The sequence below is a fragment of the Pogona vitticeps genome, chromosome 3, assembly GCF_051106095.1.
Source record: "Pogona vitticeps strain Pit_001003342236 chromosome 3, PviZW2.1, whole genome shotgun sequence".
NCBI classification, from domain to species: Eukaryota; Metazoa; Chordata; class Lepidosauria; order Squamata; family Agamidae; genus Pogona; species Pogona vitticeps.
This window is the reverse complement of record NC_135785.1, coordinates 261,344,073-261,488,251: the sequence shown is the minus strand read 5'-3', so window position 1 is coordinate 261,488,251 and position 144,179 is coordinate 261,344,073. Positions and strand designations below refer to the sequence as shown.

At 45.8% G+C, this 144,179-nt stretch overlaps 1 protein-coding gene across 1 annotated transcript; it reads right to left on the bottom strand.

Moving 5' to 3' along the window:
• Positions 1-57,437: 57,437 nt before the first annotated feature.
• Positions 57,438-123,105, bottom strand: WNT11 (Wnt family member 11). The gene is made up of 6 exons (XM_020809688.3): positions 122,511-123,105; positions 108,083-108,229; positions 92,174-92,409; positions 89,490-89,767; positions 86,281-86,573; positions 57,438-59,605 (listed from the first exon to the last, which is right to left on the bottom strand). Exons 2-6 carry the CDS (start codon positions 108,157-108,159, stop codon positions 59,431-59,433), a joined length of 1,059 nt encoding a protein of 352 aa, XP_020665347.3. The 5' UTR covers positions 108,160-108,229; positions 122,511-123,105; the 3' UTR covers positions 57,438-59,430.
• Between the last annotated feature and the right edge of the window lie 21,074 nt (positions 123,106-144,179).

The following is a 144,179-nucleotide window of genomic DNA, read 5'->3' as shown; positions in this document are numbered from 1 at the left end:
AGAGCTCCGCCTCTCTGTTCCACCCTTTCTTTCTCTAGAGTCTGTGGAGGCCTGTTCCTCAAAGCAGCCGTGTTTGGTCTTTGGTCTTTTTAATATAATTGTAAGCAATGAAACCTTTTACTCTTTCTACTAATAATGTCTCTAGAGATTGTAAATGCCAGTTGATGAGAAAAAGGGGGTGGACCACTCTGGAGAACTTGAAGCTAATTCTGCTCTGTGAATCCCAACCCTTCTGCTACACAGCTTAGAGGGATTTAACCAAAATTCAAAACTCTGCAACAGGAATTTGAGATTTGGTGGTCCAGAAAGGGACAATCGGAGGACCTCCAGCCACCTACCTGTGCAGCCAAGCCTCATGAAAACTACCCCAGGGGTTGATTTGGAGTTCACCAGGGGTCCCCTCTGAGCAGCAGTGAGCAGCCTGGATCGCCTCCAAGAGAGACAGCCAGGGAAGCCCGGGAGCAGCCGGCCCGCCGGGTCATGGCACGAAAGCCCTCTGGTACCGTGGCCGCTGCACCTGACCATCTGAACTTGCAGTGCTTCAGTGGGTTGGAGCCCCGGATTGCAGAATCAGGGGCCAGGCATGTGAATCCCCAGTGTGCCTGTCGGAAAAGGAGCCAAGCGAAATCAGCCAGAGGGGGCAAGCGGCATGGTCTACTCTCAGAGGGTCACTACAAGGAAGAACTGGGAAGCCATGTCTCAAAACTCTGGGAAACTTGGAATTGATAGCTCATCATCATCATCATCATCATCATCATCATCATCATCATCATCATCATCATCATCATCATCATCATCATCATCATCATCATCACAGATTCCCAAAAGAGGAACACTTCTAATTCTGATGCTTTAGTCTTCCTGGGAATAAACCCAAAGTAGCCACATGATCCATGAGTAAGAGCAACATTTCTGGATTTAGTAATATCTGTACTGAATCAAAAAAACTTAGCCATGAGGCAAACTCTTCAGCCATAGTTGTGGGTTTTTCGGGCTCTTTGTTCTGAAGGTTGTTCTTCTTAACATTTCGCCAGTCTCTGTGGCCGGCATCTTCAGAGGACAGGAGTCAGAACTCTGTCTGTGTTCTGGTGTGGTGTGTGGGATAATTGAAAAATGCAGCCTGCAAAAAGTCAACAAACTCTATCCAGCTACAAGGACTGGTGATCACTGCACACAAAAGACCAGCTAACAACACCCATCAATCACAGTGACAGATCATCTCTCCCTCTTATCACAACAATACACCCACAACAAAAAAACACGCTGATCACCACAATCACCCATCTCCTGAAAAGGACAAAAGCTGATCCCACAGCTATAAATAATCAGCTATCCAAACAAACTGCACCAGAGTACAGACAGAGTTCTGACTCCTGTCCTTTGAAGATGCTGGCCATAGAGACTGGTGAAACGTTAGGAAGAAAAACTTTTAGAACACGGCCAAACAGCCCAAAAAAACCCACAACAACCATCAGATCCTGGCTGTGAAAGCCTTTGAGAATACATCTTCAGCCATAGATGGCCCAAAAAAAAAAAAAAAAAAGGAGGGGGAAAAGGGAAGATGCAGAAACTCTGGCAAAATCAGATGAGCTGCCATTGCTCCCATTGAAGGCAAGCTGGGAGCGAGACTGATCTAGCAGAAAGCAAGTGGTCTCTTTTGTCTATCTTTGCTGGCGAAAGCCTGCACGGGGACCCTCTTAGGGTCGAGGCCTCGTGGAGCAACGCTGCAGACAGGACAGGAAAATGGGGAAGCCGCCTAGCCGTCTTTGTTTCCACTGGAGTAAAAATGCCAGTTAACGCCACACCGGAAGTCATCCATAGTGGTCGGAAGAGATGCAAGCCTTGTTACAGCGCAGTCTTGTGGAACAACGTAGGCTTTGGTTATCACAGTGACAGCTGAAACTGTTCGAGAATTATTTTGCAACCTTTCATGTTGTCAGTAGTTTGTGTGACCGAGGGGGGAGCAACACTTTTTCTGGGCTTAGGGGGGCTGTTCACTTATCCAGCACTAAACAATTGTTCCTTCCAGCCTTTGAATTCAAAGGGAACTCCACCTCTCTGATGAGTGGTCTTTCCTGGGTCGGTGGCAGTTGTTTGTTTGCTGTTGATCTGCTCAGTTGGATTGCCAAGTACAGCATATGTGCAGTAAAGAAAGCAGCGTGCACAAATCTGCAATTTCAAATAACTGTAAGTACAGATTCACGACGGCACTGCGTGCTAAGAAGGCAAACTGCCTTAGGGAAGGCCTTTGGAAGACGCCTCTTAAGGTACATGCATAGATTCATCACTGCATATATTTTAGAGTCTGGACATCTTACTTTTCTCAAGACTATAGCTCCCACAATCCCCGGGCAGCATGGGCTATGTTAGGTGGAGGAGTGCGAGCATTTTAATTTTTAAATTTTTTTTCAAGTTTTGTTACATTTTTGAAACATTCCTATTGCAACTCGCCCGAATATTTTGCACATAATGCCTCTCCATCAGACAGTTCCTTTAGAAAATCCAAACAAAGAGTAGCATTCAAGGTGGCTTAGCCATGTGCTGTGCATATGCCCCGTCATGTGTTGTTCTTTGCAATAAAAAGTCCTTCGCGGGCCTCCCTGGAGCCTCTTTCAAACTCACCTTTTTCAAAAAAACAAACTCTCATTTTGCAAACTATCTTCAGGGCGCCTCCTCCTGGCCCCCACATCACCTCGCTCAACGAAAATGAAGTTTCGCACTCATTCCGGTCTCGCCCAAGTCCCAGACTCCCATGGCCTGTGTACACCCTAACGGTCCCCAGATTTCTTGTTTAATAAACTGATGTGATGAGTGATGTTCCTGAGGAATGCTTTGCCTTTCCAGATTAGTTCCACATGGAGATGCTGGCGATAGGATGATGACGTCAGCTATGGGCAAACAGTCATGCGTAGAAGGAGCGAGTCCCCCTTCCTTGCCAAAATGGAGAAATAACTTGTTAAGAATATGGTGTGTTAATTCACACAGATTTTTTTTTTAAAAAAAATGAGCAATTCTTCCTACAGATTCTGATGGACTTGTAACATTCTCTGGTTGTATGGAGCTGTATATACTCTCTCTCTCTCTCTCTCTCTCTCTCACACACACACACACACACACACACACACACACACACACACACACACACACACACACACAGAGAGAGAGAGAGAGAGATACATATAATGAGCATTGCAAACACACAGACACAGACACAGACACAGACACAGACACAGACACACACACAGACACACACACACACACACACACACACACACACACACAAACACACAAATACTGAGCATTGCAAACACAATTCTTTGCACCAGCAAGGAGGAATTCACATGTCCCAGATATATGTATCGGCCAAGATAAATCCGCAGCATAAAGGAATCAGCTCCAAGGGTCTGTAAAGTCCTACAATAAAATTTAAATGCAAATATATAAGATTGCTACATGGATTCACTCTTCCAGGGCCTGCAGGAAAGCTGCACATCTGATGACACCAGAGGGGGTCACTTTAATGGGAGCAAAATCCCTTAAAGTGCATTTTCTGTATGTTGGGGAATCATTTGAACCAGTACCCAATCATAATAGCCCTAATCCTAGACCAAAATGGACCAGCTTGGACACAGATTGGCTTCAAGCTGGAGCGATATTCTCCACATCTCATGTGATTTCTGGGAAACAGATTGTGCGGGGTAGCTTCACAAGTGGTCCAAAATGCAGACAATTTCCCCCCATAGCCCCAGTGATTCCCAAACTGGGCACCATGGCACTATCAGACTGGCCATGCGTCCCCCCCCCTTCTTCCCCGCCATCCAAAATATCATAGTGGCGAAGCCATAGCCAGTGGCCAGCAAGTCAAGAGAGCCGTAAGTTGAGAAAGTTTGGGAAACGCGCCCCCGTGCCATCCCGCCCAAAGCCTCAATATTTCCAACATTTGGAAAACAGGCTGCTATTGTCTCTATTTTCATTATTCTGGCCATACAGGGAATCTAAGAACACAAAAACAACACATTAATGCCACTTCAAAGAACATATCTCAACAGCGTGAGATCCAAGACTGAATCTGTTGCAGAGTTTTATATTTCTGGTCAGATTCTTTTTTGCTTTGCAGTAGAGGTACACAGAGACACAGAAGAGAATAATCACGAGGTGGCCCATTCTTTTCTCCTTAACTGGCACTTATGGTCTCGATAACGCATGCCGAGTTTGTATGAAAAGGAATTTAAAAATCCTAGAATCATCGTAGGGTTGGAAGGGACCTTGGAGTTCATCTAGTCCAACCCCCTGCCCAGGGCAGGAGGCCTCATACCATCCCGAACCTCATACCACCCAGGACAGGTGGCTGTCCAATCTTTTTTTGAAAACCTCCAGCGATGGGGCACCCATCCCCTCGGAAGGCAAGCTGTTCCACTGCTTGATGCTTCTCACCGTCAGGAAATTCCTCCTTATTTCCAGGTTGGATCTCGCTCTGACGAGTTTCCATCTGTCGGTTGTTGTCTTACCCTCAAGCGCCATGGAGAATCAATCGATGCCCTCTTCCCTGGGACAACCCTTCAGATCTTGGAAGACGGCTGTCATGTCTCCCCTCCGTCTTCTCTTCGTTAAGCTCTTTGAATTGTTCTTCATAGGATTTAGCCTCCAGTCCCCTTATCATCTTGGTCGCTCTTCTCTGCACCCCCTTCTAAGGCCTCAGTGTCTTTTTTTGTGTTGTGGTGACCTGAATTGGACACAGTGGCCTCACTAGCACCAGAAATGTTTAGTTCCTTACCGTTGCGAAAGGATCAACAGCAAACAGACAGACTGACTGGAACAGATGAAACAGAGGGTAAGAGCAAAGAGCAGAAAGGAGGGGGATCTCTTTGAAGTCAGAGGAGGGAAGGGACGATTGGTTAGTGCTGGACTGATTGACAGTCACCTTAGCCCAGTAAGGTCCCTCCCAGCCACACCTACTAAAGGCAGCATGCGAGGTTGTAAAAATCTCAGCAGAATCAAGAGCATGAGAGATTGCATTTCTGTTACTCGAAGATGAGCAACTCCTTGCCTCCCTGGCGGTTTCAACCAAAAAGAAAGAGCACAGCTCTTTCTTTTAGGATTCCCCACTCACTGGGCTAAAATAATCAGCACAGGGGGGTCCAGGAGCCCCCATCCAGGCATGTCTGCCCCCAACTATGGGTTCTGTAACTCTTCTATGAGTCTTTCCTCCTGCCCCATCCCTCAATGCCCTCCAAGCAACAGCAAAAAAACTCCTTTCGTTTTGATAACCAGTTAGCAGAATGTTTACTCTTTTCAATAGTTATAAGTTCGGCACCAAACTGTTGCCCTCTGTCTTGATTAATGGCAAAAATATCCCATTTAGCCAAAGGTTGGTCCTCTAAGGTTTGTGTGTTCCTCTTCCTGATCTAATGTGGTCTCGCTGGAAGATGTCTTACAATGTGTTGTGCTAAGATCAGACTTTCTTGCCAAGTGGTGTTTGTAAAGTGTCCGCCCTCTTGTCTTGAGAGTTTTATCAAACTTTTTCCTGCTGCTTCTTCTTCGGGATGTTAAACCCCCATCTCTCTCTCCCCCTCCCGCCTCCCCCCCCCCCCCGGCAGCCAGCACCTACTCAGGGAAAACGCCAGGCGATGACCTGAAAACTCCCTGGAATGGTGCCATTTAGCCCGGAATGGAAAACACATGTCAAATATTTGTACCAAAGACGGCACACCTTCCGATGTAACAAGAGAGAGGATGGATCCGAGACGGGTCTCCTCAAAAAATAAAAGCTCATCCCTTCTACAGTGTATTCGGGCAAGGAAGTATTTGATGGGAGAGAACATTGGAAAATGATCTGAGCCACAAACGGCCATTACTAAGAAGTTTTTTCCTCTGCTTTAATTAAGTGTTTGAATATTTTCAGCAGGATTAAAGGGGCCTCAGCTATTGTAAAGGGCCTCACCACCTTATCTATCTAATGAGAAACCTATATGTGGGACAGGAAGCAACAGTTAGAACTGGATATGGAACAACTGAGTGGTTCAAAATTGGGAAAGGAGTACGACAAGGCTGTATATTGTCCCCCTGCTTATTCAACTTATATGCAGAATACATCATGCGGAAGGCTGGACTGGATGAATCCCAAATCGGAATCAAGATTGCTGGAAGAAATATCAACAACCTCTGATATGCAGATGATACCACTCTGATGGCAGAAAGTGAGGAGGAATTAAGGAACATTGTAAGGAGGGGGAAAGGGGAGAGTGCAAAAAACGGTCTGAAGCTCAACCTCAAAAAAACTAAGATCACGGCCATTGGTCCCCTCACCTCCTGGGAAATAGAAGGGGAAGATATGGAGGCAGTGACAGATTTTACTTTCTTGGGCTCCATGATCACTGCAGATGGAGACAGCAGCCACGAAATTAAAAGAAATCAACTTGCCGACAAAGGTCCGCATAGTCAAAGCTACGGGTTTTCCTGTAGTGATGTATGGAAATGAGAGCTAGACCATAAAGAAGGTTGACCGCCAAAGAATTGATGCCTTTGAATTGTGGTGCTGGAGGAGGCTCTTGAGAGTCCCCTGGACTGCAAGGAGAACAAACCTTTCCATTCTAAAGTAAATGAACCCTGAGTGCTCACTAGAAGGACAGATCCTGAAGCATAGGCTCCAGTACTTTGGTCATCTCATGAGAAGAGAAGACTCCTTGGAAAAGACCTTGATGTTGGGAAAGTGTGAAGGCAAGAGGAGAAGGGGACGACAGAGGACGAGACGGTTGGACAATGTCATCAAAGCTACCAGAATGAATTTGACAGAACTCTGGGAGGCAGTGGAAGACAGGAGGGTCTGGTGTGCTCTGGTCCATGGGATCACGAAGAGTTGGACACGACTTAATGACTAAACAACAACAGATAGCCTGGTCGCCATGTTCTGGACCATCCGAAGCTTCTGCATCAGTCTCAAAGGAAGCCCCACATAGAGAGCATTACAGTAGTCTATTCTTGAGACTACGAGTGCATGGACCAGCATGGGGGTGCCCCGGCGTCTAGATAGGGACGCAGCTGGGCGATCCGCCGAAGATGTAAGTGGGTGGACTGAACCACGGACGCTACCTGGGTCTCCATGGTATGCCCTGGTCAAGATGGACCCCCAGACTGCGAACCGAATTCTTTGTGGTGAGAGATAGGTTTGTTCTCCTTGCAGTCCAGGGGACTCTCAAGAGTCTCCTCCAGCACCACCATTCAAATTGAATGGTTTTACACCACTTTCCAGCACCCTTAAAGGGATGTGCACACCCCCAGGAAATTCAAGAGCATGCCAAGACTGGGTAGCCAAACAAATTCAGCTGGTACCACTAAAAATGAAGCAAGACTACTCAAGTGAGGAAAGCAACCTTTCCCGTAGCATTCCTAGTTGGTAAGTCTAGCCAACCAGGGATCCTTCTCAAAAGCGAGCAGATGTTTCTCCTTGGGGAAAAAAAACTAAATTAAACCAAGCCTGTTCATTTAGGTTCAGCATCCGAACAGTTGAGCCTGGACTTGAAAGTAAAGAAACCGCCGAAGCCAAACGTACAGTAAGTCTTGCTTTGTTTAAAATGTTCGTGGCAAGACGGTCAGTGTCGTTAAGGAAACGGGAACTCTTCAAAACATTAGGCAAAACAGAATAGATACGACCCTGTATTCCGGCTACAGCCGTTGAGTTGTGCTTTGGCTACTTGTAACACCACTAATAAGTAGTCCCATAAATTTTAAGAAAATGATTTGTTTTCATGTTGGGAAATATATTATGGTCTTTTATCATAATGAACCACTCAGCTCAGGTGTCCCGCCTTCTGTTGCATAAAAGACTCCTGAGAGTACACTTATCACTTTTTTTGCCCGGACCCTGGAGGGCCTTCTAGACTTAATTGACTGCAGTTAATTTCTTACCAGGTACAGCCGTTACAGTTTCAGCTCTTTCTTGCTTCCTTTCCAAAATAAAAAATAAAAAAAACGATGACAGTGTGTGAATTTGAACTAAATGGCCTTGCACGGAACACATGTAATTTATTATTATTATTATTAGGGGAAGATCTGTTTAATATTACAGCAATTGTAAACTACACCGCAGTGCTTGACAAGAGTACTTTTTCTTACAAGACGAAGCGTTAACGTTCCCTTTAAAAAAACAACAACACCAAAAAGCCAAAGGCAAGTATTTTGGAGATAATGTAAACTCAAACTAGAGGGGAGAAATGGAGAGACAGACAGAGAGAGAAACAGAGAGAGAAGAACTTCAGAATTTGAAAAAAGGGGGGGAAACGGTGGAGGGGAGAGATGTATGTTAAAAATTATAGGAACTCCCACACGCCTTTCCCATTTCCCAGATGTGATTCTTATTCGTATGGGAAGGTACTCCATATGGAGAATGACCCGGGAGTCTCTCTGTTACACCAGCTCAACCGCTGGCATCGACAACAGCTATATTGTCGAGGTTCATGCATTGCAGTTAGGTTGCAGACGCCTCTTCACCCTAACCTGGAAAAAAAAAATTACTTCTTTTGGACAAAACCCTTTAAGAAGGATGTCAACTAACTGGAGCAAGTTCAGAGCAAGGCAACAAGGAGGATCCGGGCTGGAACCCAAGCCTAGGAGGAAAGACTGAAAGAACTGGGCATGTTTAGCCTTGAGAAAAGAAGACAGAAGGGATATCGTTCGTTCGTTTGTTTAGTCCTTAAGTCGTGTCTGACTCTTTGTGACCCCATGGACCAGAGCATGCCAGGCCCTCCTGTCTTCCACCGCCTCCCGGAGTTGGGTCAGATTCATGTTGGTTGCTTCGGTGACCCTGTCCACCCATCTCATCCTCTGTCGTCCCCTTCTCCTCTTGCCTTCACACTTTCCCAACATCAGAGTCTTTCCCAGGGAGTCCTCTCTTCTCATGAGATGGCCAAAGTATTGGAGCCTCAGCTTTAGGATCTGTCCTTCCAGAAGGAATATAGGATCACACTTTTCAAATACTGTCCTACAGAGGAGGAGCAGGATCTGTTCCTGACCATCCCAGAATGCAGGACACGTAATCATGGGCTCAACCATAGAAAGCCGCATTTAGACTCAATATCAGGAAAAACCTCTTAACTGTTAAAGCAGTATGACAATGGCACCCGAGACTTCAGGAGGTAGTGAGCATTCTAATGCTGGAGGCATTCAAGAGAAAATTGGGCAGTCCTCTGTAAGGTCTGTTTTGATTTGGATTCCTGCCTTGAGCAGGGGGGGTTGGACTCTGTGGCCCCTTCCAACTCCATTATTCTATGGAATACAAGTCTCAGAATCCCCCAGATGGCATAGCCAATATTGGAGACGTTGTTGGGTGTTGTACAGCTGTGTCTGGAGAACTTCAGATCCTCCATCCCTGCCTTAGAGACAGAGGGAGGAAGAAAAAAGAACAGTCCGGTTATTCCAGGCACACCATAACACACAGATATTGCCTGGATGTGAGGTACAAGATCTGAGTGGTGGAACTGGCTTCCCCATTTGCAACAGGCGGTCCATCAGTCTATCAAATCACAAAGTGCCCATTCACGCCAATGGAGCAAGCAAAACGGGGAAGAGCGTGCAAACACATGCAAGGTGAAAACCTTCCTGTTCCAGAAGGCTTTTAATTGAAATAACATCAACTGTGGGTCCTGATGGCAATTTTAATTGTATTTTAATTGTATTTTAATCATTTTATTTCTTATTGTATTGAATTTTAATTGTTGTAAGCCGCCCAGAGACCTCTGGGTAGAGTGGGTGGCATATAAATTAAATAAATAAATGATAAATAAAATAAGAGCACCAACTTTCAGGCTTGTTCTGTTGTCCCTGTTCAGTGCAGTAGAACAGGGAATGATGGGGACATCATATGCGAGAGCACCATTGAGTGTGGTGATAACGAGGGTTTCAAGTTTTTGGTAGAGACAGCCTTCCAGAGAGGAAGTGAAAGAGGAGGAAAACAATCTAATACAGGCAGGATACTTCCGTTTTACAGGCTTCCTCCCTCACATGGGAACATGGATACTCCTTGGCAAGATGGCTTTTATTGCAAAGTCGAATTGAATCGTTGCATTCTGATGAAAAGGCAAAAATCCCAGAGTGTTTTATGCATTGAACCTTTGCATTCAAAAGAAACCACGATTGAATCCAATGGGCATTACTGCTAGGTAACTATGCCTAAGGCTGTTGGGGTTTTTACAACCTCGCATGCTGCTTATAATGTTGGTTTGGCTCAGACGGACCTTTCTGGGCTGTCAATCTAGCTGGAACTAACCAATTGTTCCTTCCTTGCTTTTGAATTGAAAGAGAGCCCCGCCTCTCGGCTGAGCTCTTTTTCCTTATCTTGATTCTGCTGAGGTCTGTTGCTGAAAACAGTCCTGTTTGTCAGTTTGCTGTTTGATCTGTTCAACTGTAAGGAAGGAAAAACCTTTTTTTTTCTATTCCTACTGAACATCTCAGGGTGCGTTATAGAGACTGTAATTTCTAGTTCATGAGAAAAGGAATTCTGCCCATAACATATTTACTGATGTGAAATAACAGCTGCAAGCTGTAGCAAGGGATCACTAAGGATGTGATCAGACAGGGAACGTGAGCCATGCTGGATGGCACCGGAAAGGTTTGCTTTGCTGAGTGCGACCTCCTTTAAACCAACTCTTCTGTGGCTCCATCCCAGCTACAGAAAACGAGCAGTCCAGCCACAAAACCGGAAAGGTCCAAATTGAGTAAAGAGCATGGTGGAGCTGGTTTGCCATTTCCCGTATGTGGTCTGCTCAACAGGACAAAAAGTTTGAACCACCGGAGCGTGCCAAAAAAAACCACAACCCTCTATAACGTGGCCTTTATTTCTATCTGATCACACCTGGACTGAAATAAATGTTCAAAGTGGTTATGGGGGGGGGGGGGAATCATGAAGCAACAGAGATGGAAAACGTTTCTCATTTGGGGGTGACCTCCTCTAATTGTCCCCAAGCCAGCAGGATCTGTAGGCAAAAGGAAAAGGTACATTGTGTCCCAGGGTGTTGATACACTATGCACTGAACATATTTACTGTCTTGATACTCCCTTAAAAAAAAACAACTTTCACTTCCTCAGGTCCTCCACGGAGCGGAGGAAGTGACTGATCTGCCCACTTCATGACGGGCCTCTTTTCTTACGCTGCTTCACTATGTCGGCAAATTGCCAGCAGAATGATGTCGGCCAAATCGCGTTGCTCGTGTGTGTGTGTGTGTGTGTGTGTGTGTGTGTGTGTGTGTGTGTGTGTGTGTCTGTGCCATTTGGATGCAAGGATGGCTACAAATGGCACGCCAGACACCCCCCCCAGCAACCCTAGCTAGTCCGCTCCAGCCCGCTCCTAATGTCATGAGCCGATAAGTCCTAAAGGTGTGATCACATGCCCTGATTGTGGAGTGATCGAAGGTGATCTTCTCCACCGTTATCAGAAATTGCATGGACGGGGAAGTGAGTTGTGGGACTCGCTGTTATGGCGACTCGACTCAGGTTTATTTTCCAATGACTCGGATTCGAGTTGCGACTCCTAGTTTTGGGGGGGGGCAGATTGGAACACTTTCCGAGCAGAAAGAAGGGTCACGGTAAGGGAGATCACTCCGATGAACGCAGCCCTTTCTGGTGCGATCAGGTGTGCACCTTTGCAGCCCTTCTGATCACACCTTCAGTTGAATTTTCTTCAGGATTAGTTGTGCAAAACTAAGGGCAACAAATTATTTCAGCTCTTTGCATTTTAGTGTGTGGGTGCATGCAATCATGGGTGTATATCTTGCAGCTGTTTCGTTTGGCTGATCGGCTCTGATCTCTGTACAGTTTCCACCCCGATGTTTTTCTTGCCAAGAATTTTCACACACACACACACACACACACACACACACACACACACACACACACACACACACAGAGAGAGAGAGAGAGAGAGAGAGAGAGAGAGAGAGAGCAACCTCAACTTAATATGTTTTTAATGCTGTTCTTTTAATACTGCGAGCCATTTTGGGTCCCCTGATCAAGAGAAAGGTGACCTGTACAACAAACGAACATACAAATAAATAAATAAGGATGCTTAGCCTTGAGAAAAGAAGACTGAGGGGAGATCGGAGAGTTGCTTTCAGGGACTTGAAAGGTGGTCATATGTACTGGAGGGGGCAGGATCAGCTCTCGATCATCCCAGAATGCAGGATATGCAAAATGGGCTCAACCACAGGAAGCCAGAGTTAGGCTGAAAGATAGGGAAAAACTTCTTAACGGTTAGAGCAGTACGACAGTGGAACCCATGACTTCAGGAGGTGGTGAGCGCTGCAACGTTGGAGGCTTTCAAGAGAAAACAGGACCACCCTCTTTCAGATCTGCTTGGATTGGGATCCCTGCCTTGATCAGAGGGGTGGGACTTGATGACCTTTGAGGCCCCTTCCAACTGCATGATTCTGCAATTCCTTTTGGAAACAGTAACTATCAGCTACATTTAAGGGTGGATGTTACCTATTTGCTTTCTAGAATATGCATATCTTTTTCCAGACACAAGTGGGAGACATCTCATTTTCACATCAGCTTGCAAGCAGAAGGTTTAACCCAAATGTGTGACCCTTTCTATGTGCTATAAAGCCTCCTCTGATGTAGAACGATCCTATGAGCGAGTGCTCTCCTAAAGGTAACCTCTTGTCCTCAACAGCCCGGCTCAGCTCCTGCAAACTTAACCCTGTGGCTTCCTTTGGTAAGTCAGCCCCTTTCCTCTTTTCCTGCGGCCTCCAACTTTTCCTCGCATAATTCTCTTTTCCAGCGAAACGTGCCTTCTCATGAGGTGCCGAAAGTAGGACAGCCTCAATTCCAGCATCTTTTCGACGACAACAACCTCAACCTCGCAGCCGTGACGGACACTTGATCCCTCTTCCTTGTCCCCATTTTGGCCCACCCCTTGCCACGTTGGGCCCACCTCCAGCTCCGTGAGAAGAAAACAAAATTAAGGAAATCGGAGTACTCTGCTCTTTTCCAGAAAGCAAGGATTTGCAAAACTCTGCAAAATGTCCCACTCAACAGTTTGGTTGAGACCTAGATATTGACGAACACATTACTCCTTTATTATTATTATTATTTTAAAAAAACAGTCATAGCATTCCACCCACAGAAAACTGTTTCTGCAGAAGCCTTCTTGATTTTCCAAAAGAGCAGGAAAGTCACAACTCCATTTCTGATTTCTGCTCTTGGTAGAAAAAGAAACTATCTAGGTTACACAAGAAAACCTTTTCCAGCTCTTTGTCACCCCGTAAGTAGCCATAAAGATGGTGTCTCTCCCCCCCCCCCGTTTCCCTGTTTTTCTTACAAGCGTGAACCCGCAAGGCTCTGTGGATCCATTAAAGGGTAATATATTTATTTTATTTTATTTATTAGATTTATATACCGCCCATCTAGACCAGGTCTACTCTGGGCAGTTTACACAGAATATAAAAAACTAAACTAAGATAAAATCCAGATGAATCCAAGATGGGAAAGGAAAAAAGAAAGGGGGGGGGAAGAAGAGGAAGAAGGAGGAGAGAAAAGAAAAAGAAAAGAAAAGGGGAGACAGGCAAGGTGACGGCTGTAGGGAAAGTCTTCTGTACAGCCATGTCTTCAGGTTGGCCTTGAAGGCTTTCAGCAAGGGAGCCAGGAGGATCTGGGCCACTGCCGAGAAGGTTTTTTCCCCACCTGGCATCTCTTGGCATTGGACCCCTCAACCACCCAGCCTGACTGGACCGGGTGATACGGGTAGAACTGGGCAGAAGAAGGCGCTCTGCTAGGTATCGAGGTCCTAAACTGTTAAGGGCTTTGTATGTAATGGTTAGCACCTTGAAACAGATGCAGAAGCGGATAGGTAGCCCGTGTAAGGCAGCCAGAGTGGGGGAAATAGGGTGAAATCTTTTCACCCCTGTTAATAGAAAGACAGATCCTGAAGCTGAGGCTCCAATATTTTGGCCATCTCATGAGAAGAGAAGACTCCCTGGAAAAGACCCCGATGTTGGGAAAGTGTGAAGAGGAGAAGGGGATGACAGAGGACGAAATGGCTGGAGAGAGTCACCGACTTTGACTCAACATGACTTTGACCCAACTCCGGGAGGCAGTGGAAGACAGGAGGGCCTGGCATGCTCTGGATCATTGGGGTCACGAAGAGTCGGACATGACTAAACGACTAAACAACAACAAAGTCAGTTCCGACTTGATGGCATAGAACGCATAAACTTCAATAAATCAGTTCATAAGCAGCATAGCAGAGATCTTGAACCTCGGATTCTGGCAACCGGACACTTTATTCTCTCGTCCCCCATAGCATCTTGCCACTTGAGTCAGCTGCGAGCTTCCTTTTTGTTTAGACATCACCAGGAGAGTCAGCCAAAAGGCGATATGGAATTGGTTGAGTTTGCAGGTGTCACCAACACAAGGAAGCCACCAGGACCCCACCCGGTTCTATTATGTATTAGACTCTGGTCTACCTCCTCATGCTGAATATCTTGACTACAGATCAGAGATTGGAAATGTTACATTTTTGGACTTGTGTCCCCAGAATCCTCCACCTGACATGGGTGTAAACAACGTAGGCCAGCAGCTTTTGATGAGAAATGTCGAAAAGCAGCCGGCCTTGCAGTGTTCGGCAGTCAGTGGCTAACGTGGGAATTATCGACGTTGGGCTCCCAGGATAAATGAACTTTCCCAAACCCCGTTGTGCCAGCCCATTTCTCGCTTTGCTCCAAACCAGCCCTAACACTTAACAATGTGAGCATTCTGTATCTTCACAAAACATACTCAGTCTTGCGCTATGTCAGGCTTCTCCTGTGAAGCCACTAATGTAGATTTATGCAGTACTTCTATTATTCTTATTTTTTAATTGTGCCCTGCCAAGTCTGTTCTCAAAATATTTTAAACTGATTGCACCACATCATCCTCGTTCTTCAAAAATAAAGCAACATGTAGTCAGATCCAAACCATCTGTGTTCTTGTGATATTTTATCTTTTAGCCAAACCATCTGTATCCTTATGACCATGTAACCCTCGCATGTTAAACTGTTTTCATTCCTATAGGCAGAGATAGATAGAGATTTTATTTCTCATAGAAAATGCATATACAAAGCACATTTATATACGGTATGCTTTCATAATAATGACAAGCATAAGCTGTTTATGTATATGAATGGCTACAAAACCTATATCGCGGTATGACTGTAAGTGAGAGAAAGACATGTGAGAAACATAAAAGGTATTGAACTGAAGAAATCCATTAATATGAACCTTTATTGAGAGGAAGCTGGTGAATCTGTGTCATGTGATGCTGTTTCCATGACCATGCTAGACAATGATGTTCGCACATCATTAGAAGCAGAGTGCCATCTCTAACCTCTGCATCTTGCCTGTCAGCAGGCTTTGTTTTGTGATTGGTCATTGGAAGGTAAACACAGGCTCCATTTGCAAGTCTGATTACCCAAGGATTGGGTCTCTAGAGAAATTGCCTTGTGTGTGTGTGTGGGGGGGGGGAATGGATTAATCCCAGGTCATGCACATTACCTTTAATCCATTGTTTGACCCTGTGAGGTTACAAGTTCAAATCCTGACATTGCTAATTGAGGGTATATTCCACCAACATGAGGTCAAAAGAACTGTAAGTTGCCAGTTTGTTTCCAGTCTTGAGCATGGTAGAGTTGCTTTGTTAGATTGCCACTTCCAGCATCCACAATCCAGCACAGGGGATTCTGGGTCTTCTAGTCAAAGATATCCTTTCTCAGCTCTATTGTAATCTAGTCCAGAATGTTGGGGACACAGTTCAACCCCCCACCCCACCCCACCCCACAAATTGGCTTCTCCCTATATAGACCTGTCCAATCCATAAAACTGGTCGGGGTGTGTCCCACTTTTGTTGTCTTGTTGCTGAGAGCGCTGCACGATGTAGAGATGAGAAAAAGGAATTTCCTGGTTGTGGGATAGCCTCCTGTTGGGTGGAGCTCGGGGACCCTAGCATGCTTTTCTCTCTCTATTAGATGGCAGTTTCAATTTCGATTTTGTTGAGCTGATCTAAACTGCGCGACGCTTGCATTCTTGAGCCTTGGGGCTGTGCCGGATCCAGCCTGCTGAGACCGATTTGTGTGAGATCCAGATGGACCTGTCACGGGCAGATACCACTGCAGAACGGAGCAGAGGGAAGCAAATGTGCAAATCAATCAGTACGGAGAGCATAAATTGAATCTGGCAGGGCACAAATCAAGTCAACTTTTTTCTTTCTTTCTCTCTATTCTGGCTTGGCTCACAGCCTCTTTTATGGCTGTATTCAGTTGAGACCATCACACGAAGACCCTTAATCTGATGTGATTTGATATGCACCCAGAGCCTACAGCCTCTTTTGCTTTGATACGGTCCCAAGTTCCACTCCAAGGATGCTGAAAAACACAGACGTATCAAAAAAGTGATACATTTCATGGTTCCTCCCTCTAGTGGACAGTTTTGGTAAATATACCCTGGAAATATATTTCTGGGCTTTTTAATTCAGTATTTTCACACAGCAGATAAGTGAATCAGCTGATACTGATCCCATGGAGGGGGGCCAGTAGGATCTCTGTATCCATGGGATCAGGTATCCGCTGATTCATGGTCTGAAAATACTAAAATGATTAAAAGAAAAATTCTAGAAATATATATTTCTAAAGCTGAAGTTACCGGAACTGGCTAGTAGAAGGAGACAAAGATCATGTTAATGCTGGGAAATGTAGAAAATAGCATTCGCTATAATCTACATTTCTCAGCATTCATGAGGGTGCTTGGCACTAGTCTCCCACACATCTACTGTATGTCCTGGCTGTGCAGAGGTGATCTAGTGCTAAACTAACATACTGTAATAACGCAGTTATCAGGGTGATCTGATTGCCGGAAGAAATATCAACAACCTTCGATGTGCAGATGATACCACTCTGATGGCAGAAAGTGAGGAGGAATTAAAGAACCTCTTAATGAGGGTGAAAAAGGAGAGTGCAAAAGACTGTCTGAAGCTCAACATCAAAAAAACTAAGATCATGGCCACTGGCCCCATCACCGCCTGGCAAATAGAAGAGGAAGATATGGAGGCAGTGACAGATTTTACTTTCTTGAACTCCATGATCACTGCAGACGGTGACAGCAACCACAAAATTAAAAAATACCTGCTTCTTGGGAGGAAAGCGATGACAAACCTCGACAGCATCTTAAAAAGCAGAGACCTCACCTTGCCGACAAAGGTCCGCATAGTCAAAGCTATGGTTTTTCCAGTAGTGATGTATGGAAATGAGAGCTAGACCATAAAGAAGGCTGACCGCAAAAGAATTGATGCTTTTGAATTGTGGTGCTGGAGGAGGCTCTTGAGAGTCCCCTGGACTGCAAGGAGAACAAACCTATCCATTCTGAAGGAAATCACTGGAAGGACAGATCCTGAAGCTGAGGCTCCAATACTCTGGCCATCTCATGAGAAGAGGAGACTCCCTGGAAAAGACCCTGATGTTGGGAAAGTGTGAAGGTAAGAGGAGAAGGGGACAACAGAGGACGAGATGGTTGGACAGGGTCATCGAAGCGACCAACATGAATTTGACACAACTCCAGGAGGCAGTGGAAGACAGGAGGGCCTGGCGTGCTCTGGTCCATGGGGTCACGAAGAGTCAGACATGACTAAACGACTAAACAACAGCAGGGTGATTTGGCGCCAAACTTGGTAGTTTCTTTTAAAAATTCTTCCAGGTGACTTGAGAGAAAGATTGTACATGGTGGGTGTTCCCACTGTCTTGCCGTCATGCCCCCCACTTAATACATCACCATAACACCACCCAGAGTCAAGCCCCCATCCTTTTGTAGAATGAAACGCACAATTGCCCAGGGAACACAACGTTCCAATCATTCTGGCTTTAAAAAAGCAGAAGCCCCCAGCGGCAGGAGGGGAAAAAAAACTCTGCATGGGAAGCAAAATGGCCAGGGGTTTTCGCATTGGCCATCACGTCATGTGATCATTGAAAAATACTTTGAATTTACTTGCACAGACTGTGGAGCAAATCTCGAAATACCTGTCAATGTAGTTGTAGCCTCAGTGGGAGGTTTACAAACCAGCTTGGACTTTGGGCACGAGTCAGATTTGATGGGGCACAAATTAAATGTATATTCCCAGGATTGAAATAGGCTTCCTAGACAGACAATCCCATACAGAAGTTCTATTGATCTTCTTGCCCGATAGATAGATAGATAGATAGATAGATAGATAGATAGATAGATAGATAGATAGATAGATAGAGAGAGAGAGAGAGAGAGAGAGAGAGAGAGAGAGAGAGAGAGAGAGATGGATGGATGGATGGATGGATGGATGGATGGATGGATGGATGGATGGATGGATGGATGGATGGATGGATGGATGGATGGATGGATGGATGGATGGATGGATGGATGGATGGATGGAACAGCACACACAGTCAGAGTAGATAGTATTGTTGCTGGTGATCTTACTCAATATGGGAACTTCATATCTAGCATAATAATGAGGTGTGATAAAACATTTTGCTTACTGATTTACAGCGGAATGCCTGTCCTGTATAATAACATTAAAATGTTCTAGTTTTTCACTTTAATGAGAAATTTCTGAGAAAAATCTTCTGCTGCTGCTGTGATCCCCTTGTTGTATTGACTTCTTGGCTCTCGCCCCCCCCCCCCCCGCCCACAACCACCCGTCCCAAACCATGAGGTAATATCAGCCTTGGTGAAATATCTCCGGTTTCAGGGGACGTATTTGGAGAATTGGCCTGTTTTCTAAAACACAGGAATGAGAGTAGAAGCCCTAATACATTTCTTGACCTCTCGCCTCTCTTCCACGCTGGATAGATTTGTCCTCATCGTGGAAAAGTTCATTACCTCCCAAAACTCTTAAGCAGCCAAAAAAGAGGTCAGTCTCTTCCATGACTCCACACGCGTAAGTTTTCAACTGGACCTAGCAGAGGAGAGATTGATACGATTTCTGCCCCACTCAGCAGAACAGATCGGTTACTTGAAGATTCCACCTACGGTATCCTTTTGAACACAGATTACAGCCCAGGGAAGAAAGGACGGAGAGATGATGCCATAACCATCTTCAGATATTGGAAAGGCTCTCTGATAATCTGGCACAAGCTGCTCCACAGAGCAGGATCCAAACTAGAGTCGGGCACAAAACGAACTTACGAACCGAAACGAGCCACGAACTAGGCCGATTTTGTGGTTCGATTCGTGGATCCCGTTTTGCCGAAACAAAATGAAGTGCCAAACATGTATTCCACTTGGCACTTTGTTTTGCATCAGTAAGATGGATGCCCCCCCCTTCCTGGTGCCCCCGTCTCCTTCCCCTACCTAGTCCCGCCATCTTGTCCTCTTCCATCTCCTCCACCGCTTTCTTCAGAGACAGACAGCCCAGCTCCCGGGAGGCGGGTGAATGGCAGAAAGGGGGGAGGCATCCGGTTCTTCTCCTCCCCCCCCCGGCACAAACCGGGGAAAAAGAGCCGCGTAGAGCTTCATTTTTTCCAAGGTTCATGAGGTGTTTCGTGGGTAGCCACAAACCATCTGATTTGTCGTTTTTCTGGTTCACGACCATCTCTAATCCAAACCAATGGGCTCAAATTAGGAGGAGATTTTGACTAAATATTACAAAGAATTGTAAGCACCTACTGATAGATGTCCAGCTGTCAGCTGTACTCGAGCAGTGGATTTCCTGCATTAGCAGCAGGTTGGACTAGATGATCTTTGAGACCCCTTTCCAATCTTGTTATTCTAGTAATCAAATCTTGACTAACTGGTTCATTCCCCCCCCCAAAAAAAAACAGCCTTTCTTTCCTCTGATAAACCTTTCACTCAATCAACTTGAGTTGCTTCGGGTGCATCTTGAAAATCCACAACTTCAATTCCATTAAAGGGGGTAACAATTAGTAGTAAAGAAAATGTTCAAGTTTATCTGCTTTTATTACTCAATTGTATTTTAATTAGTGTATCATTTAAATGGTTTTTTTTAAGTTAATGTTTTTGTTAATTTCGTTGTATGTGTATATACTTACAATGACAATAAATTATTATTATTATTATTATTAATGCTATTCTTTTACTATTGTGAGCCACCTTGGGTCCTCTTATAGGGAAAAAGATGGCCTATAAAATAAAACAAGCAAATAAATTAAAGAAATTAAGGATCTTTCCAAGAAGGACTTAGTTGCAGCTGTCACTCAGAGGGCATCACAGTGGGCTGAGTGAACTAATGGTGTTGTTTAGTCGTTTAGTTGTGCCCGACTCTTCGTGACCCCATGGGCCAGAGCACGCCAGGCCCTCCTGTCTTCCACTGCCTCCCGGAGGTGGGTCAAAGTCATGTTGGTACTAACGGTGGCCTCCCTCCAAACAGCTCTATATATTCATAGACATTAATTAGCCACGTGTGCTGCTTTGGAACAAGTGTATAAGTACAACTAAATAATAGAGGGGTGTATGTGTATTTGCAGAGTGACCACAGGGCAGAGCAAAGAGCTACTGGCTACCCATGGAGTGGAGCAACACCCGTACAGATCCTTCATGTTAAATCTGACATTCATGGGTTGTGATTAGAAGCGAGGAAAGAGAAAGAAAGACAGAAGAAGACAGAGGAAAGCATTCTGTCTGCCTTAGAAGTGAAGCTCTGTTGCCTTGCCAGCTGCAAAGCAATGGATTAAATCATTAAACCTTGGGGCTGTGTAGGCATCCTTCAGTCTCGAGAGACTATGGTAATGTGCTCTGAATAGATGGAACAGTGTCTGGTGCGGCTGAGGAGGCCGATTCGAGAGTGACAATCCCTTCCAGACTGAAGACAGATACAATCTGTCCCCTGTCCAGCTCCCTGATTTTGCCGCTTTTGTAACTGCCTCTTTGCCTCAGCCTGCTGGACAAGTGTCTCTTCAAATTGGGAGAGGCCGTGATGCACCACCTGCCTCCAGGCTGAACGCTTAGAGGTCAAGGTTTCCCATCTGTTGAGGTCCATTCCCAAGGTCTTCAGATCCTGCTTGCAGATCTCTCTCATAATCTGAAGGTCCTGAGTTAGCCGCCCAGAGTAGACTATGTCTAGATGGGCGGCATATAAATGCAATAAATAAATAAATAAAATAAAATAAGCTGTGTTCTCCTTCTGGGGCGATTTCCCCCGCACTAATTCTCCATCCAGGAGACCTTTTGGAATCCGACCATCAGCCATTCTCACGACATCCCCGAACCAATGTAGATGTAGCTACAACACTTTATCAGATGAAGGAAACAAGAATTGGGAGGGGGGGGGACAGAGTAAAAGATGGGAAATGTAGAAGTACCAACTCTTTGCATTGCCCTTTTAAGAGGGAACCAAAGATGGGTGTGCCCATTGCAAAGGACTTTTAAAGTCCTTTCTTCACTCCCTTCCAGTGTCCAAATAGTACTGGTGTCCTTCTGTCTGAGCTGCAACATTCACATCTTCCCATTTGTGGGAATAGGGTGATAACAGAAAACTGGAACCACACGAATACCATCAAGGACCCAGGCAGAATGAGGCCAGTGTCACCAAGTGGACAAAGGGAAGCAGACTGTGATCTGTGTGTTGTCCATTATTAATGTTGTTCCTTAACATTAGGGAACATGCAGGCTTCTTGTGAATGATTTCAGAATACCAGCAATAGTGATGATTCCATTCATTCAGGAATCTGAAGCTTGGAAAAGTTACTTTTTAAAAAAATGCAACTCAAAGGTTCTTCCAACCAGAACAGCCATGCTGCTGGGTTGTGTGTGTGTGTGTGTGTGTGTGTGTGTGTGTGTGGATTTTCATAATTTTAGTCCAAAAGGCAGGCTTTAAAGTATATTGGCACTGTTATTTCATTACATAATTAAAAAAAATGTTTTCAACTCATTAATATTACAATATGTTCACGTGTACAGTATTTCTAAATTATAATTTTTATCATTGTGCTCTATGCCTGTTTTAGCCATGGTGAGTCCTTTTTAAAAAGAAGAAATGTGGGGTCAAAAAATAATAATCATAGTAATAGTAGTACAGCGGTGCCTCGCTTAATGGGTGCCCTGTTTAACAACGAATCCACATAGCGATTAAGTTTTTGCGACCGCAAAAGCGATCGCATTGCGATGATTTAGATAGGAAAAATTGCTTTGCGATGATCGGTAAGCTGTTTCGCTTACTGATTATCGCATAGCGATGTTATCCTAACAGCTGATCAGCGGTTCCAAAATGGCCGCCGGGTAAATAAAATGGCCACCCGCTGTGTTTTCGCGCCCATTCCTCACTTACCGGACAGCGAAACTGATGGCTGTATGGAGGATTTTCGCTTAACGGTGTTTTTTGCCCATAGGAATGCATTAAATGTGTTTTAATGCATTCCTATGGGCTTTTTTGTTCCGCATAGCGACGAATCCGTATAGTGACGATTTTTCCAGATTATTGTCGCTATGCGGGGCACCACTGTATAACATAAAAGGTAACTTTTCCAAGCTCATCCCATCCGTCCTTAGTGCCAGAAATTGCAGACATTTTGCACTGTTTTCTGTTTTTTTTTTATAAATCAGCTTTTCCTTTAAAAATAAAAATGGTTTAGGTCTCTTGCTGCGGAGCCAGAGAGTTGGGAGTTCGAATCCCTCACTGGGCCTCCTTGACGGGGGCTGGACTGGATGATCCCACAGGATCACTTCCAGCTCCTCAGTTCTAAGATGATGATGAACACGAAACAGCACAGCCTGAATCGAAATAGCCATCCCAAGGAGAGTAGAATGAAATAATTTTGAAGGAATGGGATTTGTATAAACATTGCTCATGATTCAAGTAACCACTGCCCTGGGTCTACTCTGTTTGGGGCCAAACATTGGAGAGATGCCCATGCGTTTTCTACGGCCACAGCAGTCCACGTCCCCCCCCCCACTTCCTTCTACGCCTGGATAGTTTCGGAGTTTTGTGCCAAACCAAGACAAAATGCCTGAAGAAACCTGGTTAAAGACATGATTGAAAATCAAGATGTTGGAGCATCAAGATGGAAGGCGGGCCCTCGTCATCAGTGTCGTCCCAGGAAATAAAGATAAATTCTCCCCACTTCATATTTTAACAGAGCTTATCATAATCACCAGTAATGGCAACCAAATGTGGCTTTGCTTTCCCACCCCTCTTTTTTACATTTTTTTGGGGAGGGTTGGAAGACAAGATTTGGGGGGGGGGGGTGGCGGCGTGTGTGCTCAGATTGCTGCCTTTCTCTTTTGGAGACTCATCCAGGCTCATTCGAAGCAGGTGTCAAGGGTCACTTCCTCTCCGTATGGCTGAATTTTGACGGATGGTTTCGCTGTCAGGAGTTTTATACACTCCAAAGAGCAGCCTGGAGGTGTTTTGGAAAAAACCGGGTTGGGGGGGGAGGAGATGCATTCATGGCACCGAGTCCGTCATGCTCAATCCTTAGGTGATGGGAAGGTGGATCATCGGGTGGAAATTGTTATCAGTTGACTCACTCCGGAGAGAAGCTGAGCTATTTAGAGAAGGTTGGGGGTGAAATCTGCCGGGAAAGAGCCATCCTAAGTTCACATGAAGCAGGAAAGTTTGAAATACAACCGCAGTGGCTTTAAGAGGGCCAAACTTGACCCTGGGGGCTTAATCCAGATCTTTTGGGATTCCCCCAAAACCTGCTGTAGCTCTCTCGATGGCCGAGCCCTCTCCCCCCAAAATCTCATTTGATGGTTTCTCAGGCTTTCTGCAATTTTTCTTCCCTGTTTGGAAAGATTGCAGTTCTTTCAATTATTCCATCAGTTTAGTTTCATTTCTCTACCAACTTTCTCCCGGTTAAGGCAACTCACAATCTGACTAAAACCACAGTAAATGTTGTGAGTATATAAAATGCAACGAGATTAAAATGATTTCTTACGAGTGTTTAAAACACTCTTAAGAATACAGTCTTAAGAGTGTTTTAAGCCTTCGAGGATACAGTGTTTAAAACACCTTAAAACACATGGAATGCATGATGATGATGAGAATGATTCTCTAGCTTTCATGACATGAGTTTGGAAGGCTTGTTCTTGTGCAGTAACCATCAAGCCTTCCATTTCTTTCTTGATGGCCGCCCGTTTTAGCCATGCCCAAGTTAAATTATTAGCATGTTTTCCATCATTTCACAGCAAATTCCATTATTTAACAGCAAATCTCGACACTGCCAAGAAAAAAGAGGAACCTGGGTTACACCTCATCTGTGACTGTTCAAAGACTCCCCAGACAGGCTACAAAGCTAGGGAGTTGCAAAATTTATACACCATTATGTAAAAAAAAAAAAATCTTAAATACAAAAGTACAACGAAAAACATTTTAAGAACTACAAACATAACAATATCATTGCTATTGCATGTATACACAAGCATCCTTATTTCTAACATTCAAGGAGCACTGGATGAATGTTAGAAATTAGGATGATGGTGTATTTCCATCATCACCGAGGGACCACACTTAAAAAAAAGCATGCAAACATGTACAAATGCTTTGATTCTCTTTTTCACTGTGGTCCGAACAGGGTCTGCAATTTAAAATTACCTGCAGGTGGAGAAAAGTACATTTCATCCAGACACTGATATATGGACCAGTTTCTGCTTCCATGGAAAGTAACACAACATTTACTCTCGGCTTGATGGAAGTAAGCAAAGATTTACATTATCAGCTTGCTCTTTCCCTTGTCTTGTGAGCTGTTTTGTCTTGATAGTGGCTTGGCAGAAATATCCCATGTGGGATGAGAGATGTTGCAACCAGACAAGAAGGAAATAGAATTTCTTCTTCCCTGCAGGCCAAAGTGGGGGGTGGGCAGCTGAAAGGTAAACTCATCCACTCGTGATGAATCCTGCAGCTTTTCTACTGTACAGGTTCCCACCCAGGGAAGACAGGAAATAATGGGATGCTTAACACTTACCATATTTTCCGTGTATGAGACGCCCCCATGTATAAAACACCCCCTTTTTCTAATCCAAAATTAAGAAATCTAAGTGAGGATTAGCAAGTGTAGGGGGAAAGGGATCAAAGCACTGTAGGATCGCTTTGATCCCTGCTTTCCCCTCCACTTGTTTTTGTTCTCTCCTCAGCTTACTTCCGTGTATAAGACGACCCTCAATTTTTAGTCTAACGATTTTAGACAAAAGCATAGTCTTATACATGGAAAAATATGGTACATTTTCAGGAGAATGTGGACCTCCTAAACCACTGTTCCTGGAAAAGGCCAGCACCACTCCTGCATGGCAGGAGGAGGATATTCTAAAAACACAGCGAAGTGTGCCGCTTATATATACTGCCCCATAGTGCTTAAAGCTCCATCTAGGAGGTTTACCATTTTATTATGCAGGCTACACATTATGTCCCCCACTATGAACTAGGCACTTGGTTTACTGACCTCAGAAGGATGGAAGGCTGAGTCAACCACAAGCCAGCTACCTAAACCCATTGGGATCAATCTCAGCTCATGAGCAGAGTTTTTGCTGCAGTACTGCAGTTTAACCCCTGTGTCACCATCGTCGTTGTTTAGTCGTTTAGTCGTGTCCGACTCTTCGTGACCCCCATGGACCAGAGCACACCAGGCCCTCCTGTCTTCTACAACATCCCGGAGTTGTGTCAAATTCATGTTGGTTGCTTCGCAGACACTGTCCATCCATCTCGTCCTTTGTCGTCCCTTTCTCCTCCTGCCTTCACACTTTCCCAGCATCAGGGTCTTTTCCAGGGAGTCTTCTCTTGTCATGAGATGGCCAAAGTACTGGAGCCTCAGCTTCAGGATCTGTCCTTCCAGTGAGCACTCAGGGTTGGTTTCCTTTAGAATTGATAGGTTTGTTCCCCTTGCAGTCCAGGGGATTCTCAAGAGTCTCCTCCAGCACCACAATTCAAAGGCATCAATTCTTCGGCGGTCTGCTTTCTTTATGGTCCAGCTCTCACTTCCATACATCACGACAGGAAAAACCATAGCTTTGACTATTCGGACTTTTGTTGGCAAGGTAATGTCTCTGCTTTTTAAGATGCTGTCAAGATTTGTCATCGCTTTCCTCCCAAGAAGCAGGCGTCTTTTAATTTCGTGGCTGCTGTCTCCATCTGCAGTGATCATGGAGCCCAGGAAAATAAAATCTGTCACTGCCTCCATATCTTCCCCTTCTATTTCCCAGGAGGTGATGGGACCGGTGGCCATGATCTTAGTTTTTTTGATGTTGAGTTTCAGACCGTTTTTTGCACTCTCCTCTTTCACCCTTATTACAAGGTTCTTTAATTCCTCCTCACTTTCTGCCATCAGAGTGGTGTCATCTGCATATCGGAGGTTGTTGATATTTCTTCCGGCAATCTTAATTCCGGCTTGGGATTCCTCCAGTCCAGCCTTCCGCATGATGTATTCTGCATATAAGTTGAATAAGCTGGGGGACAATATACAGCCTTGTCGTACTCCTTTCCCAATTTTGAACCAATCATTTGTTCCATATCCAGTTCTAACTGTTGCTTCCTGTCCCACATATAGGTTTCTCAGTAGATAGATAAGGTGGTCAGGCACTCCCATTTCTTTAAGAACTTGCCATAGTTTGTTGTGGTCCACACAGTCAAAGGCTTTTGCATAGTCAATGAAGCAGAAGTAGATATTTTTCTGGAACTCTCTGGCTTTCTCCATAATCCAGCGCAAGTTAGCAATTTGGTCTCGAGTGCCTCTACCTCTTTGGAATCCAGCTTGTACTTCTGGGAGTTCTCGGTCCACATACTGCTGAAGCCTACCTTGGAGGATTTTGAGCATAACCTTGCTAGCGTGTGAAATAAGTGCAATTGTGCGGTAGTTGGAGCATTCTTTGGCACTGCCTTTCTTTGGGATTGGGATGTAGACTGATCTTTTCCAATCCTCTGGCCACCGTTGGGTTTTCCAAACTTGCTGGCATATTGAATGTAGCACCTTAACAGCATCATCTTTCAAGATTTTAAATAGTTCAACTGGAATGCCATCACCATGCTCCTGATGATATCGCCTGCTTCTGTTAGCGAGCCATTCCACAGGGGACGTGTTGTGTCGCTTGTCACAGCAACCGACGGCTAAGGCACTGCAAGGCGGAGTTGTTGACGGCACCAGGGAGTCATGTTGCTCCACCACTGGAATTTGCTCCCACCCTAGAAATGTGAAAGGAAGGATTCCCACCACCGTCACCTCCTCTTTTGTGGCCTGTAAGAGTCCCCTGAAATTCAACCCAAAGCTCTCTTCTGAGATTTTTTTTTTCAAATTCAAGGTTGTGGCTTCTTTGATGGAGTCGTAGAATCCTAGAACAATGGAGTAGGAAGGGGCCTCTAAGGCCATCGAGTCCTTGTGTGCTCAGGGCAGGAATACCAAAGCCAAGCAGATCCAACAGAGGGTGCTCCTATTTTTCCCTGAGTGCCCCCCGTGTTGGAGCGTTCATCCCCTTCAGAAGTAATATGGTTCCATTGTCATACCGCTAGGAAGTTTGTAGGAACAGAGTCAATCCATTTCCTATATGGTTTTCCTCTTTCACTGCTGCCTTGATGTCTAAATACCCTTCCATGTTATTATCTTTTCCAGAGACTCTTGTCTTCCCCTGATGAATGAAGGATTAGCAACAAAGAAAAAAGCAATCCCGAATGGTTCTTGTGAACCCCATGTGACTCACATGCGCACTCCCATAATTCTGTCACTTCTTTTCTTTCTCCCCCCCCCCCCCCCATGGAACAAATCTCACCATGTGGATCTCCCCATGGATCCTCTTCCTCCACTGATCTTCCAGTCCTGGCAAGAGCTCAGGCTTCTCAGCCCCGCCCCCTTGGCTGATCTCCCAATCAGATGAAAGGGCGGGGCAGAGAAGCTGGTGCTCCTGCCAGGGACTGGGAGATCAGCCCAGGAGCTGCAGAACAGAAGCCTGCTCAGCCTGGTGGGTGGGTGGATCGGCTGAGAAGGTGAGCAGGGGGGAGCACAGGAGACGAATGGGTCCCCCTTTGCACCCCTAACAAATTTTGCACCCAGGGCAACTGCCTGTGCAACACCCTCCCCATGCTATGCCACTGCCTTAAAAAGATGATGAGGGTCCCCTAATAAGTCAGAAGTGAGCGAAAATATACCCTAAATAAATACTTCTAACGTAAAGCAATTAAGAACATTGAACATAGCATATTTCCCCTGTATAAAATGATACTTTTTCCTAAAATAATTAGAGGAAAAATTGAGGGTCGTTTTATACATGGAAGTAAGGAGGGGGGAGGGATCAAAGCGCTTTGATCCCTGCTTTTTCCCTCCACTTTTTGCAAAGAAGGTGGAGGGGGGGGAAGCATTTTCCTCGTAAGAAAGGGGAGGGTGAAAGCAGGAATTAAAGCAGTTTGATCCCTGTCTCCCCCCCACTCCACTTTCTTGAAAAGAAAGAAATTTTGGGTTAGAAAAGTGGAGGGCGTCTTATACATGGGGGCGTCTTATACAAAGAAAAATATGGTAAGGTTTTAACAGGGATGTCACATCTTTCCTTTCCTTTCAAAAAGTGCAACAGTGTGTGTGTGTGTGTGTGTGTGTGTGTGTGTGTGTGTGTGTGTGTGAGAGAGAGAGAGAGAGAGAGAGAGAGAGAGAGAGCATTAATAGCTCCTTCCTCTGAAGCCTATTCAAATGCTTGCCTGCTGGCAAGAGGACAAGACAAGGCCTACCTCGCCTTCTTGTGGAGGGGAGTTCCACAGCCTGGGAAAAGCCACCGAACAGGCCCTCCCTTTTGTTTCTTCATCAAAAGTGCTTTTGAGAGGGGCAAGGCTGAGAAAACGGCCTCTTCTATAGATCTTAAGAACTTACAAAGGTCATAAGCAAGCTTGCATCAGTACATTTTTTGGGGAAAAATTCCTGTGAACTTTAATAAAACACAGATGTCTTTTTAAACAATGCTAAAACCATAAGCCCCTGAAGCAATGGGAATCTCACAAGACATTTCTTTCTTCAAAATATTTTCATTTTGTAGGATACGGATAAATATTCATATACTTTTTCCCCCTGCTAGTTATGTTGAATTGTTTTCGTGTCCAGCATGCACTGGTTATTTTAAATTGATGTTGCAGTGGTGTGGTGGTTAAACTGCAGTACTGTAGTCAAGACTATGCTCACAACCTGAGTTCGATCTCTATGGGCTCAGGTAGACGCCTGGAGGGCAATGTGTATTATGCACAATTAAATTGTAAACCACCCAAAAAGAGCTTCCGGCGCTATGAGGCGGTATATAAGCAGCACACTTTGCTTTATTGCAATAGTCTGGATTTATCCAATTTTTGTCATCACTCTCGAATTGGCCTCCTCAGCCACGCTAGACGCTGTTCCAAGTCTTCCATACAGAGCACGTTACCATCGTCTCTCGAGACTGAAGGATGCCTAATCTAAGCTAATCTAATTATTACTAATAAACAGATGTTGCATGTTTTGTTAGTAGGTGGCTTTTACAAGCAAAAAAAACAAAGCTACCTGTTTTGCTCATCAGAGTCACAAACCATACCAGCTATGGCAGTACGAAAACCACAACTACAGTGTGGAAAAGTTACTTTTTTGGCCAGCCACTCCTAAGATCCTCCAGCCAACGCAGACTTTCCCTGGCTAAGCCCAGGGAAAGGTTTCTTGTGTCTGAATTTGTTTCCCCAAATGTGATGAGAAGCCAAGGTGAGAACAAGGCACAAAGTACAGTGGTGCCTCGCTTGACGAGGATAATCTGTTCCAGTGAAGTCGCTGTAGAGCGAAATTCTCGTCAAGCGAAATAAAAAAGCCCATTGAAATGCATTGAAAACCGGTTCAATGCGTTCCAATGGGCGAAATACCTCAGCATCCAGCGAAGATCCTCCATAGGGCGGCCATTTTCCGATGCCTGTGCAGCGAAAAATCCATCCTGAACACAGCGAGGAGCCATTTCGAACAGCCGGTGGCCATTTTTAAAACCCGACGATCAGCTGTTTTGATTGTCGTAATGTGAAGAATCAGTTCCCGAAGCAGGGAACCGATCATCGGGAAGCAAAAAAAAGCCCTTTGAAACATCGTTTTGCGATCGCAATAGCAATCGCAAAAACATCGTCATGAAGCAGATTTGTCGTCAAGTGGGGTAATCGTTAAGTAGGGCACCACTGTATAGAAAGGAGAATTCCACCCTCATCAACTCAAGAGACCAACAGAAGTGGTATCTTGATGGCCTGATTTAGATAGAGGGGGACACCTCTGGTTTACAGCAAGAGTGGCACTGGCCGATGGACCTTGGATCTGGCCACATGAGCTGATGACTCGGGATTGACCTCCACACCCCATTCGGACATCACCCAGTGCATATTCCTGGAGCGGGACATGCTGAGCCAAAATGCAGATTTATTAGCTAATCAATTTCCTGGAAGGAGCAGTGCAGGAGAGGCATGATGGGGGGGGGGGAGGCAGAGAGCAAGCGAGCGAGGAACTGACAAGGGGTTATTTGGACATATTTCACGGAGACAAGCTGGCCCAGAAGCGTCTGGCAGAGAGCTCCGTTTTTGCACTGTTCTGACAGCTACGGTCCCAGGTGGTGGTATACCCGGCTGCGGAACGGATAACAACTAAACCAACCGTCAGACTTTGCTCGCGAAAAGCTAAAGATGGAAGCTCTCCAAAGACCTGATGCGGCAGAGATGGGTCCGGGCGATCCAAACGGCCAAGCTTTCTGGCTTAGCCTGGATTGCTGTAATGCACTCAACCTGGGAATGATTTGGAAAAGGATCCGGGAACCTCAGAGGGTCCAAAGCGTGGTGCAGCTCCTTCCCCGGCTAGCTTCTGGTCTGCTTCTGGTCATCATCCACATGGCTGGCTATCCTCTCTTGGACATCTGAATGACCGCCTCTACCCATAATGAGCTTGACCAGCTTTCTGGATCTTGAAGGGAGATATTCTTCCTCTCAGGATTTCCCAGACAGATGGTTTGTTCTCAGTAACATACAGTGGTGCCTCGCTTAACAAATGCCTCACTCAACGATGAATTCGCATAACGGAAATTTTGCCGCCTCACTTAACGATGTTTCCTATGGGGGATTTTCGCATAACGATGTTTGGGACCTTGCTTCACTTAACGATGACAGTTTTAGGTCCCCTGTTTCGCTTAATGTTTTTTTTGACAGCCCTGTTTTCGCTATTTTAAAAATATTCTAAAATGTTTAAAAAATGTTTAAAATGCTTGGAATCGTTAGTGCACCTAATAAAACCTTCGTTAAAGTAATTTGGCTTTGTTCTGAGTCTTTTTGAATTTTTGGTGATTTTTTTTCACCATTGAAATTTATTGAATAGGCTCCTATTGGAACGGATTAACCGGTTTTCAATGCATTCCTATGGGAAATGGTGTTTCGCTTAATGATGTTTTCACATAACAATGTTTTTAATGGAACCAATTAACATCGTTATGCGAGGCCTGCTTCATCGCTGATGTTATAAACCTCGAGAGATGGTTTATTTTGTTTGTTCCCAAACTGGTTGCACATGGATAGAGTTTGGCATGATAGCAATTCCGAGAAGTGTTATTTCCTTTATTTCCTGCTGATAGCTTCCCTGTTGGAATTGCTCCACCACCTTTCAGATTTCACCCACCACATGGTGGCTGGGGGAAGTGAATTTCTTACAGATTATTAAAGGGTTTCATAAATTTCTGGGGGGGGGGAAATGCCAGGTTTGGAGAAGTGGCTTCTTAAAATGAGTTGTACATGAAGATTTAGGCTAAGCCTCCTGTGCCTTCAGAATGAAGACAAGTAAACTGAGTAAAAGGGAGCAGACTTCTTCCCCTCATCTGGAAGAGGCCCGAGGCAAGACATAAATGGGTTTTCTTGGTGGCTGCTGCCAGAAACATGCCTTCTAGTGGAGGTTAGGCTGGCCTTTCCATTCTGAAGGAAATCAACCCTGAGTGCTCACTGGAAGGACAGATCCTGAAGCTGAGGCCCTCCTGTCTTCAACTGCCTCCCGGAGTCGGGTCAAATTCATGTTGGTCACTTCGGTGACCCTGTCCAGCCATCTCGTCCTTTGTCGTCCCCTTCTCCTCTTGCCTTCACACTTTCCCAACATCAAAGTCTTTTCCAAGGAGTCTCCTCTTCTCATGAGATGGCCAAAGGATTGGAGCCTCAGCTTCAGGATCTGTCCTTCCAGTGATCATCCTTCCAGTGAAAAATCCTACTAGGGGTTATTTTCAGGTTAGGTCTGATTTTCAGGGAAACAGGGTTCTAATGTCTCCAAGTGAGTTCTTGAGAGAGTAAGTGCCAGTAGATGAGAAGATGAAAGCGGTGTGGACTGTACAGGGGAACTTGAACTATTCTGCTCTGTGAATCCCTGCACTTCTGCTGTGCAGCTAGAAGAATTTAACCAGGAATTCAAAACTTGACATTTATGGCATTGGTGGTGGGATCCATTCTTCCTGGTTATCCATCCCTCCGGCTGTTTATCCCAGTATTCACGGTCTTCCCCGTTATCTCTTGCTATTGTGTGTTCAGAAAGACCTGCCTTGCTGCTTCTTTCCTTTCCTCCTTACTATTGCTCTTTTTTCGTTGTTGTTTTTTTAAAAACTTAAAAAAAAAAAAACCAACAACCCATAAACCCCGGCCTCATCTCGAACATCTTAAAACCATTTGGCAATGCTCTGCTCCTCCTGCAACCCATTATCTGAAATTCCAATGTGGTCTCCATCGCTGGAGATGGCCAGATTGATAATGCTGAATTAGGCAGGGCCCCCAGATGCGATGGGAGATTAGAAATAGGATTACAACACTCTTGATGTGCAGCCATCCACAGCCTTAATTGCATTTGGGATCGGACGGTGGTGGGGGTGGGGGTGGAAATGTTTGCAAGGAGAGGAGAGAATGAAGAAAAAGAAAGTTCACAGTTGGGCCCGGGACACTGACGGAACTGTCTGTATGGTCGTGGTGGTGGTTATTATTATCAATCCTTCTTTACCAAAGACACCTCGAATTCGGCATTCAAGACACATCAAGCAGATCGAGGGGTCGAGATCTTATAATGCTTCCACTCCCCCACTATTTGGCCTCATTTAGAGAACTGTGCCTAATTCTGGACACCACACTTCAAAGAGGATGCTGACCAATTGGAACAAGTTCAAAGGAGGGCGATAAGGATGATGATCAGGGGGCTGGAATCCAAGCGCTATAAGGAAAAACTGAAAGAACTGGGCATGTTTAGCCTTGAGATAAGAAGACAGAGGTGAGATAGGATAGTATTTTTCAAAAATTTGAAAGGCTGTCATACAGAGGAAGGGCAAGATCTGTTCTCAACCATCCCAGAGTGCAGGACATGTAATAATGGGCTGAAGCTACAGGAAGTTAGATTTAGGCAGAATATCAGGAAAAAAACTTCTTAACTGTTAGAGTAGTACAACAATGGAGCCGATTCCCTCGGGAGGTGGTGAGCGCTCCAGCACTGGAGCCATTCAAGAGAAAATTGGGCAATCCTCTGTCAGATAGGCTTTGTATTTATTTTTATTTATTTATTTATTTATTTTATATCCTGCCTATCTGGTCAGTTAAGACCACTCTTTGATTCGAATTCCTGTCTTGAGCAGGGGAGGTTGGACCTCATGGCCTTATAAGCCCCTTCCAACTGTACGATTCTATGATTTATATTAGATTTCTATCCCACAAACATAGTGACACCACATTGAACTTTACCACAGAAGTCTGGACACACCTGATCACATCCGATTTTGAAAGCTAAGTGGGGGTGGGCCTCTTTGGCTGTAGGGTGGGAGACCACCCGGTAGGGCTTGGAAAGGATGATGGTGGCGTTACGAATCCAAAGTCGGCAATCCTGAGCGAAGTGGTCCCAGGGTCTGACTCGGTCGATGATAGCTGCCTGTTTCATTCTCCCCAGTGTGCTGGGGAGTTTTCATGTCCATTTTGGTGAGGTTTTTTGTTTTTTTTTTAACAACAGCAAAGATGATAACCACAATGATGACGAGAACAGAATGGGAGAGCATTTTAAAAGGGCATCTCCCATCCCTGCCGGATGAAATGGGAGGGGACCATCCAGTCAGAGCTGAGAAAAATCACTTTTTTTGCTCAGTTGTTGTTGTTGTTGTTACGTGCCACCATGTCACCTCTGATTTATGGTGACTGTACCAATGACTAACCCACAAGAGGACCCGATCCTGCTGAGCTCTTCCAAATTCAAGGCCATAGTTTCGTTTATGGAGTCAATCCATCTCATTCTTGGCTTATCCTCCTTTCCCGCTATCTTCAACTTATCCTGTCATGATCATCTTTCCCAGGGAGTCTTGCCTTCTTGTGATTGGCCCAAGGTATGACAGTCTCCGCCAGGTCAGTTTTACTTCCAGAGAAAACTCAGGCTTGACTTGATCTTGGACCCACTTCTTTGTCTTTCCGGCGGTCCAGGGAACCTGCCAAGATCTCCTCCAGCACCCTATTTCAAACCCATTGTTTTTCCCCCCTCTGTCAGCTTTCTTCACTGGACTACAGCTGCCATAATCCCCAGCCAGAATGGCCTCTGGCTGGCAGTTCAAAGCCCTCAAAATGGGGCTTGTCGCCCGAGAGGTAACTTTTAGGATCTTATAACGCTTCCACTTGAATTCCTTATTCCATTCGCTGTGCAAAATGACCCAGATCCCTTATCTCTGCTACGAGATAGTTCTCAACTGCCATGATAATGTCGCCAACAAGCAGCAAGCTCAGACGAGCAGAGAGGTTAGACGCTGAAAGAAACTTAAATCCTGTCCCAAGCCTTCTGCCTTGTAAACACCCACTGAGGCTGGTCGGTGGGGAGAACATGTGGCATCATCTGCTTATGGTTCCTGCTCACTGTCTGAGCTGCGTTGACTGGGAAATGGATGCCCCCCCCAACTTCAGAAGACCTTCCTCTACTGTTAGGCCCCATCTGGCTTACAGTGGCCCTATGCATTAGTGACTTCCAAAAGGGTCTCTCTGTTACAGTCCTACTCAAGTTTTGAAGTCTCAAGGCTGTGGCTTCCTTTAGTGAGTTGATCTGTCTCATGTCCATGTTGCAGAGTTTTGAAGTCCCAGTTAAATTTTCTTTTCTTTTCTTTTTGCTATGCAGCAGAAGCTCAGAGACTCCCAGAAGAGAACAGCTACAAGTTCCACAGATAGTCCACCCCTTATTGGGGACTTGAGGTATCAATACAGTCGTGCTCTGCTTAACGATTATCCCGTATAACGATGAATCCGCTTCACGACGATGTTTTTGCAATTGCAATTGTGATTGCAAAACAATGTTTTAATTGGGTTTTTTTTTTTTGCTTTGCGACGATTGGTTCCCTGCTTCGGGAACCGATTCTTTGCATTACCACGATCAAAACAGCTGATCGTCGGGTTTGCAAAATGGCTGCCAGCTGCTCAAAATGGCTCCCCGCTGTTTTTAGGAGGCATTTTTCGCAAGACAGGCACCCGAAAATGGCTGCCGTATGGAGGATCTTTGCTGGACGATTAGGTATTTCTCCCATTGGAATGCATTAACTGGTTTTTAATGCGTTTCAATGGGGTTTTTTATTTCATTCGACGTTTTCGCTCTACAGCGATTTTGCTAGAACGAATTAACGTCATCAAGCGAGGCACCACTGTAACTCCCTCTGAAACATTTGTAGGAGAAAGAATCAAAATGTTTCATTACTGTGGTGGACAGATCAACAGCAAACAAAACAAATAGCTTCCAGCAGACTAAAGAGAGGGAAAGGGAACACTCAGCAGGAAGGCGGGACTCTCTTTGACTTCCAAGGCTGGAAGGAATGATTGGTTAGTGCTGGACAGACAATCAATCACTCCAGCCCAGAAAAGTCCCGGCCAGTCATACAAACTACAGGCAGCATGTGAGGTTGTAAAAACTCCAATAGTTTAGTCTTCGTATTTTCCCCCTACTTCCCCCACTTTCAAAAAGAGTGATGGGAAGAAAAATAAGCCTCGGTCCTGTGGTGATTTCAATTGCTTTGATTACTGCCATTATGATGATGTAATTGTCTAACATCTAGGTTCTTAACCTGTGGTCTGCAGACCCCAAAGGTGCCATGATGTCCTCATAGGGGGTCCATGAAGACTTGAATAAATGTTAGGATCTTTTGCAGTTAAAATAGAAAGAAAGAATGATTAATTGTATATATGCTTGTTGTTAGCTGCCCAGAGTGGTAGAATATACTAGATGGGCGGGATATAAATCAAATAAATAAATAAATAAATAAATAGAAAGCAAGCAAGCAAAAGAAGCATAGAACAAAATCTTAATTTCCCTTGCTTGTTTGTGTAAAACTTGGCTTTTTAACCTACTGCCGCCATTAAAAACAAACAAAAGCTAAAATCGGTTATGAAAATACCTGTATCCTCAAAGGCATCAAGAAAGGATCTTTCCAGAAGACATCAAGGCCCTTTTCCAACACTGGCTAACGACCAGCTATTTCCCGTGGGATAATGATTTCTATGAACAGACAGACGGAGTGGCCATGGGCAGCCCCCTCAGCCCGGTTATAGCGAACTTCTACATTGAATATTTTGAAAAACTTGCCCTGGCTTCGGCACCCTTTGCACCCTCAGTCTGGTTCCGATACGTGGATGCCACCTTTGCAATTTGGAGCCACGGTGATGAAAAACTGGAAGAAATTCTAAACCATCTCAACAGCATCCACCCAAATATACAATTCACTAGAAATAGAGGGCCAACTCCCTTTCTTAGATGTCATGGTCATAAGCAGAACTGGCCTCCTATTGGGACACAAGGTCTACAGAAAACCCACCCGCACCGACCACTGAAATCCACAAACATCAGCGAAGCTTCAACAAAAAAGAAGAAAGTCTAAAACTCAACAAAGCCCGGCTCCCAGCTTGCAAAAAGATCAACGAACTCTACCCAGCCACAAGGACCGGTGATCACGGCACACAAAAGATTAGCTAACAACACCCCTCAATCACAGTGACAGATCATCTCCCTCCTTATCACAACAATACATCCATAACAACAACAACAACAACAACAACAACAACAAAAACAAAAACACCCCTGATCACCCTAATCACCCAGTCTCCTGAAAAGGACAAAAAGCTGATCCCACATAATACAACAGAACACAGAGTTCTGACTCCTGTCCTCTGAAGATGCCGGCCACAGAGAGACTGGTGAAACGTCAGGAAGAACAACCTCCAGAACACGGCCACACAGCCTGAAAAACCCACAACAACCACATGAAAACTGTTTGATAGCAAATAATTATTTGCTATTTCTGCAGATGGTGACTGCTCAGAGTAGACCTTTGGTCTAGATGGGCGGGACAGAAATCCAATAAATAAATACATACATAATTGAGGACCTGCAAGTGAATCATGCCAAGTGGCTGAGAGAAAGCACTTACTGTGCAGGCAGTAAGAGTCTCAGGGGTCAAGTTATGGTGGTCCGTGGTAAAGAATAGTCTAAACTATTTTAAATCTGTTTTTATTCTATCTGTAGAGCGATTAAGTGGTGCTGTCAGCTACTATGAAGGGTTTTCTTTTAATTGGAAAGGTCAGGTATAACTGCAATAAATGAATAAACAAATAAATGATATAGTTCCTCCCCCATCCTGAGGCTGATGGGGTGTATCAGCTTACATTTCCCATCATCCTCAGCCCATATCGGGGTTGATAGGATGGGAGTTATAGTCCAATGCAGCTGAAGAGTGCCAGGTTGTGGGAAGCTGGACTAGATGCACAAACAGTATAAATGATCTCCTGTTCAGAATTTGTTTTGTTTCGGTTTTAATTGCGTTGTTTGAGTTTGGTTTGGTTCAGTTTATTAGATAAAATTAAAAGGGGGGAAAATGAAAATAAAGAGAGAAAGCAAAGGGCAGAATGTGGTGGCAGCTTAAATGCTAACAGATTTCCTGTTGTGGTTGTTGTTGTTAAGTGCCGTCACGTTGCCTCCGACCTATGGCGATCCTATGAATGAGGCCTCTCCAAAATGCCCTGTCTTCAACAGCCCCCCTCAGCTCTTGCAAACTCAAGCCTGTGGCTTCCTTGAGGGAGTCAGTCCATCTCATATCGGGTCTTCCTCTTCTCCTGCTGCTTTCAGCTTTTCCCGGCCTTATTGTCTTTTCCAGAGAATCCTGCCTTCTCCTGATGTGCGCAAAGTCGGACAGCCTCCGTTTCAACATTTTTGCCTCCAGAGCTAGTTCAGGCTTGATTTGATCTAGGATCCCACTTGTTCATCTTTCTGCTGGCCCCGATGATCTACAAAGTTCTCCTCCAGCCTCCCAGTCCAAATGGATTTTTTGTCAATCAAAATCCACTTCCTCAGGCCCAGAAACAGCAAAACAAATAATGTTTTTTTTTAATTATTGGTTTTTTTTTTTTTTTTAAATCAATAATTTATTAGTTAGATTTCTATGCAGGCTCACTCCAAGGAGCCCAAAGCGACACACACTGCTCTCCTCCTCTTTACTGCTTCCTCTGAACGACCCTGTGAGGTGGGCCTAGATGACCGGCCGAAGCAGCTGCCCCCCTGGCACTCTAACCATCATTCCCACGGCAGCCACAGACGCAGGGCAGTTCTGGCCCCAAAGAGATTCCGAGGCTTTTTGGCAGCGGAACAGGCACCAGGTCCTCGGGAGATCCATTCAAAGACGAAGACCTGACGGGAAGCCCTTTCTCCCAGAAGAGACCATTTTTCAAAATGTGTCCAGGCTGTCGATTTGCTGAGAAATCGTTGATGAATGGCTGGCGCATAGGACTCGCTTCCTTTTTCTTGGGTGGGGGGAAGAAAACCTCAGCTAAATCAGTTCCATCCCCACCACGGTATGCAAAAAAAGGTAAATGATGAGAAACGAAAAACAAAAATGAAAGAAAGAAAGAAAGAAAGAAAGAAAATGAAGGCAGGAGAGAAGAAAAAAGAGAGAGCTATTTTTATATTTAAGCGTCCTGTACATCAGCAATTGGACAGATACTAATCGTTTTAATAAGCTATAACCCCTTTGCGCTGTCCCCTCCCAACATTAACCTGTCACACAATACGGAAGGCCCTTGATCTCCGAGCCCCCAATATTAGCAGATCTTTTTCTCATTCTGCCGAGGAATCCCACTCGAGGCTCGAAGGCATTGTCATCCTCTTGGCATCACTGCTGAGAGGATGCGCTCCCAGCTGAAGGGCCGGGCTTGGAAATGATTTAGAACTGATGAGCGCCAGCTTTCTTTTGCCTTTTCCCCTTGGCATCAGGCCCGGCCGCCGTCTTTCTGTCTTGCATTCCTCTCTTCCCCTTCATCTCCAAAGGATGGAAGTCCTGCAAAATTAGAACAGGGACAGAGGAATGATGGGCTGCCGTGGCCTGCCTTGCCCTGAAACTGCATGGGATTTGGGGGTGGGGGCGTTCCAAGCAAAGAGCCTCGTGGCGCAGTGGTTAAAACGCTGTACTGCAGCTAAAACTGTGCTCACGACCTGGGGTTCAAATCCCAGGTAGCCGGCTCAAGGTTGACTCAGCCTTCCATCCTTCCGAGGTCGGTAAAATGAGTACCCAGCTTGCTGGGGGGGCAATGTGTAGCCTTTATAATTAAAATTGTAAACCGCCCGGAGAGTGCTTGTAGCGCTATGGGGCGGTATATAAGTCCAATAAATAAATAAATATAAATAAATAAATTCCCATAGCTCCCTCCCTCCCTTCTTCCTTCAAGTTGCCTTTTGGATGACAGCTCCAAATCCCCAGTCACTGGGCCCTCGTGGGGGGATTTTCGGAATATTGGTTCATAAAAGTGACTTCAGGCTGCGCCAAAGTGACAGTGAGGACTCCCCGGGGGGTTGTGGGACCTGGAGAAGATGCGATGCATGGGGCATTATCCTTTTGTCCCCCTTTAAGGACCGATGTGCACGTGGTGCTCTGATCAGCAGGGTGGCGGGATGGAGAGCACAGATCAGCAGTATAGATTAGAGCAGGCATCCAGTCATATCCTACTCTAGAGCGCAGTGCTCATCCCCATTTCCAAGCTGTAGAGCCAGCGTTTTGTACATAGACAGTTTCCGTGGTCACATGGCCAGCGCAACTAGATATGGAACGCCATGACCTTCCCACCGAGGTGGTACCTATTTATCTTCTTGCATTTTTACATGCTTTCGAACAGCTAGGTTGGCAGGAGCTGGGACGAGCGACAGGAGCTCCCTCTGTCGCTTGGATTCGATCTTACGATGGCTGGTCCTCTGACCTTGTAGCACAGAGGCTTCTGTGGTTTAACCCATGGCACCACTTTCTTCCATGGCAGTAGACAAATTGCTCCCAGCTTCCCACCCTTCATTTCCCATAGATCTATGAAATTCTCTCTCTCTCTCTCTCTCTTTAATGGAGGGGGTAGGTTAGAAATGTGGTGGCACTGTGGGTTAAAATGCAGAAGCCTCTTGGCTGCAAGGTCAGAAGACCAGCCATCATAACATCGAATCCACGCAACGGAGTGAGCTCCTGTCGCTTGTCCCAGCTCCTGCCAGCCTAGCTGTTCGAAAGCATGTAAAAATGCAAGTAGATAAATAGGTGCCACCACGGTGGGAAGGTAACAGCGTTCTGTGTCTGGTCCCGCTGGCTACGTGACCACCGAAACTGTCTTCAGACAAACGCTGGCTCTACGGCTTGGAAATGGGGATGAGCACCGCGCCCTAGAGTTGGACACGACTGGACTCAATGTCAAAGGGAACCTTTACCTTTATCTAGATTATAAAACCCAAGGTTACACAAACAAGCAAAGGAAATTAAGATTTTGTTCTACGCTTCTCTTTCTTGCTTGCTTTCTCTCATTCATTCATTCTTTCTCTCTAAGATCATAACATTTCTTCAAGTCTTCGCAGACACCCTGTGAGGACGTCACTGACCCCTGGGGGGTCCGCGGACCACACGTTAAGCACCGACGCCCTCAAGGAAGCTATCGGCTTGAGTTTGCATGACCTGAGCCGGGCCACTGAGGACAGGATGCGCTGCTGACTGTTGCTCTTTCATTGGGTTGCCATAAGTCAGAGGCGACCTGCTGGCCCATAACGACAACAGCGACTATGACAACAGTAACAACAGCCTGATTTCCCTTCGGAGCGGCTTCTTCAGCTGAAATTCTGTTGCAGAGAAACTTCTCCAAGTTGTGATGGAACCGACCACTTGTTTCCTCCTTTAGAATTTGACATTCCCTCCAGTGTAGGCTTGTATGTGTGTGTGTGTGCGTGCGTGCGTGCGCACGCATGTGAGCATGCGTGCATGGGAATAAGTGTGTGTTTCATAAGGAAACACACCCTCTTGATGTTGCCCACCTGTGCCGAGTGTGATTTCTCCAGGTGGCCATTGCTGAGTTTTTCCTCCCTTAACAATCTGTGTGACTTTCACAAAGTTGTGTCTTTGGGGCTCATCTGGAGCACAAACCCCTCTCCGAGGGCCAGTGGATGTTGCCGGGCTGGGCTTCTGACAGCAGATTCAGGGGAAGAGGTGAATTTGACAGCCGGGATCTTGAGCTTTCTCTGGAAAGGCCCAGATTCTTGAATTACTAAACTTCTAACGTTTCCTTGGCCTCAGGAGCAAACCTTACGATTCCCTCCTTGCTGCTGAAAAAAAGTCATTTTTAAAATGACCAGAAAAATATGGCAAAGCAAGAGCATGTTCTTGCTCCTCCGTCCAATAAGTAGAATCTCATCCGCAGTCTTAAAACTGAAACAATCCAGCCGGTCAGGAAAGGGAAATTGTGTTGTGCGTTCCTAAGTCTTGTTATTATCTTTCATGCCTGGATCCTGATCAGAGACGAAACACCCACTGATGCAGACCCAGGCAGCCACTGAAGAAATGGACAGGGTTGATTTCCTGCAGCAACACCGCCCAGACCACATCGGGGAATATATGAGCTGGAGGGATAAACCGAGAGTGAAATGTGTTACAGCTCTTACCGATGTTTTATAGGGGGCTGAAATGGAGCCGACAGGCAAAGGGGTAGGAGACACTCTCCCCCACAAGATTCCTCAGGCAATAAATAAATAAATAAAATGGGGGAGGGGTGAGGAGAAGTAGAATGACGATAAAGGAGCTTATTTATATATTTTTGAAGCATTGAAAAGCCATGGGTTTCATTCTTGCTTTGGAAAGCTCCCAAGGGGGCCAATGGGTGTTTTCCCCCCCCCCCTCTGGGATTTGTTACTGAAGGCATGAGGGAACCTGAGGCCCTCCAAATATTAATAGATTCCAGCTCCCATCAGCCAGTGGCCAGGGATCATGGGAACTAGAGTCCAGCAACATCTAGAAAGACTCAGCTTCCCCACCCACAAGCTCAGTGGTTTAAGTCTCTGGCTGCATAACCAGAGGTACGGAGTTCAAATCCTTCCCTGTGTCTCCTTTACAGGAGCTCTGGATGATCCGTAGGGTCCCTTCTGGCTCATCAGTTCTAAGAGGTCCGACTTGCTGCACCCTTGTGTCAGAAACAGGCTCAGTGCTTGGAATATAGTTTTAAGGAACTTATTACTACCCCATAACAGTTGTGTTGCTGTTCCCATTGTTTCGATAACATAAGTAACTACTTGCATTATATGTTATAAATGTTTTGCTTTGTTGTTATTGCCAGACTGGAACATTCCAAAAAAAGATTTATCTGGTTCCTTCTAGTGGCCAGTTCTGATATTGCACCTTGAGAAAGCTTATAAAAACACACAAGGCAAAACCAAAGAATATTTTCTTTGCCGCTTGTGGTTGAAAAACGAGTGGCATTAACACCTGGAACGCTGCTATCAAAATGCCTCTAAAATACCCTTTGAAAGTAGCTTTTAAAAGGAACTGGAAAAACTTTCTGTGTTGCACCTAAAAGGTAAGCTTAGTTGTAACTACTGTTGCACTACTTTTACTGCAACTTTGTAACTATTAGTTACTTTGTGCATTATGTTACTAAATAAATACATAAATAAATTACCCACAAAGTAATTAGTTACAGTTGACTGAATTACTTGCAAATACTTTCCCCCATCTCTGAACTCGGTGCATAGGGAAGCTGATTGTAAAAGGTTTACATTCATTAGGGGGAAATGTTTAACGTACTGTTGAAGCCCGTAATGGATCTTGTTTGCCCCTCTGCGGCATACATTCAGATCATGTGCATTTTGTTCCAGGTTATTTGGTTTAAACATATATCTCCATATACTTCTGGATTGTTATTTTTAAAGAGTTGAATGGGACAGCTTTGGGCTGTTTTCACCCTGGGATCATCCAGAGGGTGCACAATTACTAAAAATGTCCAAAAATGAAATCAGAAGTAGCTAAGAGCCCTCTTCCAGTTCTGATAAATTGGAATTTAGGGGTGCTGAAAAACACAGGAGGGTTCAGTGACCCTAAAGGCTCAATTCACCTTGCTGAAGAAGCCACAGCAGCTGTTGGGGACACACCTGGAGGCCACAATATACAGTCTGGGGCAGCCATAAGAGGTCTCAGAACTGCATTTTGTTCTGTTCTCGATCCTCCCAGAGGGCAGGACACACAACAATGGGCTCAAGTTACAGGAAGCCAGATTTCCGTTGAATCTCAGGAAAAACTCCCTAACTGTTAGAGCAGTACGACAGTGGAACCGATGACTTCGAGAGGTGGTGAGTGCTCCAACCCTGGAGGCCTTCAAGAGATCATCACCTGGTAGATGTGCTTTGATGGTATTCCTGCATTGAGCAAGGGGTTGGACTTGATGGCCTCGCAGGCCCCTTCCAACTTCACTTTTCTATGATTCTATGATTTCTGTGATTTTACCCAGTCCTGGCGTAGGGTCCTTATACTGATGATCAGCATCAGTTTTGTCTCTTTTTCTGCCAATCTGTGAATTCTAGTCTTCCAAACGAAGCAAGAACCAAGGATGGCATCTCGGGAACGGGCTCAAAACATTTTCCATGCTGTTCCTCCGGACGGATCCAGGTTTGCTTGCAACACACGTAACATACCCGTACCTGTTTCTCTGCGGCTGCTCGAAGAATAAGCTCTCCTCCTCTACAACAGAGAGAGCTTTTCACCTCATTATTTCCAGGGCAGGGGTTCTGAGTATGGAGCGCCATTTCCCACTTGTGAGCGAGCCCCCGCGCCCCGGCATGCTGGATCCTTGTGTGTCTCCTGCCAGGCAAAAAGGTTCAGCCCGACGAAGAGCAGGTTTGTATGGCTGACAGTTTCTTTAATGGGCAACCTGGTAACATAAACTAGCACAAACTGACACACACCTCACACCCTGGTAGCTTCTGGCCCCAAACTGCAGAAAGTAAAAGCGTTTAAGGCAGTTGGGTTGATAAGCATTTATGCAGGACTTTCTGGGTTGTGCATCCTGTCTCACCAGGAACACGACGTAGCTGTTTCTTCCGGGATTTCATGATGGGTGAAATCCTGGAAGAAACAGGATCATCCACATCCATCTTATGGAAACAGGTAGTGAATCACCATTGCAAAGTTTTGAGAGTGCAGCTGACGTAACCACCCTGATTCCCATGTGTGGGACGCCTAGACGGTTGCAGAATTTTGAAATTTTGGTTAAATTCCTGTAACGGCACAGCAGAAATGTAGGGATTCACGGAACAGAATAGGTTCATCATCAACTGGCACTTACCGTGTCAATCTGAGATATCAGTCGGAGGGAGAAGAAAAGCCGTTTTATTTTCCTACAGTTGTGAACAGATCAAACAGCAAACTGACAGACACGACTGCTTTCAGCCACGGGTTTCAACAGACACTGAGTTAGAGAGGCATGAATCTCTTTGAAATCCGAGGCAGGAGGGAGCGATTGGTTGGTGTTGGCAGTCATACCAGCCCAGAAAGGTCCCTCTTTGGCATTCAATAGCAGGACAGAAGAAAGCCAAAGGATTTCACAAGGGGGAGCCACCCCGGAGAGGGCCCCGTCCCCCATGCCTGGATATTGTGTCTCTCCCATCAATACCATGCAGATACATTTCAGCCTACAGAGAGGATCACCCTGGAGAAGGCAGTACTTAAGGCCTGCACACGCCTTGCATCATCTCCTGCTTTGGCCCGGCAACCTCGTTGAATGCAACGCCTTGCGTCTTACTTCCCACAACACACTTCTCGTCCCCCGCCTTTTTGCCTTTGTGATCCATCTTTTTTTAATATTGTTCCGACTCAGGCCTTTTGTTGCTGCAGCCAGCCTGTAATATTGCCGGCATTCTTCTGTGTTTCCTGCCAGGTGTCTCTTCATTCTTTCTGCCCTACACGTCAAATCATGGTTTGGATTATTGCACAGCCATAAGACATGTCCCTTATAACTGGGGAGTGTTTCCATGGATAAATCATTCTTTCTTTCTTTCTTTCTTTCTTTCTTTCTTTCTTTCTTTCTTTCTTTCTTTCTTTCTTTCTTTCTTTCTTTCTTTCTTTCTTTCTTTCTTTCTTTCTCCAATCAGACAAGATTACTCAGGCCCCAAGAATAAAAATTAGCTTTTGGGGGACGCGGAGGGGTTTTTTGCGAAACATTAGCTCCCTGGTGAAAGAATGCTCTCAACATCTGGTTTCAGAGCTTCCTAACCAAAACTCAATAACTTTCTGGTTACCTTTCGACAACCATTTACGGCCCTTTCCCTCAACACCCGTCAATATTTACATAATAAAGATAGCTGAACATTGGCCGCTGGGCTTTCTCTCTTGAATTGAAGCCCCGGAGCTGATGGGGAAGGTCTTCTCGGCAGTGAGAGCAGATCGTCCTTCACTTCTGGTAGTTGAGTTACGTTAGGGCTTGATCACACTGTTGTTCATGTTGCTGTTGTGTGCTGTCGAGTCACCTCATACTTGTGGTGAAGCCGTAAATGAGTGATCCCCAAAATATTCTGTTCTCAGTAGCCCTGCTTGTGTTGGCGTTGTTTAGTCGTTAAGTCGTGTCCGACTCTTTGTGACCCCATGGACCAGAGCACGCCAGGCCCTCCTGTCTTCCACTGCCTCCTGGAGTTGGGTCAAAGTGATGTTGGTCGCTTCAATGACACTGTCCAGCCATCTCGTCCTCTTTCGTCCCCTTCTCCTCTTGCCTTCACACTTTCCCAACATCAGGGTCTTTTCCAGGGAGTCTTCTCTTCTCATGAGATGGCCAAAGTATTGGAGCCTCAGCTTCAGGATCTGTCCTTCCAGTGAACACTCAGGGTTGATTTCCTGCAGAATGGATAGGTTTGTTCTCCTTGCAGTCCAGGGGACTCTCAAGAGCCTCCTCCAGCACCACAATTCAAAAATATCAATTCTTCGGCAGTCAGCCTTCTTTATGTTCCATACATCGCTACTGGAAAAACCATAGTTTGACTATGTGGACCTTTGTCGGTAAGGTGAGGTCTCTGCTTTTTAAGATGCTGTCGAGGTTTGTCATTGCTTTCCTCCCAAGAAGCAGGCGTCTTTTAATTTCGTGGCTGCTGTCACCCTCCGCAGTGATCATGGAGCCCAAGAAGGTAAAATCTGTCACTGCTTAGCTCTTTCAAATTCAACCCTGTGGTCCCTTTTGGGCAACCATTCTCAACAGGAGTAATCAAACCCATTGAGGGACCCTAGTGCATTTGAAGGGGGCCACAGACTGGAAACAATTCTTCACACACCACCTTGTAAGGTTCATTATGCAACTTCTACAATCCTGAGTTGGCCTATATTTCTTTGATATTGTGTTTATGGCCATGGCCAAAAAGAGTTGAGAATGGCTTCCTTTAATGAGTAAGACTATCTCGTATTCAGTCTTCCTCTTTTCCTGCTGCCTTGCCCAGCATTCTTGTCTTTTCCAGAGAATCTTGCCTTCTCATGATGTGTCCAATGTAGGACAGCCTCAGTTTCATCATTTTTGCCTCCAGAGAAGGTTCAGGCTTGATTTTATCTCAGATCCACTTGTCGGTCTTCCTGGCTGTCCAGGGGTCTGCGCAAAGCTCTCCTCCAGCTCCACATTTCAAATGAATCAATTATTTTTCCTGCCAGCTTTCTTAACTGTTCAGCTTTCACACCTGTACATGGTGATTGGAAATACAGGAGGGTGGATGATCTTGGTCTCCAGTGATACCTCCTTAAACCTGATGATTTCCCCCCCTAATTCCTTCATTGTTGCCCTTCCAAGTCTCAGGCTCCTTCTGATTTCTTGGCTGCAATCTCCATTTGGATTGAGGACTGAACCAAGGTAGACAACATCTTTTGCTATTTCAGTTTCCTCGTTGCCCATGTTAAAGTTGTGTGGTTCTTCTGCAGTCACGATTTTTGTCTTTTTAATGTTTGACTGTAGTCCTGATTTGGCCCATCCTTCTTCTCCTTTCGTTGAAAGCCCTTGTTCCTTCCTGCCAGTCAGATGGTGTCAGCTGCCTATCTTTAATTATTGATGCTTGTTCTACCAATTTCCTGCTCCTCCTTCATCTGAATCTAGTCTGGCTTTCCCAGTGATGTGTTCTGTGTATAGATGAGGGGATAAAATGCACCCTTGACTGACCTCCTTTGCCTATAGGAAACATTCCACTTCTCCATATGACATCCCAACAATAGCTTCTTGCCTACAATGCAAGTTACACATCAGGATAATCAAACAATGAGGTACACCAATTTCTTTCACAGTATTTATTGAATAGTTGTTTCCTGGAATATTTATTTATTGACCCAAAAGAAGTCTGTGCATAACCAAAACCATACTGCTTGGAGGTGCGCAATTCAAGGGAGGAGTCTAGTCCGGTCCCTTTTCAGTCTGTCAGAGTGAAAAGAACCAACGAGCTTTTGGGCATCTAGAATCACAGAGCTGGAGAGTTGGGGGGGGGGGCAATGGCAGCCATTTGGTCCAGCTTCCTGCCATGTCAGGACGTCCCTGCTAAAGCATCCCTGGAAGATGGTCATCCAACCTCTGTTTGAACACCTTCAGCAAAGGAAAGTCCACCACCTTCTAAGGTAATTTGTTCCACTGTTGTTTACGGTATTTAGAAACTGCTTTTTCTAAGAAAAAAGGTTCTAAGAACTCTCAGAACTACTGTCCATTTGTTTTTTGAAATCATGGGAAATGGTGGAGGTTTCAGACAACTGGAGGAGGACCAGTGTTGTCCATCTCTACAAAAAAAGGTGAAAGGAGGAAGCTGGGAACTACAGGCCAGTCAACCTGACATCAATCCCAGACAAAATTCTGGAACAGATCCTAAAGTGGCCATTGTGCGTGGACCTAGAAAACAAGGCAGTTATAACTAGAAGCCAACACAGAGTTGTCAAGAACAAATCCTGCGAAACTAATTTGATCTCGTTTTTCGATCAGGTCACATTCCTGATAGACAGAGGGAATGCTGTAGATGTAGTCTATCTTGACTTCAGCACAGCTTTTGACCAAGTGTCCCACGATCTCCTTATGAGCAAGCTAACTAGGTGTGGGCTGGATAGATCAAGTGTCGGGTGGATGCACAATTGGCTAAAGAATCGTTCTCAGAGGGTGATGATTAATGGGTCCTTCTCAAACTGGGAGGAGGAGGCCCCTTCTAACTCCATGATTCCATGATTCTAATCTGAGTCCATTTGTTCAGGTCTGCCTTCTGGAGCAGAAGAAACAAGTGTGCCTCATATGTTCTGACAATCCTTCAGACATCCATCAGATGCAGCTACCATAGCACTCCGGCTGATTTTGGAAGTTAAGCAGGGTCAGATCAAGATAGTCCTGGATGGAAGACTCCAAGGGAATTTCAGAGATTTCCAAGTACAGATAGGAAAGAATGTGAGTTATGCTTCTGGGTCAATCAGGATGGGCTAACTGGCAAGACTGGCATAGATGGACTAATCCGCAGGGTTAGTCTTGAACGCATGCTGACTTATTCCTGTTGCAGAGCTTTGAAATTTTGGTTAAATTCCTCTAGCTACACAGCAGAAGTGCCGGGGTTTACAGAGCAGAGTAGCCTCACGGTCCCCAGAGTAGGGCAACCCTTTTTTCATCAACTGGCACTTACTGTCTCAATAATTCACTCTGAGATATTAGTAAGAGAATGGATAAAGGCCATTTTCTCTCCTTACCGTTGTGAACAGCTCAAACGGTTAACTGACAAACGTGACTGCTTTCGACAACAAGCTACAACAGACTCAGAAGAGGGGAAAAAGTGACACTGAGCAGAGAGCACAGATCCTCTTTGAATTCAAAGGCAGAAAGTGATTACTGGTTAGTGCTGGATAGATCGGCAGCCATCCCAGCCTAGAAAGCTTCCTCCCATCAATACCTAATAAAGGCAGCATGCAAAGTTGCAAAAAGTCCAACAATTCTAAACCTAAGCCTAACCCCAACCCTCACAGATGTCAATGAGCAGTTTTCAAATGCAGCTGCGCATAAAATCCTACCTTCAAAATGTTGTTGTTTTAAATTCTGAACTGCGACTCCCAGAATTCCCCCAGAGAGGGATCCTAGGAGCTGTAGCCCAACCCTGTCCCATGGCCACCCTCGGTCCTCTGTACCCCATGAACCAAAGCCCTAAGCAAGAACGGAGAGACGGAGGCAGCCTGGGGAGAAGGAAATGATTTTGTTCGGCCCTTTCCCCCTGGAAACCTGACAAGGCATCTTCTCGTTCCAAGACCGAGTTAACATTAAGCAGACGCAGCCCATTAAGGAGAAGAGCCCAGAATATCTCCTGACTTCTGTCAGGGCAAATCCTCCTTGAAGACTGTGGTCCTTTATGAAAGAGCCTGTGAGAAGATGTTTGCTCTTAAGCTCTATTACTGTAATCTCTTCTCTTGTCAGTCTCTGCGAAGGCGGGGATGATGGATGTGGGATCCGCTCCGCTCCAATGGCTGGCATGCTTCCTATCAAAGCTGGAAGAGCTGTCTGCTTCTCTCCTTGTGAAAGACACCTGCTTCCCAGGCTGTCCTCCTGGGGCCAGGCTGTGTGTGCGAATCCTGAAACCAACCTTCCTCTCCCTCTCCAGAACTCTGGGAGGTCAGGATTTTGCTTTTTGTTTGTTTGTTTGTTTGCACTACAATTCCCAGAATTTGGGGAGTTGGAGTCCAAATGTTTGAAATAAATTAAATAAACGAATTCACTCGAATCTCTCCAAACGGTGTTTCTGCTGGAGAGGTTCAGCGCCTTCGTTATAGGAGCCAGAGGTGGAGAGTTCAGTTCCCCAGGATGCCTTCGTGACAGATGGCTGGACGTGAGTGATCCAGAGGGTCCCTACCTGAGCTGTAGTTCTGAAATGATGATGATGATGACGACGACCGTGAAGCTCTAAGTCCTGCAAAGGGAGGGACTGAGAAGGAGAGAACAGGGAGTAAAAAGCTAAATCCAGGCAAGAGAATCAGCAGAGGGCTGTGGTTTCTTGCTGAGATGAAAAAGGAACGGATGGCTCTCCTTAAAAACCTGAGCATTCTAGCCACCTCTAGCGTTTGGGGCATGCCTGGGCCCCACACAGCCAGATGGGGTGCCACGTAAGTGAGGATGATGTGAAGGGATTGTTTTGGGTAGAGAGAGAGAGACATATTTTCTGTCTGTCTGTTTGTCTCTCTCTCACACACACACACAGAGGTCCTTCTCTGTCGCTGCTCCCAGAGACTGTGGAACTCCTTCCTACTGGAGGCCAGCCTGGCCCCACCTTGGCCGTCCTTCTGCAAGCAAGCAAAGACCTTTCTCTCCAGGCAGGCTTTCCCTGAATGACTGGCTGCCTGAGTGGAGTTTTTAAAAGGATGGTTGTGCCTTATTGTTTTGAATATGTTTTAATATTGCCCGTGTTTAACATTTCTCAGAGTAGTATTTGTTTTTTCCCTTTTTAATATGTGTATACTTATTATATTTTGACAAACCTAGACAACATCTTAAAAAGCAGAGACCCCACCTTGCCGACAAAAGTCCACATAGTCAAAGCTACGGTTTTTCCAGTAGCGATATATGGAAGTGAGAGCTGGACCATAAAGAAAGCTGACCACCAAAGAATTGGTGCTTTTGATTTGTGGTGCTGGAGGAGACTCTTGAGAGTCCCCTGGACTGCAAGGGGAACAAACCTATCCGTTCTGAAGGAAATCAACCCAGAGTGCTCACTGGAAGGACAGATCCTGAAGCTGAGGCTCCAGTACTTTGGCCATCTCATGAGAAGAGAAGACTCCCTGGAAAAGCCCCTGATGTTGGGAAAGAGTGAAGGAAAGAGGAGAAAAGAGATGACAGAGGACGAGATGGCTGGACAGTGTCATCGATGCAACCAACATGAATTTGACCAAACTCTGGGAGGCTGTGGAAGACAGGAGGGCCTGGCGTGCTCTGGTTACAAAGAGTTGGACACGACTTATCGACTAAACAACAGCAACATCATATTTTGCTTTAAATGTTGTCTTTTAATGATGTAACAAGTCATCTTGGGTCCTTTTTGAGGAGAAAAGTGGAGTAAAAATATTTTAAATAAATAATAAATCTAGATTTCTCCTCACTCTCTCTCATTGACCGCCATACCCTTTTTCTTCTTACTCACTCCTCGTCCGCACCCGGTCTCCATCGCTCATTCTCACTCATATCTATGCGTTTGTCCTGCTTCTGACCCCTTTCTCTCTCTCACCCACACACCCCTCTATGCATTATCTCACTCTGTCTGAACCCTTCACACACACATTCTCTCCCTCACCCGGACCTCCATTCTCTCACTCAGGACATGGTTACACTGCTGACTTTCTCCGATGTATTTTAAAGCGATTTTCAGTCATGTGGTTTTTGCATCACTCTGTGCGTTCACTTTGGAAATGATAACTCTGATATAAAATAGGGGCTTAAAACCCCTTCAGGAAACGACGCGTGAGGTTTAAAATCCTTTCATTAGTGACCATCTTTCGAAGTAGCATGATTTTCATTGTTGCTACTGTAGTTTAGTTTGGCATCCTTCAGTCCCGACAGACGATGGTGTCGTGCTCTGAATGGAGGACTTGGAACAGCAACTATCGTGGCTGAGAAGGCCATTTCAAGAGTGACCATCCCTTCCACGCTGAAGACAAATCCAATCTGTCCCCTGTCCAGCTCCCTGGTTTTGCTGCTTTCAGGACTACCTCTCTGCCTTGGCCTGCTGGACAAGGAGCTCTTCAAATTGGGAGAGGCCACGATGAACCTCCTGCCTCAAGGTTTCCCATCTGCTTTCTAGACTACAGGCTCCAGCGCCCCCAAGCCAGCGTTGTTACTGATTGTGTAACCGTTTTAATCTGAAATCCTGCCCTCTCTCACTTGTTCCTGTTTTCTGCGAGTTTCTCACGTTCCATATCCTCGCAATTAATAAAAAGCTGGCTGAAGGGGGATCTGAAACTTCCAAAGTGTGCGAATCTGAGGAACATGAATGGTCCTTGAAATGAAAAATGAGACGTGTCAGGAGATAAAAGAGACGAACTACAAAGACAGTCTGGGTTTTTTTTCTTTGTTTCCTGAAGAGCTCTGGAGACTTTACGACCGGAATATTAGAGTTAGACCCATGATGGTTTAAGTTCTGTGGGGGAAAGTTTGGCTTTTTGGAGGGGAGATAAAGCCACCTAAATCCCTCAATCGATGTGCCACTGGCTCAAAAAGTGGCCTTTTCCAAGATCAGGAGGACCACATTCCTTTCAATGGGAAGTACCGGGAGGCCCATCGCCCTCTCCCTGAGAATAACGGCAACGCTGGGAGCCAACGACTTTTGGCATCAGAAATGGATCGAGGAAGGAATTCTTTTAAATAATTTTTAATAAAAGCAGCATAGCATCTTTAAGACAAGGAGATTTATGACCGACTGGGCTTCTGTGGATACATCGCCCACGCCCTTAGAGGTTCCAAAGATCATGCCGTCGTAAATCTGGTGGCTTTCAAGGCGCCACGTCCACCTTTTGCTCCATCGCTGCCACGGACAAACGTTATCTACTCTGTTGGAAACTGCCCCGTTGGCAGTTCAAAATGACATTTTGGGAGAAAAAGGGAACACAGCACTGGCACTCGTGAAGAGAGAAAAATACACACACATGCAGAACCAAAATAAAAATCTTACTTAGGTAATCTGTAGCACAATAATAAGCTATCCTCTTTCCTTTCTCTCTCTCTCACTCTCTAAACCTCATTGCAACTTTATGTACAAATATTCTGAGAAACGTATCATGGTTTGAAACTACCACGTTTTCCCGTAAATAAGACAGGGTCTTATATTAATTTTTGCTCCAAAAAACTCATTAGGGCTTATTTTCAGGGGATGTTTTATTTTACAGTCCTGTCCTCTTCTTCTGGTTGCTGCACAATGGTGGAGGGTGGGGTTTCACTGAACTGGGGCTTATTTTGGGGGTAAGGTTTATATTATGAACATCCCGAAAAAATCACACTAGGGCTTATTTTTCAGGTTAGGTCTTATTTTCGGGGAAACGTGGTATTCCTAATGTTGCTGCTCTGTCCTAGAGAATCCTGGAATTTGTAGTTCAGGGGGTGTTCATGGCGGAGGTCTCCAACATTCCCAGTCCCTGACCAAACTACAGTTCCCAGAATTCCTTAAGAAGGGGAGCCCTCAGAATGGTATCACTGTAGTATCACTGGTGTTTAAAAAACAAACAAACTCACCCACCCCTTAAAAACCAGGTTATTTAGGCAGGCCTTTGAAAAGGTTATACCAGCTGAGTTTAGCTAGCCTATTTGATCAATGTCTGCCACCTTAAATGTTTGGAATGTTTCATGCTAATGTCGTTTTATGCATTGATGCAATTATTTATTTGCATTTTATTAGTTTTATTCTTTGTTCTGTTGCCTCTGTTTTAGTCATGTGGTTCTATGTGTTGTAAACTGCCCAGGGTGGCCTTTGGCTGGCTAAACGGGTGGTATAAAAATTAAATAAATAGATAGATAGATAGATAGATAGATAGATAGAGAGAGAGAGAGAGAGAGAGAGAGAGAGAGAGAGAGAGAGAGAGAGAGAGAGAGAGAGAGAGAGAGAGAGAGAGAGACAGACAGACAGACAGACAGACAGACAGACAGACAGACAGACAGATAGATAGATAGATAGATAGATAGATAGATAGATAGATAGATAGATAGATAGATAGATAGATAGATAGATAGATAGATAGATAGATAGATAGATAGATAGATAGATAGATAGATAGATATTAGAAGGCTACCACTTTTGGGGGGAGGACCAGAGATATTCAACCCTATGAATGATCCATCTCCAAAATGTCCTGTTGTCGGCTGCCCTGCTCAGCTCTTGTAAATTTAAGCCTCTGGCTCCCTTTAGGGAGTCTGTCCATCTATTTGGCCTTCCTCTTCTCCTGCTGCCTTCCACCTTTTCCAGCATTATTGTCTTTGTCGGAGAATCCTGCCTTCTCCTGATGTGCCCAAAGGAGGAGAGCTTCAGTTTCAACATTTTTTTCCTCCAGAGAAAGTTGAGGCTTGGTTTGATCTAGGACACCCTTGTTCGTCTTTCTGGCAGTATGGGGTATCCAGTACTACATTGCCAACGAGTCTCTCTCTCTCTCTCTCTCTCTCTCTGCCTTTTTTTTCCTGTCCAGCTTTCACACCCATACAGGGTGACTGGAAATAATGTAGTGTGGATAGTCCTGGTATTGATCAGATCCTTACATTTGATCATCTTTCCAAAATTCTTCACTGTTGCCTGTGGCTGGCTAGCTGGCTGGGGGATTATGGGAGCTGTTGTCCAAGAGGTAACTTCCCCAAGCCTCCAGCAATGAGTGGCAGTTTATGCACAGAAAAGGTTTCTTCTGTTCCACAGACGCGACCCTCGGCAGTGAGGGGCTTTGGGCAGTTCTGGCTTCAGGGTTCTGCTTTCTAACAGGAAACAAGGCTGATCCCTCTGGGGCCGTTTATCACTTTTCTGACAAAGCCATTGTTAATTGCATTCAGATTGCTGTTCGTTTCACACACCCCCAAACCTCCATCTCCCCCACCTTCCATTCCATGTGTCACTGCCACATCCAGCCCCATCCTTTCCCTCCTCTGCTATGGGGTGACTGAACCACGTTGACTGTCGTTTTTCCACCGTGCTCGATCCAAACAAACAAGCGGATCACTGTCGATTTGCTTCCATAGGGATTTCCTTCGGTGAGCATCACAACGGTCGATAGGCTGAGAGACCTCCGAAAAGGGGTGAGAAGATAGTCAGGAGAGAAGCCCAGTCAGAAAGTTGGGACGAGCAGGCGTTGCTCAAAATCAGAAAGCAAGCCACAGAAGACGAAGGTCACTGAGATTCCTGGGTCATTTTGACAGTCTAATTGCACATGAAACATCCGCCTCACCAAAGTTGTTGTTGTTTAGTCGTTTAGTCGTGTCCGACTCTTCGTGACCCCATGGACCAGAGCACGCCAGGCCCTCCTGTCTTCCACTGCTTCACAGAGTTGGGTCAAATTCATGTTCAATGACCCTGTCCAACCATCTCATCCTCTGTCGTCCCCTTCTCCTCTTGCCGTCACACTTTCCCAACATCAAGGTCTTTTCCAGGGAGTCTTCTCTTCGCATGAGATGGCCAAAGGATAGGAGCCTCAGCTTCAGGATCTGTCCTTCCAGGGAGCACTCAGGGTTAACTCACCAAAGTTGCTTTTTCTTTTTTGAGGACAACCCTGAGAATCCTGTAGGGATGTTTAGCATCTATGGATCTTTTTAAAAAACAAACAAACCTATGTTAGACAGGGAGAAGGAATACGGCCTTCCCCTATCTCGCTCACTCCCAAATATTTCTAGAGCCTTTTTGTAACTGAAGAAGAAGCCCATGCAGGCACCCTAGTCACCAAGTTGGAAAAAAAAACACCCTACGATTATTTTGGGGTGTGGGCCATAAAGGCTGCTGCAGAATGTTAACGAGAAAGGGATCATTCGATCATTTTAGCTTGGGGAGTGTTTTAGCTTGGCTTTAGTTTGGCATGGAAGCAGACGGGCTCCATAATAGTTAAGCTCTTATTTCAGGACTTAATTTTATTCCTGTGGGTGACTTCCTTGTTCTTATGTGCCATTATGTGCTGTGAATTGCTCCCAGAGGAAGTAAAACACACTCATGTCCCTAAGGAAGATTATCTGCGGTATGGCTTAATCCCCCAAATTGGAAGTAACAAGTTAGAAATAACTATTTGTAATTATTCTTTTTCCCAGTAAGCAAAGTTTTACTATATTAACTACAATTAGAAAGGAAGAATGAAGAAGAAAGAAAAAGTTAATTTAGTTTTATTTAATGTTCCAGGGCTGTGGCCTCACCTCATTAAGGAAGAATATTACAAGATTCAAGCACTGTCATTTTTATGCTTTATTGCAGGTGCTGAAATAAGGTGGCCAAGAGGAAATGGGGTTTCGTATCCTAAGCCAGTGGTTTGTGACACTGAATTCTTTTTAAAAAGTAGCTTGAATCAACTAGTTTAGTTAGTTCTGAGAAACTTGAAAAGAGTAACTATCAGCCCTTGGCAGCTTTGAGTGTGGAACTGTACCCAATTACTGTTGCAAAGTAACTTTTCAAGTTATTTATCTGTTCAGATTATTTGTTCAAGTACAGAATTGACCATTCTTGTTACTTTTCCACTTCATGTCACCTTCATTCATATACTGACAGGGCTTCGAGTAATGAACCAGAAGCTCTAATTACAACAATATTATAATATTATAGCATTTCTCTATGTGCAAGAATGTGGCAATTTTTGGGATAACATTCTGAGTGGTCTTTCAAACTTGACGCAGCTTAGGGTCTTGGATGAAGTCATGCCCAACTGTGCAATGGAGAAGCCTTCTGGTGTTGAGGTATTTGCAACCTCGCATGCTACCTTAAGTACGTTCGGCTTGGAGGGAGCTTCCTGGGCTTGGATGATTGTCAGTGTGTCCATCGCTAATTGTTCCTTCCTTGTCTCTCATTTGAAAGAGAGCCTTGCCTCTCTGCTCCGTATGTTTTCCACCCTCCATTGTCTGTTGGAAGCAGTACGTCTGTTGAGGTCTGTTGTTGAAAGCAGTCAACTGACTGACAGTTTACTGTTTAAGCCGTTCAGTCGTAAGTAAATCATAAGTTAACCTTTTATTCTTTCTCCTACTAATGTCTCAGAGTGAGTTATTGAGATTGTACGTGCCAGTTGATTGGGGGGGGTGGACTACTCTGGGGAACCCAAACCATTCTGTTCTGTGGAACCCTGCATTTCTGCTGCACAACTAAAAGAATCTGACCAAATTTCAAAATTCTGTAACATCTGGGACCTCAAGCAAACCTCACCACAACATAGGATTCTCATCCTTAGGCTTTAATTCAGCCCTGGAAGTATTGCTTCTGAACGCAGAGATCCCTTCTGCTTGGGGCTGCTAAGCAGGATTATGCTGGGTTGACTACTACGAGTGAAAACACATCTTTAAGTGTTCCAGGGATCCCACGCAAGGCTGCAAAGGAATTATGCTTGAAATCTTGGAAAACCAGTCTCGATAGATCAATGGTCTAATTCCAGTGTACAGCAGTTCCCTATTTTCCTAAAACTGTTCTGTGGTTCTGTGGGGTGGATCCTTCTTGTGTCAGAAGTCCAGACTTAGTTGTGTGCTCTGGCATTTTTCCATGGTGTTACCCATTCCTGCCCAATGAATGCAACCCCGATGAGGAATAACACATTAGATGCACTATTCAGACTGGTGTGTGATTCCAGCCTTTATTTCATATCATCGTTAAGCTTGTTTATAATATATATATATAAATCACATTTATATATATTTATATAAAGCTGAATAAAGGGAGGGGAAAGCATCAGATATATATATATATATTTATAAATATTTCTGTATGTTCCGCATACAACACAAAATATGTACATCCATAAGGGATAGTGGTTCTGTGCAGGTATCCTATATTTTATATTCCAATATTCTGGTGAGGTCAGCTTCAAACAGACAAGGATGTTCTGGTGTTGAGTGGAATTCAGATGCACCTTCCAGGAATTTTGGTGGGTTTTTTTGCTTGTTGCGCCGCACACATGCCTGGGTAGAATGAAGCTGCCTCTTAGGCATGAGAGTTTTGGATTTCATGGACTACAAATCCCATAATTTCCCTTCCTGATGGACGGACATCTTTCAGACATTCAAATGCTATTCTCAAAGGCTTTCACCGCCAGGATCCGATGGTGGTTGTAGGTGTGTTTTTTGGGGGGCGGGGGCTGTTTGGCCGTGTTCTGGCTGAACAGCCCAAAAAACCTACGACAGCTCAAATCCTGCTTATCTGGAAGGCTTTGAAGCTTAGCTAGGCCTAGCTCAACCCAAGCTTCCTGTTCCTGCCCCAGTGCTAGCTGGGAGATTTCCTTCCAAACAAGAAGCTAGACCGAACTAGGCCTAGCTAAGCTTCAAAGCCTTGCGAGTTAAAGCCTTTCTCTCAAGTGAGCAACATTTAGGTTTTTGTCTGTCAGACAGAACTCCCCGGATGGAGAATCATGGGGCATGTAGTCCAATAAATTCAAAATCCCATCCTTACTGCCAGTAGCAGCCAATCAAAATGAACAAGCTGGCAGCCGTTCATGCATGGGCTTTTGATTTCATGCTGGACCATTTCAGGGCACTGATCTACCACAGCAAATTTGTGACTCTCCAGATGGTGTTGGGACCCAGCTCTCAGCCTCTCTTGCCATTTGATGGGCTAGCTAAGCCTGATGGGATTTGCAGTCCCACAACTCATGGAAGGCCACATGAGCCGAAGCCTGCCGTGCATTCTTCTCGCCTAGCACGTCTACATATCTCAGCCCCTGCTTATTCAAAGGTTTAAATCAGCAGATGGCTTGGAAAAGTGACATCTTTATGACTTCCAGAATCCACAGGCAGTGTGGTTGCTGGGCACACCGACTAGGGGATGCTGGGTTCTTGAGCCCGAGCTAAGAATTTCTCCACTTTCTGCCCGGTTGTTCTCTGAAGCACTGGATGGGCCTTCTCAAGGAGAACTGTACAATGACTTGAAGAAGGATCCGTCCGCCCCAACGTCTGCCAAGATTGACGATGGCAGGAGACAATGTGTAGCGAGTGATCCTTCCCCATCACGATTCAGTGTAATTCTCTAATCTGAGCTCCTCTTCCTTGTATTTGTTGATAAGGGGCAAAACGGGGAACTCTCGCCCTCCAAACGTCCTCTGCATGTGTGTGTGTGTTGAACTAAATGCACATGGATAACACAAAGAAATAAACGTTTTCCTGTTTTCCTCTTCCACCCACCCCCCTCAGCAAGGCATAAAAAGTCCCCAGTACCGAGGATGCAGAAGGCTGGCCGTCACCAGGAGCAAATGTCAGCAGACTGCAGCCCAGAGAATAATGTTTGGTCTTTCATTTCTGTTTTTTTTCCCCACCCCAAACAAGTTAACAGCCAGCAGTCCGTGTCATTTGCTTGCTTATTTGCTAAGTCTTGTTCCTCTCCAAGGTTCGAGGGAGAATTTCTCCATTTGTAAGGCAAAAAATCGTGGTTTTTGTCAAATAACTTTTTTTCGAGGTTCATTTCTCTTTCTCTCTTTTGCAAAAAAAAGAGGTGGATACCGTCTTGGCTAGAAAAGTTTTCCTCCTCATCTGAAGAGGACTTGAGGAAAGAAAGAAGGGGGGGCTGGACATCTCCCTCTGGGAGCCCCCCCCCCGGGGAGAGTTGCGCAGGACGGCCTTCACTTGCACACGTATCTCTCTACCGTCCGCTCGCACTTCTTGCAGGTGACGTAGCAACACCAGTGATACTTGCAGTGGCACCGCTCCACCACCTGGTCCATGTACGGGTTGTATCCGCGGCCGCAGCACATGAGGTCACAACTGTCACTGCCATTGGAGGTTTTGTTGCATTGCCTGGAATTAGAAATCAATCAATCAATCAATCAATCAAGAAATGGCATGAGCTGAGTTGCCCAGGATCAAGCTTCATAGAATCATAGAATAGCGAAGTTGGAAAGGACCTATAAGGCCACAGAGTCCAACCCTCCTGCTCAAGGCAGAAACCCAAATCAAAGCAGATCGGACAGATATTGTCCAATTTTCTCTTGAATGCCTCCAGCAATGGGGCACTCACCGCCTCCCAAGGTGATGGTTCCATTGTCGTACTGCTCTAACAATTAGTTTTTTTCCCACTGATATTCAACCTAAATCTGGCTTCCTGTAACATTATGACATGTCCTGCACTCCGGGATGATCAACAGATCCTGCCCTCCTCTGTATGACAATTTTTCAAACATTTGAAAAGTTCTAGGACGCCTATTTATTTCAGTCTTTCCTCCGAGGGCTTGGTTTCCAGCTCCCTGATCATCCTTGTTGCCCTCCTTTGAACCTGCACCAATTTGTCAGCATCCTTCTTGATCTAGAACTGTGCACACTCCTTAAGGTGAGGCCGAACCAGGACCGAATAGAGAGGAACTAGTACCTTATGGGATACTTCTGTTAATGCAGAGACTACCCGAGATGCTCAGTGGCAAAGCCCTTCGCCTTGAGCTCTCCAAAACGAGAAGGAACCCAAATGTCTTCATGCCAGAGCAGGATTTGAATCCAGGCCACCCGATTCCTCGTGCATCTCTCTATCCACTCCACCACAGTGGCCACCCATATTCTGACCTATGGCAATCCTTTTTTTTTTCAGGGATTTCTAGATAGAGAGGACTCAGAAGTGGTTCATCATTTCCTTCTTCTGGAGGCAGCTCTGAGACTGTGAAGCTTGCCCAAGGCCACCCAGGCTGGCTCTTCTCCCAGGGAAACACAGGAAGGAATGTAAGCTCCTAACTGGATCTAAACTACCGAGCTATCCAGCCGGCTATAATCATGTGCCAAGCCAATTCTGACTTATGGTGACCCTTTCCAGGGTTTTCCAGGTAGAGAAGACTCAGAAGTGGTTTTCCCCTTCCCTTCTCCTTCTGGAGGCAGTTCTGGGATGATGCAGCTGGCCCAGGGCTACCCAGGCTGGCTCTTCTCCCAAGGAGGCCTGGTGGAGGAATCAAACCCCCAAGCTCCACAGCCAGAGACCTAAACCCCACAGCTCTCCAGCCAGTTATCTGATCCCCTGATACAACAGAACTGTGCAGTCCTGTTTTACAAGCGAGATTTATTTCTTGACTAGAGCCCCTGGGTGGAGGACCCACAAAAACTCACCCAAGCCCCCCGAACCCTCTCTTGTCACCACGGCTCACACTTAGCCGTCCTCCAGATCATGAGGTGCCTTCGCCTAGATGTGGTTTCTGGCTGGGATCTTGGGGCAAAAAAACTCAACAGCTGGGTAGAACAACGGACGCATCTTGGAAAGCCATGCCTCTTGGCCCCCTCATCCGAGAGACGGCCTGGCGCTTGGGTTTCATGGAACAAAGCATGAATTTCGCATCTGATTGACCCGGGAGGGGCGCGAGGGGATGTCGGGAGAAAATACTGGGGAGTAGAACGATTCCTTCTTGACTGTTCCACAGGCCCACTCCGTTAATGGAGGGGAAATGAATCCAAAGAGATTTATATGAAAATTCCTCATGAGGTAATGCTTTATGAGAAGTTATGGGATTAATGAAGTGCTGAGATCTTGTTCTCGGCCTGTCCTTTTTATTTATTTCTGACTCAGCCTGGCCTCCTGTTTGTTATTTCAGATTTAAGTTCCGATCCAGGTTCAACACCCCACTCCTCTTCAGCCTCTCTCTTAAGCCCAGCCTTCTCATCGCCCACTTTCGGGGGACGTGGATAAGAGAGAGACGGAGGAGGAGGACGCATGTAAATATTTACAGACTTTTGGAAGGCTTAACCAAGGCATTTGTCCCGTAATAGCTTTGGGTCCTGGAGCCAACGCCTTTGACTTGCGGCCACATGCTGTGTGTTTGTCTAGCCCTGGACTGAGGGTGTTGTTATGCACATGCGTGCGCACACACACACGCACACACACACACACACATGGGCAAGACAGAAGAATGGCTTTCAGCAATATAAGGAGGGAAAGAAACCCTCAATGCACATCCCACCTACGCAAGGAGAGCCATGTTTAAAAGCAAAGTTTTGCAAGCTTAAGTAAGTATAGGGGGGGCAGGGGTGGTGGAAAGGTTTAGGAAAGGGCCAAGGACCCCCTGGGATTGCCAGAGATATGCTAAAAAGCAAGAAAGAGGCTATAGCATGCATGTTTGGGATGCAGAAGGTTCAAGCCCTATCATTTTAGGCAGGGCTGGAAAAGAACCATGTCTGAAGCTGCTGGTCAATGTTGGCCATGCTGGGTTCAATAGGCCAGTGTCTCAATTGTGAGAAGGCAACATCTTATGTTGCTATGTGTGTGACTTTGAGCAGGCTGTCTATGTGGGCTTAACTTTCTCCACTCCTGGTTCACTGCTTCTCCCATGTGCAGACTCCCTGGCCCAGGCCATTTTCTCCACAATATTCACCCCCATGTTCCAAGATTGAGCAACCAAGTGGTGGAGTTTTTGCAACCTTGCATGATGATTCTAGTAGGTGTGGCTGGCAGGGACTTTTCTGGGCTGGGCTGACTGTCAATCAATCCAGCAGTAACCAATTGTTCCTTCCCTGCCTTTGAATTCAAAGAGAGCCCCGCCTCTCAGTGCTCTTTCCTTCTCTTGTGTCTGTTGCCAGTAGTTTGTTGAGGTCTTTTGCTAAAAAGCAGTCGTGTGTGTCAGTGTGCCGTTTGATCTGTTCAACTGTAAGTAAAAGAAATGTTTTTTTTTTTGTTCTTTCTCTTACAAAAGTCTTGGAGTGAGTTATTGAGACTGTGCCATCAGAAAAGGAGTGGACCACTCTGGGGAACCTGAAACTCGTCTGCTTCGCAAATGCTGGCACTTCTGCTATGCAGCTTGAGGAATTTAAATTTAAAAAATTCCAAAACTCTGCAGCATCAAGAAGGAAGTGGAGGGAGGCATGTGTTTTTGCCCTTTGTGTTCCAGAGTCCGAGACTGGACTCTTTGCCACGATGACTGGGACTTGAGGGAGGTGTAGCGCACCCCCAAGTAACTTTTTTACACTCTTTCGCTTGCTAGCTGTGCCATGAAGTTCCTCTTTTTTTCCTTCATAATACAAATAAAGAAGGGACTGAAATGGCAGTGGGAGGAAAATGGCTGAAAAAAATACATTTCCCTGGAATAGTTCAGAGCACCCGCTCCCCATCTTCCCTCAATTTCAACACCATTCTAGGCTCCCAGGACAGCTACTTGCAATTTGGAACAGCTTTGACCTCCTGCTCCTTTGAGAGGGGTTTGTATCCTCCCCAAAAAAAACAACTTAATTGCTTAAGGCTGCACTCGTGGCAACAGTTTCCTGGTAATGAGAATGCTGAACACCGTGGAATTCCTTTGGAGTAAACACGAGAAACTGTGCAAGGGATCAAGACGTGAATCGTCACTGTTATTGTCACAGCACTATGGAGCTGGAAAGGGACTCTATGGATCATCCAGTCCAGCTTTGGTCAAGGAGGCAGCGTGAGGAATCGAACTCCCAACCTCTGGCACCATCGCCAGAGTCCTAAACCCCTGAGAGATCCAGCAGTTCTCTAATAAGCATCGTAGAAATGCAGAGCTGGAAGGGACCCTGTGGGTCATCTAGTCCATCCCCTGTCAAGGATTGCCCAGTGGGGGAACCGAACTCCCAACCTCTGGCTCCACAAGTTCAGAAGCAGGAGGGAATCATCAGTTAGTGCTGGATAGCTTAACCGTCTGTCCATTCCGGGAATGTCCCTCCCAACAAAACAAACAACAAGCAGCATGGAAGGTTGTTAAAAACCTCCAACAGCTTAAAGGATAGCATTTCATGTTCTCTGGCTGTCTGAATTGGAAAAGAAGAGGTTTCATGCTTTCTGTTGAAGAATCCTCTTATGGCTATTTTTTCCCCCTTCCTCTTTTCTTTTCCCTTTCCATCAGCTGCATTTTTGTGTGGCATCATTTATTTCTTACATCAAACCACTGGTGAATATTCTAGACCTAAGCTGCGGATGGTGGGGGTAAATAAAGCAAATGATCTTGTTTCATATACTGGGTCTTGGAAATAATTTGTTAAATATCTATATGTTGGCCTAATTCTCCCCCCCCCCTTTCTTTAAAGCAACAGTAAATTGGGAGGGATAATATCCAAACTTGAGGAGACCCAGTGAAGCAAAGGTGACTTGTTCATTCTGCAGATGTAAATCCCACCACAGCCTGGGAGGAAACTGGGGTTTAGCTTAACCATTTTAAAAGTCACCGGGCAAAATCCTGTTGCGTACTTACGCTGGTGGAAGGGTAACAGTAGAATTCACCATGATGCCAGATTGCCACTAATTATTGAGTCACTACTTTGAGTCCTCCCTGAGCACTAGTCAAGCAAATTGCTCTTGTGAATCATACCATCGTCCTCCCACAGACCTAACCATGCAAGAGGATTTTGGTCATTAATTTTCTGGTTAAACCCCAGTGATGAAAACCGGTAGATTCATGATTATTGGTTGGCATTGTTTTAATTCATTCCTCTTTAGGGGTCATTTTGGGGACTGGCTGTCATTTTATTTGAATTCTGAATGTTTAATTCTCACAATTTCCTAATGTGTTTGCAAAATCCAATTTTTTTAAAAAACTAATTTTTAAACTTTCACTAAAAGCAGCAATTTATTTCCAAACGAAAATAAGCAGATAGACATAAATGTTTCCAAGATCTGAATGTTATAGAAGAAGGGGTGTTCTTTACATGATGGCTCCATCTGAAAACTGAACAGAAACCACTCGAAGAATGCACACTTCTTATCAGCATTTATAACTCTACAGAGCTGTTTCATGAGACAGTTCCTGCCGAGATTTATGTTCCTCTAGAGCTTGATTTTTCTTTGCTTGACTTGACTTAACAAGACCACAGCAGGCATGGAGAGACATCCATCTATGTGCTTGTGTTGGCTAATTTTAAATATAATTTTTCAAGGCACGAACGACACCGGCTCGTTGCAGTCAAAACTTTGTTTTGAGTGGGGTTTTTTAATGGATTGTCGTGCGCTGTTCTTTTAGTGTTATTGTTATCTCTCATTTTAAATATAATAATTTAAAAACATTCATATCCTTACTGTTTTTTAGCTTGTAAACATTGTCTTTTTAATGCTCTAAGCCGCCTTGGGTCCTTTTAAAAGAGAAAGACAGGTTAAAAGTGTTTTAAATAAACAAAAATAAATCGTTTCCCAAAAGTTTGGACATTTCCAGAAACTGGGAAGGTCTCGTTGAATGCAAGAAGGCTGAGTTCATTTATAAGAATCTCAGCTCCAGATTTAGAAGCGGTTCATTTCCCAAAGTTTGGGTGTGTTTAGGGTTCAGGATATTCATTCACGCCTGTTTCCAGTTTCTATAAGATTTGGGGCTTTTTTTCTTCGTTTTTTAAAGGAAGATCATAAACGAAACCAGGTTCGTTTTTCCAAAACGGCCCTAGGGCCACTGAAAATGGGTCCCAGATTTCTCTCTAAGCTTGCCTAACAATCGTATGCCCACTTTTGAAGTGGGGGAGGGAGAAAGGTTTTTATATAATATGGCTATGGCCAGTCCACTTCCCCGGCTGTGCCTCCCATAAATTTACACTGAAGGAAAGAATTGAAGCTAATAGGAAAATGATAGTGGGAGGAACCCATCTGGTGCACTGTTCCCCCCCACCTGGATAAGCAAATTGTTTCCTGTGATGTATGACACAACTTGACACATAAAGTGGGCAATGGAACATTCTCAGAATTATCCCCGTCGTCTTTTTAAGCGGCCAAAAAAACGTGTTTCCATCAGCAGGGCCCTGGAGGTTTCTTTGCATTTACCCTGCTTTCTCCTCTTTTCCCTTCATCTTTCCCTTCCCCAGATTTATCTTTCTTTCTCCTTTGGATTTTACAAGAGAAAGCTGCAAAAGTCGCCTCGGGGTCCCGCCGTGTTTCAAATATAATGGGTTGAACAGAGATCCGGGCTTCCCGCATCCAGACTTGGAGGAAGAAATTCATCTGGATTATGGTTTCCATCATTCCCAGCCACCACGGGGGATTCTGGGATTTGTAATCCAAATAAGCTCTGTCTGAGTCAAAGACTGAGACTCAGAAGAGCAGCAATGAAGAAATTAGAAAAGATCACCAATTGTAAGGATGTGTCCCTGGAGGCCAAGGCTAAGATCATCCACAGGTTAGGAAGAACAACCTTCAGAACACAGCCAAAGAGCCCAAAAAACCCACAACAACCATCATCCACACTCTTACATTCTGAATCATCATGCATGGGTGTGAAAAATGGACAGTAAAGATAACTCACAGGAAAAAAATTGATTTGTTTAAAATGTGGTGCTGAAGAAAAGCTTTGAGGATACCCTGGATTGTCGGAAAGGCAAACAAGTTATCCTAGATCAAATTAAGCCTGAACTACCGCTGGAGGATGAAACCAAGATTGCCCTACTTTGGCACCTCCAGAGAAGGTAGGATCTCCTGGAAAAGTCAATATTAATGCTGGGGAAAGTGGAAGACAGCAGGAAAAGAGGAAGACCCAATACAAGATGGTCTGACTCCTTAAGGGAAAGCCACACGCTTGAGTTTACAAGAGCTGTTGAAGACAGGGCATTTTAGAGATCTTTCATTCAAAGTTGGAGATGATTTGCTGGAAATTAAAAAGTCATACCAAGCTGGCATATTACTGCTGGGAATACTGGAGGTCATTGTTTTAAAAATTAACTTTTCCACCTGTTGCCTGAGTCTGGTATACTGTGCACGGACTACGGACCTGCCCCTTAGATTTGATTAGCTCACTATTGTTCAGGGCAAGGGAGATTCTGTGGAATGGAGGTGCCAGCATCATATTACTTACATATGCCGGCATGAGTCAAACGGCATAAATCAGTGTGATGATTGTGCCCATGGTTAAGAAGCGGATGCATATATTTCTTATTGCAAGCCAGGTCTCACAGCTGGTGACTTCTAACTCTTCAGCACCCAGCAAACAGCTCGTGCGCGCCACTCACTGAGCATATGGGCTCTTATTTCTGTTCACGACTAGAGAAATCTGGATCTCTTTGGGGATGCATTTGGACGGTGGCTCATCAATCTTTCCTGTCTGTGCTACAAAAAAATCTGTCCATGATAATAAAACCAAGCAAATCGATCCCAAACTCCTAACCTGTAACATGTTTCAAAAGCATTCTGGTGGAGGCACAGTTAACGGCTGCAATTCAGATGCAAGGATGAATGAAAGAAGAAAAGTATTACTGAAGATCAAAGGGAAAAGCTAGTGTTTGAACTTTGAATCGACTGGGTATTCTGTGGCCCTTGGGCAGAGGATGGCCTTAAAGGCCCTGTCTGACCTTATTATTCTAGGATTCTGCAATTCCACACATACTTTTAAGGAGAAAGGGAGGATAAAATTATTTTAAATAAACAAACAAATGAGTACCAAATAGGTAAATAGATAGGCGTGCTGAGGTACGCACTGTTCTGTTGGACTTGGGTAGACTTTAGCAAAGTTACTTTCTGGATTACAATTCCCAGTGTAAGATTTTTATTTTATTTTATTTTATTTATTTATTTTGCAACCTCGCATGCTGCTTTTAGTGGATTTGGCTGGGAGGGAGTTTTCTGGGTTAGGGTGACTGTCAATTCATTCATTCATTCATTCATTCATTCATTCATTCATTCATTCATTCATTTATTTATTTATTTATTTATTTATTTATTTATTTATTTATTTATTTATACCCCACCTATCTGAACTACCAGATAGTCAATCTATTCAGCAGTAACCAATCATTCCTTCTCTGCTTCTGAAATCAAAGAGAGTCCCGCCTCTGTGCTCAGTGCTTTTTCCCCTCTTTGGGGAGTGTTTTTCTGAAAGTTTCTTGCTGAAATCAGTCACTTTTGTCAGATTGCGGTTTGATCTGTTCAGCTGTAAGTAATGAAAACTGTTGTTCTTTCTCCTTTCTCCTACTGATGACTCAGAGTGAGTTATTGAGACTGTAAGTGCCAGCTGATGAGGAAAGGGGGTGAGCGAACAGCTAGAAGAAGTTAATTAAAATGCACAACAGTGATAACACAGGAAAGAGATTTTTTTTTTCTGAGTTCTGACCTAGGGTTGTTGACATAGACAGCTTCCAGCTTCTAAGATCTCTTCGTTAGAAAAACGACATGGAGATATCTGAACTCAGGGACACCGTGGTTGGTCTGTGACACACAGAACCACAACAGGGCAAACCTGGCGGTGGGACGATGAGAACCTCTAAGAAACTGACCCCGGACAGATTGAACGATCAAAGGCCACTCAATACTGTAGGCCAGTGGTCCCCAACTTTGGGCCTCCGGATGTCCTTGAACTTCAACTCCCAGAAGTCCTGGCCAGCAGGGGTGGCGGTGAAGGCTTCTGGGGGTTGTAGTCCAGGAACATCTGGAGGCCCAAGGTTGGGGACCACTGCTGTAGGCCACACGCAATCCATCACACCACGGTGGATCCCCACGACTGAAAGATTCCTCCCATCCCTTGGTCCCCACGGCCGTTTGGCCTGGAACGGTCTCATGTTGCTGGTGGTGGTTCTCCAGGACCACGGGGCACACAGAATATTGTCAGGGAGGTCCCTTCCAGCTGAGGATTGGACCAGCCGGGAGTGCCGGGCAGACAAAGCTTGCGCCATGCCAGGGAGATAACAATACCCCTTAAGTCTTGGACGTTGGTTCTGGCTCTTATTTATTTATTTATTTATTTATTTTATTTCTATCCCGCCTATCTGGTCGTACTAGACCACTCTAGGCGGCTTACAACAAGCAACAATAACATAATTTTAAAACATTACAATTTAAGAGAGATAGAAATTTAAAAGATATAGAGAGAAAATCGTCAGGAGTTTTCTGTTGGAAAGGCCCGCTTATACAACAGCGTTTTTAGTTGTTTCTTGAACATGCCCAGCGAGGGAGCCGCGCGAATCTCAGGAGGTAAGTTGTTCCAGAGGCGAGGAGCCACCGCCGAGAAGGCCCTATTTCTGGTCTTTTCCTTCCGGGCCTCTCTCGGCGTTAGGCTCCTCAGCCTCACCTCCTGGCTTGCACGAGTGACACGGGTAGATCTTGGTGGGAGAAGGCGTTCCATCAAGTATCGAGGTCCTAAACCGTTTAGGGCTTTGTAAGTAAGCATCAACACTTTGAAGCCAATGCGGAATTGGATGGGCAGCCAATGCAATGAGGCCAGAGTGGGGGAGATATGTTGGTATCTTCTCACTCCACTGAGTAATCTGGCCGCAGCACTCTGCACCACCTGTAGTTTCCGCAGCAGCCTCAAAGGCAGCCCCACGTAGAGCGCATTACAGTGGTCTAATCTTGAGATTACAAGCGCATGCACCAAAGTGGTGAGAGCCCCAACATCAAGGTAGGGTCGCAGCTGGGCTATCCGCCTAAGATGAAAGAAAGCGGTGCGGACCACGGACGCCACCTGGGATTCCATGGTGAGCGCCGGGTCAAGATGGATCCCCAAGCTGCGGACCCCATCCCTGGCGGGCAGAGTCACCCCCCCAAAAGTGAGGGTGTTTCCCATATACCCAGGTGTGGGGGCGCCCACCCTCAGTACCTCCGTCTTGTCCGGGTTCAGCCTCAGCCCGTTCTCCTGCATCCATTCCAGTACGGCCTCCAGGCAGCGCTGAAGGGACAGAACGGCATCTCCTGCGGTTGGCAAAAAGGAGATGTAGAGCTGAGTGTCATCCGCATACTGATGACACAAGGCTCCACACCCTCTGATGACCCCACCCAGCGGCCTCATGTAGATGTTAAATAGCATTGGGGAGATAATTGACCCCTGTGGAACCCCACAGTTGAGGCTCCACGGGGCCGAGACCCTCTCCCCAAGCTGCACTCTCTGGGGACGGTCCTCCAAGAAGGAACGGAGCCAGGCCAATGCCAGGCCACCTATTCCCAACTCGGAGAGCCTCCCCAGGAGGATACCGTGGTCAATGGTATCAAAGGCCACTGAGATATCGAGGAGAACCAACAGAGACACTTTGCCCCTGTCGGCCTCCCTCAGTAGGTCATCGCACAGGGCGACCAATGCCGTTTCTGTTCCATGGCGCGGCCTGAAGCCCGACTGGAATGGATCCAGGGCATCTGTTTCATCCAGGAACGCCTGGAGCTGATCGGCCACCACCCTCTCGACTACCTTGCTCAAGAAAGAAACATTGGCGACGAGCCTATAATTGCCAATTTCGTCCACCGCCAAACTAGGTTTCTTTCTGATGGGCCTAATGAGTGTTTCCTTGAGGGCAGAAGGAAATCTGCCCTCAAGGAAAGACCCATTAATTATTACAGTAGCCCATTCTGTTGTTGAAGGCCTGGCTGCCTTGATTAGCCAGGCCGGGCAAGGGTCCAAGGAGGAGGTGGTGGCACGACAGCCATCAAGCGTCCTGGCCACAGTGTCGGGCGAGACGGGCTGAAAGGAATCAAAAATCACCGGACAAGACGGAGCGCTGGACATCTCAGCTCGACTCACTGTATTCTTCTCCTGTCTTAGCCAGCTTTATGGAACGCTTCAGTGAGAGACAAGGTGTTGCAAGGCGGAGGGAGGGGTGTGTGTGTGTGAGGCTGTAGGGCGACACTGGAGAGTGTGTGCCGCACCTCTTTCAAACTGCACTCTGAAAGCAGTGGGACCTGCAAGGATGATGCCTTCCAACTCATGACGACTCTATTTGAAGTCTTTCCTTGAGCCATAAATCCATTAATCGCACCAGTTAATCCATTAATGTTCACAGAGGGGGTGGAGATGGGGAAGCCAAGTGTGTGAGAGAGAGAGGTGGGGGGGAAGGAATGAACATACTCTGGCTTCATCCTGCTTCTCACACCTCTCTGGAGTCCCGTTTGCAGCCAACGGGAAAGGGAAAACCTCCCTCTTCTGCCAGTCCCCTCCCCAGAGAAGGGAGCATTGAGGGGGGCGAAGCAGGCGAAGGCACAGCTGGGGGGGGGGGTCGTTGTGGGCAGGGAGGGGGAGAGACGAAGAGAGAGAGGAAGGAAGGAAGGAAACACACCCGGGGATGCAGCTTGGAAGCGTCTGAAGGTCTTCCAGCCAAATGGAGGCCTTGGAAAAAGCAAGGGCAAAATCGTCTGAAGGTGGAAGATTAAAGAGCGCAACGTCTGAAAGACACCGTGGGGGCTCCCTAAAGTTATTTGGAAACCGGCCAAATAACGGGTGGGAAGTGAGAACTATATATTTTACATTTATGCATTTTACACACATACACACACACACGCACGTCTACTACATAATACAGAGTGGTAGAATATACCAGCCGGGTAGGTGGGGCTCGTCAGCCCTGGAAGGCAGCCCATCTAGGAGAAGGACCACTCCGAATTTAAACCTCCACTGCCTTGTGGCTATATCCACTTATGGAAAGGGCTTCAGGAGATAACCTCGAGGCAAAATCCGGAGCCGGAGTCCCGGAGGCATTTTCTTTCATTCTGCCAACTCCTGCGACGTTGCTGGAACCAGTTGTATTGGCTCTTGCCTTTCCACTGGACCATTTCAGCGATGTGGAGAGGGGGGATTTGCTGCTTGGGTAACAGCCTATCCTCCATACTATTTTACCCAGGCTTCGTGCTCTGGAGAGGACACTCCAGCTTCGCATACAGCGTCGAAACAACACGGGAAGTAGCAGTTACCGGTTATAAGTCTCTGCTCAATTGGCGTAGAGCAGGACGCCAGGGGCTACTTCTGACGGTGGGAGAGGTCATTGCACCTCACTAGGTAGATACCGCCCGCCTTAAGCTGGGCAGCCCCCAGCCAGTAAGGTGCTACCTCGCCACGGTCTGTTAACCTCACGGGGTGCGTGGGGTTTAGGGTGAAACCCGACAAGCAGATCGACAACCGTGCACCATGCAACAATCATAAGAAAACTTCTGCCCTAAAGCTGGGCACCTGGAATGTACGGACAATGACCCCTGGCTTTCCTGACTACGGCTTTCCTAATGACCTGCAAGAAATAGATGATGTGCGCAAGACAGCTGTCATTGACATGGAACTGAGTAGACTGCAGATGGACATTGTTGCCCTGCAAGAGACAAGACTGCCAGACTCGGGATCTGTCAAAGAAAAAAACTTCTCATTCTTCTGGCAGGGAAAACCATCGAATGAGACCAGGGAATATGGTGTTGGCTTTGCAGTCAGAAACACTCTCCTGAGACCCATTGTTCCACCCACTGTGGGGAGTGAAAGAATCCTGTCTCTGCAGCTCCACTCATCAGCAGGACCAGTAACCCTCATTAGTGCATATGCACCAACACTGTCATCCACTCCAGAAGTGAAAGACAAATTCTACGACGATCTGGCAGCTACTATCAAAAAAGTCCCTGAAAGAGAGTCACTGTTCATTCTTGGAGACTTTAATGCTAGAGTTGGTGCTGATCACAATTCTTGGCCCACTTGTCTAGGCCGTTTTGGCATTGGAAAGATGAACGAAAATGGCCAACGCTTACTGGAGTTTTGCTGTTACTATGGTCTCTGTGTCAGCAACACATTCTTTAATACGAAGCTGCAACACAGAGTTTCCTGGAGACATCCAAGATCCAAGCATTGGCATCAGCTCGATTTGATCCTCACTAGACGTTCTAGCCTTCCTAGTGTTACGATCACACGCAGCTACCAGAGTGCTGATTGCGATACTGATCACTCCCTGGTGTGTAGTAGAGTAAAACTGCGAACAAAGAAATTGTATCACATGAAAAAGGAAGGAAGACCACGTATTGACATCAACAAGACTCATGATCACAGAAAAGTGAAGGAATTTGCCCAAGCACTCGAGGAAACCCTTCCAGGTCCAGCAAATGTAAATGCACCTGAACGATGGGAACACTTCAAGAACACTGTCTACAACACCGCCTTGTCCACCTTCGGCAAGAAGACCAGAAAGATGGCTGACTGGTTCGAAGCCCATTCGGAGGAGTTAATGCCAGCCATTGAGGATAAGAGAAGAGCTCTAGCAGCATACAAAGCCTGTCCTAGCGAGTACAACCTGCAAGCTCTTCGAGCCGCTCGTAGCCAAGTCCAACAGGCTGCCAGGAGATGCTCCAATGACTACTGGCTTCAGCTTTCCTCTCAAATACAGATAGCAGCGGACACAGGTAACATCAAAGGAATGTATGATGGTATCAAGCAGGCCTTAGGTCCATTACAGAAGAAATCTGCTCCCTTGAAGTCTACTACAGGTGTGATCATCCAGGACCGAGCACAGCAGATGGAACGCTGGGTGCAGCACTACTCCGAGCTATATTCCAGAAAGAATGTAGTAACCGAAGAAGCATTAAATAACATTGAGTGCCTGCCTGTCTTGGAAGAGCTGGACAGCGAACCAACCCTAGCAGAAATAAATGCGGCCTTGGATTCCCTCACCTCTGGCAAGGCACCTGGAAGGGACAACATCCCTGTTGAAGTGCTGAAATGCGGTAAGGAGATCATCATCACCGAACTGTATGAAATCTTTTGTCTCTGCTGGAGGGAAGGTGGAGTACCACAGGACATGAAGGATGCAAACATTGTCACGTTGTACAAGAACAAAGGTGACAGGGGTGACTGCAATAACTACCGTGGTATCTCTCTTCTTAGCGTTGTAGGGAAGCTGCTTGCCCGTGTTGTGCTGAAGAGGCTCCAGGTGCTTGCAGACAGAGTCTATCCGGAATCACAGTGTGGATTTCGAGCAAATAGATCCACCACTGACATGGTATTCTCCCTCCGACAGTTGCAGGAGAAATGCAGGGAACAACAACAGCCACTCTTAGTGGCCTTCATAGACCTTACAAAAGCATTTGACTTGGTTAGCAGGGATGGCCTTTTCAAAATACTTCCCAAGATTGGATGTCCACCTCGTCTCCTTAACATCATCAGGTCCTTCCACGATGGAATGAAAGGCACTGTAGTTTTTGACGGCTCAACATCAGATCCCTTTGACATCCGAAGCGGAGTGAAACAGGGCTGTGTCCTCGCACCAACACTTTTTGGGATCTTTTTTGCTGTCATGCTGAAGCATGCCTTTGGAACTGCAACAGAAGGTGTCTATCTCCGGACTAGATCAGATGGAAAGCTCTTTAATCTCTCTAGATTGAGAGCAAAGACCAAAGTCCAGCTGAAATGCATGAGGGACTTCCTCTTTGCAGACGATGCAGCCATTGTTGCCCACTCTGCTGAAGACCTCCATGAACCGTTTCAGCAAGGCCTGCCAAGACTTTGGACTAACAATCAGCCTGAAGAAAACACAAGTCATGGGCCAGGGTGTGGACTCACCTCCCTCTATTACCATCTCCACACAAGAATTGGAGGTTGTTCATGACTTTGTGTACCTTGGCTCAACCATCTCTGACACCCTCTCTCTAGATGTCGAGCTGGATAAACGCATTGGGAAAGCAGCCACCATGTTCTCTAGACTCACAAAGAGAGTATGGCTCAATAAGAAACTGACAACACATACCAAGATCCAGGTCTATAGAGCCTGTGTCCTGAGCACACTCCTGTACTGCAGCGAGTCCTGGACCCTTTGTGCCCGGCAGGAGAGGAAGCTGAACACCTTCCATATGCGTTGCCTACGACGGATTTTTGGTATCACCTGGCAGGACAGAGTTCCAAATAGAGTAGTCCTAGAACGAGCTGGAATTTTCAGCATGCATACATTACTGAAACAGCGACGTCTACGCTGGCTTGGGCACGTCGTGAGAATGACTGATGGTCGGATTCCAAAGGATCTCCTATATGGAGAATTAGTGCGGGGAAATCGCCCCAGAGGGAGACCACAGCTGCGATACAAGGATATCTGCAAGCGGGATCTGAAGGCCTTAGGAATAGACCTCAACAGATGGGAAACTCTGACATCTGATCGTTCAGCCTGGAGGCAGGCAGTGCATCACGGCCTCTCCCAATTTGAAGAGACCCTTGTCCAGCAGGCTGAGGCAAAGAGGAAGTCACAAAGGAAGCAAAACCAGGGAGCTGGACAGGGGACAGATTGGATTTGTCTCCAGTGTGGAAGGGATTGTCACTCTCGAATTGGCCTCCTCAGCCACACTAGACGCTGTTCCAAGTCCTCCATACAGAGCACGATACCATAGTCTTTCGAGACTGAAGGATGCCTACATAAAAAGAATATACCAGATGGGCGGGATACAAATAAAAATAAATAAATAAAATAAAGAAATAAAATACGTACTAAATTGGAGTCTTTGAGTAAAGATCCCCGGCTCACTAAATGTATATGAAGCTACCTTGAAAGGAGTCAAACTAGTATGGGTCCGTCGAGACCACGGCTAGGAAACTGCGGACTCTATACAGATGGCTGGAGCGCAGCTCCCATCATCCGCAGCCAGAATGATTAGGGCTTCTGGATGATGGGAGTTGTTGTCCAAGAAAGTATGAAAGGTCACAAATCCCCCAGCCCTGGTTTGTTGGAGGAGGGGGGCAAGTAGAGTCCTCCAGATGTTTTGACTGCAGTTCCCAACTGGATTACTGTAATGTATGCTGCTTGGGGCTGCCCTTGAAGACAACCCGGGGGCTTCAGCAAGTGCAGAGCGGGTAGCTTTGGTCCTCCTATCTCCCATAATCCCTCGCTACTGTACATGAAGGGCAAGGCTAATGGGAATAATAGAACAAAAGAAGTAGATCATATTAATGGCTGCAAATTGCTGGAAAAAACCATCTTCTGGCACCTCCTCTGTTTCCCATGATCTATCTATCTATCTATCTATCTATCTATCTATCTATCTATCTATCTATCTATCTATCTATCTATCTATCTATCTATCTATCTATCTATCTATCTGTCTTCTGTCTGTCTGTCTGTCCGTCCGTCCGTCCGTCCGTCCGTCCGTCCGTCCGTCCGTCCGTCCGTCCGTCCGTCCGTCCGTCCGTCCGTCCTTCTTTCTATCTATCTATCTATCTATCTATCTATCTATCTATCTATCTATCTATCTATCTATCTATCTATCTATCTATCTATCTATCTATCTATCTATCTATCTATCTATCTATCTATCTATCTATCTATCTATCTATCTATCTATCTATCTATCTGTCTGTCTGTCTGTCTGTCTATCCATCCGTCTATCCGTCTATCCATCCATCTATCCATCCATCCATCCATCCATCCATCCATCCATCCATCCATCCATCCATCCATCCATCCATCCATCTATCTATCTATCTATCTATCTATCTATCTATCTATCTATCTATCTATCTATCTATCTATCTATCTATCTATCTATCTATCTATCTATCTGTCTGTCTGTCTGTCTATCTATCTATCTATCTATCTATCTATCTTTCTAGTCTGTCTGTCTGAAATATTTTTACCCTGCTTTTCTCCTTAAAATGGCCCAAGGTGGCTTACTGTACGAATATTTTAAAAGAATTCATCAAGTATTGTATTAAAAATGGTAAATAAATACTAAAAACCCATACTAAAAACCCATACAGCACTGATGTTACCTGTCTGTCATGGGTTTGGAGGGAAAGTTCCATCCTATGGGGAGTGGAAGGCGGGACATCAGGAGGAGGGGCTGTACTGTATATATAGGTGAAGCCTGTGTGGAGAAGTTAGGAGACGCTGGGAGGAGACAAAGCAGCAGCTGAGAGAAGAAGCTGGTGTGGGAGTCTGTGTGTCAGACAGGGTACTACTGTGTGTCAGAGTACCAACCTGATAGGTTCAGGTGTCTGTTGGTTAGCCAGAACTGATAGGTTCAGGGTCTGTGCTTCAAGTTAAGGGTTCTGTGTGAACCAAACTGTATGCATGTATGAATGAGAATAAGCCACGTTACTTTATCTTATTCACCTGATCATTTTATTTTCCTGTGTGTTGTATTTAAATAAACCTTATTCTTTTTATTTGTTTAAAAATCCATCCCTGGTCTGTGTGACTTCTTATAGGGAATGGTTGGTGGCAGCTTAGTTAACGTGTGGCAGATCCCAGTGGGTCTGGGTTTGTCACATTGATTGGTGTCCAGCGTGTGGGATACGACTGGTCCAGTTGTCCAGTGGTCCAGCAAAGCCTTGGCAAGTGTGCCCAGAGCAAGGGGGGTCTAGTCAGGGACAATCTGAGGCGCGTAGGTAATCTTCTAGGTGTACCTCACGGGGAGGTGCGCTAGTAGAAGAACGTGCCAACTGGGGAGACTAGATTAGAGTGCTCTGAGGCAGCCTGGTTTTGGCGGGAAAAAAGATGAGGCAAAACTGTGAAATAGAAGTGAGCTAGCTTGCCAGCTGAGAGGCCCAGCAGAGGGGGGTAGACTCTGGCTCGCAACTGTTGCAAGTTAAGTGCTGAAGAACAGCAGCAATCTATAGAAAGCTGGTTCTGAGGCAAAAGAGAAAAAAAGTGGTCGTTTTATTTTGAGGCTTGACTTGTAAAGCAGCCTGTTCTGAGGGGGGATTATGCCCTTGACTCGAAGCCAGATGGCAGAAATGGGTGAAGTGAAAGACCCCCAGGTTGACCAAGGTTCTGAGGATGAATTTGGCTCAGTGCAAGGTGACAGCACGGGAGAACAAAACCCAGAACTCAGAAAAATACTCATAGCCCAACAGCATGAACTGAGGGTGAGGGAAATGGAGGAAAGGGAAAGAGAGAAACAAAGGCAGTTTGAAATAGAGAAAATGGAAAGAGCAGAAAGATTGGAGAGAGAGAAAATGGCGTTTGAATTAAGAAAATTGGAAATGATGAACCAGAACAATAATAACAATAGGGATTCTGAGGGAGGCCAATTGTCTAAAGCTGACCTGAAGAAATTCCCTGTGTACCACAAGGGAGATTGTCCTGAGGTGTTCTTTTCCCTAGTGGAAAGAGCGTTTGTGGACTTCTCAGTGAGGGAAACTGAGAAGATGACCATCATGCGATCTTTAATCAGTGGTAGCCTGGCTGAGGTCTATGCCGAGATGCCTGAGGAACTGATGAAAGATTTTGCAGAGTTTAAAAAACTGGTGTTTGCAAGACATGGGATAAATGCGGAACAGCTGAGGCAAAGATTTAGGTCAATCACCAAAAAACCAGAGCAGACTTTTACCCAAGTGGGGGCCCAATTGGTGAGGCTGCTTGAGAAATGGCTATCGCAGGAGGGGACAGAGACCTTTCAACAGCTTAAAGATTTGATAGCGCTGGAACAGTTCTATTCAGTCCTGCATGGGGAATTGAAATTCCAGGTGAGGGAAAGGAAACCAAAATCTGTGGTGGAAGCTGCCGAGATCGCAGATTTTATTTCGCAAATAAGAAAGCCCTTGGGTGAGGGGAAATCTGTAGGTAAACCCAAAGAAACCTACAGCAAGTACTCTCAGGGACCAGGGAAAAACCAGCAAGGGGGAGGGGCCCATGGTGAAGGGAAGCCCTCAGACATGAAACCAAGACCTCAGATTTTGGAGGGAAAACCAAAACAAGATGAGAGAGAATCAAAATACACCAGAAAATGTTATTTCTGTCAGGGAAAGGGCCATCTAATCTCAGAGTGTGAGAAATTAAAGCAGCTAAAAGGAATGGTGCCTCAGGATTCTAGTGGAACCAAGCCAAAAGCTGTGTTCTGTGTCCAGAAAGAGCAAGGCTCATTGTCACTGAGGGAGCCTGTTGCCATGGCTGCTCAGTCTGGAACGGCTGCATCTGCTGATCAGGCTGAGGAAGGTGGTCCTCTTGTGGAGGTCAAGCGATGCTTGCTCATGAGAACAGATTCTCAGTTGTTTGAGACAGCAGGGGTGGACGTAGGAATACTTGGCCGTCAGTATCGGGGGCTGCGGGACACTTGTTCTCAGGTGACCCTGTGCCATCCAGATATTATTCCTAGGGAATATATAATCCCGAATGAGAGCATAAAGGTAGCAGGGATTGAGGGGCAGATAATCTCACTCCCAGTCGCGGAGGTACCTGTCAACTTTCAAGGCTGGAGGGGAGTTTGGCGGCTAGCAATTTCATCGACTCTGCCAGCAGCCGTGCTCGTGGGAAATGACCTGGCTGAACATGTGAAACGGGTGCTAGTGATTACACGTTCACAAGCCACCACGGGGACAGTTCAGGGGGGTAATGATGAGCCAGAGACGGAAGCAGAGGGGAGTTCAGAAGCTGTGGTGGAAACCTTAACCACAGACAGCAGATTTGGACAAGAGCAAAAGGCAGACGCCACTCTCCAAAAGTGTTTTGAACAGGTGACAGACGCCCAGCTAACACCTGAAACCCCAGTGAGATTTCTAGAGAAAAAGGGGATTTTGTATAGAGAGACCCTGAGGAATATCTCAAAAGGGGGAGATGGGATCAGAAGTCAGCTGGTGGTACCTGAAAAGTATCGCCCCATGATCTTACAAAGGGGGCACTCTGACATGTTTGCTGCACACTTAGGGGTGAACAAAACACAGCAGAGAATCACACAGAATTTTTACTGGCCTGACATAGGGAAGCAGATCAGGGAGTTCTGTAAACAATGTGATGTGTGTCAAAGGCAGGGGAATAGCCGCGACAGGACCAAAGCAAAGTTGTGCCCTTTGCCTGTGATTGACACTCCGTTCAAATGCATAGGGGTGGATATTGTGGGACCTTTGCCCAAGGCCACAAAGAGGGGGAACAGGTTCATTCTCACAATTGTGGACCATGCCACGAGGTACCCTGAAGCCATACCCTTGACTAACATTGAAACTAACACAGTGGCAGATGCCTTGGTGGGGTATATGTCCAGGATGGGATTTGCCTCAGAGATAATCACAGATTTGGGCGCATCGTTCACATCAAAGCTCATGAAACGCTTATGGCAAATCTGTGGAATTAAGCACAAGGAAACCACTGCTTATCATCCTGAAAGTAATGGGTTAACTGAGAAGTTCAATGGGACTCTAATGCGCATGATTAGGGCTTACTTGGCAGAGAATCCAAACAATTGGGACCAGAAGCTGCAATCCCTTTTGTTTGCTTATCGATCAGTGCCACAAGCCAGTACCGGGTTCAGTCCATTTGAACTTTTATTTGGGAGAAGGGTGAAAGGGCCCCTTGATTTGATCAAACAAAATTGGGAGCAGATCACCCAGGATGACCCACAAGACGTTGTGACATACATAGACACCTTGATGAATGACCTACAGAGAAATCTAGAGCTGGCAGCAGAAAACCTGCAAGCTCAGAAGGTCAGACAGAAAACATGGTATGACCACAAAGCTAGAGAGAGGCACTTTGACCCAGGGGAGGAAGTGCTTTGGCTTAGGCCCTGCAGAGAGAATAAACTGCAGCTCAAATGGGCAGGACCATATAGGGTCATTTCCAAGATGTCAGACCTGAACTACCTTATAGAGCAGGAGGAGAACCAAGCAAGGAGGGTGGTTCATGTGAATGCCCTAAAACCCTACTACAGAGGGGAACAGAGGGTTCTATTTGCGATAAAAGCAGCTGAGAGTGAGGAAGCTGAATTACCCTTCTGGGAGGGTAGAGGGGAAGTAAAATACAACCCAGAGGAGGTAAAGATCAGTCCTGCACTCACCCAAGACCAGCAGCAAGAACTAAAAATGCTGCTTAGTAAATATCAACAGGTGTTTTCCAACAAGCCGGGGATAGTGAAGGGAGTGATGCATCGGATCCACACAGGGGATGCACCCCCGCAGGCAGTATCCCCATACCGAGTAACGGGACCCTATAGGGACAAGGTGCGGAAGGAGTTGGACGAGATGCTTAGGGAGAACATAATCGTCCCCTCTTCTAGTCCTTGGTCCTCTCCGATAGTCCTTGTGGACAAGCCTGATGGGAGCATTAGGTTTTGTGTCGATTACAGGAAATTAAACCGTGTAACCACTCCTGATGCCTACCCAATGCCCAGGCTAGACAACCTGATTGAAACCATAGGGGGTTGTCGGTTCATCTCATCATTGGACCTGGTAAAGGGATATTGGCAATTAAGAATTGATCCCAGGGATCAAGAAAAGACTGCCTTTTGCAGCCCTTTTGGTCTCTATGAGTTTCGAGTCCTGAGCTTTGGTCTCAGAAATGCACCAGCCACATTCCAAAGGCTGATGGACCAGACCTTGGCAGGGCTCAGTGACTTTACAGTGGCCTACATTGATGGCATAGGGATCTTCAGTAATACCTGGGAAGATCACCTGATACACCTGGAGTTAGTGCTGCAGAGGTTAAGTGCAGCAGGGCTAACAGTAAAGGCCAGCAAGTGTCAGCTGGGTAGCCCAGAAATAAAATACTTGGGTCACATGGTAGGGGGAGGAATGATAAAACCCCTGGAGGCCAAAATAGAAGCTGTTCGTGATTGGCCTAGACCCAACACCAAGAAAAAGGTCAAATCATTTCTTGGGTTGGTGGGCTACTACAGAAAGTTCATCCCGAGGTTTAGCGAGATTGCGGCTCCGCTGACCGATCTGACGAGGAAGACGGCTGATGACCGCATCCCATGGACCAGCGACTGTGAGGCGGCGTTCCAGAGGTTGAAGGAGGCGCTAATCAACTATCCAGTCCTGCGGGCTCCAGACTTCGACCGGGAGTTCATCATCTACACCGATGCGTCTAACAGCGGGGTAGGAGCAGTTCTGTGCCAGGAGGATGAGAATGGTGACCAGCATCCAGTGTCCTACCTGAGTAGGAAACTTCAAAAAGGTGAGAGACATTTGGCAACCGTGGAGAAGGAGTGTTTGGCCATAGTCTACGCGATCCAGAAGGCCAAGCCTTACATCTGGGGAAGACATTTTACTCTGTGCACTGACCATTCACCACTGCAATGGTTAAAGACAATGAAAACCCACAATAGCAAACTTATGAGGTGGGCTTTAAATCTGCAGGACTATGACTTTGAAGTAAAGGTGGTCAGAGGGTCAGTGAACTGTGTTGCTGACGCCTTGTCAAGAAGACCTGAAGAATGAAGACGGCGAAAGAAACATGGACTATGTATATATTTTGATGACAAAAAGTTAAATGTACCTGTTTTTTGAACTTGGTTTGTATGAATAAAGGTAAATTGATGTAATGTATATGGTAAATGTTTAAATGCCTAATTGCTATGGTTAACTTAGAATGTAAGTATAAGTAAGTATGATATTGTATGTATAACTGTTTTTGTGTGTTTTATCCAGGTTGTTTTTTGGGAAAAAGCACCTTAGCTTTCCCCCTACAAAACAACTTATAAAGAGGGGAGGTGTTACATACAGCACTGATGTTACCTGTCTGTCATGGGTTTGGAGGGAAAGTTCCATCCTATGGGGAGTGGAAGGCGGGACATCAGGAGGAGGGGCTGTACTGTATATATAGGTGAAGCCTGTGTGGAGAAGTTAGGAGACGCTGGGAGGAGACAAAGCAGCAGCTGAGAGAAGAAGCTGGTGTGGGAGTCTGTGTGTCAGACAGGGTACTACTGTGTGTCAGAGTACCAACCTGATAGGTTCAGGTGTCTGTTGGTTAGCCAGAACTGATAGGTTCAGGGTCTGTGCTTCAAGTTAAGGGTTCTGTGTGAACCAAACTGTATGCATGTATGAATGAGAATAAGCCACGTTACTTTATCTTATTCACCTGATCATTTTATTTTCCTGTGTGTTGTATTTAAATAAACCTTATTCTTTTTATTTGTTTAAAAATCCATCCCTGGTCTGTGTGACTTCTTATAGGGAATGGTTGGTGGCAGCTTAGTTAACGTGTGGCAGATCCCAGTGGGTCTGGGTTTGTCACAATTTTTACCCTGCTTTTCTCCTTAAAATGGCCCAAGGTGGCTTACTGTACGAATATTTTAAAAGAATTCATCAAGTATTGTATTAAAAATGGTAAATAAATACTAAAAACCCTGTTTTAGCACAACCACCCATTAAAAAACTGCCTGCCATTGAGGAAAAGCTTGCCAGAAAAGCCTTTATGCCTCCTTGCGGAAGGACAGCCTGGCCTCCAGTGGGAGGGAGTTCCAAAGTCTGGGAGCAGCCACCGAGAAGGCTCTTCCAGTGAAGTGGGAGGGACCAAGAGAAAGGCCTCCCTTGATGATCCTAATGCCTGGGCAGGCTCATAATGGGAGACGCAGTCTTTGAGATAGCTTGGACCTAAGCCGTTTGGGGCTTTATAGGTTCAAACCAGCGCTTTGAATGGTGCCCGGAAATAGACTGGCAGCCAGTGGAGCAATGGCGGAGTTCTATCTTCCCTGTAACCAGCCCCAGTTAGAAATCTGGCTGCACCATTTCAGAAAAAATATTTTCTTTAGGCCTTGTACGACCAAAGGTACATAAGAGGACGGGACTGAAAAAGCTTTGATCATTGACATCCTCCAATGCCATTGACCCCTAACTGGCTAAAGGTTGTGGAGCGGCGTTTTCCTGCCTCCCCGCAGGACTCAAAGAATCCGCTAAGCTCCAGGTTTTCAGCAGAAAGTGCAGTTGTTGCTTAAGTGAGCACAGCAGTTTGGCTCGGCCGTTTGAGGCAGAGACAGAAGGCTAGGAGATGGGAAGGAAAGATGATCATGATGAAGAAAATAGCTGTGTCCAATTGGACGGTTCGGAAAGGGATGAATTTAACACCCCGAGTGGGAATTTCCCCAGGATACGGCTTTTTCAAAACAAATACATGTGCATCTTGGGACCTTGTACGACCTTTCCATCCAGATCCAAGGCATTTTGGATGCAAACGGGGGCTTGGGTCACCTCCAGACCAGTTGGAAGGCTGCCTGTTGGGCTCTCCGCAGTCTTCCAACGCTTGTCCTGTTGTTTTGCCACAGGCACGGGTCATTAGTCTAAGGAAGGTCTTGCAAAGAACAGGGGGAAGCCGCCCCCCCCCGAGGATTTTGGACTGCATCCCTCATTGGCCTTAGCAATGGGTATTGCAACCCAAGAGCATCCACATTCTTCTTGACTGGCCTTGCACGTAGAAAAAGAAAACCTCCAAGTAACAAAAGAAAATTGAGGGGAAAAGGGGTGGCCATGAGGTGTGAAGGAAAATAGCGGAGATGAGGAACACAGAAAGCTCCTGCATATCCAGTGAAACACTTGGTCTTGGATCTTAGCATTGTTGTAAATCCACAAAGCTGAATATGAGCCAACCGTGTGGCGTGGCTGCAAGAAAGGCCAATGCCATTTTAGGAGGCATTAACAGAAGTATAGTCTCCAAATCCCACGAAGTACAAGGTCCGTTCTTTTCAGCACGGGTTAGGTCTCATCTTGAGAACTGTGTCCCGTTCTGTAGAAGGATGCCAACAAACTGGAGCAAGTTTAGAGGAGGGCAAGAAAAATGATCAGGGGGCTGGAAACCAAGCCCTAGGAGGAAAAACTGGAAGAACTTGTTATTAGCCTTGAGAAAAGAAGACTTGAGAGGGAAAGCGATAGCACCTTTCAAGCACTTGAAAGGTAGCCATACAGAGGAGGGGCAGGATCTATTCTTGATCATCCCAGAGTGAAGGACACATAATAATGGGCTCAAACAACAGGAAGCCAGATTTCAGCTGAGTATTAGGAAAAACGTCTGCATTCTTAGAGCAGTATGACAGTGGAACCAATGACCTCGGGAGGTGGTGAGCGCTCCAACGCTGGAAGCCTTCAAGAGAAAATTGGACCACCATTTGTCAAACCTACTCTGATTTGGATTCCTGCCTTGAGCAGGGGGTTGGACTTGATGGCCTTAGAGGCCCCTTCTGATTCCATGATTCTAGGATTCTATGAACCTACGTCTTATAGGACTTTGACACCTGTAGATCATCCCTTTTGGTCAACGAAAAATAGGTCTACTTAGAAGCCCCAGTGCGAGAGTCTTGTCATGACAGATCATGGGACTTCTCATTCCATGACATCTAGAGGACCATAACTGCCTACCTCTAGTCTACCGTGACCAGTCTCCATTCAATTGAGTCCTTTTCAGATGTTCCTAGAGATGCTGGAGGTTGACTATGGGAGTTTTGGCAGGGATTCTGGCACCAAGGAATAGAGGCTGGCAGGTCCAGTGTCAAGTGTGGTGTTTTGACTCCACAGGAGCCATCAAAGGTGTCAAACCCCACCCCACCCTGAGCTGTCCAAGGTGCTGAACTCTAATTTCAGCACCATGGACAGCACAGGTTAAGACCAGGAATGGACTCACTGCTTCTATGTCTTCAGAGTAACCGACTTCTCTGGCCACTTGCTTATGGCTCATCTGTCTTTAAAGAGAGCAATGCCAACCTCAAATCACAAAGCATAAGCCTACCTAGGCTCCGTAGTCTTCCCTGTTCTCCTTCCATCCCTTAGAAGGTGGCCATCTATTATCGTATGCTCAACTACCAAAACCCAAAACCATGAACTATGGACTATTCAATTCAGCCCAAGAGGTGGGGATATCTTAGAAAGGGGCTGTGATTCAAGATTTCCACTGAGAAAAGAGTGTGAAAGCTGGAGAGAGGCAGGAACTGCTGTTCCCACAGAGCAGGAGAAGACCCTTCCCATCTTGGTTTTCGTACTAGGACTACTTTTGTCCAGGAGGATTCCCAGAATTGATGTGGTGATTTTGTGTACAGTAAGACCCCCTTATCCACTGAGTCACTTATCCATTTATCTAAAAATATTAAAAGAAAACCCCTAGAAATATATATATTTCTAAAGATGAAATGACCAGAACTGGCCATTAGAGGGAGCTAATGATCATGCTATGTGTACAGTTTGCTATTAAAATAGCATTTGCTATAATCCACGTTTTTCAGAATCTGTACGGTTGGGTTTGGAGTTGGAACTGACCCTGCACAGATACCGGGCTCCTACTGTATTTTCATTTTATATTAAGACTTTAGAGATTATATACTTGGAGCGGTTTCCTTTATGTTTTGGATGTCTCAATTCAGTTGATAAATATATCTGGGACTTATTAGTTCTTACTTGCCTTCAAAAAGACATTTGAATTATTCCCTGTTTCTTCAAGCAACTCCTGCTCGGGTGGCACTGATTAAAAGAAGTCTGGGTGTACTAATTGTAGCATTCAAGTTTTTTATTTCACTATTGATTTTGTTGTATGTGTTTGTAAATGCACATATACATTCATGCATACGTACATTTTGCAACATTTGTGTTAGCAATACTCATTTTAAAGACAGACAGAGACAGACAGACAGACAGATAAATAGGTAGGTCGGTAGGTCGGTAGAAAGAAAGAAAGAAAGAAAGAAAGAAAGAAAGAAAGAAAGAAAGAACGAACGAACGAACGAACGAACGAACGAACGAACGAATGAACAAACCAGAGAGTGTTACACGTAGCTGCCATTTCCAGGAACAGTATATTGCAATCTACCCCTGTTGTAATGCAGAGTATTTCAAGGTAGTTTTGTCTTGAGTGGGCAGTTAGAGCCATTGAGTTTACAAAAGACCTGCTCTTTGCTTGCTGAAATACAACAATCCATCTCCCTAAATTTTTGGATCTACCTTAAAGGGAGTCCTTTATGAGGAAAGGGAGACAGCTATGGAAGCCATCATACAAACATCTGCATTTCCAAGTATACCCTACACAACTGCGTGGGAACAAAACCCATAGATTCCCTTCCAGAATATGGGTCTTTCTGAATATTCTATCAATTGCCAAAAGTTGTGTGTTTGTGGTTACCATTGGAGAAAGTGGCTGGCTAAGTGGGAGGGTGTTAAAAGTCAAAGACGCAGAAGATCTTCCCCCCAGAGGAAGGCTTTTACCTGTCTTGAGTCCCGTGGGAGCCCACTTTCTCGTTCTTCATGCAGAAATCCGGCGAGCTTTGCAGGTAGACCAGCTCCGTCTCCTTGACCGGACGGATGTCAAGATCCTTGGGAACCAAATGCTTCCGGGTCCCCATGGGACGGTGCACCACCTTGGTGGCCGAAAGGTATTTGTTTTTTAAGTCCAAGGCAACGTCCCTCAAGTCCTGAAGCCCCTTCCAGCAAGTCTTGATGGAACAGGAGCCCGAGACGCCGTGGCATTTGCATTTCATTTCCAAAGAAGCTTTCAGGGCCTGCAAGAACAGCAGACATAAAAGTCTGGAAGATGGATGCTCGCCCTGGCCCCAACACTCCTCGCCCTCCCCGCCCGAAAAAGAAGAAGGCTGAAAGAAGTATGTGTCCCCAGTGGGTTGGCAATCACAGCTGTGTGCCCTGGGCGCCGAGAGATGAATCAATCTCATTTGCATATAATTTGCATGGAGTTGGGAAAGCACTTTGATTTGGCTCACCGTTATCTTCCTTGCACCTCCCGCTTTCCTGAACTTTCCTGGCCCTCCTTTCTTTTCCTTGCTTTCTCTCCTTTTGCTTCACTGACCACAATTTAGACTGTAAGCTCTTAGGGGCAGAGAACTGCCCCTTTTATCTTGCTTATGTTAAGCTGCCACCTGCTATGCTCAGGGCAGCCCAAATAACAGCAGAATCCTGTCGTTTGGCTGTATGGGCATAACTCAATGTTACACCAACAGGAGTTTCATTAGCACGAAGGTGAAAATGCTATCCACGAAGAATTTCTGCCGGCGTACCGCACAAATGGTTGTGACTGTCTATATTTTATTTATTTATTTATTAAATTATATGCTGCCCACTCTACCAAAAGGTCTCTGGGCAGCTTACAACAATTAAAATACAATAAAAAGATAAAATAATTAAAATATAATTAAAATATATACAGTGGTGCCCCACATAGCGACGTTAATCCATTCCAGGATTAACATCGCTATCCGAATTCGTCGCTATGCGGGGGGAACCCATAGGAAAGCATTAAACTCCATTTAATGCGTTCCTATTGGGGAAAAACTCACTGCTATGCGGGGAATCCTCCATCCGGCCACCATTTTTGCCACCCGGTAAGCGAGGGCAGGGCGCGAAAACGCTGTGGGCAGCCATTTTCTGCACCCGGCGGCCATTTTGGAACAGCTGATCAGCTGTTTGTAAAACATCGCAATGCGAATATCGGTAAGTGAAACGCTTACCAATCATCGCAATGCAATGTTTTCCCTATCTAAAACATCGCAATGCGATCGCATTAGCGATTGCAAAAAACGTGTCGCTATGCGGATTCATCGTTAAACTGTGCGCTTGTTAAGCGAGGCACCACTGTACTCTAAAAATTGCTATCAGGACACACTGATATATATTCCTTTTACTTCAAAATAGTAATTATTATTATTTAATGGCCCCTCTCACCCTCTAGGAGGTGTGGGAGAGCAATTTTGCCATGTTTTCTGACTCCATAATCAGTTTTGGTTCTATACAGTCCTTTCCCCTCAAAGGGGAATATATATAATATATATATTACCCTCTGTGCCCCCAGGGGGACAGGACAAGCCCTATATATATAAGCTGATCTGTTTTAGATCTATGGGGTCTTTATTTCAAACTCTGTAGCGACATTCAGTTTTTTTAAGGGAAAGGATTGTGTAGACCCAAAACTGATTATGGAGTCAGAAAACATGGCAAAATTGCTCTCCTGCACCTCCTCTTTAGGTGAGAGGGGCCTTTGAAATAATAATATTAATTATTTTGAAGTAAAAGGAATAATAGTTTGGCAAGACGACAAGACAAAAGACAATAATGCTGGGAAAAGCGGGATGCAGCAGGAAAAGAGGAAGGCCAGACATGAGATGGATTGACTCAATAAGGGAAGCCACAGACTTGAGTTGGCAAAACCCCAGCAGAACAGTGGATGAGAGGACCTCATGGATTCATAGATTATAAACTAGGAGCCACTTAATGGTACAACAACTGCTGCAGTTTGGGACGTGGGAAGAGGGTTTTGTGGGTAGGTGGCCATACGGAGCCCAGGTGGATCTCAAGACGTTACCTGCCCCAGGGTAAGAGATCCTTGAATGAAGGGCTGCCTGGTTCATGCACCAAACCACCCTCTCCTGCAGCTCTGAAGAGGAGACCGTGGCAATGCTTCGAAGTTAACTCAAAGCATGCGCCCTAAAAGTTTGTGAAACCGGCTGTGTGGTTTGACCTATAAGGTGGGGAAGAAATGGGGCATAAGTGAGGTCTGCCCTAATTTCGTCCCCCCTGTTCCTGCCTGGAGCAGGTGTCCGCAAAACCACAGACACGGTTGTCCAAAGGTCGGCAACTGGCGGCCTGGAGGTTCAACCCTACCCTAAAGCATTTGAGATGGTAAGGCCGCTTCCCTCACTGTATCTGATTGCGTACCCCCTTTCCTTCTGCACAAAACCTTTGAGGTGTAAGAGCCGGAGTGGGATGATGCAACTGAGCCACAACTGTAACTCGGAGCAGAAGGCTGTTCTGGGGGAACTCGGCCGGATCTCTGGCACGCTGTTGTGCAGATGGAAGATCACCCCCTTGAAAGCGAACGGGAGGTTCCTCCACACACAAACGTTCAGAAAGCGCCCCTCGACCAGAGAATTCGCCTTGCTCAACAAACGATTCCTCCAAGCAGGATCCCATCCCTGAGCTAAAATTCGGGAGATTTCAGATTCGAGACTCCACTCAGCTGTGGAAGTCCAAGGGTAGTGACCTTGGGCTAGGCAATTCCACACCCTCTGTCCAACCTCGGAGGGTCGTTGTATGATAAAACTTGGGAGGGAGAACCATGGGCGCTGCCTGAAGCAACCAACGTAGGAATAACATTTAACCTCCTCGGTGCCCAAGCAAGACAAATTTGCCTCACGGCAGAGTGCTTACCTGTCCCTAGAGCTCACTCGAGCTTCCCCACAGCTTTGGAGAATAACCTTTTGGATGACAGTTCCCATGATCCCCCAGCAGCCATGGCTTGCCTGGGCATGCTGGGAGTTTTGATTCAAAGAAGCGCTTTCCCAAACCGGGGTTTCTCCACAGAACAACCCTCCCACTGTGGACTCATACCGAGTTTCAACGCTGCGATCCCTCATTAGCCCCAGACGATGCTTGCGCGTTAACGACAACAACTCTCTCGGTTCGGTTACCTGTCTCCCTACTTCACTGTTGTGCAGATGCATCAGCTTATTGGCTTGTGATCCTGATTTTTTCATCTTCATGGGAGCATCTGAAAATTTGGACCCCATGACAAGACCATAGTTGAGGTTGTCAGCACATCCTCCCCAGCGATACCCCGGCCCAGGCCGCTCACCTGGGATGGGGCCGCAAGAGCAGCCGGGGAGGTCCCCGGTGGTGCAGGCTCTGGCGATGGTGTGGCTGATGGCGGCGGCAGAGAGCGCGTACACAAACGCGGACTCTCTGGTCCCTGGAAGACAGAATGGGGAAACCAGGCTCAATCTCAGTGGACCCGAGAGGGCTCAGCATCTGCATTTACGAAGGCGTCACGACACAGAGCAACGGGACGAAGACGTATTCTCGAAGACTTTCACGGCCGAGATCCGATGATGGTTGTAGGTTTTTCGGGCTGTCAGGTCATATTCTGGAGGTTGTTCTTCCTAACGTTTTGCCAGTCTCTCTGTGGCCGGCATCTTCAGAGGACAGGAGTCAGAACTCTGTCTGTGCTCTGGTGCAGTTTGTTTGGATAGTTGAGTATTTATAGCTGTGGGATCAGCTTTTGTCCTTTTCAGGAGATGGGTGATTATGGTGATCAGCGTGTTTTTTGTTGTGGGTGTATTGTTGTGATAAGGGGGAGTGATAGGTGTTCTGGACTCAGCTATCCCACACACTACTCCAGAACACAGACAGAGTTCTAGCTCCTGTCCTCTGAAGAGGCTGGCCACAGAGACTGGTGAAACACTAGGAAAAAGAACAAACCTCCAGAAAACGGCCCAATAGCCCAAAAAACCTACAACAACCGTCAGTAAAAAGACGCTTGGCTGCTAGGACATGGCAATAGCACAAACCCACCCCAGAGTGTGAAAACAGGGATGGGATTTGGGATTTTTTGGACTACAAATCCCATCATTCCCCTTTCTGGGAGTTCTACCTGACTTACACACACCATAGCGTTCGATCTCTTGTATCATGAGTCCGTTCAGTAGCCAGTTGCTGCGGGCTGACTAAAGATCGATTGATCAATTAATCGATCAACTGATTGATCTATCCCGCCTTTCTCCCCTGGGAAAGGGAACCAAGGTGGCATCCAAAAATAGTGAAAAATGCATAACTCGTTCAAAACATATCAATGAAGAGTTCAAGTGACAAATGACAAATATATAATACGTACAAAATATTTTATATTATAAATTATAATTTATATTATATAAACTGCAGCATAATAATATATAAATGATGTTATAATATACATTATATAAAATTATATTATATTTATATAATATAAATTGTAATATTTTTAATTTATAAATTATAAAAATATAAAAATCTTTTTGAACAACTACAAATCAGAGTTTTAAAGACCAGATCCTCAATGAGCAGAAAGGATTTGACCGTTTTTCAGCAGTGTTATCATCATAAAAGTCTTTACTACAAAGGGAAGTGGGTTGGATCGTGAAATCGAACACCCTAGAACCTCGTGGGTTAAACGAAGAAATAGACGTTCTCCCTTTCTTATGATAACACTGCTGGGCTGGTTATCTCGCCACCCTCCTCTCTACATTACCCACAAGTTGTGTGCAAATGCCTCCTTTCTCAGTGCCGGCACTTTCAAACACTTTCAGTTAGTTTTAGAGCTACTTTAGACCAAAGAAAGGGGCAGAGAGGATAAAGAAGCTCGGTATGTGTTTGGTAGTCCGTCTAATAAATTTTATTATGTCTAATGTGCTCAGTATAAATGCATGTATTTACATAAAGTTGAGAGTCCCAAGCCAGGTGTGTGTGTGTGTGTGTGTGTGTGTGTGTGTGTGTGTGTGTGTGTGTGTGTGTGTGTGTGTGTGTGTGTGTGTACAAACCCACACATTAGATTTCAGATCATTTTCTTTTGAATATATATATTCAAAAGATACTGATCTATTCTGCCTTTCTCTCCGGGAAAAGGAACCAAGGTGGCATCCAAAAATAGTGAAAAAAATAGTACACACACACATATATGCATACATAAATATATATAAATACTTACACATACATACACAATATATAGTAAATATAGTGTATGTATGTGTGTGTGTATATATATATGTATATACGTATATATTTGTGTGTGTGTGTATATGTATATGTGTATACACACACACACACACACACACACACACACGTGTGTGTACACAAAACCACACGTTAGATATCGGATAATTATATGCATACATACACACACACACACACATACATACATATATATATACACACACATACATACATACATACACATACACATACATATCTATATTGTGTACGCATGTGTATTTATATATGTATATATACAGTATATGTGTGTATACACACATACATATATACATACATATATACATGCACACACATATATACATACATATATATACATATAGTATATAGGTATGTGTATGTAGATATGTGTGTCTGTGTGTGCATGCATGCTGCAAATCACGCTACTCCCCTTTCTGGCCATGAAACGCCCTTCCCCGTTTGTTGTTGTTGTTGTTGTTGTTGTTGTTGTCGTCGTCTAGTCATTAAGTCGTGTCCGACTCTTTGTGACCCCATCGACCAGAGCACGCCAGGCCCTCCTGTCTTCCACGCCTTCCCGGAGTTTGGTACCAAATTCACCTTGGTAGCCCCTTACCTCTCTCCAGGTCCAGCAGGTAGTTGGGGGCCAGCTCGATGGAGGAGCAGTTCCAGCGCATGTCGGAGAAGGCCTTGCGGCAGGTCTTGACCACCTCCCGCGCCGCCTGGATGATGGTCTGCATCAGCTCCAGGTTACTGCGGCACAGCTGGACCTGGGAGACCACCAGCCCTTCCAGCTGCTTGCAGTGCTGGGTCTGGTTCAGCGCCAGGGCCGAGGGGGTTCTGAAGAGGGCCCTGAGGAGGAAAAAGAGGAACACACCGGGCGGGCGTACGTGTGAGAAGCTGCTGTCACCGCCCCCCACCCCCAAGCACAGGAGACGGGCGGCCTTGGCCAGCCCTTCAATGGCACGTAGCTCCTCGCGCACAGATGTTCCATGTGGGTCACAACGGAATGCAAGCGCACAAGTTCACATCCCGCATTCCGATAAGCTTTTCATCTGGGCGTGATTTATTGATTGATTTATATTCCTTTCCATGTCTATCTCGCCCTGCTAGCTTTGCCACTCACTGGACAGTTCACAACAGACATACAGCAAAATCATTAAAAATGTTATATGATAATACAAAAATACAAGAAATGTATTGCAATGTCCAGGAGTCGTCAAAGCGTCATTTTCCAAATATGATCAAGTCAGCAATTCTTCCAGTTTCTCGCCACTTTTGAGGACTGGCTTATTATTATTGTTTTGTTTTGTTTTTATCCTGCCTTGATTCCCACACAGGACTCAAAGCAGCTCACAAACCAAGGAAAAGGTAAAGGTTCCCCTTGACAATTTTTGTCCAGTCGTGTTCGACTCTAGGGGGCGGTGCTCATCCCCGTTTCCAAGCCGTAGAGCCAGCGTTTTGTCCGAAGACAATCTTCCGTGGTCACATGGCCAGTGCGACTTAGACACGGAACGCTGTTACCTTCTCACCGAGGTGGTCCCTATTTATCTACTTGCATTTGCATGCTTTCGAACCACTAGGTTGGCGGGAGCTGGGACAAGCGACGGGCGCTCACTCCATCGCGTGGATTCAGTCTTACGACTGCTTGGTCTTCTGACCCTGCAGCACAGAGGCTTCTGCGGTTTTGCCCACAGCGCCACCACAAACCATGGAAACTATACAATAAATCCCAGTTTAAAAATACCAAAAGAAACCATACCAAATTTTTAAAAACCACCTCTCAGCACTGATACCATCATTTAAAATAATTTTAATACAGTTCTGAAAACATTTACGCATCTCAAAAATCAACAACACTCCTTATTGTTTAAAAGCCTTTTGTTATATGCACACTACTAAAATACCTTTATTCCTGTTCACTTAATTACTTTTGGCATGTAACTTCATTGTAATCTAGTTACATCTCAGAAAAGTAACTCATTACAGGTAACTGCATTACTAGTAAGTAATCATTTCCCTGCTTTGTTGGGCCAGTGAATGGCTTAGACATTCCTGTTGTTATTATGTGCTATCGAGTTGCCTCCGACTTGTGGCAACCTTATGAATGAGCCATCTCAGAAATGTCCCATCCTTAACAACCCTGCTCTGTTCTTGTAAATTCAACCCCATGGCTTCCTTTAGAGATCCAGTCCATCTCATATTCGGCCATCCTCTTTTCCTGCTGCCTTTAACCTTTCCCAGGATGATTGACTTTTTTCCCTTGGGAACATCCTTTTTATATAGCCATTAGCAATTTAGGAAGTAAATGGAATGAAAATGAATGTTTCGGCCAAGATATGTAAAAGTCGGTGCCAGGTTCGTTTTCTAAACACCTCTTGAAAACGACGGATCATTTCCCAGCCACCCACTCTGGCCCATCGGAAGCTTGAAGAGGGACTTCCTTTTTGCACCTTTTACAAGACAGGGAGTGGAGCCATAAACCCTCATAAAATAGTCTTTTAGGACTCGAAGCCAAAGAACGACTGTCTTGGTGGTTCAAAGGTGTCTAAGCCCGAAAAGCAAAGGTTCCATTCTCCCCGTGTGGAAATGACACACACACCCTAAATACACGCACATACTGACATATACAATTTCACGGTGTGCCATTTTAAGCCGCGAAGGTGAGTGGTCTTTGCTTATTACCGGACATGGTTTAATGGCTGTGATTTATTCCTTGCCATCAGAAAATGGGTCCCTCTCAGCTGCGGTTCAAACCCCGGATTAGCGGAGGCCTTCCACCAGATGCTTTGATCGGAAGGAATTTGAACCCGGGCCAGGAGCAGCTCTTAACTCAAGGACGGGCTGAGCCATTAGCCCCCCAGCCATCATCGCCTTCAAAGCTTCCCTCCGTCTCCGATTTTTGAAAGAGTTTGACTTGGCAAGTGGGGCGGCCAAGGCTGCCAGATATAATCAAAGAACGGCGTGGGGAGGGTGGAATATTCTAGAAGAATCGGTTCTACGTAAGCCAAGCTTAAGCACATGGGGGGGGGGGAAAACAAAGGCTTGAGATCTACTTGGTGGGTTATCAGGGCTGAGCGCCGGGCAGGCTTGAATCTTGATTTCTTCTCGCGTTCAGTGTTTATATATTGTTTTTCCAAAACTATTTTACAAGGATAGGGAGCTGAGTCGTAGGACTAATGGCCAAGTCAGACTGAAGTCACACCGGCAACTCAAGGGGTTTTTATTTTTCAGTGACTCGGATTCGAATCCACCCACCCCTCCCTTTTTATCGGGGGGGGGGGAGCTTGTTTTTAATAGTGACTCCGAGTTGCAACTTGAGACTCAGGACCTGGTACCAAAGGCTCGAATTTGGTACCTAAGACTTGCCGACATCCCCGGAAGCAATCAGTGGCGCACAAATGTCATGATACAACAAGAAATTGCGGGGAGGGAAGAGAAGAATCAGTTAAACCATCTATTTTTTAAAGCAATAATCACTGGAATTGAAGCTAATTTTGTAAAAGCCGTCGGTGGTGGCAAGGGATAAACTTCCTGGGTTTTAAGATCATTGGGAAAGGTCTTTCTCTTGGTCTTCACAGGTGCGTCTGGTGGGGAGACGGGAGAAGGGCCTTCTCTGTGGCTGCTCCCAGACTGTGGAACTCCCTCCCACTGGAGGCCAGCCTGGCGCCGTCGTTGCTCTCCTTCCACAAGCAGGCAAAGACCTTTCTCTTTTGCAGGCATTCCCTTCATGATGGGCTGCCTGAGAGGGACTTTATATGATGGGATCCTTTGCGCCTCGGCGCTTTTAAATCCGTTGCTTTTCAATATGTTCTGAGTACTGTAATGTTTTTAATGTGTTTGTTTAATTCATGGAAATTATTTGTTTTTGGTTTTTTTAGCTTTTAATAATGTTTCTAATGGGGGACGTGGTGACACTGTGAGTTAAACCTCGGAAGCCTCTGTGCTGCAAGGTCAGAAGACCAGCTGTCGTAAGATCAAATCCACATGACAGAGTGAGCTCCCGTCGCTTGTCCCAGCTCCCGCCAACCGTTCGAAAGCACATAAATGTGAGTAGATAAATAGGGAACACCTCGGTGGGAAGGTCATGTGTCTAGTCGCACTGGCCACATGACCACGGAAACTGTCTACGGACAAACGATGGCTCTACGGCTTAGAGACGGGGATGAGCACCGTGCCTTAGAGTCAGACACGACTGGACTAAATGTCAAGGGGAACCTTTACCTTTAACTAATAATGTTTCTTTTTAACGATATTATAAGCCATTCCAGGTCCTTTTAGGAGAAAGGTGTGACTGAAACGTTTAAAATAAACACATAAATAAAATACTATCCCCGAGAGCGCTGGTGGAGCAACTTCTAAGAAGGACACATTCCTAATAAGCTAAAATTTGGCAGCACTTAGAAGTTGGAATCCAACCGAGGTATCAACAACAGCTCTCAAAATAAGTGTGAGGAGCAGGACCTGTCATTAAGGAAGCACTACATTCTCTGAATTGGTGCCGAGGAAATGTGGCATTCTGTGAGGACATCAAACCAGTGAAGTCCAGGATCTGTCTTATGCCTTTCTCCTATCTTGTACTCCTATCTTGTACTCCAATAAATTCGCTGCCAGACACGACCTCTTTCTGTTAACCTCGGTGCCTTCCCACCAGATGTCAGAAACATTGGGGTTGGGGACTACAATTCCCATAAACCCCTAACCAAAACGGTCTCAGCATGATTCCTGCAGCCCATAAAAGCAGCTCTTTCCATCCCTGCCATTTTGCCCGTTCCTTTCGTAAGAATGGGAAGAATTCAAGGCGATCTGGTTTTTATTAGGGTGTGAAATGTTGTGGAATGGAGCAGCTTCGTCTACAAGATGCTTGCCAGGAGGTTTTGTCTTAGGATCACTTCTTCCTGAGGCATGTAGTAGAAAATATTCTTTCTTTATCAAGGCTACCGACATATTGGTAATATATTCAATTCCTATATTGATGAGTACATATCCACTGGGAAGCCTAGGAAATCGTTCATGAGAAATGCTGAATTCATCCTTTGTTGTTGTTTTTTAGTCGTTAAGTCATGTCCACGGCCTCCCGGAGTTGGGTCAAATTCATGTTGGTCAGCTTCAATGACCCTGTCCAGCCATCTCGTCCTCTGTTGTCCCCTTCACCTCTTGCCGTCACACTTTCCCAACATCAGGGTCTTTTCTAGAGAGTCTTCTCTTCTCATGAGATGGCCAAAGGATTGGAGCCTCAGCTTCAGGATCTGTCCTTCCAGTGAGCACTCAGGGTTGATTTCCTTCAGAATGGATAGGTTTGTTCTCCTTGCAGTCCAAGGGACTCTCAAGAGTCTCCTCCAGCACCACAATTCAAAAGCAACAATTCATCCGTAGAGGTGCTTAATTCATATAGTCCATATCTTGTTATACTTGAAGTTTCCTTGAGAGGTATGTGTTGTTTTTTTAATGTTGCACCGCTTTTCTTCAGAATCTAATCTTGCTTTGATAACAAATGATTTCTGGGTAACAAACGGCCCATTGCTGCTGACCAGGATGCTTCCGTGTGGAATCGGTTTCCGTTTTCTGTATCAAAGCGCTAGGACTCAGCATGACCAAGAAGAAATCAACTTTAGTCCAAGTCAGCTTGCCGGGGAGAAAAATAAAAACTAATTTTGTAGAGCATGTAGTCACCGTAAAATAGTTCAAACTGGACGGCACGGCAAGTAGCCCAAAACAGGGCCTTTATTGCTGTCTGATCCATCCTATGTTCTAGTTATATAGCATTTTTCCAACAAGCACCAGTCTTTGTAGGGGGCACGGATGGAGACTCAAATCAAGGGATTCTCTCTCAAGTTGAACGTAATTCGCACCAGCGACCGGACTAAGGTTTTGTTTTTCCCAATGACTCGACTAACAACCCAGAACCTACCCATCTCTCTCTTCTTTCTTGGGGGTGAAACCCTTGTTTTCAGACCTGGGGCTCAGGACTCGGTACCAAAGACTGTGTCTCAGATTTCGAACTCCGACCCCAAGACTTGGCAACATCTCTGGTACGTGGAGCCTTTCCATCCTAGGTTATTCACCAAATGAGTATTCTTACAACCAGGCTGCGAGGAAGGCCAGGCACAGAAAGAGGGGAAGGGAGAGGGAGGGAGGGAGGCAGGCCTAAGATGATCCAGTCGATGTTTACGTGGAGATCTGAACCCGTGTCTGTTCCGTCTTAATCCAGCAATAGCCACTACACCACACTGCTTCTCATAGGCAGGTTTCCCCCAGGATCAAAGCTTTTCCGTCACCAAGTTCTACCTGCTAGCCACCCTAAATTTCCTGCATGGCAGTTCCCCTCCAACAGCAATCCTGCAAACGGGTTGGTTTCTAGTCTTGTCCGTAGCAGGCGAACAGTGGAAAGGGGGGGGGGAGAAATTATTACCCCTCTTCACTCCTTCCCTTGATAATATAAACAGCCATCAAATCAAATTTATGCAGATATGATGGAGCTTTCAAAGAGCATTAAGGAGGCTGTCGGGAAAGGGCACGCTTGATTGCAACGGACGCCCCCATCTAAGGGAACGTTGTGGGCCTTGGCGGCTCACGTAGTGGCCTGAGGCAGGTTGAATAAAACCGCTCGGAAATCGGAATAAGCTATGGAATAACTAAAGTTTTGGAGAAGGTTGCCCCGAGCCCTGGAAACTGCAGATTTTGTCTGCACGAAGGAGCTGCCTCGTTGTACCCAGAACTCACTGTTCCGTTTTCTCAGTCGAGACATCTTTCACCTAAATTATCCAATCATGCAAAAGCAAACCAACCGACAAAGTTACACTCACAAAGCGAGTTTCATGGGGAGAAGGCGAAGCTTAACTTCTGGCCTCGCCCCTGATTTAAATGTTTCCTTGTTTCATCTTCTTATATTGTCTCTCTCTCACACGCATGTAACACAGCAAAAAAATAATAATAAAAAAAATCTCTATGGTTCTTAGCCCTGGCAAGTTCTCACACTGGCGAGAATGATTGTTGGGCAATTTTGAGATGAGTTTTTTTTTCTTGGTGCAAAATGGAAGGCGAATCTTGTTGCTTGGCGTAGTATTTATTTATTAGATTTATATACCAGCCATCTAGAAGGGGTCTACTGTGGGCGGTTGACAGAGAATATAAAAAATAAACTAAGATAAAATCCAGATGAATCCATGATGGGAAAGGAGAAAAGAAAAAGGGGATACAGTGGACTCTCGACTTACGGAATTAATCCATATTGGAACGGTGGCTGCAGGTCGAAAAGTCTGTAGGTTGAGGCTCCATTGACCTACAATGCATTGAAAACCGATTACAGTGGTGCCTCACTTAACGACGATAATCTGTTCCAGGAAAATTGCTGTTAAGCAAAAACATCATAAAGCGAAATTAAAAACCCCTTTGAAACACACTGAAAACCGTTCAGTGCGTTCCAATGGGGTAAAAACTCACCGTCCAACGAAGATCCTCCATACAACGGCCATTTTCGGTGCCTGTATAGTGAGGAATCCGTCCCTAAGCACAGCGGGTAGCCATTTTAAGTCGTAACCCAGTGGCCATTTTGAAAACCCGACAACCAGCTGTTTTTGATCGTCGTAAAGCGAAAATCGGTTCCCAAAGCAGGGAACCGATCATCACTAAGTGGAATTCCCCCATTTAGACCATCGTTTTGTGATCGCAATTGCCATCACAAAAATATGGTCATAAAGTGGATTCATCATAATGTGGGGCAATCGTTAAGCGGGGCACGACTGTAATCCATAACCGTCCGTTTTTGTTCCATTTTATTTTACTTTTCCGATCTGTAGATCAATTCTCCAGCTGCAAGTCGAACCTAAATTTTGTGGCCAGAGAAGTCTGTAACTCAAAAAGTCTGTGCTTTAGTTGTGTTTGGTTTGCTCAGTCGCTCCATGGACCAATGTGGTGTACAGAAAGCTTGTGCCCGCGGCAGGCGTTGCCCTCTCCATGAGGTTGCCCTTTGCACCTCAGCATGAAGTGCCCTCCGCTTTGCATCAGACGGTGGCTTTCGGCTTTGTTGATGCAGCTTTCCGTGGGGGAAAGCGTTGCCAGGATCCATCTGCAACCCCCCCCTCCCCCGAGTACAGCTGCCTTTGGAAAAGGCGAAGAGCGTGGGATACTCAAGCCAAACCCAAATGTGTGAACAAGGTCTAAGTAAACAACATACATGGCCCCAATCATCCCTCCTTGGCACACGATGCAGATTTTTTTCAGTGAGAACATATTGCAAGTGCTTGCCAGTCCTTCGACAAACAGGGACAATGTTTGTCTGCTGGATGGAGAAGCAAGGAACCCTGTCAGTGGCTCTCGGCTTGTCGGCTCGCACGGGGGGGAATGTGTACAGCAAGACAACGGTCTTTGTTCGGCTAGCCAACGCTGCCGGCTGCCAAGCCCGTTCCTCCAGAGTAGGCGCATGGGAAGCGGTGGGCTTCCTTCTAAGAGCTCGGTGACCCAAACAAATGTAAATGTAAAATATGAAGTGTTCCCTAAAGATCCGAATCCAAGTGCTCCCCGGGGCGTTGGCAGGCATGGTTTTCGCTGAATTCAAAGGGAGAAAACGCTCCCTTGAAGTCTGGGCCAGCTGTAATAACGTGACTCTGCCAACATATTCGCTGACATTCATTTTGTTCAGCCCGGTCACCCCGAGGGCCGTGCGAACCACGGAGCGGCTTCCTAGTCAAGCCAATCGCAGGCCCAGAAAAGGCTCCAAGCGCGCGCGCGGGGGGGGGGGGGGCTAGGTGAAATTTTGCACCCGATTTTAGGGTGGGGTTGGTGAAGACTGGAAGGAATATTTGGGGGACAAAGCAATGTGTGCTAGGGTGAGATTTCAGCTTTTTTGGACTTCAACTCCCATAATCTACCAGCTAGCACGGCCCTGGGCTTCTTTTTCCAAGAAGTGCCTTTCTATGCTTTGTAGAGATCCTGTTTCTATTTTTCATTCATGATAAATTGACTCTTGGGAGTCCCCTGGACTGCAAGGAGAACAAACCTATCCGTTCTGAAGGAAATCTACCCTGAGTGCTCACTGGAAAGACAGATCCTGAAGTGGAGGCCTCAATACTTTTGCCATCTCATGAGAAGAGAAGACTCCCTGGAAAAGACCCTGATGTTGGGAAAGTGTGAAGGCAAGAGGAGAAGGGGACGACAGAAGACAAGATGGTTGGACAGGGTCATCGAAGCGACCAACATGAATTTGACCCAACTCTAGGAGGCAGCGGAAGACAGGAGGGCCTGGCGTGCTCTGGTCCATGGGGTCACAAAGAGTCGGACACGACTTAACGACTAAACAACAACAAAATTGACGGACTGGTGCAGCAGGCTATCATCTCCAAATCCCATGAGGTACGAGTCTCCCCTCTATCCCACATGGGTTAAGCCTCACCTAGAGCACCTGAAGATGGACGCCAACCAACTGGAACAAGTTCAGAGGGAGGGCGACAAGGAGGATCAGGGGACTGGAAAGCAAACCCCTAGGAGGAAAGACCAAAGGAACCGGGCATGTTTAGCCTTGAGAAAAGAAGAGGAGGGGAAAGATCACTTTTCAAAGACTTGAAAGGTCGCCCTTCAGAGCAGGGTCTATTCTCGATCATTCCAGAGTGAAGGACACACCATCATGGGCTTAAGCAACAGGAAGCCAGATTTCAGCTGAATATCGGGGGGAAAAACTTTATAACTGTTCGAGCAGTACGACAAGGGAACCGATCACCTCAGGAGGTGGTATGCACAGCATCACTGGAGGCATCTAAAGGAAAATGGGACCGCCCTCCGTCCGATCTGTTTGGACTTGAATTCCTTGAGCCTTGAGCAGGAATTGGACTGGACGGTTTAGAGGCCCTTTGCAACTCCATGATTCTATGTTTGTAAGACACCCGGTGCCTCCTGCAGACGCCTGTAGGACGGCGAGGTAGGGGATACTGGGAAGCGGTCGTGGTGAAAATTATTTCGGCCACAACAAATCTTTAGGCGGAGCTCCGAGGATCGTCCGGCAGGCCCCTAATTGGAACACAGCGGCTTTAACACAAAGTGCCTGAGAAAGTTTCCACCACATTGTATCACTAACGCCCTTTTAAAAAGTGACGCTGGAGCTCTGGCACGTATGCCGTGGTGGGAGGGTAGCGTTTTTCTCTAATACAGCGGTACCTCGACTTACGAACGTCTCCACTTGCGAACGTTTTGAGTTACGAATGGCTCTGTTTGCAAAACGTTGCTTCGACTTGCGAACGGAGCCTCGACTTATGAACGGGAAAAACCTTTCCTGCCTTTTTTGACCTAAGTTCATCTTAGGTCAAAAGAAGAAACAAATTTTAAAAATTCTCCCCCTAGTGGTGGAGTGCGGATTAACTGGCTTTGCATTAGTTCCTATGGGAACTAATGCCTCCAACTGCGAACAGCACCTCGACATACGAACAAAAAACAGCCTGAATGGATTAAATGGTTTTTCAGTGCATTCCTATGGGAAATCTTGCCTCGACTTACAAACATTTCGACGTACGAATGCCTTTCCAATACAGATTAAGTTCGTAAGTCAAGGTACCACTGTATTGCTTTAGCACTTCCCTCGGTTGGTCCCACTGAATAATGTGAAAAGCCTCTGGCTTTTGCCCATAATGCACATGGTTGGAAAAAGATGTTCATATCCATAGGGGTATGTGTGCAATCAGTTGCGAGGGCCCTCTTCGTGGATGCTGAAAAACACTTATTATAGCGAATGTGGAAGACAGGAGGGCCTGGCGTGCTCTGGTCCATGGGGTCACGAAGAGTCGGACATGACTGAACGACTAAACAACAAAATAGCGAATAGCATACATTTTATGGCCTCTGGCTCCCACTAGTGCCCAGTTCTGGTAATGATGTAGTAGAAATACACTGCATTGCCCTTGCCAATGCTATACATAGCATGGTCTCTGGCTCCCTCTGGTGGTCAATTCTGGAAACGTCAACTTTAGAAATCTCTATTTCTAGGATTTTTCTTTAAATTGTTTTAATGTGATCAGACTGGATAAGTGAGTCAGTGGATACTGATCCCGCACATATGCGGTACTACTGTACATCACAGGAAAAAGAAAATTGGCTCGCATCTATCTATTTGTAGTACAGCCAACCCTACCCTCAGGCAAAGGGAGAGCAGATTTGGGATCTCATAATAAGCCAGCCAATTTTCAATTACTTAATTGGCTGTTACAGTATTGTGTTTTTACAGGGATGAGGGGAAAAGGCTTCCAGACTTTTCTACCTCAGGAGCCAAAATGGTTGGTTTCATCACCATTTACATGGATGAAGCTTGTTAAAGGGGGGGAGGTGTCCTTTGCTGCTGTGCCTCAGACAGCTCAATTTCATGGGCAGCCATACCCATTTTTTTCTTTAAAGGCAAAGCGTCCTGCTCACATGCCACCCCATAGTGCTTAAAGCTCTCTCTGGACAGTCTACAATTATGCAAGCTACACATTGCACCCCTGCTCCAGTGAGCTTGGTACTCAATGGACCATCCTCGGAAGGATGGAAACCAAAAGCCTGGGATTCAACCTGAGCTGCAAGCAGAGTTTTAGCTGCAGTACTGCAGTTTAAGTGACAGCGACAGATTTGACTTTCCTGGGCTCCATGATCACTGCAGAGGGTGACAGCAGCCACGAAATTAAAACACGCCTGCTTCTTGGGAGGAAAGCGATGACAAACCTTGACAGCATCCTAAAAAGCAGAGACATCACCTTGCCAACAAAAGTCCGAATAGTCAAAGCTATGGTTTTTCCTGTGGTGATGTATGGAAGTGAGAGCTGGACCATAAAGAAGGCTGACCACTGAAAATTTGATGCTTTTGAATTGTGGTGCTGGAGGAGACTCTTGAGAGTCCTCTGGACCGCAAGGAGAACAAACCTATCCATTTGGAAAGAAATCAAGCCTGAGTGCTGACTGGAAGGACAGATCCTGAAGCTGAGGCTCCAAGACTTTGGCCATCTCATGAGAAGAGAAGACTCCCTAGAAAAGACGCTGATGTTGGGAAAGTGTGAGGGCAAGAGGAGAAGGGGACGGCAGAGGATGAGATGGATGGACAGGGTCATCGAAGCAACCAACATGACTTTGACCCAACTCCGGGAGGCAGTGGAAGACAGGAGCGCCTGGCGTGCTCTGGTCCATGGGGTCACGAAGAGTCGGACACGACTTAATGACTAAACAACAACAACCTTGAGCCTCCTTAAACAATTTTGTTCATGCAACATGGATCGCGGAGTTTTCTTTCCCATCCCTATCCCACTATTTTAACATTTTATCTTGGTCTTCAGGTCTACGGAGCTTCTCCAGCATCACCTGAGTCTGTACGACCTGAGCCCCAGCTTGCTGCCTTCTGCTGAGCACACTGACTTTCCTGTGCTTCCTCCAATCTACTTTTTATGCCCGTCCAAGCTCTTAAAACCACAGGGGGAACCCAGGAGGTCATTGGGCCAATCCCCCCGTCAAAGCTAGACATCCGTCGCTAAAGCATGCCAGAGAGATGGCTGCCTTACCTCAGTTTACACACCGCCAGTGAAGGAGAATGTACCCTCCCCTCTGAGGCCACTTATTCTGCTGTTGAACAGCCTGTCCTGTCAAAAAGTTCTTTACAAACTTTAGGAAATGTCTGAACCAATTATCCCTTGCAGAAGGGCCCTGCCGATGAGATCCCTCTCAAACCTCTCCTTCCAGACGCCCAAACGCTAAGAAGATCCGCTTAACTTCTAAGCACATAATCTCAGTGGCAAAGCTAAAAGTCAAACACAAACTGAAGCGAGGCTCAAACGGATGAGCAAGTCAAGCGGGCTGGACAGAAAACAGCGGGGAAGAGGCTGACTGAAAAGCGCCAGAATTATTTCAACAAGTTTACTTTTAGCTTGGGTTGCCAACTCCCCCCCCAAACTGGCTTCTGCGCATGTGCTTGTAACCATCTGACAGGCAGGAATTTAGCAGAGGGAACTTTTCTCTCCCCCGTCGTCCATTTCCCATCTCTTCTGCTGTATCAGGAAAAAAAAGCACCACCTGTTACATTTTTGAGTGCTGGGATGTCAGAAAAGGCACAGGAGCAGAAGCAAAAGTAAGAAGTTGGCCCAGTGGGATTCATCTGCTTCCCTGCTTGATTGCTGAAGGGGTACTATAGGTAGCAATGACTTCTCCCTTCTGTCTTTAACTCCTTGCTGCATCTATTTGCTTCCATTTAAATGGGCAATCTAAATTTCTGGAATGCGATGAATCCCACAATTCTCTAGCAAGCACAGAGGTTTCTGGGAGTTATTGCCTACAAATTAAAGTCGTCAAGCTCTTGGAAAGTGTAGGGTTTGTCTAGGGGGTGTGCACACACACACCAGCTTTTTCGTTTCTTTTCTGCATCTCGGAGGGTAAAATCTTTTGCGTCAGTTTGGTGTGGTCCCTGATTGGCTAAGCCCAGGCGAGGATCTTCCTTGAAATCCTTGAGAAATGATGCTCTCAAGGGATTGACTGCCGTTGATCACATAGCAGTGTGAGAGAGAGAAAAATTACCTTTTGAGGTCATTCATTCATAAAAGGTAAAGGTAAAGGTTCCCCTTGACATTGAGTCCAGTCGTGTTCGACTCTAGGGCGTGGTGCTCATCCCCGTTTCCAAGCCATAGAGCCAGCGTTTGTCCAAAGATAGTTTCCGTTGTCACATGGCCAGTGTGACTTAGATTCAGAACACTGTTTACCTTCCCACTGAGGTGGTACGTATTTATCCACTCGCATTTACATGCTTTCGAACTGCTAGGTTGGCGAGGAGCTGGGACAAAGTGATGGGAGCTCACTCCGTTGCGTGGATGCGATCTTACGACTGCTGGTCTTCTGACCCTGCAGCACAGAGGCTTCTGCGGTTTAGCCGACAGCGCCACCACGTCCCTCATTCATTCATAGGGTTGCCATAAACTGGAGGTGACCTTAAAGTCTAAAAAGTATCATTTGTCTTCTCTGACTAAGGGCAATTCGTTTTATAGGGGCACATTGATTTTGACGAGCCTCTTCCAGATTTTACAAGGACTCCGTTTCATGTCCTAGAATGCAAACTGGGTCCTAGGGGCTGACACACCCTTGATATGACATATGGTGCCCCATTGGATAATCCCCTTGTGCCTTTTCTGAACCGATAGCTCAAAAAGTCAGAGCCGCTGGGTGGGCTCGGAGGCAGCTGTTGCAAGCTCTGAGACAAACCTGCGAGGTTTTGCAAAAGAGAGAGAAAAGCGTCCCAATAAAGCAGAATGTTTAAACAGGCCGGGCCCGGAGACAGATGACAAAAGCATGTGGCTTTTCTGTTTGAAGGCTGAGTTTGTTCTTGGTACGCCGGATCACCCCAGCAGTCGGAGAAAGAATAGGGCGGCTTTTCTCTCTTTTTGCAAACTTGGCTGTTTCTTCATCCAGAAAAACAGCGGGGGGAGGGGAAGCTTTAAAATCCTCAGTGTTTGACATTTGCACACACACACAGACACAGACACACACACAGACACACACACACACACACACACACACACACACACACACAGTGTATGGCCTGCTGTTCCTTCTAATGCCCCACTCCGCATCCCCTTCGCTCCCTCTGGCTTGTCCCATTCTTTCACACGCTGTCCTCCGAACCTAAAGGCGCAGCCTTGAGGACTAGAAGCATTTATTTAAAAACTTAAAGTGGAAGGAAGAGCGGATGGTTGCAAGAGACACAGGGCTCCTGTCGAGCAGCTCACCACCCCACCCTGAAGCAGTTCACCGGTATGGTGGGCATATACGCCATACATTCAAATCCTGGACTCTTCAGATTTATTTATTTTTGAAGCGTCTGGATAACAGGCTGTCTCTGGAGAGTTTCCTCCCCTCAGAATAAATCACCCTAAACCAGCAGCGCCAATGGACTAACGGTATGTAAGACAACTTGACATATAACTTCACCTTTCTGCTGAGATGCTAGCTTTCCACAAGCAGGGATTTTTCCTACAAGGGAAGATTACAGGATTCTCACCTTTCTCCCAACTTTCTGAATGACAAGGCAGTGTTTTTTTTCCCCTCTCGCATAAGAAACACTCCGAACAACCAGGAGATGCTCCTGTGAACCGTTTCTTTGCCCCTTCTTCTAAAATATGCCGAAGAGCTCAAAAACCATCCACAGGTAAACAGTCCCTCTGAACTGGGTTTCCCTAAGGTTCCTTCCTCACACTCTAAACCCATTTCCCCGCAGGCACTGTCTATGCTGATTTTTTTTATATGTGAGTCAATTCCACCGTGTGTATTATGTGGTGTGAAAACTCAACAGGATTTTGCTCATTATCTTATTTTTTTAAAAAAAAACAAACAAACAAACAAATATTTAAAAACCCCAAAATGCAAAATGCAAAACCCCCAAAAACTGCAAAATGCCCTTAAAATACAACACTGGGGTATGTGATTGTTCTGGCTGACTGTCGTGAACTTGGATAAAGAGCCAGAAATTTGTGAGAACGCCTTGAGCGGTTCCCTTTGCTTGTGTGCTATTTTGCTGTCAGATTCTGTCGGCCAAACCATTTAAAACTACATCAGGAAAAAAAAAATGTAAAGGGGGGGGCCTCTGGCAAAAATCTTTAAAACCGAGGCAGGATGCTATGGAGCAATGTGGCCTTACAGGCATCTCCTCTCCTGCTGGTCGGATTCTTCCTGTGTTGCCCACCTCCTTAAATGAGAGATTTGCATTTCATCACCCGCACCGATTTATCTAGGCATCCACGGGTCCAATAGTCCAATTAGACCACCGTAGAGCCAGCACCTTCAAAGTGCAGGCTCGTTAGAAACTGGGGATTTCATTTCCACTGCAGGTACAGTGGGGTCTCGACTTACGAACGGCTCGACATACGAACGTTTCGACTTACGAACCGCTCTCTTAGGAATATATGGATTCGACTTACGAACTTAGATTTTTTTTAAAAGCTAAGTCATCTTAGGTTAAAAGGAAAAAAGAAAAAATATATCCCCCTCTAGTGGCAGAAGGCAGAATAGCAGCTTCCCATTAGTTTCTATGGACGAAAAGAGCAGATACGGATTAAATGGTTTTCAATGCATTCCTATGGGAAATGCAGATTCGACTTAAGAACTTTTCGACCTGAGAACTGCCTTCCAATACGGATTAAGTTCGTAAGTCGAGACCCTACTGTAAGTGGAGGGGACTTTGAGGAAGAGTCAGAAATTTTGCCCAGAACCAGCTGCGGGTGGATTCTAGGACGCTGTTGTACTTCAGGCACATCACGAGAAGACAAAACTCGCTGGAGAAGACAATAATGCTAGGAAAAATGGACCAAAAAATTTACAGGAAAAGAGGAAGACCCCAATGTGAGATGGATTGACCCAAAGGTCTTGGGTTTGCAGGGCTGTTCATGACAAGACTTTTCGGGGGGGGTCACTTATCCATAGAGTCCCTATAAGTGGGAGGTGACTTGATGAGACAACCCCACCCCCACCCCGAATGACATGTCCTGTTTATCTGAGACAACGTGTAGCATGTGTCAATCACAGAGAAGAAAAAACTTACAGCCACTTGATCCCATTGCAGGTCCCCGTTTGCAAGACGACAGCCAGGAAAAAGCTGATCACCACTTTTCGCTTCATCACGACGCTCGGCCTCTGCTAAGCTGCCCAAAAATCAACCGATGGCAGAAAACCTCCACCAGATGCCAACCTAAAAGCAAGGAAAGGGGGGGGGAGAACAACAGGACCGTTAACACCCCAGCAGTACCCAATTGTACAAAAAAAAACCAACAACACCCCACAATTCTAACCTCCCAAATGGTAAAACGGTGGTTTATGGCAGCGAATAAAGTCCCAGTCCCCCCCCCCCCAGTTCCACTGTTCTCAATAGAATCTTTACAACCCAAAAAGACAGGCCGTATGGCTTGAATTACCGCCGCGCACTCACGTCGGAGGGTATGCTTTTGGTTAACTCGCCATATGGCGAGATTTCATTCTTGATCCTGGCTTTAGTCTTGCCTCCCCCCCCCCCCCATTCCCATGCCTGCTTTTTAAAAATGAATGTATTGGGCTGAGGAAAAGAAGGGAAGGAAATGTACGGACATCCACTCTCCCGTCTCCCCAGAGGTTTTAATCTTGATCCTTCCCTCATTTACAAATATATTAAAACTGGAGTGCAGGGGAAGGAGGCTTGGGAAGAAGGAGACCCACTGGATGGAACGGATGTCAGCTAATGGTAGCAACCCTCTCTCTTTTACAGATGTGCATATGGGGGGATGGATTTGATGCTGCCGGCTGTATTTTGCGAAGGCTGTGGAGAGACCCCCGGTCGCCTCCTGCTTCTTTTTCACTTCGTTAGCTGAGCATCTCTCGCTTCTTCTCACCTATTCCAGCACCTGGTTTGCAAGGAACAATCAAAGCTGGGGGGAGGGGGGGGACAGGGGACATACATTCCAAACAGCATCAAGTTCCAACCAGAGCAGGCAAATGTCAGGGTGGGGGGTGGAATTGAGGAGCCTTGGACTTTGATAGGAAAAAAAATGCTCTAAATTGCTAAAAATGCTGCCATCGCCAGCTGATAGCTGGGACTCCCTGGAAGATCAAGCGTGACGCTGGACTTGATTTTTAGACTTTGGTTTTCTTCCCCCGTTTTCATGCCAGGGGTGTCTCAAGAGCTGTGCTGTAGGACCTGGAAGCTTGCTAGGTTTGTATTATGTCGGCGATCCAGGACAGAGATGGCTGAGCCCAGAGTTTCATTTCTACTCATGGATCACACAACGCTGGTTGGAAATAGATCTGCATGGCTTTAATAGTCGCAAAAAGGCTTTGGTGAGCATCCTTTTAGGTTTCTCCCCCCTGCCTGGAGCCTGGTACCATACTGGTCAAATGGCCGGAGAGATTGCCAGATAGCCACAGCTGTTTCCGCAGCTCATAACTCTGCAGGTAGTTAAGACCCAAGAGGATCTGTTGGAATTTTGCAGCCTCGCATGCGGCCTCTAGTAAGTTTGGCTAGGAGGGAACCTTACTGGGCTGGGGTGACTGTCAATCTATCCACCACTAACCAATCGTTCCTTCCCTGCTTCTGAATTCAAAGAGAGACCCGCCTCTCGGCTCTTCCCCCCTCCTTTTCTCTTGGAAGCAGTGAGTCTGTTGTTGAAAGCAGTTACATTTGTTCAATTTGCTGTAGAACTGTCCAACTGTAAGTATATTTCTGTTCTTTCTCCTAATGCTGTCTCATAGTTATTGAGATTGTAAGTGCCAGTTACTGAGAAAAAGGGATCAAAATGCTTTATAGGGGTTATCCAGTGGTACGTTCTTATCTTACGCCACATCTGTAAGGGAACAGAGGATCCCTGTGGCTCAGTATCGCCACCTGACTGCTGCCACCTGGAAATGCCTCCTAAAGGAACTGGTTCTCCCTCTAAGATGCCTGCAATTGTCAAGGACCACCTAGAACTCTAGCTGTCTTACTGGTCTGATGTACTGAATGTACATCAAAAAGCCATCATATACTCAATTCAATGCATGCTAAAAGCAAGAAATATTTTGTTCACACATGTTGCTGTTGTTGTTTAATGGCTAAGTCATGTCCGACTCTTCGTGAGCCCATGGACCAGAGCACGCCAGGCCCTCCTGTCTTCCACTGCCTCCCGGACTTTGGTACCAAATTCATGTTGGTCGCTTCGATGACCCTGTCCAGCCATCTCGTCCTCTGTCGTCCCCTTCTCTTCTTGCCTTCACACTTTCCCAACATCAGGGTCTTTTCCAGGGAGTCTTCTCTTCTCATGAGATGACCAAAGTATTGGAGCCTCAGCTTCAGGATCTGTCCTTCCAGTGAGCACTCAGGGTTGATTTCCTTCAGAATGGATAGGTTTGTTCTCCTTGCAGTCCAGGGGACTCTCAAGAGCCTCCTCCAGCACCACAATTAAAAAGCATCAGTTCTTCGATAGTCAGCCTTCTTTATGGTCCAGCTCTCACTTACAGACATCGCTACTAGAAAAACCATAGCTTTGACTATGCGGACCTTTGTCGACAAGGTGATGTCTCTGCTTTTGAAGATGCTGTCTAGGTTTGTCGCACATACACACCTCAAACAGCACCCACATCCACCCAAAGAGGCTTATGCAATCTAAACTGGAAAGTTCTAATAATAATATGTAGACGATGTTTAGTCTTTTGCATGCACAATCTTGTATATCACTCTTATGACACCCATGCACGATAGATCGGTAGAATTGTCCCTAAATTGCAAGGGAGGGGGAGCCTTCTAATGAATACATGCTATCTTCACAAGGTCCCCTGAGGCTTCTTTCTTTATACGCTCAGCCTCTTCTCTGCTGTGCTGGATTTTTTTTTTTTTTTTGGAAGGCATGTAAAACAGAAACACCCAGAGCAACCAACACTCTTTAAATGCACACAGCGTTCTTTGTGGAGCTGAACAGAGGTGTGATAGTAGAGACCTTGTCTTTAGCCCCATGGGTTAGGCGGAAGCTCCCTTCACACAGTGGTGTGGATGCGTGTAAAAGAATCCAGCCTATGCCTGGTGACTTCAGCAGGAATTTCCCCAATCCAGGGCTCTGGCTCATGTACTCCGAAAACAATGGATACCCCAGGGCACAAACAACTAGAAAAGATCATAAAATGGAAGATTGTGTTGCTAGAAAGCAAGGCCCAAATCATCCGTACTATGGTATTCCCGATCATCATCTATAGATGTAGAAACTGGACAATGAAGAAAGCTGGCAGGAGAAACAGGAACCAATGGTAGCAAAGGAGAAATTTATCAGTACATGGACTGCCAGAAAGACAAATAATCAGTAGGTTCTAGATCAAATCAAGCTTGTGCTGTCTTTAGAAGTGAAAATGGGTAAATTAAGGCTATTATAGTTTGGGTATACCACGAGAAAGCAAGATGCACTACGAAAGACAATAAGGCTAGGAAAAACTGAAGGGGGATGGAGAAGAGGAAGACTGAATATGAGATAGATTGACTTGATTAAGGAAACCATGGTATCAGACCTGCATGATCTCAACATGGCTATTAAGGACAGGATGTTTTTTTAAGTCTTAATCCATGGAATGGCCATACGTTGCAAGGAACTCCCGGTCACAACAAACAATGCCTGCACATGTACAAAGAGCTTTGCACTAGCATTCAATAAGACAGACATGATCTTTGGTGTGCATTTCCTTAATTGAGGGTAAGCTGCTTCAGAAGACTTATGAGCAGACCTTGGCAAAGTTACTTTTTACGACTTCGACCCCCAGAAACACACGAAGCAGGAGTAAGGTGTGATTTAAAGTGCAAAGCAATACATGTCACCCAGAGGAAGTTAAAACCCAGTGAGGCTGTTCGCGAGCTAGCTGATTCCTTTATCAACGGGTTGGGCAACTGCCCTGCACTCGTCCCCTGCCACCCCGATGACCTTGAGCAAGCAGTGCAGCGGCCCCAGAGCACCCCCAGAAGGAGCACCTGGGAAACAGTTTCTGAGCTAGAAAACCCTAAGAAGGTTGTGGTAGGAAATGCAGAACTGACCTGCCAGTCTATAAACCTAGGTGAAGCTTGTAGGCATCCTTCAGTCTTGGGAGACGATGGTGACGTGCTCTGTATGGGGGACTTGGAACAGCGTCTGGTGTGGCTGAGAAGGCCAATTCGAGAGTGACAGTCCCTTCCACGCTGAAGACAAATACAATCTGTCCCCTGTCCAGCTCCCTGATTTTGCTGGTTTCGGGATGGCCTCTTGGCCTCAGCCTGCTGGACAAGTGTCTCTTCAAATTGGGAGAGGCCGTGATGCACCACCTGCCTCCAGGCTGAACGCTCAGAGGTCAAGATTTCCCTTCTATTGAGGTCCATTCCTAAGGCCTTCAGATCCTGCTGGCAGATCTCTTTGTATCACAGCTGTGGTCTCCCTCTGGGGCAATTTCCCTGCACTAATTCTCCATCCAGGAGATATTTTGGAATCTGACCATCAGCCATTCTCATGACGTGCCCAAGCCAACGTAGACATCACTGTTTCAGTAATGTATACATGCTAAAAATTCCAGCTCATTCTAGGACTACTCTATTTGGAACTTGGTCCTGCCAGGAGATACCAAAAATATGTCAGAGGCAATGCATGTGGAAGGTGTTCAGCTTCCTTTCCTGCCATGCACAAAGGGTCCAGGACTCACCGCAGGACAGGAGTGTGCTCAGGACACAGGCTCCATAGACCTGGGTCTTGCTATATCTGCCTTAAGCTTCTTGTTAAGCCCTACTCTCTTTGTGAGTCTAGAGTCTAGGTCACTGGTTCTTAACCTTTGTTACTCAGATGTTTTTGGACTGCAACTCCCAGAAGCCTTCACCATCAGCTCTGCTGGCTGGGGTTTCTGGGAGTTGCAGTTCAAAAACACCTGAGTAACAAAGGTTAAGAACCACTGGTCTAGGTGAGGCAAATGATACTAAAATCAAAAGGGGGAAGAAGTTTCATGTCAAGGAAATTTGGTTAGGATCAAACAGTAAGCCTCTCAAATTAAGACCAGCCATTGCTCTGCCTGGAACTGATAGTATACTATTTTTTTCCAGAAAGTAACTTCCCCATCTGAAGCGCTGAGAGCCTAGGGAACGCTAGAAGTCTCCGTCCCTCCCATATGGAGGACAGCAGAGAAAGTTACCCTTGGCCATGGTCCGAGGAACCACTTTTCCTCAGTCTGTACACTTTTAAGGTTTCCATCCAGAAGGTCCCACCGGTCTAAGAATTCTGCCTCTAAAACACCATTCCTGGAACAGATCCATCATAAAGAACAGGCTCACACGGGCAAATTTCCTTCCTTCCCCCACCTAAAATAACCCAATTTGTGCAACTAGAGCTAAGTTCAGCCTGTTGCTAGCCATTTACAAAAAAAAAACCCGCTTGCTCGCTACAGCTTGCTCGCTACAGCTGGGATATTTCAATGCCTTTAATCTCCGTTCTAAAGGAGTCCACTTCAAAACTTCACTCCTTAATCTTGAAGCATTTGTGGGGCTGCTCGAAACAAGCTATTTCCGAACCTCTTCTTATCTCTGCAATGGATTTGGGCATCTTAACAGCCCAGACTACCGTTGGGGTTTGGCTTTTTAAATAGTTGTTATATTCCAGAGGACTGGAAGTTTTAAAATAGTTGTTATATTCCAGTATAACAAAAATTACAGCAGATTAAAATGCTGGGGGAAATCAGCTGTAACACAAATATACTGCTTTCCTTCCGTAAAACAAGGTTCCACTTCAGGGTTTTCTAGAGAGAGAAGATTCAGAAGTGTATTACCACTCCCTTCCTCTAGGGGCACCCTGGATCTGTGCAGTTTGCCCAAGGTTACACAGGCTGGCTCTTCTCCCAGGGAGACACAGCAGGGAATCGAACTCCCAACCAGATACCTTAAAAATCATACCCCATCAAGTTACTTCTGACTCATGCTGACCTTTTCCAGGGTTTTCCAGGTAGACAATGCTTAGTAGACCCCCCTTCTACTTGGGGGGGGGGGGATGGGATCCCTGGGGACTGTATGCAGCTTACCCAAGGCTACACAGGATGGCTTTACTAGTGAAATAGGATACAGAAAATAAGTATTGTATTAACACTGGACACAAATGTATCAATGGCTGGTTAGTAGAAACATCCGGGCAGTAAACAGGCTAGTTAATTAAAGATAACTTTAACAGAACAGCTGCTGAAAACACACAGAATAGCTGCTGAGATAAGGATTCGCTTATCTCTGCAGGTTTAGCCCAGTCTGTACAATTTTAAGGTTTTCATCCAGAATTCAGGCAAGCTTTCCCTGTATGTGATTTTTAGATAGATTTTTAGGCAGATCGCTATGGCTTACTGCTTTGATTGGATTTTCAGCACTGCTTGCATTTTTCATTTCTCAGAGGAGCATTTTTTTAAAAAATGTGTACTTTTTTATTTTATACTCTTTGCCTTAATACTGCCTTTTGACGATGTAAGATGCCTCTTTCTACTCATTGCTCTTAGCTTTAAATATTGTCTTTTAATGAGGCTCGCCATCCTTGCATCCTCATGGGCTTTCAACTTTAAATATGGCCTTTCAGTGTTGTAAGCTGCCTGGGGTCCTTTTCAAGGAGAAAGGGGGGGGCAGTAATAAGATAAGATCAATAAATAGAACCAGATCTTGTAAAGTTAGTTTTTTTCAGGCTACAATATCGAGAATCGTTCATGAATGTCTGGAGGATTCTGGAAGTTGCAATCCCCAAAAATAAGGCAGAACGCCTAAGAATACCAATCTATGTTTAGATCTAGAAAAGACAAGAGGGGAACACACACACACACACACACACACACACACACACACACACACACACACACACACACACACACACACACAGAGGTAACACTTTGGGCTGGGTTTCCTTGAAGAGGTGTCACATCCTTATTCAAGGTATTCTCAAGGCATTCAAGAGGAATTTCCTTCAAGAGGAATTTCCAAGGGCGAAGGGTGGAGATGGGGGAATGGAGAATAAATCCTCAAGCTATTCCATGTGTTGTTTACAAAGGGGAAAAGTCAGATCACAGGTCAAGCCAAGAACAAGTGGCTTGTTATCTCCTGATATTAACAGGTCCTTGTTTGTTTTGGGTTGGCTTCCCCCCCCCCACGAGAATCTTTCTGAAGAAGTGTGAATACTTCTACCCTAACAAATCTGTTCGTCTTTCGAGGACCACAAGAGTCTCTGTTCTTTCCCCCGTTCTTCAGTTGCCACTAAAGGACGATTCTGGTTGTTCATCACGTTGGTCCCCCTCTGAACTACGGCGACCCTATGAATGAGCCAGGGACCCCACAAATGAGCCATCTCCAAAATGGCCTGTCTTCATAAAAACCCTCCTCAGCTGTTGCAAACTCAAGTGTGTGGCTTCCTTGAGGGAGTCAGTCCACCTCGTATTGGGTCTTCCTCTTTTCCTGTTGCTTTCCACCTTGCCCAGCGTTATTGTCTTCACCAGAGAATACTGACTTCTCATGATGTGCCCAAAGGAGGACAGCCTCAGTTTCCTCATTTTTTGCCTCCAGAGATTGTTCAGGCTTGATTTGAGCTAGGACCCACTGCTTCGTCTTTCTGACCGTCCGGGGTTATCCACAAAGCTCTCCTCCAGCACTACGTTTTAAATGAATCCATTTTCTTCCTGTCCGGCTTTCCCATGCTTACATGGTGATCAGAAAAGAGGCTGGAAAGGTGCCTGTCTTGGACAACAATTCCCAAAATCCCCCAACGAGGATGCCCAAGTGCCATGTTGGTGGGAAGACTCTGTGGCTCTTAAAAAGTAATATTCCCCGTGTCTGTCAAATGCACAGAGGAAAGGAATGGAGGTGTCTATCAGTGATGATTAGTTATGGGAGTTCAATAGAGCATCCATGGTCAGCAGTAGTATATCACTAAATGCTTTTTTGCTGAGGAGAGGTAATGAAGGGGCACCTTTTCTGATACACTCGTAGACTTCCAGAATCTGCTGGCTCTGGGGCGAAGCTAGAGCTAAAGAAGGTCAGCCTGATTCTTACAGCTAGTTGTTCAAAGCAGAGATCTCTTGTCTCCACTGGTGTCAGTCCGTATCAGGGGGATTATGAGAACAGTAGTCCAAAAAAAAAAAAAGTAACATTTCCAACCTCTTGATTCCTTGACTTAAGGGGCTTCTTTGAGGACAGACAAGAAACAACTTTCTGATCCTGCTTGAGTGATAAGATCATGAGGAGAGACCTTTCTCTCGATCTCGTCACCTTCACAGGTGTGCTTGGTGGAGGAACACAGGAGAGGGGGCTTTTCTGCGGCTGCTCCCAGACGGTGGAACTCCCTCCCACTGGAGGCCAGCTTGGCCCCATCTTTGCTGTCCTTCCACAAGCAAAGAAGACCTTTCTCATCAGGCATGCTTTCCCTCATGGACTGGCGATCTGAGTGTGGTTTTTAAATGGACGGCCGTGCCTTATTGCTTTGACTCTGCTTTCTGTGTGGCTTGTGTTTACCGTCTTTTACTGTGGCGCTTTTGATCCTTTTGAGTATTTGTATAATGTTTTTAGCTTTAAACATTGTTTTTTGTGTGTTTTAAATGACGTAAGACCCCTTGGGTCCTTTTAAAGGAGAAAGGCGGGATAAAGGATATTTTAAATAAATTAAAAAGTAAGTAAAACCTAGATGAACGATGTGTAGCTTTCCAGATGCCACTAGTCTGCAATACCCATTACCCTTGGCCAGCAGAACCGATGGAGAGCAAGAGAGAGGAGCTTAGGTCTATTAACACCTGGAGGGCTGAGATCCGGTCTTAAAGTGCATGAAAATATTGACTCTAAAACCAAAAGATTCACATCCTTAGCCATAAAAATGGAACAACCTTACCCTCCATAGGACACAGCACAATCCAGGAAAAGCTCTATTGTTCAATATTGCCGTACCACAGCAAAAAGCTTCAACACACATCCCATGTACATCTTCCTCTCTCTATGGCGTCGTGGTCTGGCTTTTAAGAAACCGACTGACTCGGGTTGTGTCAAGGTTGCAAATGATGCCTAGGGGGATGATGTTTATTATTTATTTATTTAAAATATTTAAGCCCCCTGCCTTTCTCCTTAGGAGGACCCGAGGCAGCAGATAACGGTATTTGTAAAATAACATCTCGTTCCTATTGTTTAAAATCCTAGAGATGTACCAGCAAAGCCATGAGTGTATTTCTGTTTTATCATGTACAGAAAATTGTAAGCTAGGAAACGGTCACAGAGGACCCAAAGGTATTCCTGCTGAGTTCAAAGGCTCCAAGCATGGATCGTCTGAGAGCCAGAGCCAGAAATTGGCAGAACACGACACTTAAGAGGGAGGTGTGTGGACAGAGCGGAAAAAAAGAGGAATTCTTAGAAATACATGTGAAACGCTTATGCCAAATCTTGGTTATTTCTGTGTCATTTCAGGGGCATATGCACCTAAAATTACCTACCTACCTACCTACCTACCTACCTACCTACCTACCTACCTACCTACCTACCTACCTACCTACCTACCTACCTACCTACCTACCTACCTACCTACCCACCTACCTACCTACCTACCTACCTACCTACCTACCTACCTACCTACCTACCTACCCACCCACCCACCCACTCAACTAACTAACTAACTAACTAACTAACTAACTAACTAACTAACTAACTAACTAACTAACTAACTAACTAACTAACTAACTAACTAACTATTTGTTACCCCACCTTTCTCCTTAAAAAGGACCTGAGGCTGCTTCCATCATTAAAAAACCATATTTAAAGCTAAAAACAGTAAGTATACAAATATTAAAAAAACAAATGCCACCTGCGATAGACAGAAACAGCACTGAAAACATGTTCAAAGCCGTAGAGTGCAGTCATCCGTTGAAAAACCCTACTCAGGCAGCCAGTTATCGAGGGAAAGCTTGCCTGAAGAGAAAGGTCTTTGCTTGCTTGAAGAAGGACAGCCAAGATGGGGCCAGCTGGGTCTCCAGTGGGAGGGAGTTCCACAGTCTGGGAGCAGCCACAGGGAAGATTCTCTCCCCTGTCCCCACCAAATACACCTGTGAGGGTTGAGGGGCCGAGAGAAAGGCTTCTCCTGACCTGAGCAGGCTCATAACGGGAGAGATGGTCCTTGAGATAAATTGGACCCAAGTTATTTAGGGCTTGATAGGTTAAGAACCATCACTTTGAATGCTGCCAGGAAACTATGGGCAGAATGTTTCCTTATATCAAAAGGGCTAAGCTAGGCAGACTCAGTGAGAGATGGCATTTACTGTTGCAGGAAGATGTGAAGACGAAGGGAGAATGAATTTTCGGTAAGGTTTCTGAAAACCTTCTGCCCCACCTAAATTCCTTCTGAGTCACTCCAGAGATGCATGCCCCACTGGTTGAGAGTGACTGGCCTGGATTATCGCAGGATCACATTTTGACGGTGATGAATCCTGCCCATGTCGAGATGAAAAAAGGAGAACTTGTGGCTTCATTCTTTGAAGGCAGCCCGCACTGTTCTCTCAACAGCGTGGGCTGAGTCCAGTTTGACTCGAACATCATCTGGCATGACTAGAAAAGATTCTATGGAGCCACATGCTTTGTGTTGTGTTGTGCTACAGCTGACGGGTCTAGCCCTGGAAGTCCTACACGTAGAGCAGCAACTGGGAGACGCACGTCAGTCGTACGGAATTCCCCAAGAGATGGTTTGCTCCGTAAATCTAAGAAAGCGTCTGCGCAGCTGTCAGCAGCCGGCTGTACGAAAAATCCAAAGAGCGTCGTTAAGATGAAAAAACTGTGGCTCTTTCTCTCCCTGACCACATACTGCTCTTTACAATGTTCAAGCCCAAATGTGTTTGCCGTACAAGTGGAAACGACAAGCACATCAAAGGAGCCTTGCAAAGGTACATCACGGTCAGCCTTCCAAAATCGGGCACCCTCCAGATGTTTTATGATTCTCGATCCTATCACCCTAAGCTGACACGACTTATCATCCTCAGCTAATGTGGAGCTACAAGCCAATACCTCCGAGAAGTGTCCCCCCGAGGCACTTGGCCCAGCTGAAATGGGGGCTGATGGGCCCTGTAGTCTGGAGACTGACCCTCTAGAGAGAAATAGGGAGCGCTTGATATTGCTACATCTGGCTGGCCAATATTGGGCATCTTCCGGGTGTAGTTCCTACCGTGACCATCATCGCTGAGCAGCTAGCTGTTCAGGCAGGGAAAACAGGGCCAGCTGATGGGGGATGATGGGCATGGTAGTCGCCACATCCGGAAGATGCCAGTTTGGAAGGTGTGGCCAATGAAGCACTGCCAGGAATTTTAAAAGTAAACAACAGCCCTCACCCTTCCCCACCCACAAAAGCCAAGGGTATTCAAAGGACCATCCCTTGTGCCACACCTGGATTTCAGCTCTGGCAGCAGAGCCCAGGAAAAGCTTGTTTCATCACGAGCGGGGTTGGCACCCTCTGTGGAAGCTGGCGGGCAACCAGGAGATGAGACTGGAAAAGGCTGTGAAGTCACCTCTCTTGTTGTCTAACCAGTCTCTACGTGATAACTCGGGGGGGGGGGTGTAAGAGAACCCTTCTTTTGCAAACATAGTAGTCCAGCTATTTTCCAGAGCAGAACCGGGCAGGTAGCATCTGACACATTTGGGACCCAGAGGCAGACTCAAAATCCAGTTCCGGTATCAAATCACAAATATGCACGCAGGCAAACAGGGCCGAATCGAGGCCTTTAGAAGCCCTAAACACTGAAAAAATTATGGCTATAATACACGGCAGGCCCCAGAACTTGGAAAGGAAACATATAATGCAGATATTATGTGCATGAAAATCTGGTCATGTATAGCACGCGTTAAAAAAGAACTATGTATCGTATGAAAAATCAGACATACAATCAAATGACCGCCTTCCCAATCTTGCACTTTCATGCTTTGATTAATATACATAGATTTTGTCAGAATCTGTAAACTGAGACGCGCAAACAAGAGCTTACAAGCCCTTTGGGGGCGGTTTTAACAGTGGCTGTTCTCTCTTCGACTTGCACATCCAGCACAGACCTCTTTTTTATCCTTATCCCCACCCAGCCTCGCAAAATTACAGGGAAAAAAAATTAAAACAAAACACCGAGCTACAACAATGAGGATGAATGATCGTTTCAGGCAAAACGTGATTTTTCTCGCTCAGTGAATCTTTACCCTTTTGACTTTTTCCTGGTTCATGTTCAGTTCCTTCAGGCAGGGAGTGGGTTTCTTGGCTCATGAGGGAGGGAGGGAGGGAGGGAGGGAGCAGAGGGTGAGAGGAGGACACATTATTTGTTAAGGAGGGTGCCCCATTTACAACCACCGTAGGTGGCAAATCTGGCACTGAAAAAAAAACCTGTTTTGATGTCCTAAGGACGTGCTTATTTTGCAGCTATTCTGCAAAGGTGACAAACCTCCAGACCGTCTCGTCCAATGGTGCGGACATGGGGGGTCGATGTGTCCGTTTGTGTGTCAAAAAGTCCAGCAAAGTTCGGCCAAGAGAGCTTTGAGTTCATTTCTTTGGAGCAAAGGGGTACTGAGTTAAACTGGCCCTCATCCCCGGTTAAGTGTACACAGGTTTTGCAGCCTTAGCCTATGTTTACTCATGAGTAAGCCCCCTTTTTGTTTTGTTTTGTTTAATAGTGCTTCCTTCTCTGGAAATGACCTTACACTTGGATCTGATGCACAATCAGAATTAAATCACACTAAGCTCTCTCTCTCTCTCTCTCTCTCTCTCTCTCTCTCTCACACACACACACACACACACACACACACACACACACACACACACACACACACACACACACACACACACACACACACACACACACACACACACACACACACACACACACACACACACACACCCCCTAGCGGTTCCCTGGGAGTTATTTTTAGGGACCATTCCCTCCGCACTAACTGGGAAGTATTCTTGAAGGGGGTCTTCCTTCTCGGTAGAAATGCTGTTTTTACAAATCTAGATGCTGTGTACGTGTGCGTGTGTTCGTTTATTTTTACTACACCTCCCAGTTGACCTGCTGCCTGCGGCACTATGGACTTTGTAGTCCGTGAGAGTTGTTGTTTTTTTCCCGGCTTCTAACACACCGCCCCCGTTTTACCTCCCCAGCAATTCGGAACCTCCCGTAAACTCGAAGCAAAGCTTATTCGCTCCGATTTTACTGGGGAGGAGGGCGCGGAGATAACAAGAGGGCTCCGAAGATCGGCGCCACTTATTAAGTTTTCCAGCGTGCGAGGGAGAGGCGCAGGCAGCGCGGCGAAAGATCCGGGAAGCGTCCCCGCGCAATCCGTGCGGGCCAGGGAGGAGAACTGGGCAAGCAGCCTCCCGCCCGTCTCAGCGGGTCGTGTAAAGGCTTAATGGATGGCCCCCTGCAAGTTTCTAGACCTCATGACACCGAGAGGGAGAAGAAACCATTTTTTCCTCATCGGCCTGAAAATCATAGTCACTAACTAAATAAGTTTCCTCCCCGAGGGTTGTAGAGCCAGGGGGGGGGCGGGCGAGATTCTGGTGGACTTAGAAAAATGGGAAATCCTTGATTCTGCCACCCGATTTCTGGAGAGTTCAGAAACAGGAGGGCGCCTTTGCGGCTCTCACCGGGTTCTGATCCGGAATGACACGGGCCCTGGAAAAGAGGGCGATGCTGCCTATATGCCATCTGCAGGCGCGCTCCCGATGGCAGGCGTGCTCTGCTCCTCACCCTCGCCCTGCGCCTAAGGCGGACCTGCCGACGGAAAGGGATCCCCCCCCCCCAAGGTTCAGGGACGGCGTCCCCACTCGCTCCCCATCGGCCACAGAGGGGCATCCGTCACGACCCGCACATCGCCTCTCCTTTTCTGCTCTCACCCGCCGGCCTTGTCTCTCTCCCCCCCCCCCCCGCCATTTCGGCAAAACATTGATCCCCACGGGTGCTTTCGATCTCCTTCTCCCCCCCCCCAATTTCTTGGACCCGTTCAGATGCGGGTTTCTGTAGCAGCCCTCGCAAGCAGGAACGTCTGAAGCCCGATCATTGCGCTCCTCCACCCGTTTCAGCTCGGAAACTTTCCGACTCTTCCGTGCGCAGTTCCTTTGACCCCCCCCCAAACGACGCCAAACCCAAGCGAACCCGTGAAGCAGATCGTGTGAACCGTCTTCCCCCTTGGCCCCATTACCTCCAATTCTAGTTATTATTTTTTTTAAGAAAAGATCATTATTTAAAAGACACGCACACTCGACCTCTCCTCGCAATTCCCCCGGTCGACCGCAAATTGCGCTCGCCTCCACGCGCTTGTCAATTTCATTGAAATTGACCAGATCTCCGGGCTCGCCTTTCCAAGACGCCGAATATCGCTCCTGTTTTCCGTACTTTCCTTTTTTTCACCTCCCAAACTTTCTGGAGGACACCCAAGCGCTCCTCCCCCCCCCAAAAAAAATCACAGTATTTATTCACTGTGGATCAAACACCCAAGCTGTCCGGAGGTTCCCCCCCCCCCTTACCTTTGGACAAGACAATCGCGTCTCTCTTTCCTTCACAAGAGGTGCGGGTTGTTGTTCATATATCTCTATACATATAGTTGAGACTTCTTCAGCCGACTTTCTTCTGCCTCCACTCGCTCTACTCTCCAACAGGCATCAAGGGTTTCGATTCGGGCGAGGCGGATGGACCGCACTTTTCTGCTTCCAAGCAAAGTTTTCCCCCCCAAGCCAGGAAGAAGGTCAGCTGGAGGTAAAAAGCGGCTGAACTGAAAAACACCAGGCGGAGAGGACGGGAAGGGGGGGGCTCCGAAGCGCTGCAGAAAGAGGAGGCGAGGAGACGGGCGGCGAGGATCGGAGGAAAAAGCTTTCTCTTGCGCCAGGCGGGGGAAAGAAAAGGGTCTCGGGTCCTGGATGCTGCAGAGAGGGGAGCCTGTGCATGCCCGGGGGCTCTGCCGCCGCCGCCGCCGGTGGTTCTTCTGCGGAGTCCCGGGCGATCGTTTCCCTCGCTGGAACCAGCCGGCCGCGCAAACTCTTCTTGAATGCCCCCCCCTTTTTTTTCCTGGAGAGGAGACCTGCTTATATAGGCTTCCCCCTCCGGGCTTTGATGTGAACGGTGATGTCAGCCCGCATTAGCATAACAAAAAACGTGCCGGATTTACTGCGTGCCAAGCAGGACAAATATACCCCGTTTGATCTTGTCGGGAGGGAGGGGCCCCCAAAAGAGGAGGAGGAGGAGGAGGAGGAGAAAGAGCAGCAAAGTATGTGTGTGTGTGTGTGTCGGGGTGTGTGTGTGTGGTGGTGGTGGTAAGGATCTCTCTCTCTCTCTCTCTCTCTCTCTCTCTCTCTCTCTCTCTCTCTCTCCTTACCCCCTCCACATATACATATACATATACATATACATATACATATACATACAGTATACATATACATGTATATTGCCACCCTTTCCGCATCTCTGCCGCCCCCATCCACAGCTGGATCTTCCACAAAAAGTACTTTTTTGTCACATAAAACTTAACGCCAGAGGGCCCGGGCTGAGGGGAAGCAACGCGATCCTAGGCGCCTCGACTCAGGAGTAAGTGGCTTTGAGAGAGCCCTGGGTTTACTTCCCAGGAAACGGTGGGGGACGGCGTTGCACCTGTAACGGGGGGGGGGGGGCTTCCCAGGCGTGAGTAGAAGCCGGATTTTTAGGAGGGTGGGTGTGTCACACGTGACCGACTCATTCATGAATTGGATTAATTTCCACTCTACCTTTCTACCCGGAAAATACAAATGTAACAGCCGGCGATACCTTTATAGGCCACTAAAAAAAAGCCATCATAGAATACCCGAGCTTTCGTGGATCAAGGCCACTTCGTCAGGCTTTGTATCCGGGTGAAGTCCAAAAGTGGAGGGCAAGATGGATTTTCGCCCGGCAGGTCTTCCTTAAATGTAAGTGAGGAAAGATCCATGTATCTGTAGACCCCAGAAAGATCTAGCTGTAGATATTATAAAGGTGATCTAGTAGGGATCTTTTTTTTTTTTTTGCTTAATCTTAGCCAATGGCTGTCTCTTTTAACAGGTTCTATCAAAACCAGCATCAAAAAGCAGGCAGACGGTTGGATGTTGAATCATCTGCTTAGCTCAGGAAAAGCAAAACTCGCGCAGAGCGATCCTGCGCACCGTCTCATCAGGAGCAGGCCCTTTTGGGGTTCAGAGGCGCTTTCCTCTTTTAAATTTTTTTTTATTTATGCAGAAAATGATAACATTCGGGAGCTGCTCTGGACGCATTGTTCAGACGCCCTGCTGATTTCAGTGACAAGAGTTTTCCAGAACACTCTTCGTGAGGATCAGCCCCATGAACAAATGGGCTTCCAGAAAGTCCCTGTCTGTCACCCTCCGTCTTCTTCCACCTTTCCTTCCCAATGTAGCTGCCATTCTCAAAGCAGTTGTGAGAACACTGATTTTCCCAATGTGTTCTTAGGATCCACCTTGGTAGTTATGCAAACCATATGGAGGAAATAAACCTTGGTCTTGATTGAGCAGTTAAGAGCCATTAGCTTCACAAAAGCCCTGCTCCCCTCAGGACATGAAGACTGCTAGATCTGTTGTTTAAATAAGATTTTTGACACCTTTTTAAGCCTCACAGTGGAGATGATAGATACCCAGTGTGGTTTGGTGGATAGAGTGATGGACTAGGACTCAAGAGGCCTGGGCTCAAATCCCCACTCACTGGGGAGTGTGAAATTGGTAAAACCACTCATTAAATATCTCACCTTGAAAAACTCTATTAAGTTGCTCTAAGTTTGTTCCACTTTAAGAGCACATAACATAAAGATTATATTTGTAGTGGTAAAATCAGATAAGTCAGATAAGAGAATAAATAACTTCCTGCTGAATAATCATATGATAAGTTAAGGTGATATTTAATTTTTGATTTATACTTGAGAGACTAAATCTGGAGCAAACAGACAAGAAAAGTATAACTGGTCCTTAGTTTGCTAATTAAAATATGCTTTTCTAATTAGAACTGTACCCCACTCCCAAAACTGTGCATGCCACATTTGTCTGTATGTAAGTAATCATGGGGCATAAAATAAAATGGTTATATCCCATACAAGGATTTAGGGTGCACATATTTTTTCTGTTTTATTTTCAGATTACCTCCGTCACCTATACCAAAAGGCTTAGAAATCCATATTTTCTGTTTGATGAGAAACATGCACAGTAAAATTATCCTCAAGGTCATTCCAGGGAGTGGTTAATGATTACCAAGAGAGAATAAGCAGTTAATATTTTAACCGGAAATCTTTCATGTTACCTTTCTAAAAGCTGGCTGGCACTGATTGATTTCAAAGGCTGATTTAATCAGCAGACCCAAACAATGATCTTAGAAGTACCTTAGAACTGCAGGGCTGACAATACTATACTTAAAGAAAGAAAGACGGAGAGTTACAGAGACTTATTTTACAGCATTTCTCATCCATCTCATAAAGTGATTTCAAATGTAGGAGTAAAATGTCAAAGAAAGTACTGAAAGGTGTGAGTACACAGAACATACCCAAGTCTTCTGGTTCAATCTGAAGACAAGAGTTTTCCAAATTTACTGGTCTGATCACCTCCTGGCAAATAGAAGAGGAAGATATGGTGGCAGTGACAGATTTTACTTTCCTGGGCTCCATGATCACTGCAGACGGTGACAGCAGCCACGAAATTAAAAGACGCCTGCTTCTTGGGAGGAAAGCGATGACAAACTTAGACAGCATCTTAAAAAGCAGAGACCTCACATTGCTAACAAAAGTCCGAATAGTCAAAGCTATGGTTTTCCCTGTTGTGATGTATGGAAGTGAGAGCTGGACCATAAAGAAGGCTGACCACCAAAGAATGGATGTTTTTGAATTGTGGCGCTGGAGGAGACTCTCGAGAGTCCCCTGGACTGCAGAGAGAACAAACCTATCCATTTTGCAGGAAATCAACCCTGAGTGCTGACTGGAAGGACAGATCCTGAAGCTGAGGCTCCAATACTTTGGCCCTCTCATGAGAAGAGAAGACTCCCTGGAAAATACCCTGATGTTGGGAAAGTGTGAAGGCAAGAGGAGAAATGGACAACAGAGGATGAGACGGATGGAAAAGGTCATCAAAGCGACCAACATGAATCTGACCCAACTCCGGGAGGCAGTGGAAGACAGGAAGGCCTGGCATGCTCTGGTCCATGGGGTTAGGAAGAGTCGGGCACGACTTAACTAAATAACAAAATGAATAAGCAGCACCCTAAAGAATGTGAGAAGGTGGCTTATTATAAGAGAGTGGGCTGTCCAGTTAAGGCCTGTCTCATCCTTGTGTTCCTTGTGATCTGAGCATGGTAGCCCCTACCCTCTTGCTTCTTCCAGCAACTGGTACACGGAGGAATACCACCAATCTTACTGAAGACAGAATTATCTTATAGAATTTCCACCAGGGTTAGATGGAGAAAGAGGCCGGTGTTGTCTACGTCAGCTTCCCCTCTGCCCCCGAGAGTGAATCATGCCAGTGGTCCATTTTGGGCATCCCGGAGGCATGGGAACTCCCAGCCACAGGCTCCCAGCCCTTTTTGAGTGCATCCTTTGGGGATCACCATCTTAAAACACCAGGATGTTTGGGCTCACTTGCCTGATGGAAAAAATCCCTTCTCTCCTTCCCAGCCCCCAGTCCTCCCTGCATCCATATGCATCTGTATCTTCTTAGCTGGGTAATTCAGATGTTTATAAGAAGGACTACACAATCTAATTAGATTTCATTATATGTAAACAGAAACCCCAGCTCAAACATTCCAATTGAAGGCAGATTATGTGACAGGCACCTTTTCTGTTCTTTCCCCCCCTTTTTCTTTTCTCTTTCAAGACTGGGAGGAAGGAATCGTATAGGGAGGAGCCCTTTCTGAATGGGGCCACTTTTTCCAAAATTGTTTTTCCACAGGATACATGCACGTGGTGTTGTTGCAAGCATTTCTGTTTGTATATATGTTTTAATTGCCCCCCCCCAAATTCAGGGCGGCTAAGGCAATGAAGATGCCTATAGATTCCCGGAACAGATTTTAAAAACCATCATCAAGACCCATTCTTTAGAAATCAGTTTTCAAAAAGGCAAAAAGCCGTACGGAATTCTCTGGGGTGTACTAGAGGTCGTAAGCACGCCGATTTGCACACATCTATACAAAAACCCACCATCAAGTTCTAAAAGCAATAATGAATAGACAAATCATTAAAGTAACAAATGATGTATGTGTGTATGTTTTAAATGTTTTTAATCACTTCATGTACTTTTAATTATTATCATCATTAACTGGTTTTTAATTGTACACATTTATTGTGTTTTTTAATTTTAGTTGTTTTAACATTATGAGCCACCTTTAATCACCTCATCAAGAGACAGCCTATACACTAAATAACTTATACAGTATATGCATATAGACCTGTTTTTAGAAAATCTTTAATCTTTTAAAAATATATATAATTCAAATTTATTGTAAGTCACTTTGGCAGCTATTTCTGGTGGGCCAAAGATGATACACATGAATTAAAGAAATAAATAATAAACATGTCACCTTGCATAACTGAGATATATACTGTATAGTATTACACATGCACACAAAGGTGCATAATGTATTTCTTGCAGAAGATTTATAGAAAAGGACCACAGCTTGGAAAGGTTACTATTTTGGACTACATCTCCCAGAATCCCCCAGATAGCCATCCTTCCGTTCTGGGAGTTTTTTTTTTTTTAAACCACCAAACTTCACATTTCTAGACTTTGAAAAAGCTACACCAGTTGGCCCAGACATCTCTGCGGGAAGAATCCAGTGCTGGGGAAATGTAGTCTGGAAAACACCCAGAATTCCTCAGCATTCTCGGAATTGTAGAGCAGAAACAGAAGAAATGTTTCTGACTTCAGTGTGTTTGTGTGTGTGTAAAAAAGGTTTAACCAGCTGGATTTTCCCAACACAATCATTCCCAATGGCAATTTCTACGTACAACAATTCAAACACTGGCATCATATTGTTCCTATATAGAAATGATGGCCGACCCTAGTATTAGGCAGTGTGCGATGGCCACCTCTGATCAATTTTGGGTGCAGAAAGATAAGCAAATGATAAGTTTCTAAATGCATCGCTGATTTTTATTGTCAGCACAGGGGCGGGGAGGGGGGGAGAGAGACGCACCTGCAAGATTTTCTTCTGGGTGGCCAAAATAATTTGGCGGGCTTCGATGACTGCCATGCGTATACCATAACTTTGGAAGGGTAAGGGGGTTGTGTCTCAGGCAGCAGAAGTTTTAGGACTAACTCTGGTGGAGATATATATAGCAATATAGTGCGAAACCGTTCTCAGAGGCAGCCTCGTGCATGCTTTAGACACAGCACTGCTGTTACATCTTCTCTCTGGATGATGTTCTCATCACACAAAAACAGACACACACACCCTCCCTGTGCTCAAAATATTTTATTTTATTTATTTATTTAATCGACTTCTACCCCACCCTCTAGACAGCGTCTACTCTAGACAGCAAAATACTCTGACCATCTGCGAGGAGAGAAAAGGTGGGGTAAGTCAGGGTAGGAGAAAGCTCCCAACTCTTCTATTTAGAAATGTTTTAATAGGTTTTATCAAAAGATATCTTGGCTAGATAAGCTCAAGCTGGCTGGAGAGATCAGTGGCTCAGAGTGTGCACCTCCAGTCACAGATTTTACTTTCTTGGGCTCCATGATCACTGCAGATGGTGACAGCAACCACGCAATTAAAAGACTGGACAGCAAGGAGAACAACCTATCCATTCTGAAGGAAATCAACCCTGAGTGCTCCCTGGAAGGACAGATCCTGAAGCTGAGGCTCCAATCCTTTGGCTATCTGATGAGAAGAGAAGACTCCCTGGAAAAGCCCCTGATGTTGGGAAAGTGTGAAGGCAAGAGGAGAAGGGGACGACCAAGGACGAGATGGCTGGACAGTGTCATCGAAGCAACCAACATGAATTTGACCAAGCTTCGGGAGGCAGTGGAAGACAGGAGGGCCTGGCGTGCTCTGGTCCATGGGGTCACAAAGAGCTGGACACCACTTAACGACTAAACAACAACAACAACCTCCTGTGAAGTATAGCCAGCCTGGGTGGCCTTGGGCCAGCTGCATGGTCCCACAGCGCCCCTAGAGGAAGGGAATGGGAAACAACTTCTGCATATTCTCTACCTGGAAAACCCTGACAAGGGTCAACATAACTCAGAACTGATTTGATGGCACATTATTGTTATTTAAAAGACACCACAGAAAGCATGCCTATCTTTAACTCTAGCCCAACCTTCCTTCCTAGTCTTTCCCGTTCATCTCCTGCTTGGTGACCCTGCTTGTACATTTCAAACGACAAGTACATGTGCATTACACAGATCATTTTTGCTGACCATCACATACGGACGAGACAAAACACTTAGTAACCAAAAAGAACCGAGAAGGAGGAGGAAAAAGCAGACGGAGTGACATGGAGAGGGACCGCCGTCTAGCATCATTCAGTTTCAGAGCTACTGAGTTCAACAACCAAAATGTTCTAAGACCATGGTCTGTAAAGTCTGATAACAATTTTTTGCCCATGCTCCTTCCCTGTGATTTGTTTATTTTCCTTGCATCCTACCTTATTTCCAGTAAAGGAACACAAGATGGCACAGAATGGTTTTTTTTAAAAAATTGTAGATATAAAACCACTGAAAATTATATTTTATGCCCCCATACTTCGCATTTTGTGCAGAGCACTGTGGATGTTGCACAGAACACAAGGGACAGGATCCTGTTCAGGAAACAGAGTGCAAGGCTCTGCAGATGTGCCTGTCATCATCCTGTGAAGGATCTCTGGTTTGCGCAGTGGAGTCACAGAGAAGATTAAAAGCCAACAGGGCTGCCATATGCTCCAGGAGAAAGTGGCTGCCTTCTTGCACAAGCACAAAGAAAGCAGGATTCTACCCGCAAAGGACCATTGCATCTCTGGTATAACCAAAGGCGATTCTGCACAACATTGATTTGCACTATTTTTTGTACAAACCCAGCCGCCAACTGTTTCCCCAGCAGGGTGAAAAGTTTTGGAATATTTCATGCTTGACGAGTGAATGAAAGAAACCAAGATTTAATCTCTGCTCCTTGGTGATCCATAGCCGTGCTTCTTAGGGCATGCATGAAGTCAGAATCATGGAAACACTTCTAGTCACAGAAAAAACTTCCAGTAAGGGAGAACCGCCACTCGCTGTATCTCGTTCCATCATCAAAACCTCTCTTTTCCATCAAAACATTTCTCCTAACAAAATCTCTGGTCCTCTACAATATTCTCTGTAGTTCTCATCCTGCCCTCTGAGTCTTGGCCCTCTTCTATAAGCATGTGGCATAATTTTTTTTTCTTAAACTGAAGGGTTGTGATTTTTTAAAAAAAACAACAACATGTGTACAGATCCTAGCATTTCTCTAATGGAACCATGTAAAAAAAATCAGCCTTAACTTTGTATTACAGATCTTTTTTTACAAAAGAAAGACTCGAAATGACTAAGCCATTTTAAAGTTTTTCGGGGCAACACCCTTGTTTTCATAGTGAACGGTGTTTATTTTGCCCGCTTTTGTGTGCTCTTATCCTCTCGCATACAGAAATGTGCGATTCTTTGTCTTTCTGTCTGCCTCTCTCTTTTTTGTGGAGACACCTGGGAAAGGAAGAGGGTGTTGATCCAAATCTTTGTCTGAGGGAAATAATTCATCAGAGAGGCAGGAGAGGGAATGACTGACAAGCCAGACATTCTCCAAGCACATGTGGGAGAAAAGCATCTTTGGAGGGAGAGCTTGGTGGGGAAGAAGGCAGGGGTGTGGGCGTGTGAGGAGGTAAGCAGGAGAGAACCAAACCCTTCTTTTAATCACAGGCAGCCAAAAAATTGGATCTGCCAAAGAGCTGTGTGAGAGGGGGGGAAAAAACAACAGTGTGCAAAGTATTGGAAGAAGCGCTGCTGCAGCATCTTGTGAGGAAGCCAGGAAGACGTTTGGCTGCAAACGGCTCATGATCCATACTGCAAAAAATGCTTTTGCACACATGTCTTCAGACGGCGGCCTGCGGGGTGTGGATTCCAGGAGAGCCATCTGCAGCTTTCGGGGAGAAAAAAAAAATCAGCAATCAAAGGCTGGTAACTGACTGCAAACAGATCCATAAGGACAACAATGAAAAAAAAGTGCCTGGCATTTTCATTCCAAAGGCAAGATTAGGAAAGCCTGTTTTTTCCCCCCTTGCTATTGTTCACTTCACAGACAAAGAAATGAAGAAATTGAATGGTTACCAGATTTTGTGGACCTTGGTCATCAGTACAAATGGGGACTACAGCCAAAAAATCAGAAGACTGAGACTCAGAAAGGCAGCAATGAAGGAATTGGAAAACGTCAACAAGTGTAAGGATGTGTCACTGGAGACCAAGACTAAGATCATCTGCACTCTTGTATTCCTGATCGCCGTGCATGGGTGTGAAAGCTGGACAGTAAAGAAAATGGAAAGGAAAAAAAAATATTGGTTTGTTTGAGATATGGTGCAGGACGAGAGCTTTGCAGATGTCCCGGATTGCCAGAAAGATAAGCAAGTGGATCCTAGATCAAATCAAGCCTGAACTATCTATGGAGGCCAAAAGGATGAAACCAAAACCCTACTTTGGGCACATCCTGAAAAGGCAGGATTCTCTGGAAAAGACAAGAATGCTGGGAAAAGCTGGAAGCAGCAGGAAAAGAGGAAGACCCAATACGAGATGCACTGACTCCCTAAAAGAAGCCACAAAGTTGAGTTTGCAAGAACTAAGCAAAACTGTTGAGGGCAAGATATGATGGCGATCTCTCATTCTCAGGGTCGGCATAAGTTGGGGGCGACTTGACAGTGCATAAGAACAACAACGTTGTTCACTTGGAGTGATCCATAGTCCCAGTGAAGAGTTGGGGAGGGGGGCTGGTCACTTTCTAGATAAGAAGACCAATCTCTGCAAAAAGGAGAGGCGCCATAGTTATGGGATGCTTCCGTATTACTCTGGGACCTGTTGGAAGCCAACGTCTGCCAACGTGGAAGGCCTAACGAATTCCTCACTTTCTTCTTCCAGAAAACAGAGGAAGCCACAGAAGGATTACCTGTTCTGCAGCTGGTCTTGACCCACGAGGAAGCCAGCTGTAAGAGTGGGAAACCCGGGTAGGAAATGATCATGGTCATTTGGGGTTCATCAGAGGTAGGGAGGAGAGGAAAATCACCCTGGAGGAATGCAGAGATGTAGTCTGTATTTACAAGGAGAAGGTCAGAAAGGGAAAGAAGCACAGACATCACGACGGATGAGGCCTCCATAGTTCTAGAACACAGATCCCTTTCCCATGTTGCCGAGATTAATAATGCAATCTCACTCCATGGATTTCTAGCTCAAGCTGACAAAGAGGATTTGGGCTGAAACTACAGACTGGGAAGAACCGGGCAGAATATTGACAAAGCGTGGAAATTTAGTGGCTTAAAAACTTCTAGCTACACAACAGAGAAAAGTTCAGGGATCTACAGAGAAGAATTAGCTTCTAGTCTCCTCTCAGTAGACCTTCCCTTATTACTTGGTTTACTGCAGCTTACTGTCTCAATAACTCACTCAGAGACACTGGTAAGAATAAAATGTTCTGTTTACTCACAGCTCTTCGTATATCAAAACAAAGAGAATTTTGTAGAAAAATATTAACTGGTTACCTGAACAGAGCTTACATAACTACATGACTTGCTGACTGACCAAATACTTTACTGTAACTGTCTTCTGACTCTCTGATGAAACAGAGCAGTCGCTTTCTTCAAAATCCAAGGGAACAATTGACTGCTACTGGATTGACTGACATTCAGTCTGATCTTAGCCGAAGCCTCTTAAAGGCAACCTATGAGAGTGCAATAATACCGACACAGAATTCACAGTGATTGCTGCGACTGCACCTGACACAAGCCTTACTGCGGTTTTAAAATGGCAACAATCCGCACTTTTAAAAACTGCACTTGGGTTTCTGTTCCACCTGACCTTCCCAACCAGCCTGGGCTGAGAGAGGTCCAAGTTATGGGGTCAAGCCAGCAAACTCCTTTTAAATGCTGAAACAGAAGGTCTTATATTCTCAGGAACAGCATGAAGGCAGGATAAAAATATTTTAAATAATAAATAACAAAGAAAAAAAGAAAAAAAATACTGTAGAGTGCCTAGGGAGAAAGATTGCTGTCTGAAAACATCACCCCCCTTCAAATTTACTACATCACCAGTAAACCACCCGAAGTCACATACATACTTCAGTTCTTTGGTAGAAAACATTGTCCAAATTGTTGCGGTTGGGGGGGGGGAAGCAGAAACCCACCCCCAACCCTGTCCCCAGCAGCTGGGGAAGAAAGTCTGAATTGGAAGGGAAAAAAGGATGGGTTGATTTGCATGGGTCTTTACGTCACATGAACAATGCCAGTTCTGGAGCAAACGGCGAAGCGTTTTGCAATAAGGTTCCGTGCTTATGAGCCAACAGTGCCACGCGGCTGCAAAAAAGGCAAATGCAATTTTAGGTTGCATTAACGCTGCGTTTTAAGAAAGATGCCAACCAACTGGAGCAAGTTCAGAGGAGGGCAACGAGGATGATCCAGGGGACCGGAAGCCAAGCCCTAGGAAGAAAGACGAAAAGAACTGGGCGTGTTTAGCCTTGAGGAAAGGAGATTGTGGGGAGATAGGATAGCACTTGTCAAATACTTAAAAGACTGTCCTACAGAGGATGGGCAGGATCTGTTCTTGATCACTCCAAAATGCAGGACACGTTACAATGGGCTCAAGCTACAGGAAGCAAGATTTAGGCTGAATATCAGGGAAACCGTCTTAACTGTTAGAGCAGTACAACAATGGAACCAATGACCTTGGGAGGTGGGGAGCACTCCAACACTGGAGACAATCAAGAGAAAATTGGACCACCCTCTGTTAGTTCTGCTTCGATTTGTATTCCTGCATTGAGCAGGGGGTCAGACACGATGGCCTTAGAGGCCTCTTCCAACTCCACGAATCTATGCTTCTATGTAAAGGTTCCCCTTGACATTTAGTCCAGTCATGTCAGACTCTAGGGCGCGGTGCACATCCCCGTCTCCGAGCCATAGAGCTAGCGTTTGTCCATAGACAGTTTCCATGGTCATGTGGCCAGTGCGGCTAGACACAGAACACCGTGACCTTCCCACCATGGTGGTACCTATTTATCTACTCACATTTTACGTGCTTTCGAATGGCTAGGTTGGCAGGAGCTGGGACAAGCAACGGGAGCTCACTCCGTCGCGTGGAATCGATCTTATGACAGCTGGTCTTCCGACCTTGCAGCCCAGAGGCTTCTGCCGTTGAACCCACAGCGCCACCACGTTCTTTCTATACTTCTATGTAGTGTAATTCTAATTCAGTTTTGAAGGTCATTTTTATATCATTAGACCCAGTTTTATACAACAGGTGTCTTCCTTGACCCCCCCTCTCTTTTTTTGGAGGAAGGGGTATCCTCTTTTTCAGCAAGACGTCCGTGGCCACCCTACCCAGAACACACAACACACTCTCTACGGTAATAAAAAACAAACCCCACCCCAACCCAACCCGGTTTCCTTAGCCATCACTTAAGAATCCTTTGGAAGGTCCATGGACGTGGAAACAGCGGCTTGGCGGCTGAAGACTTGAAAACGACGGTTGTAAACATAGCCAAGGAGAAAGGGGGAAAAGAACCGTCATGGTTCCCCAGGGACAAATCCTGTAAACAAGCTGAGCAGAACAGGAAAAAGAAAAAGACCAGAGACAGGATGGAAATCATGTCAGATTTTGCATCTGCACCATAAGTTAACGTATATAATTAAAAAAAAAAAGAACTGGGCCACCACCTTTCTCCTTTTTGATGGTGAGGCACATCGTTTCGTGGGGGGTAGTGGTTGATGTGTAAGTGGACACCCTATGCTGTTGTCGTGTCCCTTCGGTCAAGGAGACCACGGCTCCATCTTAAGGTCAGCTGACCCTTCTGTCTGCCTGCTTTACAGAGGCAGGCGTTTCTACATCTGCATGTCTGAATGCTTCTTTGTCTTCATGGTGCATTTATGTGAACGTGTCTGTGTCACCTAGGGATGCACGAGGCAGAAGGAGGATCCCTCTATTTGCCCCTGCTATGCCCACGGTTCGGTGCCGTCTCTTCCACCTCATCAACCACCAGTGGTGCCAACCACCGCAGCTATCCTAGAACAGTGTCGTGGGTCCGTCCCAGAAGGAGAGAGGACAATGGATCAAAATGCAGTGACTGTGGAAACAGGAGTTGCTCCCTGGACTAACTATAGTAACCATCAACACTGAGTGAGGATGACTGGGAAGGCTGTGTCTGGATCAGGCCCTGTTTTGTTGGAGTTTTTGCGACTTGCATCCTGCCTCTGGTAGGTATGGCTGGGAGGGACCTTTCCGGGTTGGGGTGACTGTCAATCTCTCCAGCACTAACCAATCCTTCCCTCCTCATCCTGTTTCTCAAAGAGAGTCCCGCCTCCTTGCTGAGTGTTCTTTCCCTTTCTTGAGTCTGTTCAAGTCTACTGCTGAAATGAGCCACGTTGGTCCATTTGCTGTTTGATCTGTTCAACTGTAAGTAATGAAACTTTTATTCCTTCTCCTACCAATGTCTTAGAGTGAGTTACTGAGACTGTAAGCGCCAGTTAATGGGGTGGGAAGGGGAACTTGAAGCTAATTTTGCTCTTTGAATCCCTACACTTCTCCGGCACTGCTAGAGGAATTTAACAGGAAATTCAAAACTTTGCAACAGTTTTTAATCCACGTCTGTCTCTGGGATTAAAAGAAATCCTGGGTTTCTCTAGAACACTTTTGCCTGTTAGCTTCCACTTTAGCTTTTCTAGCATGCCGAGGCAACACCAGAGGAGCAGAGGCCCTGAATTTTTCCCCCCAATTTGAACCAAATGTCAGGCTCTGTCTTTTTTCTTTCCAATCCCCCCACCCTTGCCTTTTTCTTTCTTTAATTGGATTCTGCCTGTCTCGATGTCACTTCATCAAAAGCTTTCTGTTTGTCCAGACGCAGTTATGGGGTATGGTATGGCGGGGTGGAAGGGGGTGGGTGGGGAGGAGGAGGAGGAAGAGTGAAATAACTTCATGCAAGGTATATAACTGGAAAGGATGTACCAGAGGAAGCAAAGACATCTGGCTTCTGAGATCTCAGGCTGGATTTCTAGGGCTCGCAGTGGGCAGGGGAATGGGCGTGTAGGGGAATTCCCACCTCTTCTTTTATTTATAAACTGGGCAAAAGTTGCAGTGATGTCATCAAAGCCCATAAACACCATCCCCTGGAGACTCTTTAAGGGGCGATTGTTCAGCATGAAAGAACTGGCTGTATTCTTTACCTGCATGTCGTCTGTGAATTTCACTCCTTTTTAACAGTTTGGGTTTTAGAGATCCCGGCGGAACGGCTCGGATAGGCCATTTCTGACCACTTTTTTTAAAAAAATCACAATTGCAAGGCATCGGCTTCAAATCAGTCGGCGAGACCCTACGACTCCCCCCAATAAAAAAGGGATCTGGAAGACGTCTTGAACCGCCCCTGGAAGTGACAGAAGACGTGGTGAGAGGGCGGAAAGGAGAGAAAACCCAGATTTTGCACTCCGTATCAGAAGGGAAAGAAATGCAGGAGAAGACGCTTTCAGCTGTGGTACCCCAGTTGCTGAATGCCCTCTTAGAGGCCTGACTGGCATGGATGTTCAGCTTTATTTCTGTTGCAGAAATTTCCATTTCTGGTTAACTTCTTCTAGCTGTCCCACAGACGTGTAAGGATTCACGGAACAGAAACAGCTTCGTTCCCCAGAGTCCTTCATTCCTTTTTCTCATCCGCCGGCACTTACAGTCTCAATAACTCACTCGGAGACATTAGAAAAATACAAAGTTTCATTTACTTACAAATGAACAGGTCAAACAGCAAACCGACAAAAAAAAAAGCTGCCTTCAACGACAGACACCAACAGACTCACTGCCCCCAACAGACTTAAGAGGGGAGGGGAAAACCACCGAGCAGAGAGGCGGGGCTGTCTTTGAATTCAGACACAGGGAAGTAACAATTGGTCAGTGCTGGACTGATTGACAGTCCTCCCAACCCAGAAAAGGCTCTCCCAGCCACAATTTATATTAGACAGGCTGCATGCGAGGTTGTAAAACCAACCAACCAACCAACCGCAACAATTTTGGTGCCAAGTTAAAATTTGGTTGTTTGCCCGAGCTTTTGAAGTCCTGGGATCAATAACTACCAGGGATGAGAAAACTGTAGTTTGGGGGTCACGTGTGGTTTGGCTTCCCCATATCCTGTCTGTCAACCATCCCCAATTTAGGGGGGGGGGCTTTAAGGGTTCCTCGTGTTTCCTAGAGGGTCAAGAGGGAGAAATCTGCCATGTTGGTTGGTTTCAGGGGCACCGAGACTCTTCTCTGAATAGCGCGGGCATCTGCCCTGCCGGGCTCCTGAAATACATTGTCCCCCCCCCCCGGTTTACTCGATAGCCAGCTTCCTGTTTTGCCATGTTCTTTGCAAATGGTTTCAAACCGGTCTTGCGGGCAGCATCCTGCTGTACAGTACATTATTTGGAGGTGGGGAACCATGGAAATGTTTTAAACCAACCAAGGAGGAGACGCCAAATCATGGTATCGGAAAAATTCCCGGCCAGACTGAAACAACGGTGCGGCTCTCCATGGGGGCCACGCTGAGGTGAAAACACAGCGGCCCCCCAGCGCCATTTTGTGATGGGGTGAGTACACGTTCAAAGAACTGAACCCAGTCTGTTTCCCTCCCAGTAGTCCCCACGTGGGCTCCATACTACAGCTCCCATCATCCCCCTCAGGGAAGGCTGCAAGGCTGAAACATATGGGGCAAGCCTTAGTGAAACCACACATTGTTACGGGCAAAACTTTAGGATATATGGGGTTGGGGAAAGCCTAGTCGGGCCTCAGCAGTGAAATCCTGCACTGGAAAGGTGTGTGTGTGTGTGTGTGTGTGTGTGTGTGTGTGTGTGTGTGTGTGTGTGTGTGTGTGTGTGTGTGTGTGTGTGTGTGTGTGTGTGTGTGTGTGTGTGTGTGTGTGTGTGTGTGAGAGAGAGAGAGAGAGAGAGAGAGAGAGAGAGAGAGAGAGAGAGAGAGAGAGAGAGAGAGAGAGAGAGAGAGAGAGATTTTGTACAATCTGAGAATGGCTTTTAATGCACCCTGGATTCACCCCTGGCTCGGCTTCTCTTTATTTCCTTCCTCTTTTCTGGCACCCAAAATGATCTCCGCCCTCGATAATACGAAGACCAGTATGTTTGATCACCACATCTGTGATGCAATTCATCCGTGCAATGACTGAATAAGCCTTGATATGAGTTAATGCAAGACTGACTGACGGCCACTGTTTCCCATCCACTAGTGTAGCCTGTAGCTCAACCAGGATTAAAATCAGCTCTGAGTTTAGTATGGGGGCTGGTATTTTCTTGAGGCTGTAATTGAGACTGTAATGAATTATTGAGACTGTAATTATTGTAGGGCAAGAGGAGAAAGGGGAAGAGAGAGGACGAGATGGTTGGACAGGGTCATTGATGTGATCAACATGAATTTGACCCAACTCTGGGAAGCCGTGGAAGACGGGAGGACCAAACTCCCAGAGTTGGGTCAGATTCATGTTGGTCACTTCGATGACACTGTCCAGCTATTTCATCCTCTGTCGTCCCCTTCTCCTCTTGCCTTCACACTTTCCCATCATCAGGGTCTTTTCCAGGGAGTCTTGTCTTCTCATGAGATGGCCAAAGTATTGGAGCCTCAGCTTCAGGATCTGTCCTTCCAGTGAGCACTCAGGGTTGATTTCCTTCAGAATGGATAGGTTTGTTCTCTTTGCAGTCCAGGGGACTCTCACCCTGTTGCTTCAGGCCAAAGGTGCTTAAATGTACCCCCGGAAGAACAGTGGAACATCGTTGTGATAGGAGCACACGGGGAAAATGGTTGACTCTTGTCAGGACGGGATTGTCTTGAACCCAGGGCACCTGCAACAAAATGCGGCAGTGTTTGGCCATACAATTGTTTTTAATCGTTTTCTAGATCTTGGATATGGAACCATGCCCAACCTGGCCACCGGGTGAGTGCACTGATGGGGACGATGGGGCTGATATTCCACCCACAGCATCTGGAGACCATCACGATGGAGCAGCCCAGATCAAAGTTTTCTTTCTTCACAAGGTCATCCAATGGCCATTCTAGGCCTAAATCTCACCCGTGTTTCCCCTTACCTTTGAGATACCATCTTTGTTTGCCTTTACAGTCCAGGAGCTTTCCCTCGGTTTTCTTTCCATTTTTCCCCACCTCCTTTTTTCTTTTCTTTTGGCTAAGCCTCTCCTGAACACGCTTTGAATTGAATCCACCCATGCCGCTGAGCTCACCGGCCAGGAATGCGACGCTGTGAAGAAATGGTTGGAATTCAGGTTCCTGATACCCTATCTTTCATTAGGTCACATCGGCCATGATCCGGGTGCCAGCCTGGGGTGGAACCGTGCCAAATCCTACACGGTCCCTGTCATTACAGGGCTTAAATAGGACAAGAAATCACTTCGTAGGCCAAAAGAGATGGAAGGGGCGACACACCAGTAATAGGGAACCAATTTTGGGAAATGGGAGCCTTTTGGACTACAAGTCCCAGAATCCCCCCAACTAGCAAGGCCATGGGGATTCTGGGAGTTGTGTTGTGAAAAGCAGCTTATTCAAGCTATGCATGGAATCTCTCCTATTTTTATGCTCCAAAATGATGTTGCAGGATGAGCTGAATGATTAAACCAATGGCTTGTCTTCTCTGAATTGTGTTTGGGCATTTCTTCTTTCCGTGATTCAGCACACATCCTAGCACTCTGATCAGTCTTAATTCCCATTTTATTCCCATTACTGTAATGCAGGAGCTTTTAAAGCAAGGGTACCCAGCCCAATGAAATCCTTAACTTCTCACTGACAGAGCCTGTGTGCAATTCTGTGTAAGGCCAAAACGAAAGCAAATTTTAAAAACAAAAATCTGGTGGCAATAAACTGATATATTGTAATGTGAGCTTGTATGGATTAAATCCACTTCCTCAAGATATAAGAGTGAGATTACATGGCAAGTTTGTATACATTGATCCATAGCATCAGAATATAGGGAAGGTGGTTGGTTGTTTGGTTAGTAAGTTGCAAACTGTGTGAGTCAATGTGGTATTTCATAGCGGGTGATAACTTCTGTTTGATATTCAGATTCTTGGCATAGACTAGCCCAATTACCTCTTCACAAACCACAATCTGCATCTATGGTTTGTTGTTGGCTTACACACTCACAGGTTTCTTTAAACCATGGTTTAAAATCTCGATTTTAACAAACCAAGCAACTACTTGTCGTTAGAAGATAAGGGAATAATTCACTAGACTTTGTGGGTCTTTGCTATGGTCCAATGTGGTTCCAATAATTCTCAGTGCTGGCTGGATCTCTAGGTTATGATCCAGCAACTTGAGGCGCTGTCCAGATGGCTGGTCTTCGAATACTAGACGGGATGGATCTTGGTTTGATCCAAGACATTCATTGGTAAGCCCTTCTTAGAACGATGCAACATTCCATATCTTAGGTCCCAGAATTGAAAACAGATTATGGAAAGCCTTCTCCCTTTTTGCTTGAGACATCAAGTGAATCTTGATATGAGTTAATGCAAGACTGACTGATGGCTACTGTTCCCCATCCACCAGTGTAGCCTGTAGCTCAGCCAGGATTAAAATCAGCTCTGAGTTTAGTATGGGGGCTGGTATTTTCTGCTGGAGCTTTTTGCAACCTTGCATGCTGCCTTTAATAGGTTTGGCTGGGAGAGACTTTTCAGGCCTGGGGCGACTGTCAATCTATCCGGCACTAGCCAATAGTCTGCTTCTGAATTCAAAGAGAGCCCCTCCTTCTCTCCCCAGTGCTCTTTTCTCTCTCAGCAGTCTGTTGGAAGCAGTGTAATCTCCTGAAGTTGGCTGAAAGCAATCATGTTTTTCAGTCTGCTGCTGTATCTGTTCAACTGTAAGTAATGAACCCTTTTATTCTTTCTCTTACTAAGGTCTCAATGAATTATTGAGACTGTAATTGAGACTGTAATAAATTGTTGAGACTGTAATTACTGAGTGAGAAGACTCCCTGGAAAAGACCCTGATGGTGGGAAAAAGTGAGGGCAAAAGGAGAAGAGGATGACAGAGGATGGGATGGTTGGACAGGGTCATTGAAGCAGCCAACATGAATTTGACCCAACTCCGGGAGGCAGTGGAAGGCAGGAGGGCCTGGGGTGCTCTGGTCCATGGGGTCACGAAGAGTTGGACATGACTGAATGACTAAACAACAACAATACGCCAATCTAAATGATCAGCTAGGAAACTCCACAGGAAAGCTTTGCTCTTATCTGTATTATGTAAAGGCAAAGTCAAATCAGCAGTTCTGAAACCTCTAAAATTTATGGCCAAAGGTAGAGACACAACTGCTTATGACTGTTTTCAGCATAAGCCACCTTCTGTGTGTGTGTGTGGGTGTTCCTAAGATGGCTCTCTTATCATCTTTGATGATGAGCAATGGAACTGGGCAATAAAATAATCAATCTGTCCTTCCAGTGAGCACTCAGGATTAGTGGTAGCAAGGAACTGGAAAATAAAATATTATTTTTCTATTCTGTGAATGATATAAAGAAGCTTGGAATATAGCTCTTAATTATAAATTAATTTGTAATGTCAAACTGAAGACGGCTGCGATGAATAAGAATATTTTTAGTGATCTCTGGGGAGATTATATCAATGTTGCGTTAATAAAGAAGAAGAGTTGTGCATCTTCGCACAAATTGATGCAATCTGAGAAAGGACATGAGTCTCCGTAAATAAAAAGTTGGTTGTATCTCTAGACGGTCCTGGTGGAGTGGAGCACATGATGTATTGTATTGTTTATGTCATATTGGGTAAATCAGGCTTTTTAATGTTGTTTTCCCCCCCTTTTAAAAAAATACTTTTTTTCTGCCTCTTTTGCAGTTTTACAAATAAAATATTTAAAAAGAGAACTTCACGGTGCAAACGGACCACACATTTATGGAGCTTACTCTCAAGTCACCATGCACTAGGCCACAGAGTATCTTGCCTGCATATTATCTGGGATGCAACGGGATGCTGTTTCGATGTATTATTTTGCCAAGCGCTTTTGAGGGGCTTTGGGGAGGAACGGCTGCTTAGCCTGCTCTGGTATTGCCACAGGTGTTAATCATTTGGCCCCCATACTGTTTTCTGGGAGCAACGGGCCAAATAAAATGTCCGGAAAGGTTTTTTTTTAAAGGCACAAAGAACATTCGCTTTGCCTTTAAAAAAAAAAACACAAAAAGAAAGAAAAAAAATTCTGGACAAGAAGTCAGGCCAGAAATTTGCCACAGAGGGATCAGGACGGGAGGTTTTCTCTTTGCGCACGATTCCTCCTTCGCCACCCCTTGCTCAAGGGAACTCAGGCAATATCTAATGCAGGTGGAAAACTTAGTTTTCTGCAATAGGGCAATTACACATATACATCTATAATATGATGATGTTAAAAATTAGACGTTAAAGCTAAAATGTATTCCACAATATAAAGTATACGGTATATATACTGTATACCTATATGCATATATATTGTTGCTTTGATGTGCCATCAAGACACCACCAACTTATGGTGAGCCTATGAATGAGTGACCCCAAAAATGTCCTCAACAGCCCATGGCTTCCTTGAGGGAGCCAGTTCATCTCATCTTTGGCCTTCCTCTTTTCCTGCTGCCTTTCCCCTTTCCCAACGTTATTGTCTTTCCCAGAGAATCCTGTCTTCTCAGGCTACGCCCAAAGTAGGACAGCCTCAAGTCTCAACCTTTTTGCCTCCAGAGAGAGTCTAGGCTCGATTTTATCCAGGACTCATTTGTTCATCTTTCTGGCCATCCAGAGGATCTGCTAAGATTTCCTCCAGCACCATTTCCAATGAGTCCATTTTAATTCTGTTCACTTTCTTAACTGTCCGGCTTTCACACCCGTACAGGTATGGATGATCTTCGTCTTGGTCTCCATTGACACATCCTTACCCTTGATGGTCTTTTCTAATGGCTTTGTGGCTCCCCTTCTGAGTCTCGGCCTCCTTCTGATTTTTTTGGCTTCAGTATCCATTTGGATGGATGATTGAACAGGACTGTAGCCACTGTCTAGGTATCCAGGTAGATCCGTTCTGTCCTATAGTGTTCTAGCATAGAACCATTGCTTGGATTTCCCTCTAGTGCCCTAGGACAGTGGTCCCCAACCTTGGGCCTCCAGATGTTCTTGGACCACAACTCCCAGAAGCCTTCACCACCACCTCTGCTGGCCAGGATTTCTGGGAGTTGATGCCCAATAACATCTGGAGGCCCAAGGTTGGGGACCACTTCCCTAGGAAATTGAGCTTCTGGACCATGACATGGGAGGAAGTCCATGACTCTTACCATTATGTCTGTGCATCCATCTGCCAGTCTCTCCATCTACCTCTCTGTCTATCTGTTTTATACCCTGCCTTTCTGGTAGAGTATTAGACAAGGCGCACAGGAGACGTGAGTTCAAATCCTGCCTTGGCCACGAAGGTTAACCTGGAGGTGGCAACAGCAAACCACTCCTTGAACTTTTCACATACTTTTGCAAACTACCTTAGGTGACTGCAAGAAGCAATTTGACAGCACAAAAGAACTACACCAAGGAGGCTGTATAAATGCCATGTGTTTAAACGGGGAAAAGAAACAGTCATTTCCAGGTGTTTTCTATGGGCATTCCATAGAGTCTTGGAATGACTGGAGAAATCTCAGAAAAAAGGCGGCTTAAATGTCATTTTGTTCTTGCTTTAATTTTAAAGAGGTTCATTTGGCTTGGTTGTCAATTTTAGAAAAGAGCACAGGAATCGGTTCAGGGACGTGAGGCTCAGAGATTTGAGAGGAGGATGCCTTAAGGTCCCTTGAACCTCTGGAACTGCCCCAAGTATGATTTGTTAAATCACAATTTCCAGTTACGCCTGAATCTGAAAACTGGGGTGGAAACACCATTTGCAGCCGGAAATCTTGCCATAAATGGAACCCCACACTTTGTACGTGAGCGGAGGCAGAGACGCACATTTAGCAACCAGGGCTGCCTGGGGATCATGGGAGTTGGAGTCCCAAG

Coding starts and splice junctions, on each gene's coding strand:
- WNT11 (XM_020809688.3), bottom strand. CDS start 108,159: ATGAAGCGAAAAGTGGTGATCAGCTTTTTCCTGGCTGTCGTCTTGCAA. Junction 89,768..92,173: donor CCTGCTGGACCTGGAGAGAG/GTAAGGGGCTAC, acceptor TCTGTCTTCCAG/GGACCAGAGAGTCCGCGTTT. Junction 59,606..86,280: donor TCCCACGGGACTCAAGACAG/GTAAAAGCCTTC, acceptor TTCTAATTCCAG/GCAATGCAACAAAACCTCCA.